This window comes from Adiantum capillus-veneris, chromosome 7 (assembly GCF_014529385.1).
Source record: "Adiantum capillus-veneris isolate H3 chromosome 7, ASM1452938v2, whole genome shotgun sequence".
NCBI classification, from domain to species: Eukaryota; Viridiplantae; Streptophyta; class Polypodiopsida; order Polypodiales; family Pteridaceae; genus Adiantum; species Adiantum capillus-veneris.
Window position 1 is genome coordinate 6,395,682 of NC_140937.1, and position 128,769 is coordinate 6,524,450.

General features: G+C 43.3%; 1 protein-coding gene across 1 annotated transcript; it reads left to right on the plus strand.

The window, feature by feature from the left end:
* The first annotated feature begins 958 nt into the window (after window positions 1–958).
* LOC147453388 (chaperone protein dnaJ 15-like) lies at window positions 959–64,563 on the plus strand. Its single transcript, XM_086515580.1, has 11 exons — window positions 959–1,537; window positions 61,009–61,132; window positions 61,207–61,289; window positions 61,431–61,542; window positions 61,629–61,733; window positions 61,819–61,869; window positions 62,898–62,987; window positions 63,071–63,179; window positions 63,294–63,442; window positions 63,523–63,576; window positions 63,783–64,563. Exons 1-11 carry the CDS (start codon window positions 1,407–1,409, stop codon window positions 63,996–63,998), a joined length of 1,224 nt encoding a protein of 407 aa, XP_086371706.1. The 5' UTR covers window positions 959–1,406; the 3' UTR covers window positions 63,999–64,563.
* The last annotated feature ends 64,206 nt before the right edge of the window (window positions 64,564–128,769 follow it).

The following is a 128,769-nucleotide window of genomic DNA, read 5'->3' on the forward strand; positions in this document are numbered from 1 at the left end:
ATCCAAACTCCTCCTTGGCCTTCTCAAGGAGCAAACAGAATGCAGGATGGTTGAGATATATGGCTGGAATCACAAAACGCTTCTGTTCTCGACCAGCATAGACTGTTAGGAAAGCCTGTGGCACATCAGGCGGGGGACAACAACACTTGCTGTTCTGGCTGCATGCGGAGGGATCACTGCAAAGAAATGGAAGCAACCATGGGCATGCCGGTGAGAGTACAGACCAACAACCTTCTTCAACTTAAAAACAAGATTCTTCATTTCGCAAAATCATGGACCTTCATGCAGAGGCTTGTAGGGCCAACAATGGTTGACTCTCCAGGGAAGTGAGATTGTCGTTTTCCGAGCATGAGGAGGAGCTATAGTGCGGTACTAGCTATGGCGGACAAACACACATAATAAAATGCAGAGAGCCAGTTGCGTTAGATGAGGGCATGTGCAAGAATCTTACTAGCCGGTATCCCAAGAAAACTCCATAGTTGCATCAAAGAGCACCCAAGAACCTAGGATCACTAACTTCCCCAAACAAGAAGCTACCCGTCAACTCCACCAAATTGAGAGTGAGAGACTACACCAAATTGAGCGTACCTTCCTCCAATGAGGCAGCTCCTTACCTTATATTGAGTACCAGAAAGGTACATGCCAAGAACACAACGTCCTTGTCCTCCCACACTAGGTGGTTGGACTCGGGCTACATGACCAGACACCACAATACATTGAGATTAAGCACAAGCAACATGTCATTTTAGGGCTTGCTTTAATTTCAAGTTAACATAAACGTGTTTGCAAAAATATTCCTAGCCATTAAAGGCATGGAATTTTATCAAAAGGACAAGTAAATCCTTAGATTCTTGACAATTGTTCAAAAAATGGTGAACTTTGAACATTCTGCAAAAGATGACTGCCCTTTTCTTTGATCCTCTCAAATCCTTTTGCAAATTTGCACCTTTTGTAATTTCACATGAAAATTGGCAGAAGCTTATTGTACGCAATCGCCCAAGCTTTTGTTAAGCCAAATACACAGCTCACACAGGTGGCAGGAGATCGCAGACACCCACAGTGTGTGGGCGATCTCATTCCGCCCGTATACATACGCACCCACTGTCGTCTACCATTTCTGCTTTGATTCTTGTTCGCATTATCCCCGACTCAACAGGCCGAAACCCTCATTTTTGTACAGAGACCTTCAATTGCCTGCTAAGCGTAGTCAACACGACGAATTTGGAGGTTCCGGGATTCTTGCAGAGGGAGAACGCGTTGCGTGTGTCATCCAGTTTTGTGCTCTGCATGATTACCAGACTTTATGTTCACAAGCTTTGCAGAACTCTACGGGGACCCCTAACTTATGAGGCAGTAAATCGTGAAAGACAGGTTGCCCTTGCACAGACCAACAGGACGAAAGAGAAATGTCCAATCACAAGAGCGAGGTCGAGCCCCCACGTCTAACTGCGAGAAGGGATCCCTATGAGGTCCTGAATGTGCCAAGGGATGCATCTGAACAGCAAATCAAGGCTGCTTACAGGAAATTGGCCCTCAAGTAAGAAATTTTTTTCTGATTAGAAACACCAGATTTTTAAATGTTTGAAGATTAACAAGGTTTGCTATGCTGAAGAAAAAATCAGTTTAAGGTGAATATGCTTCTGTAATGTTGTTTAGAGAATCTTTAAATTTTGGGGGTCTTGGTTGTTGAATGACTTTCAAGAAAGATGGGCAGGAAAAGACTCCGCTTTCAGCTGTGTCAAAATCAAGGAAGGTGCTTCTGAGCAAGTGCTCAACGAGAACCTCAGAACAGTGGTGGAGCAGTTAGTGGTGGCAAACAAACACACAGGAGATATCACCTACAAACAGAGAGGTCGACATGGAACGGAGAGAATGCTGAGAATCTGGAGTCATATGATATACTGGAACAAGGGTCAGCAAGGAGGTTCTATTGTTCTGTCTTGTTGAGCCCTATTTTATCTGAAATAATAGGAGTGTACGGTTGGCCTTCCCCACCAATGGCAGATTTTGTCAGCTGGTCGATTGTCTGATGGCATTTTATAGGTATCCACAAAAAACAGGGACCACCACGCTGTTTGAAGTCAAATTGAACTGGACAATAGTCTAGTTTTCCCTTTTTTGGGATATTGGGCCCTTTATGCTTATGCCATCATTTTCTCCGGCGTCGTATTCGCAGGTCCTTTGGGCAAGAAAGGTTATGTTTATGTGATCGTTGCATTTTTAGGTTAGTGGACTCGTTTGACAGAAGGATTTACTGGATCAAGCGGCATAGATTAGGAGGGATTTAGATACATGTTTGGATGTTAATACAAGGAGTTGAAGCCAGAGGAAGTGTGGACAATGTGATGGTGATGGAAAGCTTTGGGTTCCAAAGAAGGACAACTGTGATGTGTTAGGTTGCTTAGAGAGTAGATTATGTTGGAGGGCTTAAGGAGATTATGCTTCAAGAGTGGAGATCTCATTTTGGGTTGACATTGGGTCTCGGCATGTGGCTAACACATGTGGCTAACACATGTGGGTTATTATCATTGTGTTTTTGTGACTTACGAACAAACACGGAGGAACTTTCATTTATTGAGTGTCACGTACACATCTAACCCTATGTGCATGTGGACAAGCTACTTCAGGTCCAGGGTTCAGGTCAGCCTAGGAAGTGTTTTGGCACCTTTGTGAGCCTGTTTGCAGGTCGTGCATGTCCAGGCACTAAGAGTAGTTTCATATCCTCTGGTTGCACAAAGCGTGATCATCAGCATTACAGTCAGTACCCATCATGAGCATTTTATAGTGCACAGAACCCATTTTCCCTATTTCTCCCTTTTTCGTTTATTATTAATAAGTGACTTTGTTGGAAAACTGGGTATGGCAAATTTGCTAAGCTCTATAAAAGAAACCTAGCACTAGCACTTTTTGGCAAAAGAGGCAGCAGAAGTTCCCTAACTTATAGTGCTTGTGAAAGATAAGGGGCTTAGGTCGGATCCGCGTAAGCCACGATTGGAGATGGGCAAGGCTTACTTGCACATGATTGAGGGCATTTACGATGCCGGAGACATCCCGACCGGCGCTAGCGACGCAGCGATTGTGTCAATCCCCAAGAAGGGCGATTTGACCAATACTGATAACTATCGCGGGATCGCGTTAATCTCCGTTGCCATAAAAGTCCTCACTACGGTCATGATTAGGCGGATCACTAAGATACTTGAAAAGATGAATTTCTTCAAGCCAGGCCAAGCAGGCTTCCGTACTAATGAGGAATGCATAGGGCAGGTCACATGTCTGAAAGAGATCGTGAAACTCCGTCACAAGGATGGGAAACCAACTTATGCGGCCTACATTGATTTCAAGAAGGCATACGACACAGTACCGCACGAGGCGTTGTTCCTAAAGCTCGCTGTGGCTGGCCTGCAAGGTCGAGCACTTAGATTCTTCCAAGCGCTCTACAGGCGCACCTCTGTTAAAGTCCGACATATGGAACAACTATCGGATTCGATTCCGGTGGAGCGGGGAGTCCGCCAAGGATGCCCGGGATCGCCCTGTCTATTCAATATATACATTAAGATATTTTAGACGCAGATGGGGAAACATGGGGCCTGGAAGTACCTAACCTCCTCAAGAGAATAAAAGGACTCCTTTTTGCTGACGACCTGGTTCTACTTGCTGACTCTCCTGAAAGCCTACAAACGAGCCTTGACAAGGTAAGTGAATGGGCAAAGACCTGGGGCATGACCTTTGGAATTGACAAATGCATGGTCATGGTGTTCCACGGAGACCTGCAAGATCTCTCTATGAGGATCTTTATTTTGGGTGGTGAGATGGTTACGGTGAGTGAAACGTACAAGTACCTTGGCATCGACGTAGACTCAACCTTTTCCATTGAACGCATCGTCAAAGAGCGAGCGGACAAGGGGAGGAAAAGTCTCTTCGCATGTCAGAACCTAGTAGTGAACCGAGCCATCCTTATTTGGTCTCAACTGACTGTTTTTAAGACGTGCGTGTATCCAGTGATTTGTTATGGCGCGGAAATTATGGGGGTCCACGACCAGCATGTCCTTCACTCTCTGCAGCGTCTTGTCGCCACTGGGATGCGAATGTTACTTGGAAAGGGAGCAAGGTCAACCTCTGTAGGGACGGCAACTCTCCATCACGAGTTTAACATACCACCTGTACGTGCCTTTTGTGGGGGACTTTTGACAAGTACCGCTCGGTTTCATCTACCTGGATAGGCTCCTTGGTAAACAAGAAGGCTAAGAACCAACCGTTCAAGAAGTGGACTTGGACGACAAGAACCCAGAACTGGATGAATAAGTATATCCCAGCGGCTGACTTTAGCTCAGTTCGCTACCATGCATGGACAAGTGGGACGAGAGGCATTCATGCCTGGTGTTGGAGCCCTATAAGGAGGACGGCTTTGAACAAACACGTGGATACCTTCTGCAGCTCAATAGGAGCACTATAGTGAATAGGAAGGAGGAGAGAATGCTGGCTCTCGCGAGAGTAGTGGAGCATAAACTGGCTGATAGTTACATGCGCGGACACAGCATTTGCACGCTGTGCTCCCATTTAGAGGGTCGTTCGCTTTCGCATTTGCTGATGAGTTGTTTGGCAGTAGATGAAGCGAGGGGGTGTTGGCTAAACCGATTCAACTCCACCTTCAACGCAATCGGCCCTTCGTTGGACCCTGAAGAAACGATCGTTATCCTCCTTAGGGGGGAGGCTCGCGGGAAGCGGATGCCCTTCTGGGTACGCCGTGATCCGCACTCGAGGGACGGAACCGTAGGGCACGTGCTTGTGGCGAAGTTCCTCGGTGAAGTTGTACCTTGGTATTTGGGTGCTCTGCGTAGGCGGATGGGGAGATAATGCTCCCCTTCCTATGCTGTTATTTTGAATCGGATCCCTTTCGGGGGAAATGACGTAATTCTCCCCAAGCGAAGCCAGATGAGCTACAAGAGCGCCCAAGTGCCATTCCCCCCCGGGGGGGTCAACTTCACCTAAAAGGGGTTGGGAGGTGCAAACGGGAGACATCACCAACCTCAACGGATGCCACTTGTGAGCCGACGCCCTTCCAAGCGGGTATGGCATTTCCTAGGGGAAAACCGTCGGGTTTCAAAGGAAGTTTAGTGAGGTGAGCGATAAGTTACCTAGAGGAGGCAACTCCAAAGGGAAGACCGAAGCAAGTCCCGCAGTACCTGGGCCTCTGAATAGAGGTACTTGGTCGCTGTCACGCCCAAATCCAAGTGGCGAAGTGGGTCTCTCAAGGGATTAGTCATGGCCCTAAGAGTGTAGATAATTTTGAACTCTTGTAGTCCAGAGGAAACTAGTGACAAAAGCGTCTGCCTTCGGTTTTTGGGTGCATGGTTCTGGTCGTTCTTCTTGTATACTTTTTTGGTGTATCAGGGGAGCGGCCGGGCGTGCCCTACCCGACTCCAAAAACAAAACAAAAAACACCTTCTCAACAAGACCGACGGGTGACCTAGCGTTTCTAGCCAACAAACAGATCGAGATCAGCGTTTTGGCTACAGTTCAGCCTAGCATTTTCAGCAACACCAGATCAGCCCCCCCTCCTGGCGTTAGCAGATTCCAGTTTTAGGCCCTAGCGTTTTTGCTACAGATACCTTGGCGTTTTTGGTTGCAGATTAACATCTGCTTGTTAGCTTGTCGTGAGTAAAACTCCTGAGCCTTGCTTAGCCGAAGCTTGACGCTCTCAGAAATCTCATCCAACAACTGACTTTCAGTATTGGCATCAGGCATTGGACTGACCGAGTGAGTCAAAAATGACTGGAACGGATAGCCAAAAGCCGCCTCATACGGAGTTCTACCAATGGCAGAGTGTAAGGTGCAGCGGAAGTGAATGTTGAACTTTGCTCAAGATGAGTGCTCCAAACTGTGCTCAAGGTTCCGTTTACTTACGGAAGGGAGAGCCTTCCGTTCCTTTAGTGAGAGAGTGCAATGGACACAAACAAAGTGGTGAACACTGTGAATGAAGGTGCATGAGAATGAGAGAGAGAGAGAGAGAGAGAGAGAGAGAGAGAGAGAGAGAGAGAGAGAGAGAGAGAGAGAGAGAGAGAGAGAGAGAGAGAAGAATACGACACCAGAATGTTGTCAAACCCTCTTCCGAAGGCCTCACTCTCTATGGCAAGAGCGGTCTACTATTGATTGCACAAATCTCTAAAATGCAATGGACTTGCCGACGATGTCGACGACGACGAGACGGGCTGAAATCTGAAAATGTTAAGGATTGAAATCTGCAAATCTTTATCTGTTGAATTCTGACTCTATGTCGGTGACGATGTCGATGGCGACGATGCAACGACGACACGCTGAAAACGCAACTGCTGAAATCTGCGTTTTCCGGGCTGAAACTCTAAACTGTGTTGGATCTGACCGTGCGGCGAGGATATGCTGCGGGAAGATGGGTCTGCGAGGTTCGGGGGTCCTATTGCGATGTCTGACTGCTGAAAAGTGAAAACGTTGGTGCTACTGTGGATCTTGTCGCGATGGAATTGCAAAACGCTAGGGGCTGATCTTCAATTCAAAAACGCTCGCTGAAATCTGTGTCCTGTTGTGGAGAACTGCTACCCTAGGGCTGATCTGCTGTCTTTCTGTTGCTGGGGCTGATCTGCAATGCAAACGCCAAGGCTGGTCTTCAATGCAAAACCGCTAGCTCTCTACTGATGCAAAAACACTAGGTCTGCTGATGGGGGGGGGGGGGTCGTGCTGAGAAGGTGCCTGTTGAACCGAAGTTCCTGCTGCCTCTTCTGCCAGAAAGTGCTATCGCTAGGTTTCTTATGTACTTGCTTATCAAAATTGCCCTACCTAGTTCCCAACAAAAGTCACTTGAAAAGTCAAAAATAGGGAAAATAGGTTCTGTGCACTGGAAAATGCCCCTGATAGATTTTGATGGTAATGCTGATGATCATGCTGTGTGCAACCAAAGGATATGCATCTAATGATATTGTCAAGGCTGGGGTTGTTGAAATAAAACGTCGTGCTTGACACTGCCTTGGTCGACATGTATGCCAAATGTGGTGCACTTCATAAAGCACAAAAAGTGCTCGAGGAGATTCCTATCCAGGATGTCGTCTCTTGGAATGCACTGATTACGGGATATGTCCAACTTGGGCAAGACCACGAAGCTCTGGGCTATTTTGGTGGATGTGAAGCAAGGTGTCTCTCCAGATGCAATCACATACGCTTGCATCTTGAAGGGGAAAACATGCAAGGGAAGAGAATAAGTCTTTCTTTTGTGAGCTCACTTAAAGACTGTGCTAAGAAGAAGGATTTGTACCAAGGCAATAGCGGGTTGCTTGAAAAGAATACATACTGAGGCAACACATTAGTCAGTATGTATGTCATGTGCAATGGACTTGACATAGCACAACAGTTTCTAGAAGAGCTTCCTATCTGTAATGTTGTCACACATGGAGTGCATCCATTGCCGGATATGTCCAACAGGATCAGGGTCAGGGTTGCAAAGCTTTGGGCTATTTTCAGCAGATGCAAAGAGGACATCTTTCTAAATGCAATCAAGTACATTTGCACCTTGAAGTCATGTGGCATGGCACAAGATACTGATATGGCAAAAGAATTCACAATGATATTGTTAAGACTGGGTTTGTTGAAAGAAAACGTCGTGCTTGACACGACCTTGGTTGGCATGTACGCCAAATGTGGTGCACTTCATAAAGCACAAAAAGTGCTCGAGGAGCTTCCTATCCGGGATGTCGTCTCTTGGAATGCACTGATTACGGAATAGGTCCAACTTGGGTGGGGCCAAGAAGCTCTGGGCTATTTTAAGCGGATGTGAAGCAAGGGTGTCTATAACCGGCCCGTACAACGTAGAGGGCGGTACTATTTCAATTACCTGTTAACTTTACATAGAGCACTGAGAAGGGAAGAGAACACAGTTGCGTCCAGCGACTAGAATGTCACTGCGCACACGAGACCGACACCTTGTAGGCCCCAAAGACTGGCGCCCCTTTCGGTATTTCTTTATTCAAATTAAGGTGGACGATCCGACCACTTAGCACAAGCTTTCACAAAGCTGTCCAAACCTGGCGAGGGCTGAAAACGCAGGTTTTCGACCGGATTTCGATAGCATAACGGCGCAAAAACCCCTGCTGGTCAAAAACACCTGTCTAGGACGGATTCCTTCGATATCTGGAAGCTTTCTGGTGAGCTGTCACAGAAATTCAGCGGGCTGTAATTCTCTGTTTTTCACTGCCGGGAGCCCAAAAGCCTGTAAACGCATCCCAAGGCTCTCACGAGGCTCCCCCGATGTTCCCTTGCAGTTTAGGTGCGAAACCCTAAACCTGCAGAAAAACACAGCAGGCTGTAATTCCCTGTTTCGGATCGTTTTTAGCAGAGCGAACACGCCTACGCGTGTCCCAAGGGCTCCCGCACGCAATGGGACAGTTCCCTTGTGAATTGGACGAGTTTTCACGCGAGAAAACTCTCCAAACTCGCAATCTTTCGTGATGGAATTGTGCGTACCTGTGGGGGATTAGAATTAGCTAATCCGGTTCCTGTTCAGAAGGCTCTTGCCTTGGCAAACGCGCATAAACCCCCAGAACTGTACATAGGTCAAATGAGAAGCCCACTAGTGGGGCATAACATACTGTACGTAGGGGAGAAAGAGAGCAGTATGTAGCGTGCGGGGCATCACTCCCGTCACCATACTGTGCATAGAGGGCAAGGTAAGCATTCCATAGCTTCTGTACCTGCTACAATCCACCTGAGGCTGAAAATGGCGCCCCTTTGTTGATATGCAGCTCGTTTTTGCCTCCCAGAGTGGCAGAATCGCTCACAGGCTGACACGTCGCCCAGTTTCCGAGTTTGGGCTTTCCCTGCTAAAAATATCTCAACTGGTGCATCAGTTGACTTGGCAGCAGAGCAATAAAACGTTCCCCTTGTCATTCCAGAGCTAATGACGCGAACACATTTTCCGGTCAAAAATAGCAGTTCCCTAAATTTTAGGAGATGCTTCCATGGCGTCCCTATCGGTCTCCTGACCATCATTGAAGACTACCATTTGACCAACATCTACAATGTGGGTTAATTTATTGGCCCCTTTCAACTTATAAAGTTGTAGTGACTTGACGAGTGGCCCAAATTTCAGTTTGGCGCACACGAGCTTCCATACTCATCAGAATTCAGTGCTAACTGGCCCGGGCAGTCCCTGTCTGACCGACCTAGATCCCCGATGTGAGAAACCCATTTGGCTGCAGCTGTTTCACACTGGCCATGCAATGTCCACTTGCACCTTTTCAAGGGTTTTGGGACAAACAAGTAAAAATAAAATAAATATATCTAATACTTATTTACCGCAGGCAACAGGAAAAATACACCTCCTGGTGACACACCCCACCCTTGAAATACTGCAAGCGACCTCGCTTGCATGCCAATAATACATGTAGATATCTCGTGATATCACATATATTCTATGATGGGAAATTCAAGATATACATGCTTCCGGAAATGTAGCGTTGGACGATTAAACAATCCCACCAACCTGGCTATGACACATATATCAAGCATAGAAGTCTTCTAGTGTACTCTTGAGCACAAACTTCTCTAGCTAAATTCTGTATGGAAAGAATAGATACAATTGCTTAACTACTCTCTTGAGCATCATGAACCATGCTCTTGCCTTGCTCCAAAAAGGCTGCATCAAGTCATTGTGGGTTCCATTTGAAAGGCTTCAAGATACAATTGCAATAGCTGAGGTGAATCAAGCAATTCGGACTCTTCCATCCATTTGGCATCTAATGATGGATAGTTCTTGAACTTCACCAAATAGCGTCTTGCAACCTTTCCTCTAACCTTTCTTTCTTTATGTGCCAATATCTGTTCAGGAACAAGGATTTCATCCAATTCTTCCACTTCGGGTTGTTCTTCATCAAGCATATTCTCTGGCACATCACCAACAAAGGGCCTCAGAAGGCTGACATGAAAAGCATTATGTATTTTCCAGCCTTCTGGTAGCTTTAACCTGTAAGCTACATCGTTGATCTTTTCTGAAATCTGAAAAGGACCATAATATCGCATACTGAGCTTAGGAAACAAGCGTTCCTTGCCTTTCCTTTTCCTTAACCTGGCCTTTTCAAAGCACAAAAGTACCCAATCACCAAGTGAAAATACAAGTTCACGACGGTGATGATCAACAGCTTTCTTTTGCTTAGCCTGAGTCTTCTCAAGAGCAATCTTTATCTTCCTGTATGTTTCATCCATATCTTGCACATACTTGTCTGCCTCAAATATCTTGTCCTTAGTTTGCAAAATGGGTGGGACTTTCTTTCCTCCATCCACCATCTCAAATGGTGCCTTACGTGTTGATGTATGCACAGTGTTATTGTAAGCATATTCAACCAATGGGAGATGGTGTTCCCAAGTTGCCTTGTGCTCTGAGACATAACATTTGAGTAGGTCCAAGACAGTAGAATTTGCCTCTTCTGACTGTCCATCAGTTTGCGGATGAAACGAAGAAGAGAACTTGAGCGTAGTGCCCATGTTCTCAAACAATGCCTTCCAGAAAAGACTCGTCATACGTGGATCCCTGTCACTGACAATTGACTGAGGCATCCCATGATATTTAAAGATATTGCTCATGAATATCTTGACCATGTGTTCTGGCTTTATCTTCTTCCTAACAGGAATGAAATGGGCCTGCTTACTGAACCTACAAATGATAGTCCAAATCCCATCATTTCCTGTTTGTGTCCTTGGAAGATCAAAGATAAAGTCTTGCTATACTTTCCCATGGCCTATCAGGGATCGGCAATGGCTGCAACAATCCCGGTTGCTTTTGTCTGTCAAATTTGACTTTTTGGCATACTAAGCATGATCTTACAAATGTATCAACATCTTGACGCAAAGCTGGCCAATAGAAGAATGCCTCAACCCCTTTCACTGTCACATCAATTCCACAATGCCCAGCATAAGGTGGAGCATGACTTTCCATCAAAATCTTTGGCCGTAACTATTTAGTAACGCATAACTTTCCATGCATCATGAGAAAGTCATTCTTAAGCATATAGTGCTCATGATGTTGCCCATCCACAAGCTGGTCATAGATCCTTGCAAAATCTGAATCTTCAGCATATTGTGTCTTCATTTCGTCTAGTTCACAATGGTACGGAATTGACACTGCTGAAATTTGGGGCTTTCGTGACAACGCATCAGCCACCACGTTCTTTTTCCCTTGCACATGCACAATCTGAAAATGGAACATTGACAAGATGTTTGCCCATCGCATGTGCTTCTCAGACAACTTCGTCTGTGTAAGAAAATATCGCAAGGTTTGATGATCCGTTTGGACAACAAAATCAGCCCCTAGCAAATAGTGTTTCCAACTAGTGAGAGCATGAATTACTGCCAGCAATTCTTTCTCATAGACTTGCAAGTTCCTTTCAGTCTTCAAAAGAATTCTGCTCTCATATGCGACTACTTGGCCATTCTGCATTAAAACTGCACCAAGACTATGGCCACACGCATCACATTGAACCACAAAAGGTTTAGAAAGATCTGGCAAAATAATTTCCGGATCTGAAGTCAGCTTCTCTTTCAAGTGTTTGAACGCTAAAATTTCCTTGGCTGTCCACTTGAAAGTAACTCCTTTTCCTTGTAGTGCATGGAGTGGAGAAGCAATCTCAGCAAAATTTCGGATGAACCTCCTGTAATAGGAACATAAGCCTAGAAAGCTTCGAATGTCATGTACGGACTTCAAGTCTGGCCATGACCTAATTGCTTCCACTTTAGCGGGATCCATGCGTACCCCATCCTTTGAAACAATGTGCCCAAGGAAGTGAATTTCTTGCAAAAAGAACTCACTTTTCTTCGCATTGATGAGTAGCCTATTCTTGCATAGCTTATTGAAAACTGCGGTCAAGTGATCCCTATGCTCCTCTTCAGACGTTGAGTAGACAATCATGTCATCAAAGAAGGTACCCACGAAGTTTCTATGTGGTCTAAAAATTCTGTCCATCATTCTATTAAATGTGGCAGGAGCATTTGTGAGACCAAATGGCATGACAAGAAACTCATAGAGACCAAATGTTGTCCTGAACGCAGTCTTATGGACATCTTCTGGTCTAATGCGTATCTGATGATACCCGCTCTTTAGGTCTATTCTTGTAAACAATGACGCTCCCTCAAGCCGATCAAGAATGTCATCTATCCTCGGTATGGGGAACCTGTTCTTGATAGTATTCTTATTCAAGGCGCGATAGTCAATGCACATGCGCCATGAACCATCCTTCTTCTGCACTAAGAGTACAGGCGAACAAAAAGGGGATGAACTGGGCTGAATCAGCCCCTTCTCTAAAAGCTCGTTGACCTGACCCATAATCTCTTTCTGCTGGGCTGCACTAACCCTGTATGGTGGTCTATTCTGTGGACTAGAACCTGGCACAAGATCTATAGTATGATCCTCAGGTCTCTCAGGAGGTAACTCCCCTGGCAAAGAGTCCGAAAAACAATCACTGAAACCACTCAAAAAAGTTGACCTGTCTTTATCTAAGATAGACAAATTAGATACAACTTGAGGTACTTCTTTTGCAAAGATCAAGTACGCAAAAAGATGATTCTTTATTACAGATAAAATAGCAGAACCAGAAACAACTGGAACACTCGCCTTTAAGCTTTACATCAAGGACATGAGTCTTTCCTCTATGTACAAGGGTAATCTTTTTGTTGTAAGTATCCACCATAGCATGCAACTTGTAACACCATGGGATACCCAATAACACATCACAGCCCTCAAGCGGCGTAATATGAAATTCTTCCGCATCCACATAGCTCTGAATGTGTAGACGAAGCTTTCCCAAAATGGGAGTAACAGGCTCTGAATGTCCTGGGCATGCCAAACCTACTTCGCCTGTCATACCCATCTCCTCTGCACGAATGCCCAACTTTGATGCCAATTCTGGTGATATGAAATTTGCACTGTCAGGTCTCTAACTTTGCCCCAAGCTCTGCACAGCTCCATGGCATCTGTGTTTGGCTGATCTCCAACCAAATCCGGAACAAGTCCTGCACTCGGCTTTGGCTTCTTCCCTTTATGGTCTGACTTGTCATCCTTATCCTGTGACTTCTTCTGTGGGCACTCATTTGCAAAGTGTCCTTCCTGTTCACAAATGTAGCATTTCTTGGCCTCCCTAAGAGCTTTCCTTTCTTGAAAAGTTTTGCCAGAAAAATGCCTTTTTTGTCCTTGTCCTCGTTCCGAAGGAGATTTAGACTGCTTCTTGGACGTATCAGCTTCTTGAGTGGAGGGCTTCTTTGCAGGAGACTCAGAAGGCTTTGCTGCAACATTGCCCTTGGCTGAAAACTGTTTGCCCTGGGCCCCTTTCTTGTGGCTATTAAATCCATCGGAATCTCCCTTCGAGAGATTGTTGGCTACTCTTGCATTCTCTATCAATTGAAACATATTCATGACAGTAGTCTTTGTGCAGTAGTCCCTGATTTTCTTGGGCAATCCGCAACAGTACTTCTCAATTTGTTCTGACAAAGGCACAAACCTGTAAGAGGTGACTGGCAACAGTGCGGCCCAAAACCGTTTATTGTACTCTTCCATATCCGCACACTGTTTAGCATTCAACTCGTGCCATTCCGTCATTACATCCACTTCAAAAGTGTTTGTCAACCATGCAGGCGCAAAAAGTTGTTTGAGTTGGACCCACGTTGTTGGGGCTTGACCCTGGTTCAACAATGTGGTCCACCATTGGAGCGCATTCCCTTTCAAGAAAGTGGCAGCCTTGCGTATCTTTGAAGATTCCGTGAAGTTTCCTCGAGCATAAGCTGCATCGAACTGCTGTATGAAGGTCAAAGCCTTTAATTGGTCCTCAGTTTCTCTAAAAGTTTCAAACTTCACTCCCTGCCCACCTTCCTTGTAATCCTTAGGCTGACTCAAAGGAGCCACATTATCATAAACAGGTGCCTGTAGCAGTGGTGCTCCATGAGTGTTCATTCCAGCACTCGCATCAACTGTTTTCCCTGTCATATCTGCATTTTGTAGGTATGGCTGCGAAAAACCAGCCATACCAAATTGTGTTCCAGGCACTCGAAACTGGCCATAGGCACCCTGAAAACCAGGTTGGACACCCATGTTCGCGTACATAGGGTTACCCATGCCTGTTTGCATTGTCCCGAACACATTCCCTGGCATATAACCTGTGGAAGGTCCAGCCATAGCTTGAAACACTGAACCACCTCCAAAATAACCAGGATAAGTATTAGGTAATGGAAGGGTCTGACGCATAGCCTGTTCATTGCTCCCTTGACCATTCACAAACGGTTCCTGTCCAGCTAAAGCAAGTTGCTTTGGATCATTGGACACCGCTAGTTGCTCAACCACATGGGCTTTCCCTGGAGCATCATGAGTCCTCTGCGCATTGGAAATCTCCTTTTCCTGCAACGGCTCAGTCATGCTTTGTGTAGGAGGCTGAAAACCGTCGGAGCCTGTAAGAATTCCTGCATCCTTGGGTTGTTAGCCAACTGCTGAAACATGTCCATGCAACAACGCACTTGAGTTCTAAACAACCTGTCCTCTTCTTGAAGAGTTGAAGGAACTTTCTCCGTGCCATGTGAGGAAGATCCCTCTTCAGGTACTTGGTCTCTCTTCTCTGCCATATCGACAAGCTCTGTGTTGCTTTCACCCACAACAATCCACGTTGCACTTTTTGAAGAAAAAGTGACTATCCCGTCGATGGAACCATATAACCGGCCCATACAACGTAGAGGGCCGTACTATTTCAATTACCTGTTAACTTTACACAGAGCACTGAGAAGAGAAGAGAACACAGTTGCGTCCAGCGATTAGAATGTCACTGCGCACACGAGACCGACACCCTGTAGGCCCCAAAGACTGGCGCCCCTTTCGGTATTTCTTTATTCAAATTAAGGTAGACGATCCGACCACTTAGCACAAGCTTTCACAAAGATGTCCAAACCTTGCGAGGGCTGAAAACGCAGGTTTTCGACCGGATTTCGATAGCATAACGGCGCAAAAACCCCTGTAGGTCAAAAACACCTATCTAGGACGGATTCCCTCGATATCTGGAAACTTTCTGGTGAGCTGTCACAGATATTCAGCGGGCTGTAATTCTCTGTTTTTCATTGACGGGAGCCCAAAATCTTGTACACGCATCCCAAGGCTCTCACGAGGCTCCCCGAATGTTCCCTTGCAGTTTAGGTGCGAAACCCTAAACCTGCTGAAAAACACAGCAGGCTGTAATTCCCTGTTTCGGATCGTTTTTAGCGGAGCGAACACGCCTACGCGTGTCCCAAGGGCTCCCGCACGCAATGGGACAGTTCCCCTGTGAATTGGACGAGTTTTTACACGAGAAAACTCTCCAAACTCGCAATCTTTCGTGATGGAACTGTGCGTACGTGTGGGGGATTAGCAATTAGCTAATCCGGTTCCTGTTCAGAAGGCTCTTGCCTTGGCAAACGCGCATAAACCCACAGAACTGTACATAGGTCAAATGAGAAGCCCACTAGTGGGGCATAACATACTGTACGTAGGGGAGAAAGAGAGCAGTATGTAGCGTGCGGGGCATCACTCCCGTCACCATACTGTGCATAGAGGGCAAGGTAAGCATTCCATAGCTTCTGTACCTGCTACAATCCACCTGAGGCTGAAAATGGCGCCCCTTTGTTGATATGCAGCTCGTTTTTGCCTCCCAGAGTGGCAGAATCGCTCACAGGCTGACACGTCGCCCAGTTTCCGAGTTTGGGCTTTCCCTGCTAAAAATATCTCAACTGGTGCATCAGTTGACTTGGCAGCAGAGCAATAAAACGTTCCCCTTGTCATTCCAGAGCTAATGACGCGAACACATTTTCCGGTCAAAAATAGCAGTTCCCTAAATTTTAGGAGATGCTTCCATGGCGTCCCTATCGGTCTCCTGACCATCATTGAAGACTACCATTTGACCAACATCTACAATGTGGGTTAATTTATTGGCCCCTTTCAACTTATAAAGTTGTAGTGACTTGACGAGTGGCCCAAATTCCAGTTTGGCGCACACGAGCTTCCATACTCATCAAAATTCAGTGCTAACTGGCCCGGGCAGTCCCTGTCTGACCGACCTAGATCCCCGATGTGAGAAACCCATTTGGCTGCAGCTGTTTCACACTGGCCATGCAATGTCTACTTGCACCTTTTCAAGGGTTTTGGGACAAACAAGTAAAAATAAAATAAATATATCTAATACTTATTTACGAAAGGCAACAGGAAAAATACACCTCCTGGTGACAGTGTCTCTCCAGATGCAGTCACATATGCTTGCATCTTAAAGGCAAACATGCAAGGGAAGAGTATAAGTTTTTCTTTTGTGAGTTCACTTAAGGACTATGCTAAGAAGATGGATTTGTACCAAGGTAATAGGATACATGTTGATATTTGTAATAGCGGATTGCTTGGAAATAACACATATTTAGGCAACACGTTAGTAGTATGCATGTAACATACTTGGACACTCCAAGTCAAGAATCTACCGCGACAGCACCAAATAACCACTTCAAAAAAGTTCACAGTTCAGAATTTATTCAACACTGGCCCGACGGAGTTCCGTGCCTAGAGATATTGGCCCTAAAGACTAGCGCCCCTTTCGGTATTTCTTTTTGTATTAATCTGAGTTCAAAGTACAAGAGTGCGGGCAGGCGCTCACACTCAGACTTTGCGTTCAGATGTTCTGAGTTGTGAGAGGCCCTGCCTGCTTTTTTAAAGAGTACAAGGGATGCCAAAAGCAGAGCCCCAAAAGCTTCCCACAAAAAGCTGCCCCAAGATAGGCTTGCAATTTTTTAAAGCTTCTATAAAAATTCAAAGCTCTTTTCTCTCTCTCAAGCTTACGTAAAATTAAAGCAAGGCCAAAAAGCTTTAAACGTAGGACTTTTCAGCCAGCATCGCGTGGATAAAAAAAAACAGCCAAAAGTTGAGCGCTGCCGCAAATGCTACTACGTCATCAACTGCCGTCCGTATTGCTGCCACGTCAGCCTGCCGCTGCTGCCAGCCAGGTCAGCATTTCACGTACTCAGGGTGTGTGTCTCTAGTGGGCAACAAAATGTGTGTACCGGCAGCAGCCACGTCATCACTTTGTGACATACCCCTCTCTCGAAAGCATTGTAATCGTCCTCGATTACGCGTGCAAAACAGACAGAAGCCATAAACTGCCTTAGCAGACATTGACTGTTAGTACCTACGTACTAGGAACACACATCTAGCACATATACCAATCGACAGTCACATCACTAGACATCACAGGTTATCACATGACATTCAACATTCATTCGGATCTTAGACCATGATTTATCGGCAATGCAGTTAGCAATCGCATCTAGATTCAGTTGGGACCTCGTAGATACCCGATTGACTAACTCCTATTGCAACCATGTGTATTTGAGATCATTTAGACCAAAATGCTGCAGTCATTTTGTCTATTAGTTCGTGCACTTAAAAACAAGTCAAGAACAAATCAGTTTCTTATTCCGGAATTTCATTTCATAAAGTCATACAGCAGAATTTTGTCAGCTCTCAGTATCTCTGAAGCTCAAAGAGACATCAATGACTCTAGTATTCAAAAATTCGAGGCATCTTTTGACAAAGGAGCAGAGTAACTCCCCTCTTGTGCATCCCACTGCACCAGATCTGCAGCCAAGCTGAATTCTGGGTTCCATTTGGAATAGACTATGCTAAACCAAAAGCTTCAAGGTAAAGGTTCACAATCCGAGGAGTATCTACTAGGTCCTCCTCCTCCATTTACTTCGCATCCAATGCAGGATAGTTCTTGAATTTAATCAAGAACCGCCTTCTTACTTTACCCTTATTCTTCGTGTCCTTGTGTGCCAAAATCTGTTCAGGAACAAGGATCTCCTCGTTTTCTTCCACTTCGGGTTGCTCATCGGGCCCCCCATCTTCAGGCACATCACCTTTGAAAGGTTTCAAGAGACTCACATGAAATGCATTGTGAATCTTCCAAGTGTCAGGCAGTTTCAGTCGGAAGGAGACATCATTAATCTTTTCGGAGATTTGGAAAGGACCGTAGTATCTCATACTAAGCTTTGGAAAAAGCCTCTCCTTTCCCTTCTTCTTTCTTAGGTGTGCCTTCCAAGGTGGAAAGGTACGGAGTGTACGGTACGTAATTAGTACGTAAGGTACGTACTTCTGTACGGATCGGCCTTTAAGGTACGTGACCAATACGTAACATTTGTAACAACAAAAAGAATAGTGACTTTAGCCGTTTTCAGCCTATACATACTAGGAACTACATAGAGTCTAGACATAGATACTACTTCAAACATCCATTAGATACTGCTTCAATGTCCATTAGATACTGCTTCAAATGTTATCCGCACTTAACTCTTAGAAAAAGACAGAAAAATGTTATCCGTCTTTTTGCTTCAAATGTTATCCGCAAAAAGATTTATCTGCTTCAAATGTTATCCGTACTTAACTCTACCATCAAAAAGACAGAAAGATGGGAATACACTATATGATACAATAAACTTTAGTCCATTGCCCAATGTCAAGATGCCCCTAAAAAAACAAAAAAACAAAAAAAAAAAAAATTGTGGGGAAAAAACAAAAAAAAACAGCATACACTACCTATCCGTACGTACGGAACCGTACCGTACGGCTGTACCGTACTGTACGGATCAGTACGTACGTATGGATGCAACCTTGGTGCCTTCTCAAAATGTAAGAGCACCCAATCATCCTCCAATTTCAAATCGCGACGCTGGCGATCCGCTGCCTTTTTCCGTCTTTTCTGATATTTCTGCAAAGCCTCGTGGACCTTGGCAAAAGCCGTGTCTAAGTCGCGCGTATACTCATCAGCTTCAAAAATCTTATCTTTTGTGCTTAGGAAGGGTGGAACCTTCGCAGCACCTTCAACAATCTCAAATGGCGCCTTCCCCGTCAAAGAGTGTTTTGTGTTGTTGTAGGCAAATTCCACCAAAGGTAGATACTTTTCCCATCGAGTCTTCTGATCCGCTTCTGATCCGAGATATAAGACTTCAATAAATCTAAAACCATTGAATTGGCAATCTTAGATTGCCCGTCAGTTTGCGGGTGGAAAGATGACAAGAACTGCAACCGCGTGCCAATGTTCTTTCAAATTGCTTTCCAAAACAAACTCGTAAATCTGGGGTCCCTGTCGGAGATAATCGTCTTAGGCATGCTATGTAAGAAAATCTGGGCCACAAACAATCTTGCTAAGTAATCTGGCTTGACTGTTTTCTTCACTGGAATGAAATGAGCCTGCTTGCTAAATCTGTCAATAACAGTCCAGATACCATCGTGACCACTCTGTGTTCTCGGGAGTTAAAAAATGAAATCCATTGCAATACTTTCCCAGGGGCGGGTGGGTATGGGCAAAGGCTGTAACAATCCCTGTGCTTTATGCCTGCCAAACTTGACCTTCTGGCATACCAAGCAACTGCGCACAAACTCGTCCACATCCTTCCCGAGAGTCTCGGCCAAAAGAAGTCTCTCTCTACCCTTTCATGGTGGTAGCAATGCCCCGGTGACCTGTAAACGGTGGACAGTGGCATTCAGTCATAACCTTTTCCCTCAACGGTTGTGTAACGCACAACATGGTTTTTCTCATCAAGTAGCCATCTCGAATGGAATATCCCGCTACCGTCTCCCTAACCTGTATCCGTGTAAAGGTATATGCAAAATCTTTATCTGTGGCATATTGATCGACCATTTCCTTGAAGCTCCTATGACGTATCGCGGAAATAGCCAGAACCAACGGCTTCCGAGACAAAGAATCTGCCACCAAATTCTTCTGTCCCTGAACATGGACAATCTGGAAGTGAAACTGTGACGAGATGTTCGCCCACCGCATCTGCTTTTTCGATAGATGCTTCTGTGACATGAAGTAGCGTAAACTCTGATGGTCTGTAAAGACAGTAAAATTCGCTCCGAGTAGGTAGTGCCGCCACTGAGTAAGAGCATGGATAACCGCCAAAATCTCTCTCTCATAAATTCGTGCTCTCAATTCCGGCCTTGAGAACAATCGGCTCTCGTAAGCAATGACATGGCCTTCTTGCATTAAGACCGCACCCAGACTACGACCACAAGCATCACAATAAACTTCAAATGACTTCTGCAAATCCGGCAAAGTCAAAACTTGTCCCGTAGTCAATTTCTCTTTCAATTTCTGAAAGGCAGTCATCTCTGTGGGTCCCCACGAGAAAGGGACTCATTTCTTTGTGAAGATATGCAAAGGGGAAGCAACCTCTGCAAACTTTCGAATGAACCGCTTGTAGTACGAACACAATCCCAAGAAGCTTCTAACTTCATGGACATTCTTCAAATCGGGCCAATCACGGATAGTCTCTATCTTGGCCGGATCCATTTGCACTCCTGCTGACAGAATGTGTCCCAAAAAGTGTGTCTCTGAAACAGACTTGGACACTCCAAGTCAAGAATCAACCGCGACAGCACCAAATAACCACTTCAAAACAATTCACAGATCACAATAGATTTGCACTGGCCCGGCAGAGTTCCGTGCCTAGAGATATTGGCCCCAAAGACTGGCGCCCCTTTCGGTATTTCTTTTTGTATTAATCAATCATCAAAGTACAAGAGAGCGGTAGGGTTTCACTCTCAGACTCTGCGTCCAGTTATCGTGCTCTGATACCACTGTAACTGGACGCAGAGTCTGAGAGTGAAACCCTACCGCTCTCTTGTACTTTGATGATTGATTAATACAAAAAGAAATACCGAAAGGGGCGCCAGTCTTTGGGGCCAATATCTCTAGGCCCGGAACTCTTCCGGGCCAGTGCAAATCTATTGTGATCTGTGAATTGTTTTGAAGTGGTTATTTGGTGCTGTCGCGGTTGATTCTTGACTTGGAGTGTCCAAGTCTATTACAGTCTCTGGTAGGAAAAATTCACTTTTGTTTGCATTAATCACCAACTTGTGATCTCATAATGCCTGAAAGACCTGACGCAGATGTTCTCTATGTTCTGCCTCATTCTTGGAGAAAACAATGATATCGTCAAAGAAAGTGCCAACAAATAGCCTGTACTCTCGAAAAATCCTGTCCATCATCCGGTTAAATGTCGCAAAAGCATTGGCTAAGCCAAAAGGCATCACCAAAAACTCAAATAACCCAAAAGTCATTCGAAAGACTGTCTTGTAGACGTCTCCTGGTGCGATTTGGATCTGATGATATCCACTCTTCAAATCAATCCTGCCAAAGCACGAGGATCCCTGTAATCTGTCGAGTATATCATGGATCCTAGGAATCAGAAATCTGTTCTTGATGGTGATTTTTTTGAGAGCTCTATAATCGATGCACATTCTTCAAGATCTGTCTTTCTTCAAAACCAATAACACTGGAGAGCAATACGGTGAAGTACTAGGCTGGACAAGACCCTTTTCCAAGAGGTCTTTCACTTGGTTCATAATCTCTTCGTTCTGTGCTCGGCTCACACGGTAAGGTGGCCAGTTCGGTGGTGTGCTTCCAGGTATCAGATCAATGGTATGGTCTTCAGGACGAGCAGGTGGTAACTCGTTTGGCAGGCCCTCTGAGAAGCAATCAGCATGAGAGTGGAGAAAATCTTGGCGTTCTTTATCAAGTTCACACATATTTGTCCTATCCTCACCACTCAACTCTTTCAAAAAGATTGAGTAAACAAATAGATTGGATTTCATTAATTTAGAAATGGCCGAAGCCGATACAATAGGGACAGACTCGCCCTTCAGTTTTTTATCGAGTACAATGGTTTTGCCCTTCTCTGTAGTCAATGTCGCTTTCCTCGCCAATAGTCGACCACGGCGTTGTTCTTGTGGTATCAGGGAATTCCCAAGAGATCATCACATGTCACGTGACACATCCCAACCCTATGTGTCCGACAAGCTACAACATAACAGGGTTCAGTCAGTCCAGTCAGTCTAGATTTAGAAGTGATTTGGTACTTTTGTGAGTCTATTCGTAGACCGTGCATGCCCAGTCACTTAGCATAGATGCATATCCTCTGGTTGCACACAGCATGATCATCAGTATTCCCATCAGAATCCATTAGAATCAGTTAGGGAAAATTTTTAGTGCATTTAGCCTATTTTCCCTATTTTTGACATTTTTCACTTATTATTTTTAAGTGACTCCCCAACAAAAGTAGGTAGGGCAATTTTGCTAAGTTAATGTATAAGCAAACCCAAGTTAGCACTTTCTGGCAGAAGAGGCAGCAGGAGCTTCCCGCTCAACAGGCCCCTTCTCATCAAGAACCCCGCAGTACCTCCCCTCACTTGGCGTTCCCAGCCTTGCTTGATCGCCATCAACACCTAGCCCTAGCGTTTCCAGTTTGGTGTCGCCACAGCCTCTCTAGCCCATGGCGTTTCCTTTGCAGTGATCGCCATCAGTCCACAGGCCAGTGTTTTGCATATCCTCAACACCTCCATAGCCTGGCGTTTGCAGTTTCCCATCGCCGACACACCTACAGCCCTAGCGTTTTCACTAACGCTACAGCAGTCCCAGTGTTCTTGGTTTTCAGCCCTTATCGCAGCAGATGCAGCAGCGTTTTCAGCTTTGAAGACAATAGCAGGTTCAGCCCTAGATGCATGCAAAAGACCCCCATTTTCAGTTCTCGAAAACGCAGCCAAAACAGTCATTTTCAGCCATTGAAACAGCCCCGAAATTCAGCAGATAGAAGACCACAGATTTCAGCCCTAAAGTTGTCGTCGTCACCACCGTCTTCCTCATCGGCATAGTCCCAAGTTGCATCAGTCCATTGCATACGCATTGTACCACTTTGTGCAATCATAAGTAGACCACTCTCGCCGACGAGAGTGGGGCCTTCGGAGGAGGGTTTTACAACGTCTCTGGTGTCGTATCTCTCTTCTCTCTCTATCTCTCAGTCTCATACACTTGCACGCACAGTGTCCATTCACTTTGTTTGTGATCATAGCACTTTCCATCAAGAACGGAAGGCTCTCCCTCATAGTTACCCGGAACGCGGAACGGGAACGGGAACGGTGACGGGATCCCTGCGGAACGGGGGAACGGCTAGGGGTCCGGAACGGGAACGGCGCGGAACGGGAGGTATAAAAAACACCCAAATAGTGCATTTTTTAGCTCCTTGTGTTTAAATACAAGGAGTATTAGAGTGCTTTGATTGTAATACTCACAAAAAACTCGTTTTGAAGACCATTCAACCTTGCTATGACTAGATGATGATGATGAGAGAGAGAGAGAGAGAGAGAGAGAGAGGGAGAGGGAGAGATTTGAGAGAGTGGGAGGGAGAGGAAGAGAGCTTGAAGGCGTGAAGCCTTGAGCCTTGAGAGAGTGAGTCTTGAGAGGGAGAGATCTTGAGAGTGAGAGGGAGAGAGCTTGAGCCTTGAGGATTAGCTTGTGGAGAGAAAGGGGGAGGGGGGTGCATTTTATGAGTCCTTGAGGCCTTGCACACTTCAAAAAGAAGCCCAAACATTTACTTCAATTTTTTCAAATTTTGCCAAATTTGTTTGTAGCCGTTGGCCGTTCCAGGGGCATTCCGGAACGTTCCGAGGGCGTTCCGGAACGTTCCGGAACGGCCGTTCCGGTTTGCACTGGCCACCCGGAACGTCAAACGTTTCGGGACGTTTCGGAATGTTCGGGAAGGGAACTGCCCCCCGGAACGGGGGCTAGGGGGCGTTCCTCGGTAACTCTGCTCTCCCTTCCATAAGAACTAAAAGGAACCTTGAGCACAGTTCGGAGCACTCATCTTGAGCAAAGCGCAACAATCATTCCGCTGCACCTAACATTGGTATCAGAGCTTTGGCAGTGTTCTGTATCACTCGAGGAAAGAACCACAAGAACCACAAGTTTTTTTTTTGCTTGTTGAGGTCGGATGAACTCCCACGATCTTTGGGGTTGTTCTTAGTTGTCGCAAAATAAGCATTAAATTGATGCAGCCAACAATGAATAACCGTAGCATCCATCTTACCGTCATACTTACTGAAAGTCAACTTCTCTGTGATTGGATGGTTGGATGAACTTCTCTCATTGCTAAATATGGGTTGTTTCTCCTCTCTCAGGATGTGATATGATTTTGGGCATTCGATGGTTTCATGATAATAACGCTCTCATTGATTTTGCGGCTAACATTTTAACTCTCAATGCCACAAGTGATTCTCCTATTGTCATTCATGGAGAGGACATTGTTCATTCTCCATCTCTCATTGCTAAATATGCAGGACAAGATTGAAAGGATTCAGGAGAAGGAGATTCTCTCAGTCTCTTTTTCTCCACAGCATGACACACATAATTTGCATGATTATGAGAAGCATGATGATTTGAATGATAATGATTTGCATGATGGTTTGGATGACAAAGATAAGCATGATGATTTGCATGATCAAGATGTGATTTCTCACAAGCATGATGAGTTGCATGAAGAAGGTGTAATTGTTCACCAGGATGATGTATTAGTGGATGCTTTTTCTAGCAAAGCTAACCTCGTTACAGATTCGATCAATCACGAAGGATCGATCTTGGCTCTCGAGCCTAGGTCCAAAGAACCCTCACAAGAAGTATTATGTGTTCGTATGATTGATACGCGCGCATTGTTCGAATGTTTCATTCGTGATCGTTTCTTGCATTTTAGTCATCATCGTTATGTGATCCCTTTTCCTAGGCATGACATATTGTATGTTGAACACGTTTCTCTCATGGATGAGCACGAATGTATGCGGATCTTTCATGAAAAGCTAAAAAGTATGTATGTCAGGAAGTCCCATTCTATGTCTCTTCCTTGGCATGACACAGTTTCCGAACGGGCACATGAAAGTATGAGCACCCAACGTGGGCATTTCCATTGTGAATTGTCACAGCTGATTGCTTTAGATCATAAGAGAAAGATTCGATCTCATTGTTTGCATGTGTTTGATGAACGGGTTGTGACTCCATCTGTATGTTCATCTACATTGCATACACAGTCTTTAGCAAAGACAAGATGTTTTCCACTCACTTCACATGGAATAGGTATGTTCATGGTTTTGTGTTGGAAATGACTTCAGGAATTCTCAGCCATGGAGATTCTTGAAGACCAAAGAAGCAGGTCTCTAGACGAAGTTGAAGCAAGGAAGGAGCCTCATAAGACTTTGTGTCGCTTTCGGCGCAGTGCAAAGAAGCAAGCGTTGCAGACCTTTATGAAGTTCAAGTACCGCACGACCCACACATTAGAATGGGCCGGCGAAGAGTCCCTTACAGGATTCCAGATGCTGTTGGCAATCTCCCTCGACGCCATACAGTTCGGTACCAATACCTCACTTTGAAAAGGAGGGGATGTCACGTAACACATCCCAACCCTATGTGTCCGTGGACAAGCTACAGCATAACAGGGTTCAGTCAGTCCAGTCAGTCTAGATTTAGAAGTGATCTGGCACTTTTGTGAGTCTATTCGTAGACCGTGCATGCCCAGTCACTTAGCATAGATGCATATCCTCTGGTTGCACACAGCATGATCATCAGTATTCCCATCAGAATCCATTAGAATCAGTTAGGGGAATTTTTCAGTGCATTTAGCCTATTTTCCCTATTTTTGACTTTTTTCACTTATTATTTTTAAGTGACTCCCCAACAAAAGTAGGTAGGGCAATTTTGCTAAGTTAATGTATAAGCAAACCCAAGTTAGCACTTTCTGGCAGAAGAGGCAGCAGGAGCTTCCCGCTCAACAGGCACCTTTTTATCAAGAATCCCGCAGTACCTCCCCTCACCTGACGTTCCCAGCCTTGCTTGATCGCCATCAACACCTAGCCCTAGCGTTTCCAGTTTGGTGTCGCCACAGCCTCTCTAGCCCATGGCGTTTCCTTTGCAGTGATCGCCATCAGTCCACAGGTCAGCGTTTTGCATATCCTAAGCACCTCCATAGCCTGGCGTTTGCAGTTTCCCATTGCCGACACACCTACAGCCCTAGCGTTTTCACTAACGCTACAGCAGCCCCAGAGTTTTTGGTTTTCAGCCCTTATCGCAGCAGATGCAACAGCGTTTTCAGCTTTAAAGACGATAGCAGGTTCAGCCCTAGATGCATGCAGAAGACCCCCATTTTCAGCCCTCGAAAACGCAGCCAAAACAGTCATTTTCAGCCACCGAAACAGCCCCGAAATTCAGCAGATAGAAGACCACAGATTTCAGCCCTAAAGAAGTCGTTGTCACCACCGTCGTCATCATCGGCATAGTCCCAAGTTGCATCAGTCCATTGCATACGCATTGTACCACTTTGTGCAATCATAAGTAGACCACTCTCACCGACGAGAGTGGGGCCATCGGAGGAGGGTTTTACAACGTCTCTGGTGTCGTATCTCTCTTCTCTCTCTATCTCTCAGTCTCATACACTTGCACTCATTGTGTCCATTCACTTTGTTTGTGATCATAGCACTTTTCATTAAGAACGGAAGGCTCTCCCTTCCATAAAAACTAAAAGGAACCTTGAGCACAGTTCGGAGCACTCATCTTGAGCAAAGCGCAACAATCATTCCGCTGCACCTAACATCACAACCTTCCAAAGGCATTATGTAAAAGTTCTCGTGCCCCAAATACCCCTGACAATGCAACCGAAGTTTGCCAATGACAGGTGTAATGGCTACGTCCCTGCCGGGTGCCGCTAGACCAGCCTCCGCAAGTGGTCCCTTCCGATTGGGAGTGATCTTGAGCCGCGCTGCCAATTCCGGTGAAATGAAGTTTGCCTTGGCTCCTCCATAAAAGAAGATCAAGGCTTCTTGATCTTTCACTTTGCCCCAAGCTCGATAAAGTTTTGTACTCTCGTCCGACGCGTTGGGATTAGTACCCACGCAATCTGGAACCAGTCCAGTTTTCATGTTGCCTTTTCTTTCACGTTCCTCAGCTGCTTTCGAACTCTCAGGCCTTTCGTCGTCCTTGTCGTTCTGTTCTTTCTGTGCCTTTTTAGGGCACTTCGTGGAGATATGTCCAGTTTCCCTGCATCCAAAGCACCTTCCTTCCTTGATGTAGCGATCCCACTCCTGAGGAGTAAGCTTGGGTCGTGCATCTTTCTTTTCTGGGTTGCTCTTTCTCTTTCTACTTTCATTTGTCGAAGTTTGTTCGGCTCTTTGTGTCATGATCTCATCGGTGGGGTAGGTCAGATTGCCAGAGTGAATGGCAAATCCCCATTTCGCATGACTCATCAACTCCTGAATAGAAGCTGACTTCTGTTCCAAGCAGTGATCTCGGATCTCTGTAGGTAGACCCAAGGTAAACCGCTCAATCTATTCCTTGAACGAGATCTTCTTAAATGAAGAGGCGGGTAGAAAAGATCTCCAGAATCTCTTGCAATAAGCGTCCACTGTATCCTTCTTGGTCATCCGAAGATGGTTCCAAGCAGTTCGTATGTCGCGTTCATACTCTCGAGTCAGCCAAGAAGAAATAAAAAGCCTCTTGAATTTCAGCCATTTAACTGGCACAGTCTTGCTTTATAGAAGCGTGGACCAGCAAGTTCGAGCATTCCCCTTAAAATAAGAGGCAGCTCTCTGAATCTTGGAGTGCTCTGAGTAACGCCCTCCCGCGAAAGCGATGTCAAACTGCTGTACAAAAGACAAAGTCTTCGAAGCATCTCTATAACCAGAAAACGTGTCAAATTTAATTGACTGTCCACCTTCCTTAAACTCTTGGACTTTCTTGCTTTTGTCTTCCAGAAAGTCATACTGGTTGGCTTTATAAAAATTCTTTTTCTTTGCATAAAAGTTGCTGGCGTCAGAGTCTGAACTGTCTGTAGACAAGTCCTCTGTAGAACTGTCACTCACGGGGCGAGATTTAGACTTCTTTGCCTTTTTCTTGCCCTTTCCGAAGCGTTGCCTTTTGCTTCGCTTTTTGCCTTTTCGGTCTTCTTCGCTCGAGTTAGATGAGCTAGAAGAACTGTCAGAAGAAGAAGAAGAAGAACTGGGTACTTCTTCAAATCGAACACGCTTCTTCTGTTTCTTTGCCTTTTCAAATGTCGACTGACGACCCAAATAGCCCGAGAAGTCAGTGCCTTTCTCCTGCTTTTTGCCGTGCTTTTTAGCTTTGTTTTGCGCGTCAAAAAGCTGAGCAATTCGTGATCGACCACCTCTTCTAATTCCTTCTTTGTATACTTCTTGGGAGTAGGAGGTTTCTTGAGAGCGGGTTTTGGGGGTGGTGTTGTGGTTTTCTGCCACCCACTGCGCGTGCACCTCCTCTAAAGAGGTCTTGCTCATATATTTTGCCATTTTCGGATCCTTGGCAAAATTAAGCATCATCTTTGTTGCGTCGCCGATCAATCGTTGACGCTCCATCTCTCGACGCTCCGCTTGAGTAGGCCGAGGTGGGCCATACTCTGTGCCGGAATCTTCGTTGTGTCGCATCTCCCGATGCAGAGGGAGTCGACTGATCTTTGCTTGAAGCCATAGGTGCCGCGGAAAAAAAATTGGGATTGGATTTCCCGTAGAAACGAAATCGGCCGTGCTCTGATACCACTGTAATAGACTTGGACACTCCAAGTCAAGAATCTACCGCGACAGCACCAAATAACCACTTCAAAACAGTTCACAGTTCACAATTTATTCGACACTGGCCCGGCGGAGTTTCATGCCTAGAGATATTGGCCCCAAAGTCTGGCGCCCCTTTCGTTATTTCTTTTTGTATTAATCTGAGTTCAAAGTACAAGAGTGAGGGCAGGCGCTCACACTCAGACTCTGCGTCCAGATGTTTTGAGTTGTGAGAGGCCCTGCCTGCTTATTTAAAGAGTACAAGGGATGCCAAAAGCAGAGCCCCAAAAGCTTCCCATAAAAAGCTGCCCCAAAATAGGCTTGCAATTTGTTAAAGCTTCTTTAAAAATTTAAAGCTCTTTTCTCTCTCTCAAGCTTACGTAAAATTAAAGCAAGGCCAAAAAGCTTTAAACGTAGGACTTTTCAGCCGGCATCACGTGGATAAAAGAAATAGCCAAAATCTGAGCGCTGCCGCAAATGCTGCTACGTCATCAATTGCCGTCCGTACTACTGCCACGTGAGCCTGCCGCTGCCAGCCAGGTCAGCATTTCACGTACTCAAGGTGTGTGTCTCTAGTGGGCAGCCAGGTGTGTGTACCGGCAGCAGCCACGTCATCACTTTGTGACAATGCATGTCAAGTGGACTTGACAGAGCGCAATAGGCTAGCTTCCTTGCCAACATGTGTCGTGAGATGAGACCTGTCTTCTTCTCTCACTTCATCTTCATTACCTTTATATGCCATCATGGTTCAACCCTCCTACATTATATTTTGCACCATGCTTCTTTATCCTGTCAGGCTTTGTTCTGCGAGAATATGCCATTGGCATGAGAGAGAGAGAGAGAGAGAGAGAGAGAGAGAGAGAGAGAGAGAGAGAGAGAGAGAGAGAGAGAGAGAGAGAGAGAGAGAGAGAGAGGGGGGTGGACAACTACTTCAACAAGCCATCCGTCATCTATGTTTATGAAAACAACTAATTAAGGTCATACATGCACAACTAATGAAGGTCATACATGCATAACTTAATTTCTTTTCACACCTTATCAATACCATGTGTGTCATGATAAGAGCGAGCGAGACCCGCTAAAGGTAGGTTGCGCGAGCTAGTTGACATTAATAGATCAGCCCATAACCTCGTGAAAGTTGCATATCCAAGCTAGATAGCCTAGCGTTTTAGATTTCAGCCCTTAGCCTCTAAGTACTGTCGGGCCTAGGCATTCATTCAAGATGGCGTTAGCATCTCAGCGTCCAGATCCATTGTATCAACATTTGTGCAATCTAAAGCAAATACCACTCTAGCAATAGAGTGGGGCCCTTGGAGGGGGTTTGGGACCCCATTTGTACACAGTTCTTGGACAACTGCCCCTTCCCGACCCTCCCGATCCATGCCCACAAGCATGTCCTTTTTTCATTGTTGAGATGGTGAAGAAGACAATTGACAGGATGAGGATTGGGAGAGCATATGACCATGATGGCTTAGTGGCTGAGCATTTCATGCATGCCAAAGATCTACTAGCAGAGCTTCTAGCAGTTATGTTTAACCGTGCCATGTTTGAAGGCTTGCCTGATACTTGGAGCCTATCTTCTATTGTACCTATCTTCAAGTTAGGAGACCCTATGGAGCCTTGGAATAATCGCACTACCATGATTGGACACACATTGGCACGGTTGTACGCATCCATTCTTGAGAAGTAGCTCAGTAGATGGGCAAAGAGGGAGAGGGTACGCGCAGCCGGGCAAGCAGGGTTCAAGAGAGGCTTTTCTACTCTTGATCATATCTTGACACTCAGAACCATCATTGAGGAGGGCAGATCACATGGGAGAAGGATCTATTGTAGCTTTGTGGACTTCCGCAGAGCATTTGACATAGTACCCATAGCTATATTGATGCGCAGACTACAGGAGATGGCAGTACCCTCAAAGCTCATTTAGGGGATCATGGAATTATATAGGTCAGTAGTGGAGCATGTACGCACCTCAGAGGGTCTATCTACACCGGTTTACTCCACTATTGGGGTGAAGCAGGGTTGCCCGCTCTCTCCTACTCTATTCGGTATGTATGTGGAGGAGGTTGCTGACTACATTGAGAGCGATGGTGATAGAGGTGCACAGTTGGCAGGGACATGGATTCCACTATTGTTATCCGACTCTCCGAGGGGATGCAACGTCACTTGGATGCTTTGCATAGGTTTGCCCACGAAAGTGGTATGTCTGTCAACCTTGGTAAAACCAAGGTTATGGTGTTTAATACCACCCCACAGTGGATCAAGAGGTCAACGCCCACATTCACATACAGCCAGGAGGCAATGGAGTATACAAATGCTTACACTTACCTTGGAGTGGTTTTTAGCGGACCAGCATTTTCATTAAGAAGGGCAGCAGAGACCAGATTGACTAGAGCCCATGCAACATTGGGTAGATTGGAGAGGATGTGTTGGTAGCTCCAGTTTCAGGAGCCTCGGACGAAGCTCTGGCTCTTTGACGCTTTGGTGGCTTCTCCATTGCTCAATGGAGCTGAGATATGGGGACCTTCTTTGGATCATCACGGGAGGTCAGGTCGCACTGATGGATGGGGGGACATGGAGAAACCTTTGGTCTCTATGATCTCGCGGCTCATGAGAGCCAAGGCTTCAGTACCACGTGCCATTATCCGAGCAGAGCTAGCGCCCCCCCCCCCCCCACTAGTGGTTGAGGCGCTCACTCAAGGTGGAAAGGTATGTAGTGTACGACATGTTTTAGGTACGTACGGAACGTACTACTGTACTAAACCACCTTTCAAGTATGTAATAGGTATGTACCATTTGTAAAAAACACATGTTTTGGTGAAAAATCCATAGTCTCTGTGCTACCGTCTATGAAGTTCTCTGCAAAAACTTGCTCTCTGGAATCTGGAAATCGTCACGTACAATAAGTTTTTAGTTGTAACCCTTGGCTATTAGGCTTTCAGACCACCCAAAAGCCCAAAATGGCTCGCATTCCCATTTCCCACCTTATTGCTGCAATTCGCCCAAATTCGCCAATTACCACCGTAGTGAACCGTATGGTACGCATGGAAGTGCCGTACGGAAAGGTTTTGTACGCACGTACGGATGCAACCTTGCGCTCTCCAGATCAGTCTCCTTCATACACCGCATATGGGAACTTCCTAGAGACAGATATGCCCGCCTTGCTCTTGAGTCCTCTCGACAGTTAGCCATGCAGGGAGATACATTATGCTTGTAAGGTGCAGCGGAAGTGAATGTTGAACTTTGCTCAAGACAAGTGCTCCGAACTGTGCTCAAGGGTTCCTTTTACTTACGGAAGGGAGAGCCTTCCGTTCCTTTAGTGAGAGTGTTAGGTGCAGCGGAATGAATGTTAAACTTTGCTCAAGATGAGTGCTCCGAACTGTTTTAAGGTTCCTTTTCGTTCTCATGGAAGGTAGAGCCTTCTGTTCTTAATGTGAGAGTGCAATGATCACAAACAAGTGAATGGACACTGTGTGTGCAAGTGTATGAGACTGAGAGATAGAGAGAGAAGAGAACTACTACACCAGAGACGTAAAACCCTCCTCCGAAGGCCCCACTCTCTATGGCGAGAGCGGTCTACTTATGATTGCACAAATCTCTACAATGCTTGGACTTGCCGACGATGTCGACGATGATGAGGACGACGACGAGAGGGGCTGAAATCTGAAAACTCTAAGGGCTGAAATCTGCAAATCTTGTATCTGCTGAAATTTGACTCTTATGTCGGTGACAATGTCGATGGCGACGATGCGACGACCACACGTTGAAAACGCAGATGCTGAAACCTGTGTTTTCCGGGCTGAAACTGTAAACCTGGCGCGGAAACTGACCATGCGGCGAGGAACTGTTGCGGGAAGGTGAGGTCTGCGAGGTTCGTGACTTGAGCGGTGTCTAAAGGCTGAAAACTGAAAACGCTGAGGTTTCTTGATGTTCCGTTGCGGTGAATCTGCAAAACGCTGGGTGATGATGCAAATGCAAAAACGCTAGGGCTGAAAATGTGCAATCTGTCGCTCGCCGGTTGTTCTGCAAATGCAAAACGCTAGGCTTCTTGTTGAGTCTTTTGTCGCCGGGGGATCTGTAAGAGCAAAAACGCTGGCTGATTTGATCCAAAAACGCTAGGTGGCTGTTGTGGAGCAAAAATGCTAGGGCTTGGGTTCTGCTGAGAAGTTGCCTGTTGAGCAAGTGCTCCTGCTGCCTCTTCTGCCAGAAAGTGCTAGCTCTGGTTTGCTTATATACAAACTTAGCACAATTGCCCTACCTACTTTCGAACTAAAGTCAGTTAAAAAAATAATAAGTGAAAAATGTCAAAAATAGGGAAAATAGGTTAAATGCACTGAAAAATTCTCCTGAAGGATTCTGATGGATTTTGATGGGAATGCTTATGATCATGCTGTGTGCAACCAGAGGATATGCATCTACACTAAGTGACTTGGCATGCACGGTCTGTGAACAGACTCACAAAAGTGCTAGAACACTTCTAAATCTAGACTGACTGGATTGACTGAACCCTTGTCGTGCTGTAGCTTGTCCACGGACACATAGGGTTGGATGTGTCACGTGACAGAGAGAGTGCAAATGATCACAAACAAAGTGGATGAACATTGTGAATGAAGGTACTGAAACTGAGAGATAGAGAGAGAAGAATACGACACCAGAATGTTGTCAAACGCTCCTCCGAAGGCCCCACTCTCTATGGCGAGAGCGGTCTACTTATGATTGCACAAATCTCTACAATGCTTGGACTTGCTGATGATGTCGACCACGATGAGGACGACGAGGAGACGGGCTGAAATCTGAAAATGCTAAGGGCTGAAATCTGCAAATCTTTATCTGTTGAATTCTGACTCTATGTCGGTGACAATGTCGATGACGACGATGCGACGACGACGGGCTGAAAATGCAAATGCTGAAATCTGCGTTTTCTGAGCTGAAACTACAAACTATGCTGGATTTGACCGTGCGGCGAGGATCTGCTGCGGGAAGGTGAGATCTGCGAGGTTTGGGTGTTCTACTGCGGTATTGGACTGCTGAAAACTGAAAACTCTGGTCCTTCTTGATGCCTTGTCGCGAAGAATCTCCAAAATGCTGGTTGGTCTTGCTGATCCAAAAACGCTAGGCTGAATTCTGTCTTCTGCTGCTGCCAATTGTCTCGCAATGCAAAACGCTAGGCTAATATGCTGTTCTAATGTCGCCAGGAATTTGCAAGTGCAAAAACGCCAAGGCTGGTCGGTGGATGCAAAAACGCTAGGGTCTCTTGTTTGTTGATGTTGAAAACGCTAGGCCTACTGGGGGCCCTGCTGAGAAGGTGCCTGTTGAACAGAGTTTTGCTGTGTAAGGTGCAGCGGAATGAATGTTGAACTTTCCTCAAGATGAGTGCTCCAAACTGTGCTCAAGGTTCCTTTGTTCTTATGGAAGGGAGAGCCTTCCGTTCTTAACGAGAGAGTGCAATGGACACAAACAAAGTGGATGGACACTGTGAGTGAAAGTGTATGAGATTGAGAGATAGAGAGAGAAGAGAATACGACACTAGAGACGTTGTAAAACCCTCCTCCGAAGGCCCCACTCTCTATGGCGAGAGCGGTCTACTTATGATTGCACAAATCTCTACAATGCTTGGACTTGCCGACGATGTTGACGACGATGAGGACGTCAACGAGACGGGCTGAAATCTGAAAACGCTAAGGGCTGAAATCTGCGAATCTTTATCTGCTGAATTCTGACTCTATGTCAGTGACGATGCGACGACGACAAGCTGAAAACGCAGATGCTGAAATCTAAGTTTTCCGGGCTGAAACTGTAAACTTCGCTGGATCTGACTGTGTGGCGAGGATCTGCTGCGGAAAGGTGAGATCTGGGAGGTTCGGGACTTGATATGCGGTGTCTAATGGCTGAAAACGTTGGTGGTTCTGCTGATTCCGTCGCGGAGGAACTGCAAAACGCTAGGTGCTCTGCTGTCCCAAAAATGCTAGGGCTGAAATTGGTCCTGCTGTCGTCGGGTGTTCTGCAAATGCAAAATGCTAGGCTGATCTGCTGTGTCGCGATGACGCCGGGGCTGATCTGCTGTGCACAAAACGCCAAGGCTAATCTGATGCAAAAACGCTAGGTCCTCAGATGGCTGAAAACTCTAGGGCTGCTGCGGGTGTTGGTCTTGCTTGTGGAGCAAGGTGCTCTTGCTGCCTCTTCTGCCAGAAAGTGCTAACTCTGGTTTGCTTATATATTAACTTAGCAAAATTGCCCTACCTACTTTCCAACAAAAGTCACTTAAAAGTAATAAGTGAAAAATGTCAAAAATAGGGAAATTAGGCCTATGCACTGTAAAAATGCTACTGATGGGATTTGATTGGAATCTGATGGTCATGCTGTGTGCAACCGGAGGATATGCATCTAATCTAAGTGACTAGTCATGCACGGTCTGCGAACAGACTCACAAAAGTGCCAGATCACTTCCTATTCTAGATTGACTTGACTGAATTGAACCTTGATCATGCTGTAGCTTGTCCACGGACACATAGGGTTGGATGTGTCACGTGACATCCCTCCTTTTTAAAGTGAGGTACTGGTACCGAACTGTATGGCGTTGAGGGAGATCGCCAACAACATCCGGAATCCTTGAAAGGACTCTTCGCCGGCCCACTCTGATGTGTGGGTTGTGCGATACTTGAACTTCATAAAGGTCTGCAATGCCTGCTTCTCTGGGCCGCGCCGAAAGCGTCAGAAAGTCATCTTCAATGGTTCCACTTTGTCTAGTCATGCGTCTACCTTCTTCAAGAATCTCCGAGGCTGAAGATTTCTGAAACCACTTCCAACACAAAAACATGAACATATCCAATCCATGTAAAGTGACTGGAAAAAATCTGGTCTTCCTGAAAGACTGTGCATGCAATGTAGATGAACAACAAGACGGAGTGCCAAACTGTTCACCACACACGCAAACAATGAGATCGAATCTTGTGTCTCTAATCTAAATTTTTCAATTGTGGCAATTCACAACGGAAATGCCCATGCTTGGTGCTCATACTTTCTTGTGATCTTTCGGATACGGTGTCATGCCAAGGAAGAGACATGGAATGTGAATTCCTTGAATGCATACATTTTATCTTTCCATGAATAATCCGCATACATCCGTGCTCATTCATGAGTGAATCGTGCTCAATGTACAATATGGCATGCCTATGAAAAGGGATCACATAAGGACAGTGACTAAAATACAGGAAAGCATCACGAATGAAACACTCGAACAATGCGTGCTCACTAATCATTCGAACACAGAATACTTCCTGTGAGGGTTCGTTGGACCTCTACTCGAGAGCCAAGATCGGTTCCTCGTGTGTGACCGAATCTGCAATGAGGTTAGCTTCACTAGAAAAAGTATCAACTAACACATCATCCTTGTGAACAATCACATCATCTTCATGCAAATCATCATGCTTGTGAGAAATCACATCTTGATCATTATGCTTGTGAGGAATCACATCTTGATCATGCAAATCATCATGCTTATCATTATCATTCAAATCATCATGCAAATCATTGTCATTCAAATCATCATGCAAATCATGTGTGTCATGCTTGGGAGAAGAAGAGACGGAGAGAGTCTCCTTTTCCCGAATCTCTTGTATCTGTGCCTGCACTTGTGAAAAGAGTCGCAACAACTCTTTCATGTGTCTGTCGTTCATTGCTTTTCTTGCTTTGTTCTCGCGATCAAATTCTGCTTCTCTTACTTTGGCTTCCAAGCGTGCTTGCTCGCGCTCACTCTCTATGGCTGCCATTCTTTCTTCGCGATGTAACTTCCTTTCCATAAACATCTGGTCCAAAGCCTTCATAGGAGTTAGTGCAATCCTTGACGTAGATGGGGAAGGGAGCGGGTCGGAAAAACCTCTTGGTGGGAAAAATTCTTCTTTGCCTCTCATGCTCATCACCTCCAAGCGAAGTATCCATGCCGCGTCGAGTGATGACCATCCACTGAAGTCGTGGGTTCTTGTGGTCTTGGGTTCTTAAGTTCACAAGGAACTTGGGTTCTTGGGGGTCTTGGTTCTTGGGGTTCTTGAGTTCTCGCGGGTCTTGAGGTTCTTGAGGTTCTTCTTTCGCTTGCAATCTGTGTTAGAGAAGAATCTTCTCTTCACCCGAGTTCTGCTATTTTCCGTGGGCGCACCTCTTGACGGCCTTGCGCTCACACCAAGGTTGCTTTTCCCACCTCACGTCGATTGGCCGGCCGCTAAGCGCATTGTCCGCTCTCAATGAGTGAAAAGAGGCACAAGGGGAGGCTTGACAAGCCCTTCTTTCCTCGGATTCCTATCACTCTTCAAAACACGATTAGGAATTGACACGCCCATGCGAACTTGGGTTCGTGCGACCTCAACAAGCAAAAAAAAAATCTGTGGTTCTTTCCTTGAGTGATACAGAACACTGCCAAAGCTCTGATACCAATGTGAGGTGCAACGGAATGAATGTTTGAACTTTGCTCAAGATGAGTGCTCCGAACTGTGCTCAAGGTTCCTATGTTCTTATGGAAGGGAGAGCCTTCCGTTCTTAACGAGAGAGTGCAATGGACACAAACAAAGTGAATGGACACTGTGCGTGAAAGTGTATGAGACTGAGAGATAGAGAGAGAAGAGAATACGACACCAGAGACGTAATACCCTCCTCCGAAGGCCTCACTCTCTATGGCGAGAGAGGTCTACTTATGATTGCACAAATCTCTACAATGCTTGGACTTGCCGACGATGTCGACGACGATGAGAACGACGACGAGACGGGCTAAACTCTTAAAACGCTAAGGGCTGAAATCTGCAAATCTTTATCTGCTGAATTCTGACTCTATGTCGGTGACGATGTCGATGGCGACGCGCTGAAAACGCAGATGCTGAAATCTGCGTTTTCCCGGCTGAAACTGTAAACTTCGCTGGATCTGACCGTGCGGTGAGGATCTGTTGCGGGAAGGTGAGATCTGTGAGGTTCGGTACTTGATCTGAGGTGTCTTAAGGGCTGAAAATTGAAAACGCTGGTGGTTTTGCTGATTCCGTCGCGGAGGAACTACAAAACGCTAGGTGCTCTGCTGTCCCAAAAACTCTAGGGCTGGAATTGGTCCTGCTGTTGCCGGTGGTTCTGCAAATGCAAAACGCTAGGCTGATCTGTTGTGTCGTGATGACGCCGGGGCTGATCTGCCGTGCACAAAATGCCAAGGCTCATCTGATGCAAAAACGCTAGGTCCTCAGATGGCTGAAAACGCTAGGGCTACTGCGGGTGTTGCTTATATATTAACTTAGCAAAATTGCCCTACCTACTTTATAACAAAAGTCACTTAAAAATAATAAGTGAAAAATGTCAAAAATAGGGAAAATAGGCCTATGCATTGTAAAACTGCTACCGATGGGATCTGACTGGAATCTGATGGTCATGTTGTGTGCAACCGGAGGATATGCATCTAATCTAAGTGATTGGTCATGCACGGTTTGCGAACAGACTCACAAAAGTGCCATATCACTTCCTATTCTAGATTGACTTGACTGAACTGAACCCTAATCATGCTGTAGCTTGTCCACGGACACATAGGGTTAGATGTGTGGCGTGACATGGTGCCTATTCTGCTAGAAAGTGCTAGCGCTAGGTTTCTATTTATACAACTTAGCAAAGTTGCCCTATCTACTTTCCAACAAAAGTCACTTAAAAATAATAAATGAAAAATGTCAAAAATAGGGAAAATAGGTTTTTTGCTCTGTAAAATGATCTTGATGGAATCTGATGGGAATGCTAATGATCATGCTGTGTGCAACCAGAGGATATGCATCTAACCTAAGTGTCTGGACATGCACGGTCTGCGAACTGACTCACAAAAGTGCCAGATCACTTTCTATTCTAGACTGACTTGACTAAACTGAACCCTGGTCATGCTGTAGCTTGTCTACGGACAGATAGGGATGGATGTGTCACGTGACATCTCCTTTACAAAGTGAGGTACTGGTACCGAACTGTATGGCGTCGAGGGTGATCGCCAACAACATCCGGAATCTCGGAAAGGACTCTTCACCGGCCGACTGTGATGTGTGGGTCGTGCGATACTTGAACTTCATAAAGGTCTGTAACGCTTGCTTCTTTGGGCCGCACCGAAAGCGACACAAAGTCTTCTGTGGCTCCTTCAATGCTTCAACTTCGTCGAGAATCATTCGTCTACCTTCTTCAAAAATCTTCGAGGCTGAAAATTCCTAAAACCACTTCCAACACAAAAACATGAACATACCCATTCTATGTAAAGTGATTGGAAAAGCTCTCGTCTTCTCTAAAGACTGTGCATGCAATGTAGATGAACATAGAGACAGAGTGCCAAACCGTTCATCAAACACATGCAAACAATAAGATCGAATCTTGACGTTTTGATCTAAATCAATCAACTGTGGCAAAACACAATGGAAATGCCTATGCTTGATGCTCAATTCTTCTCGTGCTCTTTCTACGATTGTGTCATGCCAAGGAAGAGACATTGAATGTGGCTTCCTTGAATGCAAACATTTCATCTTTTCATGAGAAATCGGCATATATTCGTGCTCATCCATGAGTGAATTGTGGTCAACGTACAATATGACATGCCTATGAAAAGGGATCACATAAAGACGTTGATTATAATACAGGAAATGATCACGAATGAAACACTTGTACAATGCGTGCTGACTAATCATTCGAACACATAGTACTTCGTGTGAGGGTTCTTTGGACCTAAGCTCGAGAGCCAAGATCGGTTCTTCCCGAGGGGGTTCTTTGGACCTTGACTCAAGAGCCAAGATCGGTTCTTCGTGATTGATCGAATCTGCAACGAGCTTAGCTTCACAACAGTATCAACTAACCCATCATTCTTGTGAACAATCACATCATGGTCATACAAATCATTATACTTGTGAGAAATCACATCTTGTCATGCAAATCATCATGCTTGTCATTGTCATCCAAATCATCATGCTTGTCATTGTCATGCAAATCATCATGCTTATCAATATCATTCAATTCATCATGCTTATCACCATGCAAATCCTATGTGTCATGCTTTGGAGAAGAAGAGACTGAGAGAGTCTCCTTTTTCCGAATCTCTTGCATCCGTGCCTGCACTTGAGAAAAGAATCGGAACGAGGCGGCTTTCCTTTCGTTGTGCTCATGCTCTATGGCTGCCATTCTTTCTTCGTGTTCACGCTCTATTTCTGCTTTTCTTTCTGCATTTCTTGCTTTGCGTTCTTGCTTGTTGTCCATCATCATCTTGTCGAAAGCCTCCATAGGAGTTAGTGTAATCCTTTGCGTAGATGGGGAAGGGGGAGAGTTGGAAAAACCTCCTGGTGCGGAAAACTCTTCTTCGCCACTCCCATGCTGACCACCTCCATGTGAAGTATCCATTCCGCTTTGGGTGACGACCATCCACTGAAGTCTTGGGTTCTTAAGTTCACGAGAAACTTGGGTTCTTGTGGGTCTCGGGTTCTTGAGTTCTTGAGGTTCTTGAGGTTTTTCTTTAGCTTGCAATCTGTGTTAGAGAAGGATCTTCTCTTCACCCGAGCTCTTCTCTTTCCCGCGGGTGCACCCCATGGCGCCTTGCGCTCACACCAAGGTTGCTTTTTCCCACCTCACGTCGATTGGCCGGTTGCTAAGTGCACGGTCTGCTCTCAATGAGTGAAAAGAGAAACAAAGGGAGGCTGGACAAGCCCTTCTTTCTTGGGTTTCCCGTCACTCTTCAAAAACATGATTAGGAATTGACACGCCCAGAGGAGTGGGGTTACGTGCGACCGCAACAAGCAAAAAAATTGTTGTGGTTCTTTCCTTGAGTGATACAGAACGCTGCCAACGGTCTGATACCAATGTAAGGTGCAGCGGAAGTGAATGTTGAACTTTGCTCAAGATGAGTGCTCCAAACTGCGCTCAAGGGTTCCTTTTACTTACGGAAGGGAGAGCGTTCCGTTCCTTTAGTGAGAGAGTGCAAATGATCACAAACAAGGTGGATGAACATTGTGAATGAAGGTACCGAGACTGAGAGATAGAGAGAGAAGAATACGACACCAGAATGTTGTCCAACCCTCCTCCGAAGGCCCCAGTCTCTATGGCGAGAGCGGTCTACTTATGATTGCACAAATCTGTACAATGCTTGGACTTGCCGACGATGTCGACGACGATGAGGACGACGACGAGACGGGCTGAAATCTGAAAATGCTAAGGGCTGAAATCTGCAAATCTTTATCTACTGAATTTTGACTCTATGACAGTGACAATGTCGATGACGACCATGCGACGACGACGAGCTGAAAACGCAGATGCTGAAATCTGCATTTTCCGGGCTGAAACTGCAAACTACGTTGGATCTGACTGTGCGGCGAGGATCTGTTGCGGGAAGGTGAGATCTGCGAGGTTTGGGTGTTCTACTGTGGTATCGGACTGCTGAAAACTGAAAACGCTGGTCCTTCTTGATGCCTTGTCGCGAAGAATCTGCAAAACGATGGTTGGTCTTGCTGATCCAAAAACGCTAGGTTGAATTCTGTCTACTGTTGTGCTGCCGGTTGTCTTGCAATGCAAAACGCTAGGCTAATCTGTTGTTCTGATGTTGCCGGGAATCTGCTAGTGCAAAAACGCCAAGGTTGGTCTGTGGATGCAAAAACGCTAGTGTCTCTTGTTTGCTGATGCAGAAAACGCTAGGCTTGCTGGGGGTCCTGCTGAGGAGGTGCCTGCTGACAGAACTGAATTCCTGCTGCCTCTTCTGCCAGAAAGTGTCAGCGCTAGGTTTTTATTTATATAACTTAGCAAAATTGCCCTACGTACTTTCCAACAAAAGTCACTTAAAATTAATAAGTGAAAAATGTCAAAAATAGGGAATATAGGTTTTCTGCTCTGTAAAATGATCGTGATGGAATCTGATGGGAATGCTGATGATCATGCTGTGTGCACCAGAGGATATGCATCTAACCTAAGTGTCTGGACATGCACGGTGTGCGAACAGAGTCACAAAGGTGCCAGATCACTTCCTATTCTAGACTGACTTGACTAAACTGAACCCTGGTCATGCTGTAGCTTGTCTACGGACACATAGGGTTGGATGTGTTGAAACCGGCCCGTGGGGCGGTAGGCGTTGGCTTTCACCCGAAATTCTTTTACTTTAGACACACACAGAGTACTTTGCAAAGGTACCCTGTAACGGGGATCAACACCTAAGTACACACACGGCTCGGGAGCTAGAATGCTCCGAGCAGACGCCGACAACTTGTAGGCCCCCTTTCGGTATTTCTTTATTCTGTAACAGAGGGAATAAAACCCGTGATTTCCTACAAGCTGCCCCGCACAATCTAGGCTAAGAAACACTTGTTCTGGCCCGGTTTCGACAGCATAACTGTACTAGGACGCTTCAAAGTCAGTATCCGCACGGAATAGGTGACTTTCCCGACGCATACGGACACTTTGCAAAACCTGGTGAGAATCTGCAGCACGCTGAATTCTCTGTTTTCTGCCCCGAAAATGCGCCAGTTCACCTGTACAACGGTCCCCTCGCTTCCCCGAACCTCTTGGGGGTATTAGGGTCCGTTTAGGGCCGAAACCCTAAACCTGCAAAAATACACAGCAGGCTGTAATTCCCTGTTTTGGGCTTCGTTTCGCGTGCTGGTCGCATCTGTAGCAAGACCTCGAGCTCCCGCACCTGTAGGGCTACTTGCCCTTTTGAATCAGACGAGATTTCTGACGTGAAACCTCTCCGAATTCACCTGTAGCTGCGGGGGATTAGCCGCTAGCTAATCCAGTACCTGTGCAAGAGGCTCTTGCCTCGGCAATCGCGCATGAACCCACATAACTGTACATTGGTCAAATGAAAAGCCCACTGGTGGGGCATAACATATTGCTCGTAGGGGAGAGAGAGAGCAGTGCGTAGCGTGCAGGGCATCACTCCTGGCACCGCACTGTACATAAGGGGGAAAGGAAGCACTCCATAGCTCTTAACCTGTGACAAAATGCATAATGGAGCTCCTCCCAGCTTAAATTTCAGCGCCCATTTTTCTGGAAGAGGCAAGTGCACGAGAATTTGCCACTTGGGACATTTACAAGCATTTTCCCGTTTGGGGTTCGTCGCTTAAAAATCTCCCGACTGGTCACCCAGTTGACTTCGCGGCAGAGTTGTAAAGTGTTCCCCTAGTCATACCGGAGGTAATGACGCGAACACATTTCACGGCCCAAAATAACAGTTCCCAAAATTTAGGAAATGATTCCATTGGGCTCCCTGTGGTCATCTGACCATCTATCCTCATTGGGACCGCATCCAAAAGTGTAATGTGGCCCAACTGTCGGATACTTTCTGTTGGCAGTCACACCTTGACTTTAGGCCTTGAGTTCACTTCCTAGTATCCACCAACTTGCTAAGTGCGACGGGGGGACCTATATGATCTTGCTCTGAGCCTAGACATCCTCTTACCATACGAATTCCAGTGCCGACCACTACCCATCTGCGGGTGAAACTACCATTCACATTGGCCATACAATGTCCGACCGTTTGCTACTTCAAGAAGAGGGTCTCAAAAATAAAACAAAACCCCTTGGAAAGAAACCAACAACTAAAGTTAGCAGTTGCCACGTCCTCGTGACATAGTTAACAGTTGCCACGTCCCTGTGACATGTGTCACGTGACATCTCCTCCTTTTCAAAGTGAGATACTGGTACCGAACTTTATGGCGTCGAGGGAGATCGCCAACAACATTCGGAATCTTGGAAAGGACTCTTCGCCGGCCCACTCTGATGTGTGGGTCGTGCGATACTTGAACTTCATAAAGGTCTGCAACGCTTGCTTCTTTGGGCCGCACCGAAAGCGACACAAAGTTTTCTGTGGCTCCTTCAATGCTTCAACTTAGTCGAGAGTCATGCGTCTACCTTCTTAAAAAATCTTCGAGGCTGAAAATTCCTGAAACCACTTCCAACACAAAAACATGAACATACCCATTCCATGTAAAGTGACTGGAAAAGCTCTCCTCTTCTCTAAAGACTGTGCATGCAATGTAGATGATCATATATACAGAGTGCCAAACCGTTCATCAAACACATGCAAACAATAAGACCGAATCTTGACGTTCTGATCTAAATCAATCAACTGTGGCAAAACACAATGGAAATGCCTATGCTTGATGCTCAATTCTTCTCGTGCTCTTTCTACGACTGTATCATGCCAAGGAAGAGACATTGAATGTGACTTCCTTGAATGCAAACATTTCATCTTTTTATGAGAAATCCGCATACATCCGCACATAAAGACGTTGACTAAAATACCGGAAACGATAACGAATGAAACACCCGCACAATGCGTGCTGACTAATCATTCGAACACATAGTACTTCCTGTGAGGGTTCTTTGGACCTAGGCTCGAGAGCCAAGATCGGTTCTTCCTGAGGGGGTTCTTTGGACCTTGACTCAAGAGCCAAGATCAGTTCTTCGTGATTGATCGAATCTGCAATGAGGTTAGCTTCACAAGAAACAGTATCAACTAACCCGTCATTCTTGTGAACAATCACATCGTGGTCATACAAATCATCAAACTCGTTAGAAATCACATCTTGATCATGCAAATCATCATGCTTGTCATTGTCATCCAAATCCTCATGCTTGTCATTGTCATGCAAATCATCATGCTTATCAATATCATTCAATTCATCATGCTTATCATCATGCAAATCCTCTGTGTCATGCTTTGGAGAAGAAGAGAGTGAGAGAGTCTCCTTTTCCCGAATCTGTTGCATCCGTGCCTGCACTTGAGAAAAGAACCTGAACAAGGCGGCTTTCCTTTCGTTGTGCTCATGCTCTATGGCTGCCATTCTTTCTTCGTGTTCACGCTGTATTTCTGCATTTCTTGCTTTGCGTTCTTACTTGTTGTCCATCATCATCTTGTCGAAAGCCTCCATAGGAGTTAGTGCAATCCTTTGCGTAGATGGGGAAGGGAGAGGGTCGGAAAAACCTCCTGGTGGGGAAACCTCTTCTTCGCCACTCCCATGCTAACCACCTCCATGCGAAGTATCCATTCCTCTTCGGGTGATGACCATCCACTGAGTCTTGGGTTCTTAAGTTCACGAGGAACTTGGGTTCTTGTGGGTCTCAGGTTCTTGGGTTCTTGAGGTTCTTGAGTTCTTGAGGTTCTTGATTGAGGTTTTTCTTTAGCTTGCAATTTGTGTTAGAAGGATCTTCTCTTCACCCAGCTCTTCTCTTTCTCGCGGGTGCAGCTCTTGGCGGCCTTGCGCTCACACCAAGGTTGCTTTTTCCCACCTCACTTCGATTGGCCGGCCGCTAAGTGCACGGTCCGCTCTCAATGAGTGAAAAGAGAAACAAGGGGAGGTTGGACAAGCCCTTCTTTCTTGGGTTTCCTGTCACTCTTCAAAAACACGATTAGGAATCGACACGCCCAGAGGACTTGGATTACGTGCGACCGCAACAAGCAGAAAAATTCTCGAGGTTCTTTCCTTGAGTGATACAGAACACTGCCAAAGCTTTGATACAAATGTAAGATGCAGTGGAAGTGAATGTTGAACTTTGCTCAAGATGAGTGCTCCGAACTGCGTTCAAGGGTTCCTTTTACTTACGGAAGGGAGAGCCTTCCGTTCCTTTAGTGAGAGAGTGCAGATGATCACAAACAAAGTGGATGAACACTGTGAATGAAGGTACTGAGATTGAGAGATAGAGAGAGAAGAATACGATACCAGAATGTTGTCAAACCCTCCTCCGATGGCCCCACTCTCCATGGCAAGAGCGGTCTACTTATGATTGCACAAATCTCTACAATGCTTGGACTTGCCGACGATGTCGACGGCGATGAGGACGACGACAAGACGGGCTGAAATCTGAGAATGCTAAGGGCTGAAATCTGCAAATCTTTATCTGCTGAATTCTGACTCTATGTCGGTGACAATGTCGATGACGACGATGCGACGACGACGCGCTGAAAACACAGATGCTGAAATCTGCGTTTTCCGGGCTGAAACTGCAAACTACGTTGGATTTGACCGTGCGGCGAGGATCTGCTGCGGGAAGGTGAGATCTGCGAGGTTTGGGGGTTCTATTGCGGTATCAGATTGCTGAAAACTGAAAACGCTGGTCCTCCTTGATGCCTTGTCGCGAAGAATCTGCAAAACACTAGTTGGTCTTGTTGATCCAAAAACTCTAGGCTGAATTCTGTCTTCTGCTACTGTTGCCGGTTTTCTTGCAATGCGAAACGCTAGGCTAATCTGCTGTTCTAATGTCGCCGGGAATTTGCAAGTGCAAAAACGCCAAGGCTGGTCTTGGATGCAACAACGCTAGGGTCTCTTGCTGATGCAGAAAACGCTAGGCCTGTTGGGGGTCCTGCTGAGAAGGTGCCTGTTGAACTGAGTTCTTGCTGCCTCTTCTGCCAGAAAGTGTTGGCGCTAGGTTTCTATTTATACAACTTAGCAAAATTGCCCTACCTACTTTCCAACAAAAGGCACTTAAAAATAATAAGTGAAAAATGTCAAAAATAGGGAAAATAGGTTTTCCGCTCTGTAAAATGATCTTGATGGAATCTGATGGGAATGCTGATATGCTGTGTGCAACCAGAGGATATGCATCTAACCTTAGTGTCTGGACATGCACGGTTTCAGTTCTTTGTACTTTTTGTACCCAAACCTGGTATTAGATTCACCATATGTAACCCTTTGGTCTCATAGGTCATTTTGGCCTTTTGAAGACGTTAATAACACATTTCATTTTTATTCTCTCTCTCTCTCTCTCTCTCTCTCTCTCTCTCTCTCTCTCTCTCTCTCTCTCTCTAGCGCGAGGGTCTGGCGGGCTGCTGTCTGATCACGAGCAGGTCTGGCGGGCTGCTATCTGAGCGCGAGCAACGCGCAGGTCTCAAGGCAGCGGGTGGCTGAACATGCAGGGGCAGCGCTGGAGAATTCCCATCGCGGTCACCCTTTACAGTGCCCACCAACTCCACCTGCTAGCAACATCAAGTAAGGGTCTCTCTCTCTCTCTCTCTCTCTCTCTCTCTCTCTCTCTCTCTCTCTTTGTCTCTAGCGTTGGCTTGGAGAAGAACCCAACGTAATCAACAAGTACAAGAACAGTTATCGCCTATGCTTTAGAGGGCCAGCGATCAGCCTATATATCCTTGGGGCTGCGTTTTCAGCCATCTCTACAAGATCAGCGATCACGTATCAGCGTTTTCAGCCTCTTCTCTGCCTCGCTTTATGCTTGTGATCGCTAGCTGAAGGCCAGTACCCGCAGTATCTCAAGTACCCAAGCACCCGCAGTATCTCATGTACCCAGCACCCGCAGTATCTCAAGTACCCAAGCACCCGCAGTATCTCATGTACCCAGCACCCGCAGTATCTCAAGTACCCAGCACTGTCAGCATCTTCAATACCCGCAGCATTTAGTACAAGCATTGTGTTCAGCCCAGTACCTCATTCATTAGCTTCTTGTATCAGTTTTGGGCAGGTTCAGATTCAAGGCAGCGGTCGCAAGGCCTTCCATTGCATCTTGCTGTATGGTTGATGCCCGCGGTGGGCTGGGGTTGTGCTTCTTCCCGCTTCGGGTTGTGGATTATTGAATCTCCGGTGAAAAATCTCTCTCTCTCTCTCTCTCTCTCTCTCTCTCTCTCTCTCTCTCTCTCTCTCTCTCTCTCTCTCATACGAGTAGGATTTAGTGGGAAATTCTGCACTCGAAATGGTAAGTGAGCCCGATACATCTCTTGAACGACAAAACATGGAAGCAATCTCCCCTGCACAGGACACGGAAGCCGTCAATGTGTCACCTATTTGCAAGTCGCGAGCAAAGGCAACCTTCATGCTCAAGAACAAGCGGATGGCGCAGATGGAGAGGGAAATGAAGGAGTGGAAAACAGAGATGGAAGGATGGTGGAAGGAGAAGGCCAACCTCCTTCGGATGGTCTTCGATGAAGGCGCACAATGGAAGATGGAGAAAGAAAGCCTTAATGCAGAAATACAGACTCTCAAAGAAGAAGTCTCAGCCCTCAAACAAGAGAACCCAAACGCCGAGATACGGACACTCAAAAATGAAGTCTCAGCCCTTAAACAGGAGCTTGCTGATAGAGTAAGCAGTGGACTAGAGGAAGGCGAATTTCAGCCCTCGGTAATAGATGAAATCAAGGAAATCAAGGAACAGGTAAGGATGATCACAGAGGAAGAGAAACTGAGTGTGGCAAAGACATCTTCATGGGCAGAGATGATAACGAGGACACAGAAAAAGGCGGAGGAGGCCGAAAAATGGGTTGAGGTCGCCAAGAAAGGGAAAGGTCAAGAAACTCCTTGTACACCGACGCTTATCAACATGACCCTCGAAGAGGAGCAAAGAAGGCGGATGCGAGCACTGCATGTGAGAGTGACAGGTCTCAAGGACATAAACAATGTGGAGAAAGAGGTCACAAGCCTTACATCCATGATGGGGATGGAGAAGCCTTTGCACACAAAGGCATGGAGGGTAGGTAAGAAAAGTGATGGTACGGGAGAGTCTTCAAAGGGGAGAGCTCTCATACTACGCTTCTCCTTGTTGGAAGAGAAGAAGGAATTCTTGAGGAAGAGGCCTACTCTCAAAAAGACAGGTATCTTCCTCGGTGATGACCTAACTCTCTCACAGCTCGCACATATGAGAGAGGTAATGCCAGAGATTACAGTGGCAAGAGAGAAGGGAAAGATAGCCTTCTACAGAGATGGACGGGTGGTGATTTTAGAGCGGCGCAATGCATGATGCATGACGGTGCGAGACCTATGGGACCACGCTGAAGATGGCTACCTGGAATTGTAATGTGTCTATGAGGTTAGACGTGGGTGCATTTGAGGACAGTTTCAAAGACAAGGATATTGTATTCTTCTCAGAGACTCATCAGGCCCCTGGACAGATGATGCCACATGTGGTGGGATATATATGGGAGACAGCTCACAGGGCAAATGTGAGATCGGAGCATGGGAGTAGAGGTTGAGGAATCAGGAGGAGTAGCAGTGCTATTCAGAGAGGAACTAAAACCATTACTGCATATTGTACGAAGAGATGATCATGCTAGGTATATGTGGGTGAGATTGAGAGCTGACATAGGTCGATTCCTATATATTGCCATATGTTACTTTCCTCCCAGTACATCAGTGTATGCTGCATCCAGAGGGTAGTCGCCTTTCTCTGTTCTAGATGATGACATTTGGGAGTTTTCTAGGGATGGTGATATCATTCTCCTAGGGGACTTCAATGCTCGAACGGGCAACTCGCAGACAGTCTTCTACGACAATTCAGATGAGATGCTTAGAGAGCTGGATGTGGGTGAGTTGGGACTTGACAGATGCTCAGATGAGAGAGAGTAGACGGAGTATAGAAGATACCTCAGGGAAATGACGACTACACATGGATTAGCCATACTTAATGGCTTACAACGATTTCCTGGAGCAGCCGGTTTCACATGCTTTCCGCACAAACATGGGTCCAGTACAGTGGATTATGTTATGACACAACCGAGCCTTGTCCCGTGCATTCAGGATTTCACAGTGGGAGCCAAGCCAGTGGGCATAGCAGTAGATCATGCTCTCTTGACACTGTCCGTTAAATTTCAGTATAGTACAACCGAGACATCAGGAGACAGGTCACACACCCGCTATACATTTACACCAGAGACTGATTTCGTTTATACAGAGGAGATCTGGGATCGTCTATTGGAAGGCACAACTGGCACAAATGGTACAGGCCTCTCAGTGGAGGAGTGCACCACTCTACTGACTGAGACACTGCATGGGGCTGCATCGATGGCATACCCACACACTCAGCCGGGCAAGAGACGACATTCTGGGAGCATGCCCCAGAATAGTTGGTACGATGAGGAGTGCAGAGAGATGAGAGCCCAGCTTCAGAGGGATCTTCTCTTAGGAGTCATCACTTATAGACAGTCTCGGATTGCTTTCCGGCGCCTTGTGCGACAGAAGAAGCGAGCTTACCTAGCTCAGATGGAGCGAGACTTATATGAGATGTTCTTGAGTTGGGACTCAGGAGAGGCATGGCGACTCTTCCATAAGCACTCCCCTCCCCCAGTGATTACTTCACCTGATGTGTGGGGCCAATATGCGACATCATTATACACGGTTCCTGGACAGGAACCCCTTCCTGACCCTACCAAGCCTTGCCTAGCTACGAGCACTTTCTTTACACCTGAGATGGTACAAAGGGCCATCGACAGGATGAGGACCGGGAAGGTATATGATCATGACGGTCTAGTAGCGGAGCACTTTATACATGCCAGGGATATGCTGATGGAGGTTCTCGCAGTGTTGTTCAATCGTGCCATGTGTGAGGGATTACCTGATACTTGGAGGTTGTCTAATATTGTGCCCATCTTCAAGGCTGGTGACCCTACAGAGCCTGGGAACTACCGCACTATTATGGTGGGACACACATTGGCACGGTTGTATGTATCTATTCTGGAGCTACACTTGAGTAATTGGGTAGAAGGCGAGGGTGTACGAGCAAAGGGTCAGGCCGGCTTCAGGAGGGGTTTCTCCACTCTTGATCATATTCTGACACTCAGTGCCATCATTGAGGAGGGCAGAGCACATGGGAGACGGATCTATTGTAGCTTTGTGGATTTTCGCAAAGCATTTGACATGGTACCAAGAGCTCGATTGATGCGCAGACCACAGGAGATGGGGGTGCCCATAGAGGTGATTTGGGGGATTATGGCTTTGTACAGATTAGTGATGGGACATGTACGCACTCCGGAAGGGGTATTTGATTTAGTTCACTCTACTATTGGAGTGAAACAGGGCCGCCCATTGTCTCCTACTCTATTTGGTATGTATGTTGATGAGGTGTCGGACTACATTGACAGATAGGGTGAGAGGGGGGCCCAGCTGGCATGGACGTGGATCCCATTGTTGCTTTATGCTGATGATATTGTGCTGATATCTGACTCACCAGAAGGTATGCAACGACATTTGGATGCACTACGCAGTTTTGCAGAGGATAGTGGATTGTGTGTAAACCTAGGTAAAACCAAGCTTATGGTTTTTAACACCACACCGCAATGGGTCAAGAGATCAGTACCTACTTTCAAATACGGTCAGGAGATGGTGGAGTATACAGATGCATACACTTACCTGGGGGTAGTCTTTACTGGGCCGAGATTTTCTTTGACAAGAGCAGCAGAGACTAGACTAACTAGAGCTGGTGCGGCTCTGGGAGGAATGGAGAGGATGCGTTCGCAGGTTCAGTTCCAGGAACCTAGGACAAAGTTATGGCTCTTTGATACTTTGGTTGCCTCTACTATGTTATATGGGGTGCAGGTTTGGGGACCTTCTGTAGGCTAGGATGGTTGGAGGCGTATGGAGAAGCCCCTGATATCTATGATCTGTCGGCTGATTAGAGCCAAGGCTTCCGTACCGCACGATATCATTCGAGCGGAATTAGCTGCCCTGTACACAGTCTGTGGGATACTACCAGAGACAGATGCTAGGGTAGCTCTAGAGTCCTCCAGACAAGTAGCTCTTAATGGGGATACATCATGCTGGTATGCACAGATGGCATCATGGTTTCAGACACATGGTTTCACCATGGACAGGTTGCCTCCTTTTCAATACTCTCTTCAGGCACCCATGAGGTCTCTGACGCGGGTAGAGATTAATAGACTCATTCGTCAGGATCTAGTCCAGCTGGACACCAGGAGGACATGGATAGAGCCGATACAGGAGTTGGGCACAAAGATGGCTTTCTATAGAGAGCATCTTCTCCACCTCACGGGGGATGGGTTTGTGATTCGACCTAGCTATATAGACACGCATCTTTCTCATGGCTTGCGTAGTGCCATTGGCCAGATACACACGTCTTCACATCAGCTCGAGATTGAGACTGTCAGATTCAGGGGGACACTAGCAAATAGCAGGATATGCCGCTTGTGCCATCTAGAGCCAGAGACAGAGGTACATTACATATGTCATTGCACAGTGTACTATGAGATACGAGGCCGTTTTCATTGTCTATTCAGAGAAGGTTTTGGGCCTCTTTCTAGGGTCATGAGTTATGAGGATTAGAGATGTCTTGGGCTATATCTACTTGAGTTACATAGGCATAGAGAAACTTTACTGAGGAGAGCTGAAGAGAGACAACCCCAGAGACAGATCACAGATTTCTTTACACTAGATAATGTACACCCAGAAGAACAAACAGAGGAGCAGCCAACAGTGGAGAGGTCTGCCCGCGCTACTGGCATTCTCATAGACCGAGCATTGGAGCTAGGGAGATCTAGACGACCTCGATGGAGAAGAGGAGCTACACAGTTTGGAAGCAGGCTACAACAAAGGATTCGAGCCATACTTTTTCGTCGTCTAGAGTGCAGATGAAGATGGATCTCTATGAAGATGGATCTCTACTTCCCTCCCATATTGTCTACCCATTGTACTGCTTAGTTCACACATTTCACGCCTTTCACTTTTCACACCTATCAGCTTAGCTTAGGACTCCGCAATATTTATATTTTGTTATCATAGTTTAATTTATTTTCTTAATTTGACTTTGTATCAGATACACCGCATTGTAACTTTCTGGTCTCATAGGTCATTTTGGCCTTTTGAAGACGTTAATATAACATTTCATTTCATTTCATCTCTCTCTCTCTCTCTCTCTCTCTCTCTCTCTCTCTCTCTCTCTCACACACACACACACACACACACACGCACACGCACACGCACACGCACACACACACACACACACACACACACACACACACACACACACACATGCGCGCGCGCGCACACACACACACACAGCCTTCACTCACAGTATCATTCCCTCTCTTCTTGTCTATTGCACATCTCTCATTAAAGTAAAAGGAACCTAATGTACGTACTGAGCAATCATCCTGAGCTATCACCTTCAACACTTCTGTTGTACCTAACATCAAGAGCTTATTCATATAAAACGATGAACCTACCAATACACAAAACACAGCGCATGCAAGGTTCAGCGCGCACGTCTCTCAGCAAGCCAATCACATCTGCCACCAAGCTCTAATGAGGTGGTTGTGTTGTACATTTCTGATTTATGCAATACATAAGCACATATCATTCTGGTCCCTTGAGACAGTTGGTTGGAGCCATGTTGTAACATCCCCCCCCCCCCTCTCTCTCTCTCTATCGTGCCCGTTGCCCCTGCGCACCTGCACCCCTTGCCCTGCGCTCCCGCTCCCCCTGCCGTTTTTTGACCTAGTAGACAGCAGTTCACTCTTTTGACCATAACTTGCTCATCCGAACTCCGATTTAGGTGATCTATAGCCTCAATCGAAGAGCACGAAGCCCTCTACGCATTGATGTAAAGACAGAATTTTTCTGTGTAATGGAAGGCTTTGCTGTAACAGCATCTCAGAACTGAAAAAACTGTCAAAACTTTGCGTTTTTGTTGCCGACTTGAAGGCAATGTCAGACAAAACTCGCAAGGGTGGAAAAGCCACACTCGCCATGGAGAATGATGCAAAATCTCCAAGGAATTTGGATGCTAATCCAACCACATCGTCTACAACAACGGAAGCAATGATCATGGCTTACTTGATCTCGTTACAAGAAACCGTCAACAAGCAAGGTGAAGAGTTGCGCGCACTTGCAATGGAGAATGGTACTTTAAGAGTTCTCGTTGTGGAGAATGAGCACCTCAAGAAGGTTCTTGAAATGCAAACAACGCGCTTGATGCATCTTGAGAATGAAGTTCAAGAATGCAAACGCTCTCTTGTGGACATGAATGTAGTGAAAGAGCGCTTGAGCAAAGTTGAGAGTGATCATGTATTGAAAGAGGAAACGATAGATACAATACGACATGATGTATGTGAGATGAGAAATGCATCCAAATCATGGGCTGATATATGTAAGGATAATGTGGTTTCTACATCTCCTATCACGCAAGCCGTTGTCCAAGCAAAGAATGTAGAGAATGTGGACACTCAAGAATTGCAAGAACGACAAAAACGCTCAAAGAACATCGTCATTCGTGGAATCAAGGAGGAAAGCATGGAAACACCCCAATCTCTTGCGGTTGCTATTGAAGAGTTTTTTGCTACACACTTTGGCATGTCAGGAATCATGGCTTATGGTGCACATCGAGTTGGAAAACAAGGAGTCCCTCGCTCGGGAGAAAGACCTATTGTATGTACCATGGCTGATGAGGTAAAGAGAAAGATCATCCTTGACAATGGTTGGATCTACCTCAAAGGAACGGGTTGTAATGTATATGAGGATCGCACTCTTATGCAACAAAATGTACGTCGCAAAGCATACGAGGAAAGAAGCAAGAAGGTTAAGGTATCATCTCAAGAAGAAAAGGCGCTTGAGGAGGATGCAAGTCCACCCAACAAATAGGGACACATGATCTATGAGACCAACTCACGCTTGCGAATAAGCTTTTGGAATTGTAACGGGTATCCATGGAATGCGGGAATTGGCATTGATGAGCTTACCAATGACTCCGATGTGATACTTCTTGTCGAAACATGGGAGCATGATGCGCAACGAATTCTTGGATTTGACAAATACGATGTACATTCTTTGATGTGGGCCAAAAATGCAAAGCAACGAAGAGGCCAAGGAGGCATAGCATGTATGACCAAAAAGGGTTTGAAAGATGTTTCCATTGTCAAAGAAGATAAGTATAAACGCTACTTATGGCTGAAAATCAGCCCACCAAATGGTCAAGTCATGTTTGTGGCCGGCTGCTACATTCCTCACTATGACTCCAACTTTTATGCTCGCTTGAATATGGATAGAGATCAGCCCTTTGTTGAACTAGAGGAAGACATTGCTTATTACAAGGATCAAGGTGAAGTCATTGTTTTTGGAGACATGAATGCTCGCACAAATATGTTACAACACGACACACAACAAGTCGACATGCCGCATGTATCAAGAAGAGTGGATGACTCATACATGTATAATCGAAGTTCTAATGATGCAAAAGAAGTGGATCACTATGGAAAGTCACTTCTACATATGTGCAATAGTACCGGAATGCTCATTGCAAATGGTGTATCTCTATGGCAAGGCACCAATGACTTTACATGTAGAAAGCACAATGGTGCTAGCGTGATTGACTATATGTTGTTCTCAGAAGCCACTCTAGAATGCATACAAAGCTTTACACTTGGTGAATGGAATCCGGAATCGGATCATAGGATGTTATGTATTGACCTCAAGTGTGGTAAACGGCCCGAGCATGTAGCCTCCAATCATGATGTGAATCATTTGTACCTACGTCTAGACTTCAAACGAGCACTTATATATGCTGATATGGTGGACCAAATGTTAAGCATGATAGAGCATCAAGGGAGCCCAACATTAGAATGCAAGTGGAAAGTTTTCAAAGAAGTAATTTTCTCTTGTGCGAAGGAATGCTTTTCGGTGAAACACATGTCTTGCAAAAGGTCTAAGAAGGGTAGCACCAAGAAGAAATGGTTTGACATGGAATGTAGTCAAGCCCGAAAACACTTGCTAAGATTGGATGCAATCAAAGACAAGGAAGTTTACTTGGAATGTTCACACACATACAAAGCACTTGTTCAAAAGAAGAGGAGAAGGTGGGAAGTCGAAAAACAACTTCTTTTAGCACAAGAGAAAGCACATGCATGTGGCATGTTTTGGCAAAATCTAAAAGGCAAGCGCGTTGAGAGCTTTGGTGACTTGACTCTTGAGGATATGTATATGCATTGTAAGAACCTCTATGAGCAACCCAATGTTGATAAGATGGAGGGTTGTAGCTCCCTTCCATTTATGTCTCCCTTCTTTACCATTGAAGATGTATGCCGCGCGCTTGAGAAACTTGCTACTCGCAAGGCAGGTGACCTTCAAGGTGTCAAGGCTGAAATGATTAAATGGACAAGCAAGAAAACACGATATTGGATATGCGATATGTTTAACCTTGCACTTCAGTATGGCATGCCTCATGATTGGAGTGCAAATTGGATCAAACCTTTGCACAAAGGAGGAGATGTAAACAATGTGAACAACTATCGCACTATAATGGTTGGTTCTTTGATGGCAAAGTTATTTGGATGTATCATGGAGATGAAGATAAGTGAATGGGCTGAAAAGAATGGCAAACGTGCGCTTGGCCAAGCAGGTTTTTGAAAGCATCATAGCACTATTGATCACCTTGTCACTCTTCGAGTTCTTATGGAAGCGTCTCGATTGAAAGGAAAAAAGTTGTATTGTTGCTTTGTGGATTTCAAGAAAGCTTTTGACATGGTACCGCGAGGAAATCTTTGGAGACGTATGCAAAGCCTTCAAGTGCCGAGAGAATTTATGCATGCAGTCTTTCGCATCTACCAAAAAGTGATATGTCGATTACGTATGGGAGATGGAATTTCAGAATTTTTTGCAAGCACTATTGGTGTCAAACAAGGATGCCCACTTTCCCCAACCCTCTTTGGGCTACTCATTGATGAATTGGAATACATGGTTCTTGATTTTATGCAGCAAGAAGGCATAGAAGAGGTTAAGATTGGAAATGCGGTGATCATGCTTTTGCTTTATGCCGATGATGTAGTGCTCTTGTCACATACCTTAGAAGATGCACAAAAGCTTATGAGTGTCTTGGAACGCTTTTGCCTACATAGCGGGCTGATCGTGAATGGATCCAAAACCAAGGTTATGCTTGTAAAGACCCTCAATGACGAAAATCCATGCATTGTATACAACAATGAGAAACTTGAAGTGGTAGATCACTTCAAGTACCTTGGCCTTGAGGTTCCATCCAATCATAAATGGAAGGATTGTGCAATGCGTCGCTTGGAAGCCGGAAAGAGGGCTTATTATGCATTTGAGAACATGTGCAATGCAGGAGAGATCAAGTGTTGGGCTCTCAAAAAGTACCTCTTTGACACATTGGTGACACCGGTGCTTCTTTATGGAGTGGAGGTGTGGGGTGGAAGCATCGGGAAGTCTACTTGGAAAGAGTTTGAGAATGTCCAAAAGCGTTTTCTCACCAACTTTCTCCAAGTCAAGACACAAACACCCTACATGCTCTTACTTCTTGAGTCCGGATCGCTTCCCATTGAGGTCTTGGGCATGGAAAGGGTTGTGGAGTACATGTGTAAGACACAACGTAGCCCTTTGCATCGACTTCCTAGAATCGCATATGAAGCAAGTCAAAAGGTTCAAAAGACATGCAAGAGCAAAATACTAAGTTCGGGGTGGATGCTTGATATCAAGAAATGGTTTGGAAGATGGGATGCATGTCACTTGGTCAAGGATGCGTCGATCGACTCCCAAGTTAATGAGGCCTTCTTACAACGCCAATGTATCATGGCTTGGGAGAAATCTGGAGGTTCTCGCTTCAGCCATTACACCACACACGTTGCCCCAAACTACAAATCTCTCTTCTTCTCGGAACGAGGTAACCGAACCCCTTCCTACATCCTTGAGCCCATCCCGTTGAGTGCGATCCGCACCATTGCCTCCATTCGTCTTAGCTCCCATTCTCTACGCTGCGAGACAGGACGTTGGGGCACTGGCGAGGAGTGTCATCGACTTTGCACCTTATGCCCTCGTCAAGTGCGAGAGAGTGAGTACCACACACTACTTGAGTGCTCAGCTTTTGACCACATTAGGTCCTCTTTTCCCCATATATTCAGCCATGAGCTCTCCCTACATACCTTCCTCTCCCAACCACGATGTGGACTCTCTATTGCGACGCTCATTTCAACCATTTTTGAGCATCGAGAGTCACTTATGAACTCCACTCACACCACGTGACATGTTCATTTGGTCCCATAGGTCATATTTGACCTCCTAGGACGATAATAGAACTATCTATCTATCTATCTCTCTCTCTCTCTCTCTCTCTCTCTCTCTCTCTCTCTCTCTCTCTCTCTCTCCCCTACCCCGCGCGCTGCCCCTCTCTATCCCGCTGCCCCCCCCCCCCCCCCCCCCCCCCCCCCCTCTCTCTATCGCGCTGCCCCGCTTCCTCTCTCTATTGCGCTCCCCCCCCCGCTCCCTCTCTCTATTGCGCTGTCCCCCCCCCTCCCCCTTTTTTATTTTTTCAACCTACTAACTTAACTCTATCGTTTTAACTTTTCTCTATCGTGCTGCTTTTAACTCTGTCGTTCTTTAACTTTTCTCTATCGTGCTGCTTTTAACTCTGTCGTTCTTTAACTTTTCTCTATCGTGCTGCCTCTCTCTCTCTCTCTCTCTCTCTCTCTCTCTCTCTCTCTCTCTCTCTCTCTCTCTCCTACCCCGCGCACTGTCCCCCCCCCCCCCCCCCCCCCCCCCCCCCTCTCTCTCGCCCATACTCTATCGCATTTTTTCATTTTCCATTTTTCTTTCTCTCTCTCTCTCTCTCTCTCTCTCTCTCTCTCTCTCTCTCTCTCTCGTCCGTACTCTATCGCTGCCCCTCCCTTGCCATACCTCCTCGCGTTCCCCCACTCGCCCAACTACCACGCCCGCTGCTAGTGTGGATGCACACGTGCGCTTAGTGGCTCTTTTTCGAATGGCGATCAAGCATGAGGAAGCTGAACAATAAAGCCGACCCCCTAGAGGATGCCATTCAAAAGTGCAAAGAGGAAATGACGGAGACCATTACCAAGATGAACCGCAATCTCTTGGGCACAATAAACATGCTCGAAGGACGCGTGCTGATCCAAGAGAGCAAGATAAATACGTTGGAAGACCGAGTGACGACTCAAGATGAAGAGATTGCGTCACTCAAGAAAGATCTCGCCGAAGCACGATCAAGAAACACACTGGAAGAGGGCGAACTGCAACCCTCAGTAATCGAAGAAATCAACACGATCAAGGAGCAAGTACGGGCCATCAAAGAGGGAGAAGAGCAACACAAAGAAATGACGACTTCTTGGGTGGATGTTCTTACCAAAACTCAACAGAAGGCAGATGAAGCTAAGAAATGGATCAAGGTGGCCAAGAAAGGAAAAGGCAAGGAGATAACGCCCACGTCCACACCCACTATCATTAATCAGACACTAGAGGAGGAGCAAAGAAGACGGGTGCGCGCTTTACATGTGAGAGTTTGCGGTCTTAAAGACAAAGGCAATGTGGACGAAGAGGTAAAAGAACTCATAGCTTGATGGGGGTACATGAGCCGACGCACACAAGAGCATGGAGAGTGGGCAACATAAAGAAAAATGGAAGTAGTGGGGAAACCTCAAAAGAAAGAGCACTCATCCTCCGTTTTCCCTCCATGGAAGAGAAGAAGTCCTTCTTGAAGAAAAGACCAACTCTTAAAGAGACTGGCATCTTTCTCGGGGATGATCTCACCCTCTCTCAGATCGCTCATATGCAGGTAGTAATGCCGGAGATTAGAGCGGCAAGGGGAAAAGGCAAGATTCCTTTTACCAAGCTGGAAGAGTGGTAATACTAGAGCGACGCTCCACATGACGGTGCGAGACTTATGGGACCACACTCAAAGTGGCTGCCTGAAATTGTAATGGATCTATGCGTCTTGATGTGGGTGCTTTTGAGGATAGCTTTACTGGAAGAGACATCATCTTTTACTCTGAGACACACCAGGCCCCCAGGCAATCCATGCCTCACATCAGTGGACATAGGTGGGAGACAGCTTACAGACAGGAGATGCAACGTCAATTGGATGCTTTGCATAGGTTTGTCCACGAAAGTGGTTTGTCTGTCAACCTTGGTAAAACCAAGGTTATGGTGTTTATTACCACCCCACAGTGGATCAGGAGGTCAGCACCTACATTCACATACGGCCAGGAGACTGTGGAGTACACAAATGCTTACACTTACCTTGGAGTGGTTTATAGCGGACCTGCATTCTCACTCAGAAGAGCAGCAGAGACCAGACTGACTAGAGCCTACGCAGCATTGGGTAGATTAGAGAAGATGTGTTCGCAGGTTCAGTTTCAGGAGCCCCGGACGAAGCTTTGGCTCTTTGATACTTTGGTGGCTTCAGCATTGCTCTATGGAGCTGAGATATGGGGACCTTCATTGGATCACCACGGGAGGCCGGGGCGCACAGATGGATGGGGGAACATGGAGAAACCTCTCGTCTCTATGATCTCGCGGCTCATTAGAGCCAAGGCATCAGTACCACGGGCCATTATCCGAGCAGAGCTAGCGGCCCCCCCCCCACTAGTGGTGGAGGCGCTCACCAGATCAGTCCCCTTCATAAACCGCACATGGGAACTTCCGAGAGACAGATATGCTCGCATAGCACTTGAGTCCTCTCGACAGTTAGCCATGCAAGGAGATACAACATGCTGGTATGGGGAGATGGCATCATGGTTTCAGGCGCATGGGTTCAGCATAGACAGGCTGCCACCATTCCAGTACTCATTGGATGCACCATCTCTCACTCTTACACAATCAGAGATCACCAAGCTCATCCGCCAAGACCTGACCTAGCTAGACACCAGGAGAACATGGATACAGCCGGCACAGGAGTTGGGCACGAAGATGGCTTTCTACAGAGACCACCTTCTCCAGCCTACGAAGGATGGTTTTGTGACGAGACCCAGATACATGGACACCCACTTGTCCCATGGGATACGATGTGCTATTGGTCAGTTATGCACATCTTCTCACCAGCTGCGGATTGAGACTGGGAGATACAGCGGAGTACCAGCAGAGGCCAGGACATGCCCCTTGTGTGACATGGAGCCTGAGACAGAGCTGCATTATACATGCCGCTGCCCCGTCTACTACGAGATACGAGGCCGCTTCCATTGCTCGTTCAGAGAGGGTTTTGGACCACTCTCAAGAGTCATGGGATACAAGGATCAGAGATGCCTGGGGTTGTTCTTGCTCGAGCTACGCAGACACAGAGATAGCTTGATGAGTGGCGAGGCTAGCCAGTCTCAAAGACGGATCACAGACTTCTTCAGAGCAGACATGGGACAGCCGCAAGAGCCACTCCCACAGCAGAGCTCCCCCTCGTCTCACACCAAAGGCACATTGATCGACCGAGCGACTGAACTGGGGAAATCCAGGCGCTCAAGACTGCAGAGGACCACACAGCATCGACGGAGGCTACGTCAGAAGATTTGGAGCAGTCTGGCTAGGCATGCATGACGCCCGGTCAGACTACTAACCATGGAGGAGATTGATGAGATCTGCCAACGACCGATGCTGGATCTCCTGTGATTCAGCTATCCCAGCAAGCCGCCCATTTTTGCTTAGTTCACATCGACCAATCTAGGATCCCATAGTATATATCTTTGTTTTGTACTGTTGTTATTTTGTTACTCTGACTTTGTATCAGATCCACCACCTTGTAACTTTCTGGTCTCATAGGTCACTATGGCCTTTTGAAGACATTAATATAACATTTCATTTCATTTCATTTTCTCTCTCTCCATCAAGGAAAAAGGAATGTTTTGTGAAAAATCCAACCATAAAGGATTGTGTTTGTTGAAGCTAGATCTGGTCAGGTTTATTCTCTTTCGTTGGGCCTAGCAAGCAATTCATGCACAATGATATACTTCTATGTCTTGTCATTTTAATTCTAACGAAACCTCTATACTTGCGTTTCACACTTTGATGCAACCATTTCAAAACTTGTTCCATACAAACTTTTCGAAACTCTATGGCTACTATTGTTGGTTGCTAGTCAGTTTATAACTGGCTTTCTTTCAAAATTTTCAGGTTCCATCCAGATAAAAATGTTGACAATCCAGAAGCGGCAGAAATGTTTAAGGAGATAGCGTATTCTTACAGTATACTCTCAGACCCAGAAAAAAGGCAACAATACGACGTATCTGGCTTCGAGGTGCTTATTTAATTTGGAATCGTCTAGGTCAGCATTTGAACACCCTTTAGATATATTTTCCTTTTCTGGAATAGGCTGTAGATCTTGATGGCCTGGAGATGGAGCTTGACCTTTCAAATCTTGGTACTATGAATACAATGTTTGCAGCTCTCTTCAGGTAAATTCTTTGCATAGCTGCAGCCTGCTATGGTATCATGCATTTGTGTATGTGTTCCATCAATACTCTTCAATTCTCCAATGTGCTGTGCATGCATAAGCCATTCTTCTGAATGATTAAATAAACCGGCTACATTTTCAGCAAGCTTGGTGTCCCTATTAAGACTTCAATCTCTCCTTATGTATTGGAAGAGGCAATCAACGGAACAGTAACAATCCGGCCACTTCCCCTGGGTAGACCTGTCCATGATAGGGTAAGTGTATCAGAATATGTCCTCTTTCTCCAGGGTAAGCTTTGTTTGTGGTTTGCCAAGAGATTGAGGTGTTGCACGGTGAACAGGTTGAGAAGCAAGTTGCTCATTTTTATGGAGTTACTATATCAGAAGAGCAGGCAGCTGCTGGGGTTGTGGTTCGTGTAATATCTCAAGCGCAAAGTAAATTCAAGGTGTGTGATTATATCGGATGGGTATTTTCAGCAATTGAACAAATGCTTTTAATGCTGCTGTACTTAAATAACTTTTCTCCTACAGCTTCTTTATTTTGAGCAGGAAGAAAATGGTGGCCTGGGCTTGGCTTTGCAGGTAAGACTGTGTCCAAATAGATGGCTTACTAGTGAATTGCAAATAATTCAAGGATGAAACTTGCTGACTAGCCGCAATTGCGGTTCAAATTGTAATAGATGTCACAGCTCAGCACGAGCATACTGGGCCTTTCCTTTTTGCATCCGTATTTGACAATTAGTGTATAACAGAACAGAGACTTGGAAACACATGTGGTGGCTGTGGAATGGCATATTCAAATGTTTTGTGTGGACTTCCTTTGCAATTGTCTTAGCAAAGCAAGCTGTTTGCAATTTGGACATTGAGAGAGCACACTAATGTCATAGCTCTTGTCCATGATAACGTCAGGATGTTTCACTTTCTATTAGGACTAGCAGTGAGGTTAATGTCACACGCCAAGTTGCATCGTTGTGCTGAAATTTGTTGTGTAATATTTCATTTTAGGTCCTACATTGTAGAGTCTCATTTCATTTATGATATTTTACAACTTATTTTAGGTATTAAGATATGACACTTTTGTTATTTCTGTGTTGTCCTCCTTGGTGTGAATGTCTTTAAAGTTCAGTTTTTTTAAAAACATAGATGAACGTCATTTGAAATTCCCTTTTGTTGACTTAATGATATCAAACAAAATGTAAGTTAGTCTTTTTACTTCATTTCACTTTGTATCTTCTCTCCTTTAGTCATGTGTGTATTTTTTTATTCTGTTTATTGCAATTTTTTTGCTGCGGAGCAGTTAGTAAGTTTAGACCTTTTTGACCTTATGACGTCATGTCATGAGTTTGGGGTGAACTCTGTTCAGATAGTGTTGAGAATTAAGGGTCCTGAAAGCCATTGTAAGTATTTCCTGTCCACTTTGGTAAGGTCGCCGTTTGCGCTACTCTCAGGCAAATGTTTGGTGAATTTTAACCAGATGTCTGTTCATAACTTCTAACTTTTTTGGGTGATGATACGGGTTTATTAACTTTGTCAAGATTCTGTTTTCTGCCTATTATACAGTGTTTTTGGTTGATTTACTTACCCCAAGTTAGGATTTTGTGTCATAACAGGAGGATAGTATGAAGACAGGAAAAGTCACCTCAGCGGGAATGTACTTCTTACACTTCCAAGTCTACAGATTAGACTTGACGATGAATGCGGTGGAGTATAAGTTTCATCTTCAAAAATGAAACTGGTGTGTGAGAAATTGTGTGTTAACTTTGCTAAGCTTGACCCTTTTCAGTTGGCCATGGCCAAGGATCCAGAAGCTGCCTTTTTCAAAAAGCTGGAAGGTTTACAGCCTTGTGAAGTAGCAGATCTCAAAGCAGGAACGCATATTTTTTCTGTCTACGGTGAGAAAAAGAAAGGGAGACTTGTGCAGTTTCCATTAGAGATGCATGATAGAATTAGGAAACCATGCCGTATGTATCATGGCGATCATTGTATTTTTCTTGGCTTTGGGCCAGGTGATAACTTTTTCAAAAGTGCAACCTATACAATTGAGGCAGTGTCAGCTGAATCATTCAAAGATTCTTCAGAGAAACTTAAGACTATTGAAAGCCAGCTGTTGAGTAAACGGAACGAGTTGAGACAGTTTGAGGTAGAGTACAAAGAGGTTAGTGCTTATACTCAATAAATGGATACGTTGGATTTCATCTCTCTTTGCATTGATTGGCTGGGTGTGCATTTGTGCAGGTTTTGGCACGATTCACAACTGTGAGCAACAAATTTAAGGAGGAGAAAGTTGCTGTATGGATTAATGCTTTGCTGGTTTTTGTTCTAAGCGAGTTAACTCACAGGGTTTTTTATTAACAGAATTTTGGTGGTCTCAAGGCTTAGGCTGTGCGTGTAAAAGCAACCAGTTTTGTTGAAAAAATGGATATGGGAGCTAGCAATGAAGCAACATGACCAGTGCTAGATTTGACTCTCTTATGATTTGATTTCTAAATTTGTAGGTAGAGGACCTTTTGAAGTCAAGGGAGAGCATTCAGGCATCTTTTTCTATGACACCACAAGTGAAAAGGCATTCAAGCAGCAGCAATTTAGGGACCCCGACAAGTCATGAGAGGGCCGGAACATCTGCAGATGAGTCACCCGGTGAAGCAAGAGATAAATCTAGTAAGAAAAAGTGGTTTGGAATTAATTTCAAGGCAGAGAAGAAGGCACATTGACTTTATAGAAGCTGGCTTGTGAAGCTCGACATGCTCGAGGCTAGGCAGTCGTCTTGCAGTGGTGGTGGTCATGTCTTCCAACTTGGTGAAGTTCCCGGGTTGGTTGCTTGCAGTGGTTTGATATGTATGATTTTCATTGTTTACGGGTTGATGATTACTCATCACAGATCATTGTGATGATGTACGGCTATCAGTTTTAGGTCTCTTTATACGTGATGAAGTTCTCCCTCATGGCATGCAGTGATTGCTGGCTCCATCCATGCCTACGCTTATTCATTCTTTTGACAGACTGTTTAGAGGTATTCAAGACAGTTTGATTCACCCAAAAATAAGAAGAAAATACAAAGAAAAGGGGTTGATGCTGGCATTTGTTGTATACATGAGATGAAAATTTGTAACTTTCTGTTTCTTTGAGAGTTGTCTTCAGATGTTTACCACCTGTTGTATAGATTGATTATACATTTTTCTCGGTGGGTGCGATTTGGAGAATTTCATTGTAACGTTGTGGCATTGTGACATACAATTCTTTAGTAAGGGAATTTTTATTGATAAGATTACGAATTTTGCATCATTTTTTAATCGTTTGGCAATCACAGTGGTGCTAGAGGCTGTCAGTGGCTTGGTGTTGGCTTCATTACATAGGTTGGATTTGGATGCGGTTGCAAAGAACTGCAGTCTATTTGAATTGACTTATAGGTTGGATATTCACTCGTTTTTGAATTTTACGTTCAATATCTGGAGGTTGTTCAGTACTATGTGGAGGTTGTTAAATGTATTGGGCTAGTTCTCTTGACAACTAGAATAACTGACAGACAAGCTCTGCCCACGATTTGCACATGGGCTTTGCCCACATAGGATGATGATGTGGAGGTGCAACAAAACTCACTCTCTTAAGGTCAGTCCCTCAGAACGAATTCTTCATTAAGATCAACTCCCTGATTATAAATATGAGGAGATGAGAAGTAAATGTCATACATACGAATGTTGGGAGGTGCATTGAAGAGCTTGTAGTGGTCTTCATGTGTCATTGCAATGATGTTTCTTAAGGAGTACTAGATATGCATGTTGCCACTAATAGATGTTTCTTGGGTTTTGAGCCATTCCGGATGCAACCATGTAAGGTTTTGCGTTGGTGCGGGATTTGTTTGGGCAATTTCAAAACTTTTTTTTTGTCCAAAATCTCGGCTTTTAGGTGTTAAAATGAGACATATGGGCAGTTTTTTAAAAGGTTTTTGAGTGTTCCAAAGTACAGTGTGGTCAACATAATTAAAATTTAACAACTATAAGAATTTAGACTAGTGTAAAGCCTTTTGGAGCTTTTTACTGCATAGTAAGACAGATATTTACTTTCGAGGTTTCTCGGACATCTCAATACAATGGTCATTTTCAAAAATTTTGGGTATTTTAAACATAGAAGGATCAAAGTTATCAATATTTTGCTACCTCACATAGTATTATTAAAGTGAAGACACCATGATTTTACATGATACTTTGTGAAGTTTTAGGTCCCACGTTTCTTTTTTTAAAAGTAAGAACAAAGTGTATCCACGGAATGTAACAATGAGATCAATGTTGTAATCTTGTATTGTTATTTTATATATCATAACATTGAAGGTAAAACATTTTTACAACTTACTTTATTGCAAATTGCATTTTCTATCAAATGAATTTATTGCACTGTTTATTGTCTCTAGAAAGATGGATTTCATGTCATTATGCAAGGGAATCTTTTCAATGGTAGCATGCACATTATTTAGTACGCGTAGTCTTTACTCTCCTCAAAGCAAGCCAGAAGATTGGGTTTCATGTCATGAACACTTAATATGTCTTCAATGGATGATGAGTATAAAATAAAATTGTGTTTTATACACCATTTTCCTTCTGTAAACATGTGGACAAGTCATGTCTTTTAGTCAATCTTTTCATTCATTAGATGTAGGTATTTTGTTTGTTCGAAAAGGTTTGCTTTGGGTTAGGTAAAACTCGACAAGTTGTTCGGTACGTACATTGAGGCTATTAATGTATGGACCCAGTTCTTTTGACAACTAGAGTAACAACTAGGCTTGACGGACAAGCTCTACACATGGTTTGTACATGGGCTTTGTCCACATAGGATGATGATGTGGAGAGGATGCTCACACACCCCCTCGGTGTAACAGAGCACCCTCCTTGATTACAAACATGGGGGGATAAGAAATAAATGGCATACATGTGAATGTTGGGAGGTAAATTGAAGAGCGTGTAGTGGTCTTCATGTGTGAGTGCAATGATGTTTCTCAAGGAATGCTAGATATGTACTTCGCCAATAATAGTTGAAGATGAAGGGTTTCTACAATGGACCAAGATCGTGCTCAATTTTGTATGCACAATAGATCTTTATTCTTCCCAATATACAAATAAAAAGTACCAACTCAAGCGAAAGGTGATTTCGATAATCCAATGTTTAACCGTTGCCTTGTCAGAAACGTAACGTGCAAACCTTGATATTGTTACCATGTACATGTGGTAGTGATTTGTGTGAACACACTAGGATCCCCGGGGTATTTTTTCCCTCTTTAGGAGGTTTTTTCCCCCGTGCATTGTATATACGTCCATCACTCTAGGGCTATCTATCTTTCCATTTGCACACTAAGTAATATAGTCTCTATTGTGTGCCTTGAGCTTCCTTTGTCTTCTCGAAGTTGTGTGCGTTTCTCTGCAACCCTAATTCCAATAGTTGGTATTAGAACATATTGCATCCTTCCGGGCTCAGTCTCGTTAGTAGCTCCAGCACACGCCTGCTTACTTTCTCCGATTTTTGTGAGCTTTAGCGAGCGTTCGCAGGTCGACAAAAATTTCGGGCATACTCATAGAGCTCAGTCTGCTCAGATTTTTGATTCGAGCTCATTTCGGCCTCCGTTTCCACTACAGGCAGTACTAGTACTGCACATGCTATTTTGTCATTTTGTGCAGAATTTTTCTCGGTGCCGTTTTTTGCATAACAGGTGCCTTACAATCTACTACAGCTTGTGCTATATAGCACGTGTTGTTCTCGCTTAGTTTCTCCTCTTTTCGGGCAGTTTTCACATTAGGTGCAGCATTTACTATGGCTGACAATAGCACAGAGTTCAAGATGTTTGCTGCTGAGGATAGGTTGGATGGGGACAATTACCCTATGTGGGCTTACATGATGCAACATGTTCTTGTGTCAAAGGGCATCTGGAATATTGTGCAGGGCATTGATGTACGTCCTGGTTTTGAGGATGTAGGCGAAGTTGAGGATGTTGCAGGTCTTGCTGCAAGGACTGCTGCTATGAGAGTTGTTTTGCCTACGGCTCATGCCATTGATTGCGTTGTCTATGAAGCGCACCATTGTTCCTCACATTCGTTCAGCAAAATCTGCAAAACAGACTTGGGATATTTTGGTTGGTCTTTATGCAAGCCACAATGAGGCTAAAATTGCTTTGCTGTGTAAAGAGCTAAAATCGAAGATTATGCATGAGGAGGATGATATGGACACTTTCCTTGCTAGTGTCAAGGATATCAGAGCAACTTATTTCTGCAGGTGAAGTCATTTCAGACAGTTCCCTTGTGCAGACTGTTCTTGATGCCTTACCAAATTCTTACCAGACTTTTGCTAGTACTTGGAGACTTATGACCCAAGGAAATCGTGAAGTTGTCAAGTTTGATACATTATGCACATTGCTGTTGCAAGAGTCACTTTCCAGAATAAACAGGACTAGGCAACATGTAGTTGAACATGCTTTTATTGCTTCTCAAAGAAAGGGTGGTAACATCAATGCAGCCACTTCTTATTGTTGGAATTAGGGTTGCAGAGAAACACACACAGCTTGGAGAAGACGAAGGAAGCTCAAGGCACACAATAGAGAGTGTGTTACTTAGTGTGCAATGAAAAGATAGATAGCCCTAGAGTGATGGGCGTATATACAATGCACGGGGGAAAAAACCTCCTAAAGAGGGAAAAAATGCCCCGGCGGTCCTAGTGTGTTCACACACATCACTACCACATGTATATGGTAACAAATCCCCTCTGGAGTGATGCGGTGAACGAGAGCTGGCACATGAGTAAAGGGAAGTGCCATGCCCTGAGGACAGGATCAGTCCACAAAGGGAAGTAAGCCCAAAGCTTTGCGGAAAGCTTCAAGCTTCTCACGAGACAATGCCTTTGTGAAAAGATCTGCAAGGTTGTCCCGTGTTGGCACATAAGCCAAGCTGATCTCTCCTGCTGAGAGCCTCTCCCTGACATAGTGGTAATGCACCTCAATGTGCTTTGTGCGAGCATGAAAAATTGGGTTCCTCGCAACTGCCAATGCGCTCTGACTGTCAGTGTAGATAGTGTTGGCAGTGTCCTGTCCAACACCCAAGTCAGCCATAAGGCGTCTGAGCCATACACACTCAACCGCAGCTGTGAAGACTGCCCTGTACTCAGCCTCACAACTCGAAGTGGCCACAGTAGGTTGCTTCTTGCTCAACCATGATATACATGAACTGCCAAGCATGAAACAAAAACCACTTGTGGACACTCGCGTGTCAAAACAACCAGCCCAATCTGAGTCCGAAAAAGCATGTAAGTCTGGCGGCAATGATCCCCCCTTGGGATAAAACAAGCCAAGATGTAAAGTGCCACTAAGGTAGCGGAAAATCCTCTTGACAGCCTGCCAATGCTTAGACCCTGGGCTATGCATAAATCTGCCGACTTGCGAGACTGCAAACTGAATATTTGGCCTCGTGTTGCATACATAAATGAGGCAGCCAACAACAGTTTGGTAAAGAGTGACATCAGCAGGATCGCCAGCATCATGTAGACTCAACTTCAAACCTGTTTCCATGGGAGTGGCAATAGGTTTGCAATCCTCAAGTCCAAACTTACATAGCAATGTCTTTATGTAACTTTTCTGACACAAGGCAATACCACCATCACACTGCTTAAACTGTATGCCCAAGTAATGATGCAACAGCCCCAAATCTTTCATCTTGAAAGTAGCATTCAAATCAGCCTTAAATTCAGCAATATGTCTCTCATTTGGTCCAGTGATCAGCAAATCATCAACATAAAGAACCACAATGAGAAATACATCATCCTCACACTTTACATACAATGTGCTTTCTGTTGGACTGTTACGAAAGCCTCGTTTAACCAAATGAGTGTCAGCTTTCTCATACCAAGCACGAGGAGATTGCTTCAACCCATACAAAGCCTTCTTACATTTGCACACTTTGTCCTCTTGTCCTTTTATGACAAAACCGCGAGGCTGCGTTACATAAACTTCCTCAAATATGTCACCATTCAAGAAAGCAGTAACAATGTCTGATTGATGTACATCCCAACCAAAATGAGCTGCCAATGCACATAGAAAACGTACAGTAGTCATACGACAAGTGGGAGCAAAAGTCTCTTCATAATCTATGCCTTTTTGTTGTGCATAACCCTTTGCAACAAGTCGAGCCTTATGGCGATCGATCTCACCATCCGGCTTGCGTTTCAACTTGTAAACCCACTTCGTACCAATGGCCTTTTTGCCAGGAGGCAAATCACATAAAGTCCATTTGTCATTCTCTATAAGTGCATCATATTCTGATTTCATGGCAGCAATCCAATTTTCTGAATTCTGTGCTTCATCAAAAGACAGAGGCTCCTCAACCTCATGTAAACTAGACACAGCCAAAGCATAACAATCTGATGCATAAGATGCATGGTGAGAGCCTGAACGAGTACGACTAGATAAAGGTGCATCCAATTTACTGTCACGCAAAGTGTGCACCAGCCATTTTGGCATACCTCTAGCCTGCTCATTTTCAGCCCTTTCCTCATCAAGTACATCATGTACATCTGCATCAGTAATAGGCTGTTCTAAAACATTTTCAGAAACCCCCATTTGCCTCATTGGAACTTACATTAGTATTTCCACCACTGAAAAGAGGCAACAAAGTGTCATAAATGTCCTGTGAGCTTACATTACTGTCTCTAGTACATGACAGCAAGGGCTGAACAGAATCTTCCACAAACACTACATCCCGTGAAACCAGAATACGTTTTGTTTGCGGATGATACAACCTGTAACCTTTGCTTTCAGCGCTATAACCAACAAAAATACATTTGACAGCCTTATCATCCAATTTTCTGCGCTGCACTTGTGGCACCAAAGCATATGCCAAACAGCCAAAAACACGCATGTGCTCAATAGAAGGCTTTCTATCATGCCATGCTTCATATGGAGTAATAGACTGCAAAGCTTTCGTAGGACACCTGTTTAGTACATAAGTGGCACACATGATGGCCTCAAGCCAAAAAGAATGCGGCAAAGCTTGAATTTTGACCATACATCATGCCATTTCCGTTAGTGACCTGTTTTTCCTCTCAGCAACACCATTTTGCTGAGGTGTATAAGGCACTGTACATTGGTGTTTTATCCCACGACTAGCCAGAAATGCATTAAATTCATGAGACATATACTCCCCCCCTCGATCGGAACGGAGGGTGCCCATAGTACATTTGGAGACATTTTCAGCCATAGCCAAAAATTGTTTGAAGCACATAAAAACTTCGGACTTCGCTTTAAGCGGAAATACCCATGCATGCCTGGAGTAATCATCAATGAAAGTCACGAAGTACAGGTAATTGCCCAAGGACGGAGTTTGCATGGGCCCACAAACATCACTATGCACAAGCTGCAACCTGCATGTGGCCCTAACTGAACCATCCTTTGGAAACTTAGAATGCTGCATTTTACCCAGAATACAGCCTTCACAAACATGTTTGACAGGTGCTTCAAGAGGCGGCAAAGAAGCAACCATATCAGATTTCTGCAAACGCAGCAAACTGGCAAAATTCAGATGACCAAAACGTGCATGCCAAAGTTTTGCATCTGAAATAGCCCTTGAATCTGCAACAGCATTTGCAAAATTTTGTCCACACTTGTCATACAAAGTGAGCTTATACAGCCCACGGCACAAAAGCCCAGATGCAACAATTTCATCACCAAAACTGAGATCATGAACTGTACATCTGTCATCCACAAATTTGACTACAAGTCCAAGTCTAGCAAGTGCGGATACAGACAAGAGATTCTTCTTGATCCCAGGTACATAAAGTGCATCAACAAGTGTGAAGGAACTGCCATTAGCAGCAGTGAGCACAATCTTTCCAACTCCCTGAACTGGATAAGAGGCGTTGTTGGCACAAGTGACTGAATTCCCATGAGGGACAGACGAGAGAGAGGTAAACAATTCACGATGTGAGGTAATGTGCTTTGTAGCACCACTGTCGAAATACCACACATGTGAATCTGCAGCAACTGACAAGCATGCATCATGGACAGCAGGATTGTAAGTGCACTCTGCGCTAAAAGCCCATTCTGCATCAACATCAGCATCACAATCTCCTTTCACAGAAGACTCAACAATGGCTGCATTTGTAGTGGAACCAACATTTGCAGTGGAACCACCCTCTTTCTTCTTAGCCTCTTTGGCCTTCAACTTAGGACACGACTTGATCAAGTGATCATTGGCTTTACAATAATGGCAACGCATCTTCTTTTTGCCCTTATCACGAGAATTGCCTGACGAAGTGCTGCCACCAGAAGCATTAGGAACAGAATTTTTGCCACTCGCAGCAGAACCATAAGAAGTGGCTGCATTACTGTTACCACCCTTTCTTTGAGAAGCAATAAAAGCCTGTTCAACTGCACGCTGCCTAGTCCTGTTTTTTCTAGAAAGTGACTCTTGCAACAGCAATGTGCATAATGCATCAAACTTGACAACTTCAGGATTTCCTTGGGTCATGAGTCTCCAAGTACTAGCAAAAGTCTGGTAGGAATCTGGTAAGGCATCAAGAACAGTCTGCACAAGGGAACTGTCCGAAATGACTTCACCTGCAGAAATGAGTTGCTCATTGATATCCTTGACACTAGCAAGGAAAGTGTCCATATCATCTTCCTCATGCATAATCTTCGACTCTAGCTCTTTACGCAGCAAAGCAATTTTAGCCTCATTGCGGCTTGCATAAAGACCTGCTAGAATATCCCAAGCCTGTTTTGCAGATTTTACTGAACGGATGTGAGGAATAATGGTGCGCTTCACAGACAACGCAATCAATGCATGAGCCTGTGCATCCTTAACATCCCAATGAGCTTGTTCTGCCGTAGGCAAAACAACTCTAACAGCTGCAATCCTTGCAGCAAGACCTGCAACATCCTCAACATCGCCTACATCTTCAGAACCAGGACGTACATCAATGCCCTGCACAATGTTCCAGACACCTTTTGACACAAGAACATGTTGCATCATATAAGCCCACATAGGGTAGTTGTCCCCATCCAACCTGTCCTCAGCAGCAAACATCTTGAACACATCTGTGTTGTTGTTGTCAGCCATGGTAAATGCTGCACCTGATGTGAAAACTGCCCGAAAATTGGAGAAATGGAGCGGGAACAACTTGTGCTATATAGCACAAACCGTAGAAGACTATTAGGCACCTGTTATGCAGAAAGCGGCACTGATAGAAAATCTGCACAAAATGACGAAATAGCCTGTGCAGTACTGCCTGTAGTGGAAACGGAGGCCGAAATGAGCCCAAATCAAAATTCTGAGCAGACCAAGCTCTTCGAGCTGTCCCAAAATATTTGTCGACTGCGAACGCTCGCCAAAGCTCACTAAAATTGGAGAAAGTGAGTAGGCGTGTGCTGGAGCAGCTGGCGAGTAAGCCCGGGAGGACGTGACCTGCTCTGATACCAATTGTTGGAATTAGGGTTGCAGAGAAACACACACAGCTTGGAGAAGACGAAGGAAGCTCAATGCACACAATAGAGAGTGTGTTACTTAGTGTGCAATGAAAAGATAGATAGCCCTAGAGTGATGGGCGTATATACAATGCACGGGGGAAAAAACCTCCTAAACAGGGAAAAAATGCCCCGGCGGTCCTAGTGTGTTCACACACATCACTACCACATGTATATGGTAACACTTATGGTTCTGCTGCGAGTGACAAAACTTCTGTTCTTAATGCTTCTGCTGGCAACAATTCGTCTGGAAATTTTGGTGATAAGGGCAAAAAGAAGATGCGTTGCCATTATTGTAAAGCTAATGATCACTTGATCAAGCAGTGTCCTAAGTTGAAGGCCAAAGAGGCTAAGAAGAAAGAGGGTGGTTCCACTGCAAATGTTGGTTCCATTACAAATGCAGTCATTGTTGAGTCTTCTATGAAAGGAGATTATGATGCTGAAGTTGATGCAGAATGGGCTTTTAGTGCAGAGTGCAGTTACAATCCTGCTGTCCATGATGCATGCTTGTCAGTTGTTGCTGCAGATTCACATGTGTGGTATTTTGATAGTGGTGCTACAAAGCACATTACCTCACATCGTGAATCGTTCACCTCTCTCTCGTCTGTCCCTCATGGGAATTCAGTCACTTGTGCCAACAATGCCTCTTATTCGGTTCAGGGAGTTGGAAAGATTGTGCTTACTGCTGCAGATGGCAGTTCTTTCACACTTGTTGATGCACTTTATGTACCTGGGATCAAGAAGAATCTTTTGTCTGTATCTGCACTTGCTTGAGTTGGACTTGTAGTCAAATTTGTGGATGACAGATGTACACTTCATGATCTCAGTTTTGGTGATGAAATTGTTGCATCTGGGCTTTTGTATCGTGGGCTGCATAAGCTCTTTTTGTATGACAAGTGTGGACAAAATTTTGCAAATGCAGTTGCAGATTCAAGGGCTATTTCTGATGCAAAACTTTGGCATGCACGTTTTCGTCATCTGATTTTGCTGCGTTTGCAGAAGTGATATGGTTGCTTCTTTACCGCCTCTTAAAGCACCTGTCAAACATGTTTGTGAAGGCTGTATTTTGGGTAAAATGTAGCGTTCTAAGTTTCCAAAGGATGGTTCAGTTAGGGCCACATGCAGGTTGCAGCTTGTGCATAGTGATGTTTGTGGGCCCATGCAAACTCCGTCCTTGGGAAATTACCTGTACTTCCTAACTTTCATTGATGATTATTCCAAGCATGCATGGGTATTTTCGCTTAAAGCGAAGTCCGAAGTTTTTATGTGCTTCAAATAATTTTTGGCTATGGCTGAAAATGTCTCAAAATGTACTATGGGCACCCTTCGATCCGATCGAGGGGGGGAGTATATGTTTCTCATGAATTCAATGCATTTCTGGATAGTCGTGGGATAAAACACCAATGTACAGTGCCTTATACACCTCAGCAAAATGGTGTTGCTGAGAGGAAAAACATGTCATTTACGGAAATGGCACGATGTATGGTCAAAAGTCAAGCTTTGCCGCATTCTTTTTGGCTTGAGGCCATCATGTGTGCCACTTATGTACTAAATAGGTGTCCTACGAAAGCTTTGCAGTTTATTACTCCATATGAAGCATGGCATGATAGAAAGCCTTCTATTGAGCACATTCGTGTTTTTGGTTGTTTGGCATATGCTTTGGTGCCACAAACACGGCGCAGAAAATTGGATGATGAGGCTGTCAAATGTATTTTTGTTGGTTATAGTGCTGAAAGCAAAGGTTACTGGTTGTATCATCCGCAAACAAAGCGAATTTTGGTTTCACGGGATGTGGTGTCTGTGGAAGATTCTGTTCAGCCCTTGCTGTCATGTACTAGAGATAGTAATGTAAGCTCACAGGACATTTATGACACTTTGTTGCCTATTTGTAGTGGTGAAAATACGAATGTCAATTCCAATGAGGCAAATGTACAGCCTATGGGGGTCTCAGAAAATGTTATAGATTAGCCTATTAATGATGTAGATGTACATGATGTACTTGATGAGGAAAGGGCTGAAAATGAGCAGGCTAGAGGTATGCCAAAATGGTTGGTGCACACTTTGCGTGACTGTAAATTGGATGCACCTTTGTCTAGTCGTACTCGTGCTCTCGCCATGCATCTTTTGCATTAGATTGTTATGCTTTAGCTGTGTCTAGCTTACATGATGTCGAGGAACATCTGTCTTTTGATGAAGCACATAATTCAAAAAATTGGATGGCTGCCATGCAATCAGAATATGATGCACTTATAGAAAATGACACATGGACTTTATGTGATTTGCCTCCTGGAAAAAAGACTTGGTACGAAGTGGGTTTACAAGTTGAAACGCGAGCCGCATGGTGAGATCGATCGCCATAAGGATCGACTTGTTGCAAAGGGTTATGCACAGTTAAAAACGCATAGATTATGAAGAGACTTTTGCTCCCACTTGTCATATGACTACTGTGCATTTTCTATGTGCATTGGCAGCTCATTTTGGTTGGGATGTACATCAATCAGACATTGTTACTGCTTTCTTGAATGGTGACATATTTGTAGAAGTTTATGTAACGCACCCTCGCGGTTTTGTCAAGAAAGGACAAGAGGACAAAGTGTGCAGATGTAAGAAGGCTTTGTATGGGTTGAAGCAATCTCCTTGTGCTTAGTATGAGAAAGCTGACACTCATTTGGTCAAACAAGGCTTTCGTAACAATCCAACAGAAAGCACATTGTATGTAAAGCATGAGGGTGATATACTTCTCATCGTGGTTCTTTATGTTGATGATTTGCTGATGACTGGACCAATGAGAGACATATTGCTGAATTTAAGGATGATTTGAATGCTACTTTCAATATGAAATATTTGGGGCTGTTGGATCATTACTTGGGTATACAGTTTAAGCAGTGTGATGGTGGTGTTGCCTTGTGTTAGAAAAGTTACATAGAGACATTGCTATGTAAGTTTCGACTTGAGGATTGGAAACCTATTGCCACTCCCATGGAAACAAGTTTGAAGTTGCGTCTACATGATGCTGGTGATCTTGCTGATGTCACTCTTTACCAATATGATGTTGGCTGCCTCATTTATGTATGCAACACGAGGCTGGATATTCAGTTTGCAGTCTCACGGGTCAACGGATTTATGCATAGCCCAGGGTCTAAACATTAGCAGGCTGTCAAGAGGATTTTTTGCTACCTTAGTGGCACTTTACATCTTGGCTTGTTTAATCCCAAGGGGGATCATTGTCGCCAGACTTACATGCTTTTTCAGACTTAGATTGGGTTGGTTATTTTGACACGCGAGTGTCCACATGGTTTTTGTTTCATGCATGGCAGTTCATGTATATCATGGTTGAGCAAGAAGCAACCTACTGTGGCCACTTCGAGTTGTGAGACTGAGTACAAGGCAGTTTTCACAACTACGGTTGAGTGTGTATGGCTCATACGCCTTATGACTGATTTGGGTGTTGGACAGGACACTGCCAACACTATCCACACTAAGAGTCAGAGCGCATTGGCAGTTACGAGGAACCTAGTTTTTCATACTCGCACAAAGCACATGAGGTGCATTACCACTATGTCAGGGAGAGGCTCTCAACAGGAGAGATCAACTTGGCTTATGTGCCAACACAGGACAACCTTGCAGATCTTTTCACAAAGGCATTGTCTCGTGAGAAGCTCGACGCTTTCCGTAAAGCTTTGGGCTTGCTCCCCTTTGTGGATTGATCATGTCCTCAGGGCATGGCACTTCCCTTTACTCTTGTGCCAGCTCTCGTTCACCGCATATCTCCAGGGGGGATTTGTTACCATATACATGTCGTAGTGATGTGTGTGAACACACTAGGACCGCCGGGGCATTTTTTTCCCTCTTTAGGAGGTTTTTTCCCCTGTGCATTGTATATACGTCCATCACTCTAGGGCTATCTATCTTTCCATTTGCATACTAAGTAATACACTCTCTATTGTGTGCCTTGAGCTTCCTTCGTATTCTCCAAGCTGTGTGCGTTTCTCTGCAACCCTAATTCCAACAGATATCAATGTATGCTCATATAGGGGGCATTCACGCTCATTGTCGTAACTTTAGTCTTGTCTTGATAGCTTGTGCCTTTGTTTTCTTTTCAAACGTGGTATACATGCTGGATGAGTGGATGTAGATGCATAAGGTCTTGGAAGTCGGAGGCATGAGGGAGCGCCACTTCTGTTTTTCCTTGTGCCTTAGATTGAGTAGAGAGCCATGGCTACTCACTTTGTGTCATAGTTGGGATCCTTTTGAGTTGGTAAGGAGTGCTTGGCCACCCCCTTTTGAGAGCTTTTAGCTCTTGACTTCTTGCTTGAACAATGTGCAAAGCTTAGGTTGGTTGTGATATCTTTTTAAAACTTCTTCTTTGCCACGTTTGCTCACCTTGAATATAGGGATAATAGGACTTTCACCTTTACCTTCAGCAGCTTGGAGAAAATTTTTCAGGATTGCATTGATACCTTTGTAAGCTCCTCACGGGAGTGCACTGCGTTCATCTTAGCCAAAAGTTTAGACATCATAAACCATTAAGCTTGTCTTTCCTTTGATGTCTTTGGGCCTTGATGACTTGAATTGTTATCGTTGGTACAATGTCTTAGCCATCTTCATCAAAAACTTGGGTCGCAGGGAACTTATAACGATTATGGCTAGGGTGTGCATCCACTCCCGATTGATTGAAACAACATCGGAACTCTTGGAAGACATATTTTGAGGGGATGTCAGCTTTTGTTATTTCTATCTATGTTTATAACCAAAAAGTTGGTTTCTTTTGTCTCAAGAGAAAGACGTTGTCCTCTCTCTCATATAGTTCATCATCCTCACTTTGTGAGAAGGTGGTGTTTGATTCAAAATCTTTTATTGGTATTCTTGCAATCTTTTGTTAATCATGAGTGACTAGATGACCCTTGTTGTCACGCCCTTATCATGCAAATAGAGGTATCTGTAGCCTCAATCTTGAAAAATCGTAGGTTGTCTCATGAAAGGCCACCCCAAAATCACTTGGGACATTAGGACCAAAAACGACTCAAAAAGGGATTTGCACGAAGTTGGTTAACTTGCTAATTAGCAGAGCCATTGATGGTCAAAACGGCTCCAAATTTGGCCGTTTTGAGCATTTAAAGTATACCTATGGGATTAAAGCATATCTAAGTACATATCTCTAAATATTAAAAAAGATATCATTTTCACACTATTACTCATTCATGTTGTTTACTCATTCATGTTGTTGTAACTTTTCTTAATGACTCAAAGTAAAATTCTAGCTTTTATATAGTACATAACTTACTATTTTTGACATCACCTATACGTATGGAGCGCCCAAAAACCTTGGGAACGACTGGCTACATGCCCCCATTTTCGCGCCATGTAGGACAGGGCCTCCAAAGGCTTTTTTTGGGCCTAACGGCCTCTCAGGGCGTCCACAGGTGCCCCCATTTTTGCGCCTTGCAGGACAGAGCCTCCATAGGCTTTTTTTGGCCTAACGGCCTCTTGGGGTGTCCAAACGGGGCATGTAGCCAGTCGTTCCCGAGGTTTTTGGGCGTTGCAGACGCATCAACGATGTCAAAAATAGCAAATTTTGGTTTATTTCAAATTTATAGTTTTATATATTGTGAGATAATCTAGATTTCATGTTTATGAACTAGACAATCATGATTTTTGAGACAACTTTTATTTTGTTTTTTAGCAAATAAAAACCTCTACATGTGCTCATTTTCCACTGACCACAAAACTCTTACCTTTGATTATCAAGCATTGCTTCTCATCATAGTCAGACACAAAGCGATAGGGCCATCTCGTAAATTTTTAAACCCCTCCATTCGCTTTGTTTGGGCTACATTCCTTATTCCCTGTATGATGAGATAGCACTCAATTGTGACTCATGGAAGCTCTACCATCGCGCTGTTTAGGCTTATGGACTCTTTTCGATGACATTTTGGGCTACTTAGCGTATGTTTTGTTAGCAAATGAAAGCCTCTCCATGTGCTCATTTTCCACCAACCACAAAAATCTCACCCTTGATTTTCAAGCATTGCTTCATTCTCTCATCGTAGTCTGACACAAAGTGATAGGGATATCTAACAAAACATGTGCTAAGTAGCCCACAATGTCATTGAAAAGAGTCCATAAGCCTGAACAACATGATGGTAGAGCTTCCAGAAGTCACAAATGAGTGCTATCGCCTTGTACAAGGAATAAGGAATGTAGCCTGAGAACAAAGGGAATGGAGGGGTTCCAAAATTTACTAGCAAATGAAAACCTCTATATGTGCTCATTTTCCACCGACCAAAAAACTCTCACCCTTGATTTTCAAGCATTGATTCATTCTTTCATCATAGTCCGAACAAAGCGATAGGACCATCTCGTAAATTTTTAAACCCCTCCATTCGCTTTGTTTGGGCTACATTCCTTATTCCTTGTACAACGTGATAGCACTCATTTGTGACTCTTGGAAGCTCTGCCATTGCACCGTTCAGGCTTATGGGCTCTTTTTTATGACACTGTGGACTACTTAGCACATGTTTCTCATTTAGGTTTCTCCCCCCATCCCCACAAAAAGATAACAAGTGTTTTGAATCCAAGAAGCTCCCCCCTTATGTTTTTTGGGCTACTAAACTCTTCTCAATGACACAGAGCCATTCATTCCACTCACCACTAAAATTCAAAGTTCAGAAGCATCGGTCATCTAAGAAAGTAAAGGGGCCAAGCTTGGATTCCCTTGGAATCTTCCATTCATGTCTGCGAAGATGGTTGCCAAGTCTCCCAAGCCAACTCCTCAGAAGCCCAACTCACCACTCCCCAGGGAATTCATTGCCAAATCTAACAATTCAACCCCTTAGGAGCACAACTCACCACCCCCAAGTCTCCCATGCCAACCCCTCAGGAGCTCAAGTCACCAAAACCCTTTCTTGAACCTCTTTCATTAACATTCAATCACAACAAATAAAAAGGGCAAAGGGTCTCTGAAGATCCTGAATCATCTCATACAAAAAGAAAAGTTGATTTGGCTGGGTGAATACATTATTCCACAAGAGTTGTATATAGTTTTGTTCATTTTGTCCATATGAACGGACACCCTTTGTGAGATTATATTTTTGTACTTAAACATTTAAAATCAACAATTCAATTCTCAACTGTGTATCATGGTGTCATTTATATTTTAATGTGCATTAAATATTGTTCACATCAAGTCCAATGTGGTACTTTAAGTGTGAGAGAAGCTACTATACAAGCTAATATACAAGAGATGTAGAGAAGTGATGCACTACGCTACACCTAACTGCTTGCGAAAATGCGCAAAGCTCTCTGAGGGAAGTCCTTTTGTAAGTAGATCAGCAGGATTTTCTGTGGTGTGAACTTTGACAAGCTGAAGTTGCTTATCCTCGAGCATTTCCTTGATGAAATGATACTTCACATCCACATGCTTTGTCTTTGAGTGATAAACTGGATTGCGAGCCAATTGTATAGCACTTTGACTATCACAATATAACACAGGCATCTCTTCTTTGATTCCCAAATCTGTTACTAGTCGATTAAGCCAAATTGATTCTTTGCATGCCTCTGACGCTGCAACATATTCAGCCTCTGTAGTAGACTGAGTAACACAATCTTGTAATCTAGAACGCCATGATACTGCTCCACCAGCCAATGTAAAGACATACCCTGACGTAGACCTTCGGTTGTCTAAGTCACCTGCATAATCTGAGTCTGTAAAACCCTTTACACTTAGCTCCTGACTCCCATAGCATATACGCATATTCTTTGTAGCTTTCAGGTATCTCAATATTCCTTTCACTGCCTCCCAATGTTTCTTGCCTGGGTTTGACATGTATCGACTTACTACTCCCACTGCAAATGCAATGTCTGGGCGAGTAGCAATCATTGCATACATCAAACTACCAACTGCAGACGCATATGGAATCTTATCCATTTCACCTTGTTCTTCTTCAGACACAGGACAATCTTGTTTGCTAAGTTTCACATATGGTGGCAATGGAACACTCAGTGCCTTTCCCTTCTCCATATTGAAACGTTGCAAAACCTTGTCAATATACTCTGTTTGAGATAACCAAATCAACTTCTTTGATCTGTCTCTCTCAATGCGCATACCAAGTATATGACTTGCCTCACCCATGTCTTTCATGTCAAACGATTTTGCCATCTTTGACTTCAAAGCTGAAATTTCTTCCAAGTGCTTGCCAGCAATCAACATGTCATCCACATACAAAATAAGGATCAGCCAACTACCATCCTTAGTCTTCTTTGTATATAGACAGTGATCGAACTCACTACGTTTGTAGCCTTGAGAAAGCATAAACTTGTGGAATTTATGGTACCATGCCCTCGGTGATTGTTTTAAGCCATAAAGACTCTTTAACAACTGGCATACCCAATCTTCCTTGCCTTTCTCAACAAACCCTTCTGGTTGCTGCATGTAAATTTCCACATCTAAATCACCATGCAAGAATGCTGTCTTGACATCCATTTGGTGCAACACCAAATCTAATATGGCAACCAATGCAAGAAAGCATCTCAATGTAGTCATCTTGACCACCGGAGAGAAGACTTCATCAAAGTCAATGCCTTGTTCTTGCTTAAAGCCCTTGGCAACAAGCCTTGCTTTGTACTTTGGCTGACTATCATGAGCGGTGATCTTATACCTGTAAACCCATTTACAAGGTAGAGCCTTTTTGCCCCGTGGTAATTTAACTAGCTTCCATGTCTGGTTTTTATGCAGAGATGTCATCTCTGACTGCATGGCCAATTGCCAATTCCCGGAGTCCTTCATTTGCACCGCTTCCTTGTAACATGAAGGCTCATTGCAATCAGTCAACATGACATAGTTCATAGATGGAACAAACCTATCAGGAGGTCGCGTGACACGTCCAGATCTAGGCACAATGGGTGGCTCAGGCTCAGCCACAACCTGTGGTTCCACTCTATCCTGTCCTTGCTCCTCTTGAGCCCTGACATTTTGTCTTGCACGTGCAGGTCCATCTTCTTGGAAGAAAACTCTTCTAATCTCCTCAACCCTCTTTGGTTTAGAATGATATTTGGATTCATTAAAGTGAACATCATTGCTGCGGACAACCTTTCTGGATTCGGGATCCCAAAGTCTGTACCCCATCTCACCAGAATTACCATAGCCTAGAAAGATGCAATTTCTACTCTTTGGCTCAAGTTTGTTCCTAAATTCCTTTGGAACGTGAGTATATGCCTCACAGCCAAAGACTCTGAGATCCTTGTATGAGGGCATTTTGCCTGACCATACCATCTCTGGCACTGAATCCTTCTGCAAAACCTTGCTAGGAGATCTATTTACAAGATGAACAGCTGTTGATACAGCTTCAGCCCAAACCGCATTTGGCAGCTGTGCATTAGACAACATACTTTTGACCTTCTCTTGTATGGTCCTATTCATCCTCTCAGCAAAACCATTTTGAGGAGGATTGTAAGGAGCAGTAAGTTCACGTTTTATACCTTTTGACTCACAAAAGTCCTGAAAGGCCTTTGAGACATAGTCTCCACCATTGTCAGTGCGTAAGCATTTAAGCTTCTTGCCACTCTGATTCTCCACAAGTTTCACAAACGTTTTGAAAACACTAAACGCTTCATCCTTGTGCTTGAGAAAGTAAACCCATGCTTTCCTCGAGTAATCATCTATAAATGTCATAAAGTAAGACGCTCCCCCTAGAGATAGGTTAGGCATAGGTCCACACAAATCACTATGAACAAGTGCCAACTGTGTATCTCTTCTACTGCTTCTATGCTTATGTGGCTGCTGTGTTTGCTTACCATACAGACAATGTTTACAGAATTCAAAATCATTAAATGAAAAGCCAGGCAAATAACCAGAACGAGACAAGATTTCCATTCCCTTCTTGGACATATGTCCTAACTGGCTATGCCACAAAGAAACGTTCGGATGCTCGGTTACATTGATTACATGTTTAGAGACATTTGATACATAAATCATGTAAAGTCCTCCAGACTTTACTCCATGTGCTACTGTCATAGAACCCTTGGATATCTTCCACATGTTCTGTCCAAAAATGGTGACGTAGCCAGCATCATCAAGTAAACCTGTGCTGATCAAGCTCTTTGTAATTGCGGGAACATGTCTCACATTCTTCAGCGTGAAAGAAGAGCCATTCTGAAACTTCAATTGAACATCTCCAACACCTAAGATCTCACATGTCTACCCATTGCCTAGCCGAACATGATCTTTAGTGGTCACATAAGAAGTAAACCACTCCTTGTTTGGAGACACATGAAGTGATGCCCCTGAGTCTATAATCCAGTCACTCATTGCATTTCCATCAGATGCTGTAAGAAGAGCTCAGTCCATTGTATTCTTCAAGAAGTAGATGTCTCCTGACACTAGACTGTCATCCTCTGTAACAGTGTTTGTCACATTTATTTCTTGAATATTCACTGAGGACTTGTTCTTCTCACCATGGTCTTCAACTTTCTCTTTGCCTTTTTCTGCTTTCCATTCTCTGGAGTCTCTTTTCATGTGACCCTTCTTGCCACAATGGTAGCATTCTATGTCACTCTTGCCTTTAGCACTGCGGGACTTGCTACGAGACTGATTCCTCTTTCCACCTTTGTACTTTTCTTTGGTCCTTCCCCTGACAACTAAGGCTGTTCCTTTGCCTTTGTCCATTGTCTTTCTATTGGTTTCTTCAGTAAGCAGACTTCCTTCTACACCTGCTATGTTCAAACCATCTGGAGGTGTAGAATTACTCAAAGCTGTGCGAAAAGTGTCCCAACTTTTCGGCAATGTGATCAACAGGAACATAGCTCTAACAGGTTCATCAAACTTGACACCTTGAGCTGACAAATGACTGTAGATTGTGTTGAATTCATTCAGATGATTGGACATAGGTGTCCCTTCTTTCATCTTCAAGGCAACAAGCTTCTTAAGCCAGTATACCTGTGAAGCTGCACTCTACTTCTCATAAAGATCACTCAGCTTTAACCATGCTTGATAAGCCGACATCTCGTCAGCTACATTGAAGTAAACACTTTCTGCCAAAGTCAGCATAATGGTAGAAAGTGCCAATTCATCCATTTCGCTCCATTCATCTTCGTCCATATCTTCTGGTTTTATCCCCTTGAGATTTATAGGTTTTATCTGCTTCTTTTGTACCAACACGTGCCAAATCTGCTTCTTCCACAATGGGAAATTGGTTCCATCCAGCTTCTTGATATTGTAGTGAGCAGTGTCTTGTGATCGAGCCATAGCTACGCTTCACAGTAGTTTACTTTCCTGGGAAAAATTCGGCAGAGTTTCCGCTGTAAACTGACCTCTGAACCAATATCAACCTGATGAACTAGTGGATGTCGCCTACAGTCCGTGTAGATGCGCCCGTGTCGTATGTGACACGCCTCCAAGAACTGTGAGCCGTCCTTCGATGTGTAGACAGCCACAAATCAACACTCTGGGAGTGTCGATATCCTCAGCACCTGCAATCGTAGGCCGAAAAACCCCAAATTTGTAGAGTCGGATCTGCACCCGCTGAGACCACGTAGTCGAAAATGGCCTGTGCAGACCTTTGTCGAAGCCGAATGGTGGCCGAGATGACCTCAGAATGAAATTCTGAGCACACCAAGCCCTACGGGCTTACCCACAAGATTTGGGGCCGTGTCTTTGCCTGTCGAATTTCACTCCAATCTGAGTTGGTGACTCTAGCCTCCTGCAGTGCTGCCCCGAGCCTCGATCTGAGCTCTGATACCAGTTGAAGGAGTATGAGCGGAAGTGATATGCGAGAGAGAGTGCGAGAAGAAGAGCACGACGATATGGTGAACTCGCTCTACTGTAATGTGTAGAGCATAGTGAGTTCTTATTAGGTTTTTACAAAAGAATATGTGTACATACCTGGCGGCCTGCCCACTTACCTGGGCGACCACATTGGGCTTTATACCCCAACAGTGATGTATGAGGTTGCATTCTCCATCCTTGTACTCACAACAATGTCATCAACTTTGAATCTATACTTAGGGGATGTTTCTAGATGTTTCATCAAGAAATATTATAGATTCTTTAACATATTGTAGTCTTTAGTTTGATGTTACTATAAGGTTTCTAGTATTAGTGAATGGATGGACTACGATTTTCAATTAAAAGTCTGGGAAATTATCCTTACCCAACTACCTAGCCTACTTCTCCATCTCTTGTAGACATTGCCCAAAAGTAATGGCTGACGGAATAGCTTATATGAGATAGACATAGAGTTGGGCTTAATCTACAACTGATATTGTCTCCAATATGGAAAGTATCCTTGGTACCCTAGTCTTCTCCAAGTACAATGTCTAGTTCAATTATATATTGTCTCCTATTGAACCACATCATTCTTGTCCTCTACAAATCCATTGTTTTAAACATGCAACAACAAAGACATGTATAGGCAAGAACCATTGAACCTTCATCCTTCTTGAAATCATGCTCGGAGCCATTCTTTGATTTTGTATTTAAAGGTACTTGGATCAGGGGCTTTCCCATTCTAGTGATCTTATGGTGGGAATAGGAAACTCATTAAGTTCTTCATGTGCACCTTCTCTTGATGAAACCATGTACTCTGCAAAATACGCAAACATACCAACTGTTTTGTAAAGAGAGGATTGTTTTTTAGCATCCATAACATCTACAATCCCTTTGTGAATAGCTCTGAATGCACCACTTAAGCTCTCAATTGGTTGCTACTCCATAGCTGTTGATGGAAAGATAATTGAAATTAAAGAAAAAAATAAATAAAATGAGAGCAATGAGATAAATATTGGTTGTATCAAATATATAAGATTTTGTGTTCCTTATAGTGAGAATGGAGAATGGAATGGTCACTTTGAAGGTCAGAACATGACCTTTCCAATAAGTTTTCACTTCATCTCGCTTGGTTCTTTTCACTCTCTGGGCACATTTTCATGAAGGGAGCATTGTTTCCTAGTCAATCACAGGAAAAGACATGGGTTCTCAAAGACTATTTCTCTGATGTTATAAAAATCTCAGGAAGTGATACTATGAGAAGGACGACGTGTAGTGGATTCCATGCATATCTTCTAGCTTGATTTTGTGAAATATAAAGTGGAACAAAAGGCCAGTACTTTGGACACAAACTTTAATGTAAGCCATCGAATACACCTAGATCTAGTGGTTTTAGCCAAAAGAATGGGACATTTAGCCGTTCTCCTCCAAAATAGGACCATAAAGACCCAAGGTAGAGGAGCCAAGAGTGCCATGCTTTTGTATATGTGTCAATTGACTATTGGATTATTTCCTAATCCTTAGATTAATAAACAGCCCCTTTTTAGCCGTTTTTGGCTTAATGAATTGGGGTCCTGTCGAAGCCCACAATAAAAAGTGTGTGCATAATTTCCACCCCATAACTAGTGACATCAACTTTCTCAAGGATTCCCTTGGGTTTTTCAAGCACTCCATCAATTACCCTCTTAGTCCCTCTTAGTGCTCGTCTCTTCCATTTTTTCCATGTATTTTGTGATTATGCTACCTCTTGCCCTAATATCCAATATTCCCATGGACTTCTTTCTGGTTATATTCTAGAACTAGGGTTTCATTCTCTTCTTGTTCATTTTTTTTTTGTTAGGATACCTTGTGGATTGGCACTAGCTTTTTCCTTTTGACCTTCCTTCATTGTACTGGTTTTTGAAAAATTTGGTCAATATCGTGTTCATTACAAAATTGATGGTTGATGTTAGATTACCAAGCTCCTTCCAAAAGTTAGACCTCATCTACCAGGACAATAGTGCACATCATTGGAGATAACATTAGAGCTTTCCAATTACTAGTATCCTTTTCCTTAATGATATGATCTTTTGCAATTGGCATAGACACTATGTTTAATTTAGCTTCATCCTCTCATAGGCATTCAAGAAATCTATAGCTCGAGTGCTTGCATCACTCTCACTATCAACGTATTTCTCTAAGACGTCTTTAACACTTGGGATTGTCTTGCCAAATTTTTGTTATTCGTTGTGGAAAATCAAGGTATTCCAAGGGTGGAAGAATTGGAGCCTCATTGTCACCCGTGATTCTCACTGCTCCCGTAAGTGGTAGTGAGTACGCAACACAAAGTGAGAGAGATACACTACTATGCAGTTTTGGCCCTTGATGTTAATTCAAGAAATCCTCATCATCTTGGGGTGACCAGGTTTGAAACATGACATGCTACAAACTATGAGGGTCAACTCCACCTTAACATACTCGCAAGGGCAATATCCTACTTCATTGTGAAGAAGGTCAGAGAGAATTGTTAATGCTATGATACTAATGTAAGGCTATAATCCAAAGCGATATGGCATTGGTGCCCCAATGAAGCACCATAGCATGTCCCACATAGAAGAAGGTCGGAGAGGATTTTTAATGCTATGATACCCAAGAAAAATATGAAAATTTAACTCCATCATAATAAGAATCACACATAAGAGAAAAATACATAATAGTTTCTACATGATAAACCGTATTTCGTTCCAACATAATGCTACTCATATTATCACATAATGTTACTCATATTATCACAATAAATCACCACCTTACCATTCATTTCAAGTCCCAAGTCATAAACAAATGCTTCAACCCTAGTAATTCACATGTAGCTATGGTTGCTCCTCTATACTCCGCTTCCATGCTCGACAATGCGATTGTAGGTTGTTTCTTACTACTTCAACTAACAAAGACACTTCCAAATGTGAATGCATAACCACTTGTAGACTAGAATGACGTTGGATTGCTTATCCATAGCTAGTAGGCTCTACATGTTGAGATTTTTCCATCATATAAGCATAATGCATCCTCATATAGCTATTATATGTCAATCTGTTAATCAGGGATTTCACTCTTTGTCATCTTCACAAGACCAACTCACTTTGCACTTGCATTTCATGTGGTGGTACATAGCATCCACTACTTCTCAAGACACTTGGAGTTTGCCCCTTTTTTGGAAAAACATTCTCACTATCTAATATCCGAAACATGTCCATATACATCATGCTCATCTATCTTTTGTTCACCCTTCTCTTGAGTTGTGTAATGCAATCTACCAATCCATGGGTTCTCCAATGTACTACATCATGTGACTCTTGTGTTCTAGACATACTTCTACTTATATGTTTCTCTTCATATGATTTCTATGTATATTATGGTCACCATTTTATATTCATCAACAACCTGAACATTCTTTGGTACCAAGAATCATCCTCACAAAAGACTACATGTTGACTTACATACACCTTTCTTATTGTTGGATCATAGCACTTATATCCTTTCTTCTCATCTGGATAGCCAAGAAACATAAATTTGATTGATCTAGCATCCATTTTATTCTCACCTGATGCGGTACATGTACATGGAAAATGCTTCCAAATACACAAAAATATGTTATAGTAGGCTTTCCCCCCAAAGTCTCTCATAAGGAGATACATCATAACAATTATCGTAGGTGTTCTATTAAGAATATGTAAATTCATATGACATGCTTTGGACCAATAATACAATGACATATGTTGTTCCTTCATCATAGCCCATGCAACCTCCTCAATCACTCTATTCTTCCCCTTGACTTGTAATGGAAATGGCCTATCAACTTTGAGAATAGCGGAATTAAGAGAAATATAGTGAGAACATAGAGGTTGAACTAATTAGTGGTAGCAACATAACCAGTATACTTAATTAACTTGGCATGAACAATAATTTTGCAAGAGAGGGAATTAGAGAACTTGACAACAGTTGAGGACCAGATTTATGTGGAGCCGGTCCCCCCTCCAAAAGGCTTTTGTATTATAATTTCTCCCATAAAGAGAGACTTGATAAAATACAATCTTTATGTTCCTTAAGACCTTGATGGTGCAATGAAGATAGAGAGCTTCATGAAACACAATTATGCCCGTAACTTAGCTAATTGAAAGCATTAACTTATCCCCGACCTTAGTCCCAAGACCTCAAACACCTTTGAAGGTGGAGAGAGCTAGCAAGGAATGAGGGTATGGAAGAGGAAGAAGAAACATTTATATGAGAAAGAAATAGATCCTCACTTATCATCACTCTTCTTGCTTAGCATAGCATAATAGCATAGTAATGAAGATGGAGAAGATGGCAAGCTTAAGCATTGAAGCATGGCTATTGGTTGGATTTGCATTCCATAGCCAAGAGTGTTGGTGTAGGCTCTCAACTTCTCAACAAGCTTGGAGAGGGAGATGGAGTTATTGTACTTTCACCAAGTGAGAATCAGCATGTGAGTGTGTGTGAGAGAGAGTATACCCCCCAAGCACACCCCCAGCTTGCTTTGGTCGACCCCACCTTGTAGCTCATGCTTGCATTTGATTGGACCCCTACAAGCCTGGCCAATCACATGCATGGTGCATATCAAGCAACCATGCTAGCATTAGGACAAGTTCCTCCTTTCCCCTTTCCCCTTTGAGAGAGAGGACTTGACAAATGCATAAACAATTAATTAAATAACTAAATTCTCATTGGACCCCTTTAGACGTCAACCAATGGGCTTTAGGCACCTTATAAGGGAAACATGGAGAGGAGCTTGACATGTGTACTTGTTACGTCTTTGAGTGAGGGTGTGTGTGTTCTCTCTTATGATCCTACAAGTAGGGCTCGCCCCCCCCCCCCCCCCCCCCCCCCCCCCCCCCCCCCCCCCCATGTGAAGAGATCCTTGTTGACTTTTGAAACACCTTAAGCCCCTCAAGCACCTTAGTCATTAAGCACCTCAAGCACCTTAGTCAACAAGCACAACAAGCACCTTAGTCAGCAAGTATGACAAGCACCTCACGTTTGGGTCGGGTTCCCACCTCAAGCACAGCCTTAGCTTGCCTAAGGTCTTAGGTCTAGGGACTTTTAACACTAACCTTTGGAGTTATTTAATGAAGCTAACCCTAAGGTATTTCAAGGTCCATTAGCTAGCATTTCTCTTTGACAGACCATCTCTCATTTGGACCCAGCAGCGTGTCGAGATAGATCCATAAGCACATGTCTATATTCCAACTCTTGTTCCCTTTTATTCTCCCACATTAGATGATCAGTTTAATATAAAAAAATTGTTTGGATTAGTTAGATATTAGATTTTATGACATGACCACACCATATTGTTGCGGAATATACCGGCATGTACCTTGCCTTTAAATACTATGCTTATGTAGGTATGCATCAAACTCATGTGAGATATACTCACCACCACCATCGGACCTCAACTTGATTTTTAGCCATATTATTAAACTCTACAAAATTATCAAACACTTGATGTTTATGTATCATAAAGTAAATCCAAGTATAGTGACTAGAATCATCAATGAAAATCAGAGAATAAGATACATTTATAAGTGAAGTATGATCGCAAGAACCCCATACATCGCTATGAATCAAGTCCAATGGATGCGCACTAACTTGCTCTCTACACAAGATGACAATCTTATTTGCTTTCTAAACTGGCATGCTTCACATACATGGTTAAAATCCAAGTAACCAAAACATGACAATCCTCTTATAATCTAATGCTTTTACATCATTTCCAGCTTTCTTAAGTTTACATACCCCATTATTTTATGCCATAACTCCACATTTTCATCATTATGTGCAGCCCTTATATACATATTTTCATGAGAAACTAGATTACGTACATTTGGCGTAACACAACCAGCCAACTTTCTTGCCTCTTCCAAACAACTTTTCACGTAATGTAACTTGCATGTTTTGATCAACCATTTGTCCAACAGAAATAAGACTTTATTGAAGCTTTGTCATCTATAACTTTTGCTCAACCATTTAAATGTTAATTGGTGCCCGTTTCAAATCCATAGATAGTGATAACTTCTCTTCCCTTTAGCTAAGATTATCATGCTTAGTTGCTTCTCCACATGCAAGGTCAATACATAAGGTCGGATGGTCTGATTCGGGGGTCCATTGGCCAAACATCTATTTATGCAACACATGATGGCTTCGAAAACTAGCATATAGTCAATCACACTATCCCCATTATGTTTTCGACATGTAGATCCATTGGTTCCACTCCACAAAGATACACCATTAGCAATGAGCATACCCATGCTATTACACATGTGTAAAAGTAACTTTCCATAGTGATCCGGCTCTTTCTCATCCATTGAATTACGATCATACAAGTGAACTTCTTCCAACTCCCTTGAAATGTATGGCATATCAAATTGTTGAGTATCATGTTGCAATGTTTATGTGCGAGCATTCATATCTCCAAATACAATAACATCACCTTCGCCTTTGAAATAAGCATTGTCCTCTTGTAAATCAAAAAATGGATGATCTCTATCCATGCAATCATACAAGGGAGAATTATGATGAGGAATGTAGCAACCGGCTACAAAAATGGGTGCTCTTTTTGGTGTCATAATTTTCAGCCATACATAACGTTTGTACTTGTCATCTTTCACAATTGATACAAAATCTTCCAATCCTTTTTTAACCATACATGCTACCCCTCCTTGCTCTCTTCGTTGCTTGAGATTCTTTGACCACATCAATGAATGTACATGGTAATCCTCCAAGCTGTTAATCGTTTGTGTATCATGCTCTCGAGTTTCAACAAGAAGTACAACATTGGCTTTGCTTGTTAGTTCATCAATGTCACCCCCCGCATTCCATGGATATCCATTGCAATTTCAAAAGAATATTTTCAATTGTAACTCGGCCTCATAGGTTGCGCATCCCTATTTGCTTGAGGGTCTGGCCTCCTCCTTGGACACATTTTCTTCCTTGTTTTTAAAATTCTTTTCCTCATATGCCTTGCGACACAAATTTTGTCGCTTAATAGTGCAATATTCACATACAAAACATTTTTTATCCCTCAAACACATACAACTATATCAAGGATAATCTTTCGTTTGGTCTCATCCGACATGGTGCATACAATTGGCCGTTCTCCCGAGCGAGGAGCTCCTTGCTTACCCACTCTATGTGCTCCATAGACCATAACTCCGTACATGTCAAAGTGGGTTTTGAAGAAATCTTCAATAACAATGGCAAGAGATGGAGACGTCTTTAACTTCTCTTTGAGAATTCCACAAATAACAATATTCTTGGAACGTCACTCATGCTCCTTCAACTCCTCCACATCCACATTCTTTGTTTGAGCCATAGCTTGCATGAGGGAGGAATAAGGAACCACATTGCTACCACATACATGTGTTTGTCGCCAATTAAGCAGGCTTTAGAACCCTTTTACTCCGTTTTGAGAAGATGAGAACCACATTTTAGAAGGAAATTTCTCTATCCAAGTTCACACACGAGGGAAATAGGCTCCAATTTTTTTATCGGAAACTTGTGAGGTTCACACATTGCAGTAAAAGATGTATAAGAAGCTTTAATGCGCTCATATGGTCACACAAACTATACATTGTAGCTATGGACGGGGGAGCGTTCGAATCCCTGCTGGCTAGTTATGCTTAGCTTTTTGAGCGAATCCTCCCAATTTCCAAGCGGGTGGTCATGAAGAATTTGGGGTGAGTGGAGGTTTTGCCTCCACTCATGGCAAGCCATGTTGCATCCCATCATATTTTTCTTCCTTCCATTGCTCCATTCGAAGGTTGGCTCAAAGCAAGAGGGGCTCCTTAGCTGTTGAGGTGATATGAAGAAAGCCATCCTCAAAAGCACGGCCAATGCCTTGCTCCCTACGTACAATCCATAGCCTCATCACGCTCTCATCACTCATCATTGTTAGATGTACCTACAACTACCACCATGGCATATGGATAGAGAGTTAACATAGATACAAGCACACCTTTACCACTTAGAGCTCTCCAAAGTTAGCCTACAAGAGTATTACTGAACCACTATTGTTGTTCTTAATGTGTCACAATAAAATTAACTTTTATGATTGAAATGAGGCCCACTTGTGCTCATCACAAGTTTCAATGCCTAAGCCTCTCTTTCTCTAAGACATATTTTCTCCACCCTATAATGCTTACTATGAAATTTTTAGTTCTATATTTGATATTTGATCACCATTAAGGCCTATGGCTTTGTTTAAAATAAAATAAAAAATCATTTCTAAGATTCTTTCCTTCATCCCTATAAGGTTTTGCATGCCCCCCCACCTTCAACACCTGTAGCTTCCATAAAGAAGCAACACCTACAAGCCTTGCTAGCCTCACAAGTGTTGATGTGCCCTGCCCCCCCCGCCCCCGCCCCCCCCTTCCCCTTTCCTTCCTTCCTCTACCATTTTGTGTGTGTGTGTGTGTGTGTGTGTGTGTGAGAGAGAGAGAGAGAGAGAGAGAGAGAGAGAGAGAGAGAGAGAGAGAGAGAGAATCTTCACCAAATTCCTCTTGTAGCTCTTATAATAGAGAGAAGGGGCTTACAAAATATGACAAAGTGTTATGTGGATGATGTAGCAGAAACCCAAAGTTGAACCTCAGTTGAACTCTCAATATATTCAAAAGAGAATGAGAAAACTAGTGTTCCATGATTACTTTGTAGGGAACGGTTCAATTCAAGTCATAATCACAAAGCAAATCACTATTGAAAATTCTCCAATGAAGGGTAGGATTGTACCTACATTGTGCATCGTTCAAACCTCACAAGAATGGAAAATTAGAAGTCAATAGATGTTTGTGCCAATAAAATTTTAAAAACATTGGTTAAGAATATCATGATCAATGGATTACGTGCTGCATGCTTGTGTCCCAGAGAAAGGAGAAAACCATTCATGAGTATTTGGTGGAGAGGTGGCATCATTTTCACTTAGTTATTATAGACTATAGGGAACTGCCCTTCTCTCATATACTTGTTTTTTGCTCCAATGTGGAAGGGTTATGATATGCTACTACTCCAATGTTGAAGGGTCACTTTTTTTGGGAATGTGCAATGCATGAGAAAAAAATTCAGTACCTCCAAGTTTAAATAGACCTTCGGCGAGTGGCCATTGCAACTACGGTTCATGTGCCTTGCTCATGCCTCATTATCTTACTATTGGCTAGAATAAGTACTTCAATGAGAATTGCTAAGAGCGTCATGACCCTTTCCATGTTAAGTATATCGTACATTCATTGCCTTCAAGAGGATACATTTGCAAGCCACTTTTGCATCATGATTCAATTTGAAGGCAATTATGCCAATAGAATAGCACATCTGCACTACTCTACTATGGAAAAGTTAATTCTGAGAGGCCATATGGATGCAAATGCATGCAACAACGCAAAGCTTGAAAACCCAAGGGGGTTCCTCTCGCTTTATTTACAATGTTATAGCTTCTATCTACTCACCTCCCCACCTCTATCAAATCTTGATAGCTAAAAAACCAAGGGGTTCCTCTAGCATGATGTTAGAAATTTTGTCTCGCCACCTCCCCACCTCTATCAAATTGTGACTGACGAGCCAGCTATGTTGTGTACTCTTTCTCTCTATGATCGTGTGCATTGCTCCGTTTTGATCTACCTAAGAGCCACTACCTCCATGTGGGGGGGGGCTACATGGCTCAACACGGGCACTCAAGCCCCGCTTTTTATCTCTTCATTGCTCTTATGCATAGCTGCTTAGCATTTATAATGGTGCAGAAGATTGCAATTGTAGAATGGGAGTCCTCCTCTTCATGGTCTATCGGACTGTTCTCTCTCTCTCTCTCTCACTCACACACACTCTCTCTCTCTCTAGAGAGAGAACTTTCCCTCTCTCTCTCTCTCTCTCTCACACACACACACACACACACTCTCTCTCTCTCTCTCTCTCTCTAGAGAGAGAACTTTCCCTTCTCCACCCACCACCGCTGAAAAACCTTCCTTGGCATGTTTCAAGTACTACATCTTCCTTCCCTTGTCGCAATCTTTGATGCACACCTAAAGAAACTTTAGTTCACACTTTTTTTTAATGAAAGGTGACTTTTGGTCTGAAAAGTTTGGCCTTTTAATTTTTAGCCATTAGTTTGTTAAGAGGTTCTTCTTATGTACAAAAACTTGGAGAAACCTTTGCAAGTCAACAATAATCTTGGGAATTAAGGAATTGCATGTTGCTGCGGTTATTTTAAAAGAATTTCTAAATAAATTTCAACTGCAAAAACTAAAACATTCAAAGATGCAACCAAATTTCCAAAAAGGGTAATTTTTTTGTTGAAGTAAATTTTTTTGGCCACTTTTGAATTGTCAAGATTACAACTTGCACTTTTACTAATTGACAATGAGTAAGTGGCAAATTAATCACATCAAGCTCTCTATACAAAGCAGTCATAAATTGATTGGACATCAAGTCATCTTTGGAGACAGCTTCTTGGACCTTTTTCTTTTCAGCTGCTAGCTTCCCTAGTCGTTCTTCTCTAAGTCGTTGAGCTTCTTTCATCAACCTCTGAACTTGAGTCTTTGGGATCTGTTCACTTGGTTGGGGCCTTTTGTGGACCAATGGGATTGTGATATTGAATACTTTATGAGTGGATTGATACTCTAAGGGAGTATCACTATTTCTTGTCTTAATTTCTCCAAAGAGCTCAAAATTTGATATCGTGGCCTTGCTATCTAGTTTCTTGGGCCCTTGAACTCTTTCCTCTGGTTCTTCTCTTTGTTGGTGTAGTAGAGGAGCTTCCCACAGATCGGACAACATGCTTGGCTTTATGTAATAGGTCCAATGTGATTCTGCTCTATTGGCAATTAGTCAATCATCCCCAGGGCTTGATAAACTATCCTTTTGAGGATTGGGCCCGCAGTCATGGAGGTATTATTCTGCTCACTGTCCTTGAGGTTATCTTTGACTAAATTCTTGAGGATGTAGTTCCCAAGATCACATCGGATCACTCTTCTTTCTACTAGTCCCATTTCCATCACCACTACAATGTATAGGTTTGGCTATGTGTAGTGTGGTGGCTTGATCTTTGAGTAGATCAAATCTTTGTATCTAAATTTTTGGACTTGCTACTTAAGAAAGGTTTTTTCATAATCTATGTCCTTGGTCTTGTTTAAGAAAATAGTGGTTGCTAGCGAGGAGATGGAGTGCCTAGTTGATGAGATCGTCCGTAGTTCTCACTTTAACGGTGGAACCATCTTTGTCTATCAGTGTTGCCTCTCCATTGTATTGTGTAAAGCAAGTCGTTAGTTCATGTGCTCTCTAAAAATCGGTCCCCAATTGGTGGTAAATTAAAGAAATTGTCTAACTGCAAGCATATTGACCCTTTTATCACTTCCCTCTATTGGTGCAGTGTCCGCAACTCTCTTGGAAAGATGGTGGTTTTGAGTTTTGTTCCATCGGCTGCTTGGAACACATTCATAGTGGTTCACCAAGCAAATGAAGTCTAAACGTGATGCAACTTATAGGATGGGTAGACACCATCTTAGACACATGCTTGAACCATTAAATACCCCCTTTTGACCACTTTCCAGAATCATGCTTATTATTTGTAGGGTAGATTTGACCTAATCACTTTCAGCTTTAAATACACCTTAGAGCTTAGCAATGATGTTTCTACACCCCTCCAATGCATGAAATGCAATTTTGTTAAGTAAATCTTGAGTTATGAGTAAATTAAGGAGTAGATGAGCAAAAACAAAATCACATTTTTATAGTGAGAAAAGCACAATGTCATGAAGAGCTTTCATCTATGAATGCAATTAAGCAGACATCACATCAAATGGACACTTCAGTAGGGAGCTATGAGCTTGAGAAGAAAGCAAGAGAGTACACATTGCTCAGAGAAGAAGTTGTACTTTTCATTATCCAAAAAGTCTCCTAGGTTTTCACAAAAAAATGTCTTTTACATCTTAGCCAAAGGTTCAGGGTTCAAAAATGAGAAAAGATTCCAACTCTCAGCAGCTTAGGATTCCCTTAATATAATCTAGAGGCATGCAGCCCCACTCTGTCTGGCTCATTCCAATTTTATTCATTCAATAGCGAGATGCTTCCACTCTCAGCACAATTTTCAATGCCAGCCTTAGTTGAAGACTTCACTTCTAAAAATAATTTGAATGAGAGTCGAACCCAATCATAGTACAGAATTTCGACCAAAGTTTAGTTGTCGTATATTACTGCAGTGCTCCCAACCCAGTGATGAGGATGGCTTCTCTGTAATTAACAAAAAACAAAGGACGGAACCTTCCAACGACCCCTCCCCTTCCCCCTGCTTTCCAACTCCTGCCACCTGCTCGCAGTTGTGCCTACCTCATCGCTGTATACTTGGCCCACCTGCTCCATTCCTCTTGTCCGCCTCCTTCGTGCGTGCTACGAAGCCTGCCAGCACCATTCGCCTTTCATCACAATTACCCTTAGACTTTTTTAAGCCACTTAATGACACCAATTTTTGATTTTCTACAATTGGATACCCCCTACTGGCTCATAATCACATAATGAGTACAAACTAATTTTGAGAATAAAAGAATTACAACAGCTTAGGGCTATGGATGTCCAGAATTATCAAAAAGTGAAACATTACATCATAGGTTGAGTTTGTAGACTCCCGATGTTAGTTATATGCTAACACCATTCTAGAGGAAAATCTCTTTGACACGTATTCAGAGAGGTCTTACACCTACATGGCAAAAGGGTTCAAGGGTGTGAGTTTCAAAGAGGAAACAACCTTTGCGGTAGGACCATCCCAACCTGCACCAACCATGAAACTATTGCACTTGAAATATTAAATTGAAAGTGAAAAAGGTGCAAAAATTTACAAAGATGGTATGGATTGCTACTCTTTGAAATTAGAAGAAAGACCTAGTATATCCAAGGACATAATGCATGTGGACTATAGTGGTGATTGATTCTTTGATGACGAGAAAACAAGTATTTAGCTATGTAAAATCCCTATATTGTGGGCAAGTGGGGATTGATAGGCACTAAAGATAAGGTTGATGTCAAGCCGGAAACCAAGCCACCTAAGCTAGACATTCTGTAACATTTAATGGCCTAATAACTTGTGTGTAGCGGAAATGAGCATGAACATAGTGGGCATTTCATTAGAATAGATTCCTAATGAGAATTACAAGAGTGCTTGGGTGGAGAGAGCAACAAAAAGCATAACACCTAGTTAGATAGCATCGACAATACTTTCAAAAGAGAGAGAAATTAAGCTAATGACAACAGTTGAGGACCGGATTTGCATGGAGCCGGTCCCCCCTCCAAAAGGCTTTGTATTATGGTTTCTCCCATCAAGAGAGACATTGTACAATACAATTTTTTGTGTTCCTTCAAGACTAGCTAGTGCAATGAAGATGAAAGCTTCATGCACTAATCAAAACACTTAGCAAACACAACCTGAATTATCCCCGTTCTCAGACCCAAGACCTCACACACCTTCGAAGATGGTGAGAGCTAGCAGGGTATGAGAGTAGATTGAGAGGAAGAAGGAGTATCTTACGAGAAAGATGTACATCTCCTCACATAATCACTCATATTAGCATAGCTTAGCTTAGTAATTATCTTGGTAGAGGAGATGAGCATGCATTGAAGCTTGGCTCTTGGTTGGATTTGCATCCACATGCCAAGAGTGTGTTGATGTAGGCTTCTATCTCACAAGCTTGGAGTAGGTGATGAGCTCTCCATTAAAGCTTGGGAAGAGATAGTCTTCTCTTTCTTCACACATGAGATTGTGCGAGTGTGTGTGTGATAATGACTTGCAAAAATCAGCCCCCTCTCTCTCTCTTGGGCGAGCCCTCTTGCTATTTGCTCTTGCTGAGCCCTCATTGGCTCTCTCCAAGTCAAGCCAATGACTATTAAGCAGCATAAGTGATAGACTTCTGACATGTGTCCCCCTTTCCCCTTTTGTGAGAGCTTTAGGTAATTAAATAATTAAACTAAACTCTCATTGGACCCCTTTGCCTCCTGGACAATAGGAATCAGGCAAGCCATTGGGCTCCTGAATGCTCATTGGACCCCTTGTGAGACTGCCCAATAGTCTTCTAGGAGACTTAATTCTCATTGGTTTCTTTTATTAAATGTTTTTTAAATTAATTAAACTAGATTTACTCTAGCTTAATTCTCATTGGTCCACTTCAAGGGTCATCCAATAGAAACTGGGCACACCTTGTGGGCATCTAGCCTAGGGAGCTGACATGTGTCCCTCATTCCCTTTGTGTAAAGGGAGCCTGTGTGTGTGTGTGGCTTTCTCTCTCATCCCCTAGAAGAAGGGCTCGCCCCCTCCCATGTAGGGATATGTGTTGACTTTGGAGAGCACACAAAGCATCCAATTCCCCCTAAGCTTTAACCCTTTGGACACAACCTTTGAATTTTGGAACCTTAGCATTTTGGAAGTCTTAATGGGCTGAACCTTAGGGTCTTTTTAGCCCATTGTTGCACATGGCTCTTTTGCAGATGCCCCCCCCTTTGGATCCCTATTTTCCCTCCTTTGGATCCCTACTGTGGCCAGTCTACTAGCTTAACCAATATTCTAGCCTTTTCTCCCCTGGCACTTCCCCACATTAAATGATCACTTTAATATGAGAAAATCATTTAGGAGAATTAGATATTGATTATTATGACATTACCTCTCTCTTGAAATCATAGTCGTCCTCGACTATGGTGTAGAGAAGATAAAGCATAGTCATGAGTCCTTTTCTTAGCGGGTAGAGGATCCCTATGTTACCCTACGACATCATTCCACAATGGATGACTAGTCCATTTGGCGCTTGAGAGCCTTAGGCTGTCGCAAGCATGTCTGCACATTAGTCCTATCAGTGTTCCTTAATAGAGTGACAAGCTCTACTTGGTGTTTGGGAGACGTCGTCTGCGCAAACTTGATCTAAGCACGCATACTACTTCATTTTTGTGCACAATAAAGAAAAAGAAAGTCTTATAAGACAAAAACTTTGTTCATTTTTAACATTTGTACATTTGCTTACTCATTGGGAAGCATTGTAAGCATTGACAAGGTTTAGGTTATCCTTTAACTGTATGCCTTGCATCCATCTAGCATCTTCAAAAGGATAATTCTTAAACTTAATAAGATATCGTCGGATAGTCTTACCGCCTCTTAGCACCTTGTCTTCATGTCAGAGAATGGACTCGGGCTGGAGCACCTCCTCTTGTTCCTCGATCTCCGGCGGGTCTTCAATAGTTGGTTCTTGAGGTGGCTCTCCTTTGTAAGGCTTTAATAGGCTCACATAGAAAGCATTGTGTATGAGCCAATGATTGGGCAAATTGAGGTTATAGGCCATCTCATTGATTGGCCTAAGAATCTGAAAGGGACCATAGTACCTTTTTGCTAGTTTAGCATAGTACTTTTGGTGGCCCGTAGGATTCTTGCCCGTCGTGTGCCTTAATCGAGCCTTGGGAAACTTTAACAAGACCCAATCGTTTTCTTTAAAGGCTTGGGCTCTTCTGTGCTTGTCAGCAGCAGCCTTTTGCCTTTGCTGTGAGATAGACATATCATCCTTAATCTTTTGGAAAGATTCTTGTAGGTCTCGGCTATACTCATCTGCAGCGAAGATCTTCCCATGTACCTTAAGTAGCAAGGGACTTTTTGATCTTCCCTCAATTACCTCGAAAGGTGCTTTTCCCGTGGAAGTATGTACAATGTTATTGTAAGCATACTCCACTAAGGGTAAGTACTTCTCCCATTGGGATCTTTGATCTACTTCCGTTACATAGGCTTTTAGTAGATCGAGAATGGTTAGGTTAGCTATTTCACTTTGGCCATCAGTTTGTGGATGATAGGCCGAAAAGAAGTTTAGCCTTGTCCCTAAATTCTCAAAGAGACCCTTCCAGAAATTACTGGTCATTCTAGGATCTCTATTCGACACTATAGACATTGGCAAGACATGGTACTTGAAAATTTGTGAAATGAAGAGGGTTGCCATTTGATGGGCTTTGATAGTCTTTTTGACAGGTATAAAATGAGCTTGTTTACTGAACCTGTCTACTATCGTCCATATTCCCGTATTCCCATGGATAGACTTAGGCAATCCAAAGATAAAATCCATGGATATGCTCTCCCATGGTGAATTAGGGATTGGCAAGGGTTGAAGAAATCCAAGTTGCTTCCCTCTATCAAATTTTGTCTTTTGGCATACCACACATTTAGAAACATACTCTTGTATGTTCACTTTCATGGTAGGCCAATAGAAATATGTTTCAATTCCATTTCAGGTAGACTGAATCCCTCTATGCCCCGCATAAGGTGGAGCATGAGATTCATACATTACTTTCTCACATACATTACTTTCTCACGTAGTGAGTTAGTAACGCATAGTCTATTTCCATAGAGTAGATAACCATCTTGTAAGGTAAATGGTTCTTCTTTCTTCCCTAATGCAAGGGCTGAAATCACATCGCTAAAATCGGGATCAATAGCGTACTCATCTATCATTGAAGATAGATCATTGTGAGTTGCTATGGAAACCGCATTCACTCTCGGCCGTCTTGAGAGTGCATGAGCTACTTGATTATGCTTGCTAGCGATGTGAGCAATATGAAAATAAAATTGCGAAAGGAAATTTGCCCACCTCATTTGTTTGTCGGAGAGCTTGGTCTGCGTCATGAAGTACTTAAGACTTTGGTGATCCGTTCGCAGAATGAAAGGAGTCCCCAATAAATAGTTCTTCCATGAGTCTAAGGCATGTAGAACTGCAAGGAGTTCCTTTTCATATATGCCTAGAGCTTGCTCAACAAGGTCGAGCCTTCGACTCTCATAGCCTGTGGCGTGCCTTTCTTGGAGTAAAACAGCTCCAAGGAAATCACCACAAGCATCACATTGGACCTCAAATGGTTTTGACAGATCCGGTAGTGTAAGCACAGGTTGAGAGATAAGCTTTTCTTTAAGCTTTTCGAAAGAATTGTTTTCTTTAGCAGACCATGTATACCTAACGTTTTTCTTTGTTAGGTCATGTAATGGTCCCGCAATTTGTGAGAACTTTTCTATGAAGCGTCTATAGTATGCACACATACCTATAAAGCTTCTTAGTTCATGAAGATTCCTTGGTTTAGGCCATCCTTTTATTACCTCTAACTTAGATGGATCCATTTGGATGCCATCTTGAGAGATAATATGACCTAAATACTGAATCTCTTGCAAGAAAAATTCGCTTTTCTTTCGATTAACATAAAGTTTATTCTCTCTTAAAACTTGAAATATTACCTGGAGGTGTTGCTTGTGTTCCTCCAATGAATTAGAGTAGATGATAATATAATCAAAGAACACTCCATTGAAGGTTCGATGAGGCCTGAACAACTTCTCCATCAAGCGGTTGAATGTGGCTGGTGCATTGGTCAAGCCAAAAGGCATGACAATGTATTCGTAAAGACCAAATGTGGTGCGAAATGCGGTCTTTACAATGTCTTGATCAACTATCCTTATTTGATGATAGCCACTTTTTAGGTCAATCCTACTGAAGTAGGTCGATCCTTGTAGCTTATCAAATAGGTCTTCTACCCGTGGAACGGGAAACCTATTCTTGATAGTGATCCTATTTAGTGCTCTATAGTCGACACACATACGATATGTGTTGTCTTTCTTTTGCACTAATAGCACAGGTGAGAAAAATGGAGATGAGCTTGGCCTAACCATACCCTTCTCAACTAACTCATGCACTTGCCGCATAATCTCCTCTTGTTGAGCTTGAGAAACTCTATAAGGAGGTTTGTTAGGCGGTGAACTTCCTGGAAGAAGTTCGATTGCATGGTCATCATTACCTTGTTTAGGAGGTAGCTCACAAGGGATTTTGTCAATAAAAACATCTTGATACCCCTTGAGAAAATTGGATAACTCTAATTCCTTTTGGTTTCTTTTATTTTCTTTTGCTAAAGCATTAGGTTCATTTTGAGAGTCTTTAACAAAAATCATGTACACGGAATAGAGGTCTTTATTGACTTGTTGAAAGCTGGTGTATGTACAATGGGGATAGTGTTACCCATTTCCTTAGCATCTATATACATGTCTTTTTCCCTGAACTTAAAGGAGATTCTCCTTTCAGGAAATTTAACATCGGCAGCCAGGCGGTCAAACCATGGTGCCCCTAGGATTACATCCTCATGCTTGAGAGGAGAGATAAAGAAGTCCTCTTTGTCCACATAGCCTTGGACATGAAGCCTCAATTTCCCAATTAAGGGAGTGACTAAAGCTTCTTGCCCCTTGAAGGCACTGTCTGCGGGTAGGACATCTCCCATCTCGTAGGATTGTATGCCTAGCTTGGTGGCTAACTCCATAGATATAAAATTGTGAGTAGAACCAGGGTCAAAGAGAATAAAAGCATCATGTTCTCTTACCTTTCCCCAAGCATGGCATAGAGGAGATCCTTTGTGGTGAGTTTGGTGAGTCTCCTCCTCTTGGATTTCAACCAAAGAAGCTCTAGGAGGATCTTGGCGGTTGTTATTTTGGGGACAAGCGCGGTACGCATGCCCTTGTTCGCCGCACTTGAAACACCGGTTATCCTTGCGATAATGCTCAAGCTCTTCAGGGGAGAGTTTGTTCTTACCTTTGTAAACTCCCTTCTCTTTAGCTTTGTTGGAGTTGCCCTTAGGAGACTTTTGGACATTGTCCTTCCCCTTAGGCTCATTGGAACCCTTATTTTCCGGGGGCTTATTATTTCTTTTAGCCCCCGTTTGGAAATTGATTCGTGAGGCCACCATAGTATGGTGTATTACCGCCGATATGGTACGTGGTCTTTGGGAGTTGACATACTCCGCCATTTCTTCGGTTAAGCCCGCACAAAATTGTTGCTTTTGCTCTCCAAAATCCAACTTTTTGAAGATAGTGGCTTTGAGTTGTAGGTCCCAAAACATGTCTACATATTTGTGGATGGATTCATTGGGAGAGATCTTTAAGCGTTGCCATTCGGTGAGTACTTTGTCTTTTGCATCGGTGGCCAAAAATTGCTTCATAATGGAAGCTCTTAAAGCTTTCCATGTTCGTGGAGCTTCACCGTTGGCTCATAGGCTAGACCACCATTGTCTGGCGGACTTTTGAAAGTGCATAGCTACATGGCGTAGCTTAGAGGACTCCGTGAAGCCCTCATCTCCAAACGCCGCATCGAATTGTTGGATTAAGGCCAAGACTTTGTCCGTAGCACCAAAGGTGCCATCATAAGTAAGGAAAGAGATGCTCTTCCCTCCCTCTTTGAATTTCTTCAGCTTGGACGACCTCTTCCATGCGGCATAGGATTTCCTATGGCCTCTTCTTTTTGATGGTTCAAAGGTTGCACCATCACTTTCTTCAGAAGGTGAAGAATTTGAAGAAGGTGGAGAAGAGGGTGACCTCTTTCTCGCCTTTTTCTTGTCTTGATGTTTGTCGTCTTCAGCATCACTTTCATAAGAGGAAGATGATGAAGAAGATGGAGAAGAGGGTGTCCTCTTTCTCGCCTTTTTCTTCTCTTGCTTTTTATCATCCCTCTTTGAATTGTGGTGAGGAGAAGAATACGATGGTCTTCTCCGCTTTGGTGGTGATGGAGAGCGTTTAACCTGCCGTCTTCGTGGAGCCATCTCCACCGAGGTGGCGGGAGACTCGCTTCTTTCTCGTTCCTTCGGTGGAGGCTCTTGAGTTCTCCTTTGGGAAGGAGATGCATCATCAAGAAGTAAATTCTTGAGCCCTTCATATGGATTCTCTTCTTCTTCCCGAATCGGAGAGAGACCTCTTTTGGTAGTCTCACAAGGAGGCTTCCTAGGTGTTCTCTCATCATGGTGATGAGCTTGGAGAATCCCCTGAGCATGGAGCTGCCATTGCACTTCACTTTGGAGAGATGGATTTCCCATGGCTTGTTGAAGCCTAGAAACAAGATAGTTAACAAGCATTGAAGCATCATTAGTAGCTTGCTCATGAGCAAAATCAAAGTTATCAACATTAATTTCACTCTCTTTACTATTGTCAGCCATTCTAAAAACTTTTAGGTGTAAACTTTTTAGGTGTACTTTGGCACTTCAAGCCCTAGTTGCTACTCCTCTTTACCCCTTTAGAAAAAGCACTCAAGCTACTGTACCCGCGGCTCGAATACCATTAATTGCAAGGAATAGAAGAGAGGGTCTTTCGACACCAAAACAGCACTGGCTCCTGTCAAGCTTCTAATAGCTCAATAGTGGTTAAGCCGTAGGCAAGCCCCGTAGGACTCCACTATTAAGACCATAGCTCTCGACGGTGATTCCTCGTTAACTGCACGAAGGCAGGCTCACTGCAAGGCTGAAAAATCCCTATTCTACTTACTCACAGGCAATTAATAATACCAACCATTTGTAGCTAGCTTGAGGACCTCCCTTCTTGAGCAAGAAAAGAGAAACCTTGTGCTTTGATACCAATGTAACATTTAATGGCCTAATAACTTGTGTGTAGCGGAAATGAGCATGAACATAGTGGGCATTTCAGTAGAATAGATTCCTGATGAGAATTACAAGAGTGCTTGGGTGGAGAGAGCAACAAAAAGCATAACACCTAGTTAGATAGCATCGAAAATACTTTCAAAAGAGAGAGAAATTAAGCTAATGACAACAGTTGAGGACCGGATTTGCATGGAGCCGGTCCCCCCTCCAAAAGGCTTTGTATTATGGTTTCTCCCATCAAGAGAGACATTGTACAATACAATTTTTTGTGTTCCTTCAAGACTAGCTAGTGCAATGAAGATGAAAGCTTCATGCACTAAGCAAAACACTTAGCAAACACAACCTGAATTATCCCCGTTCTCAGACCCAAGACCTCACACACCTTCGAAGATGGTGAGAGCTAGCAGGGTATGAGAGTAGATTGAGAGGAAGAAGGAGTATCTTACGAGAAAGATGTACATCTCCTCACATAATCACTCATATTAGCATAGCTTAGCTTAGTAATTATCTTGGTAGAGGAGATGAGCATGCATTGAAGCTTGGCTCTTGGTTGGATTTGCATCCGCATGCCAAGAGTGTGTTGATGTAGGCTTCTATCTCACAAGCTTGGAGTAGGTGATGAGCTCTCCATTAAAGCTTGGGAAGAGATAGTCTTCTCTTTCTTCACACATGAGATTGTGCAAGTGTGTGTGTGATAATGCCTTGCAAAAATCAGCCCCCTCTCTCTCTTGGGCGAGCCCTCTTGCTATTTGCTCTTGCTGAGCCCTCATTGGCTCTCCCCAAGTCAAGCCAATGACTATTAAGCAGCATAAGAGATAGCCTTCTGACATGTGTCCCCCTTTCCCCTTTTGTGAGAGCTTTAGGTAATTAAATAATTAAACTAAACTCTCATTGGACCCCTTTGCCTCCTGGCCAATAGGAATCAGGCAAGCCATTGGGCTCTTGAATGCTCATTGGACCCCTTGTGAGACTGCCCAATAGTCTTCTAGGAGACTTAATTCTCATTGGTTTCTTTTATTAAAATTTTTAAAAATTAATTAAACTAGATTTACTCTAGCTTAATTCTCATTGGTCCACTTCAAGGGTCATCCAATAGAAACTGGGCACACCTTGTGGGCATCTGGCCTAGGGAGCTGACATGTGTCCCTCATTCCCTTTGTGTAAAGGGAGCCTGTGTGTGTGTGTGGCTTTCTCTCTCATCCCCTAGAAGAAGGGCTCGCCCCCTCCCATGTAGGGATATGTGTTGACTTTGGAGAGCACACTAAGAATCCAATTCCCCCTAAGCTTTACCCTTTGGACACAACCTTTGAATTTTGGAACCTTAGCATTTTGGAAGTCTTAATGGGCTGAACCTTAGGGTCTTTTTAGCCCATTGTTGCACATGGCTCTTTTGCAGATGGCCCCCCCTTTGGATCCCTATTTTCCCTCCTTTGGATCCCTACTGTGGCCAGTCTGCTAGCTTAACCAATATTCTAGCCTTTTCTCCCCTGGAACTTCCCCACATTAAATGATCAGTTTAATATGAGAAAATCATTTAGGAGAATTAGATATTGATTATTATGACACATTCCTAATGCGAAGTTAAGGCGAGTGAATATGGAAACTTGAGTCAACATGGATAATACTCATGTGAGGTTGATAAGTATGTAAATGGAGATAAGATACTCTATTATAAGTGCGATGAGCCCTACATTAGAAAGTTATCAAAGCAAAATAGCTTGTATGTTTTTACATACAAAGAAGGCCAAGATACCCAAGTGATCATGCTTGATAAGTATGGACAAAAATGCTCTGCTATGGGCCACAAGGATTTGGAGAGCTATTTTTAATTTGTAGGACCCCTCCATCAGTACTATGTCACTCCCAAGCATATATAGACCGACTGTCTCATAAACGAGGTCAAAAACCTCAAGAGCGAGTCCTGTTAGAACTAGAGTGGAAGATCCATTCAGTCGACCACAATTTTTAGTACCAAGACCAATGGTTGAATTCAAGGGTTCCAATCACCACATATTGAGGCACTGATGCTCCAGACACAATCCACACTATGAGAGTTCCAGACACTTGGACTAAAGCTAAAGATGTGTGACAAGAGAAGTGGCCAACTAGTGGTGGATACAAAGCTAGAGATGTTGTTTTTAGAGAACCTAGGGTAATGAGAATAGTAGCTGAAACACAACGAATGCAACCATCTTAATTGGTGATGCAAAAAAGTACAATGGGTTAGGGGATCCATATGCACATGTTTCACTCTTTAGGCATGTCTTAAGAACTAAACAAGTAGCGGATTTCAACACTTTGTATGAGGGATTTAGGTTAACTTTGGAAGGAACGGCCTTGGCATGGTTCCAGCCATTGAACAACAAAGATTTCCCAAATATTGAAAAACTCCTACGAGAGTTTGTAGAGGAATCAAGCATAACATAGTTTTTCAAATCTATGCCTTTAAGCAAAAACAAAACGAAAAGGTAAAGGAAGCTTCGCTTCACTTCAAGCAATATATTGAGAGATGTCCTACACGAGATTTACTGCAAGATGAGAAATGATTGGTTCTCTTTATAGAGGGCTTACGAAATAAAACTCTCATGATTGATTTGCACTTGAAGGCATGCACCACATTTGAGCAGGTCACTAGAGAAGCATTGTATCTAGTCAACAATTGCAAAACTTACGGAGAGGCATCAAAAGACATAGATACTACTACTAGCAATTCCTCTTCAACCATCAATAAACCATCAATAAACTATCAAAAAATGCAATGCTCTTGCATAAATCACACCAATTATTGATCAAGTGGTCAAGAAAGTGATTGGAAGGATAAATTAGACCTATCGACAAAATCTGAACCTACAACAATAACCACCACAAGTAGAAAATGTACCTAGAGCTTTGAATGGTGCGCATTTGACTAGAAGTACACCAACCACAATACGAATGAATGTTTTTATAACCAAAAACTACGTGAAGGAAATGCCTTTTGGACCTCCAAGGATGTAGCCTTTGCCACCACCACCAAGGTACCAATAGGACAAAACAATGCAGAGCACAAGGGGGAGATAAGACACAACCTGTGTTGGGCCAAAAACCCCCTTTGCCTCAAGATAATAGGGTTACTGTTCAATACATATAGTTGGTTGAAGCACTCACAAGTCAACAAATGTTGCCACCAACTTCTTATTATGAAGAGCCAGTGGAAAGATATGGGAGAGAGCCAGAAGGAACTGCATATTCCAATGAGAGTTATCCTTCTTGGGTAAGCTCAGATGAGGCTACAAAACCTTCTTACATTGCTTAGCCATCAAAAAATCATTACATTCATGATGGATGAAAATACACTCATGCTAATAGCAAATTAGAACTACAAACCTAGAGAATACCTTTCTAGGATGAGATAGCCAATGGGGCACAACAAGAGGTGCTCAACCAAAAGGTCCTTGCTATGCATGTGGAGGTAACCATTAGACACAAATTTTTCCACACAAGGGAAACTGAGCAAAGATCTTTAGATTTTGTGAGGGTTGTGGGGTAGATCATTCACTTCCAAAGTGTCCCAAGAATCTTGAAAACAAGGAAAAAGCAACAATGAATGGCATTGGTATTTTACCTTTCTCCAATAGATCTGAAACCGTGGCAACAATGCCTATCAATGTGGTGACTAGAGCTCAAGCTCAAAAAGCTACAAGAAACAAGCCGATCGATAACAGACAAAACTTCCTTATCAAAGTGAATTCAATAGTCCTATAACAGTTAGGACTCCAAAGAAAAAAAAGGGAAATAAAAAAGAGATAAAATGAAATCTAAGAGGCTAAGGGAAAATATGGCCTTGGAGACAGAGCTGCAACAAACTAGAGAGCAACTCAAATGTGAGAAAGAAAACAAAGGAAAATTTAAGGGAGCATAGCCATCCAAAATTTCATCAAGTGGTCCAATCTTGGTAGAGAAAGTATTGGAGCCCTTACATGCTCTATTGCAAACCTATGAGGCAAGAAAGAAAGAAAAACCAAACTTTAGAGCAGAGATGGTGGACGTATCCACATCCATAAATTGACGAGAAGATTCAAAATGTGCAAATGTCTCATAGAAACCACTCAAGATGTAATGCAACAAAAAAAGACAAACATTCTCAACACAGATGTGATGACACCTCAAAATGAAAGGGAAAGTGAGCACAAACAAGATAAAACTTTCAATCTAAAGAGACCTAAACAAGAAACACCATTGGATACAAGGGTAGTAGCAAACCGTGACGAATGGTGATGCCAAATCACAAGGAATGATTGCCATTCTAGTCGTGGAAGAGCCATGGTTGCAAGCCTTGTGGGAAACAATTAGAAACCACAAAGATAGTAATGTGCCTTTTAAGTTATCACCTATTCCATAAATCAACATGGATTATGAGTTTTATCCTGGGGATATACAGTCATTGTATGGTGACATTGGGTTGAAAGTGTCTACAAAGAGTAAACTAGAAACGTTAAAGACCCTACCTTCTTTTATAGGAGATCACAAAGCAAAATCAGAGGTCAAGGTTGTTCCCTCTCAATGGAATCCAATTCCAAAGATGATGATACAAAGAGCCTCCATGAATTGATGCCATCTCCTATACAGGCATAAAGAGGTTAGTAGAGTATAAGAGCTATGTTCAAGAACCATTTAGCACCATTTTAGATAATTTGAAAAAATCCCGTTTCTTAAATTCTAAATGTGTATGCTTGGATTGTGTTGTTTAACAATTTCTAGGCTCTAGTTGCCTTTAATTTAGATAAATTATCATGATTGTATGCGTCACTGTTTAAATTCTCTACTATAAGATTTATAAATAAACCTCCAATATAGTTCTTTGTGAAAGGGTTTGTACAACATCAATGCTTTTCAAAATTCAACAAATGCTTCTAGAAGTGTCTTCTTAAAAATGAGGTGTCAAAAGAACCAATTGATATGATTTTTGAGCATATATAGATTGATTACAACGATTAAAAAAGATAACATGTAAAGACAAATATTATTAAACTCTCTTGTCATAAATTTGATGACCTTAATCCACATATAACAAAATACTTGGTCATGGTTTTGTAGCATGCTATCAAGTTTTAAATACACAATAAATTAAACAATATTCAAACTAATATTTCACATTTAAAAAGTCTAGACAATAATATAGAGTATCCTATGGCTATAAGACCATAAGATGCCATATATTCCACCTATGGCCTTAAGGCCATATAGTGATCTTTGTAGATATATCTATGACTTTAAGATAATCCAAAATATGTCTCTTTATGAACTCAAGGCCATAGGGTTAGGATTGATAGCAGGTCTCAACGTATAAAGAGATCCATGGCTTCAAAGCCATATGGGACTTTATTTATGGGCCACCCTATGGCCCTAAGGCTGTAGGTTGTCTTAGGGCCAGAAGATGTATCATGTCGTTTATGCTAGTGAGAAACCCCTCTATGATCTATGTTGGCACTCTATGTCCCCAAGGGCACAAGGTGTGCCTTGTATACTAGTAGGAAACCCTTTATAGTTTATGTTGTCACCATATGGCCTTAGGCCAGAGGGTGCCCTCCGTGCTAGTAAGAATCCTCTATGCTCTATGTTTGCACCCTATGGACCTAGGGCCACAAGGTACCCTCTATGCTAGTAAGAAATCATCTACGCTCAATATTGAGACCCTGTGGCCCCAAGGCCATAGGATATCCTCTATGCTAGTGAGAAAAACCCTCTATGCTCTATGTTCACAAACAATTAAAAGATCTAAACAATAATATAGAGTATCCTATGGCCCTAAGACCATAAGATGTCATCTATTGCACCTATAGTTTCATTTGGTATTTTATTTAACTATACAAATTTAAATGAGGCACTTACATAGATAATATATCATGATTCTGACTTTGAATCTCTTACTTAGCATAAAAATACAATATAAAAACTCTTAATATAAGTTTGTGCCAAAGAATCTATCTTAAGATGAATATTTTTTACATCAAGTACATGCTTTAAAACTTCATTCAAAGGTTTTAGAGACGGTGTCTCAAAAAAAGGAGGTGTTTAAAAACACCATTTGATGTGAATAATAAGAAGCATATACATTGATTATGTCAAAATAGTATAAAGTATAGACACAGAGATTATCACCAACAACTTGACAGCTTCATAAAAATGATGGTCCTCATTGCATGTATAACAAAGTACTAACTAGAAAGAGTATGATATCTCCAAGATTGAGGGTGTTTAAAAGCATCGTTTTGTAACACTACCAAATGTCAAGAACATTTTGATTGTTTGCATCACTTAATAAAGACAATTAGTAAGAAGAAAAAGTTAACAATACCATAGAAGCATAAAACAATGAAACCAAAAAACTTGAATGAGAGAAGTCTCCTCACAATAGGATGCACTTCATAAAAAATTTATTTTAAAGATTTTTCAAGCTATTCCACAACTTTCCATCAAGTTTAAAATTTGAAAATTAGACAATGCCAAATACTTTGTAGATGCTATTAGGAATACTTAACTAGTACACTTAAGGTGGCCTCCTTCTCTTGAGATTTTTGAATCCGTTCAGACATATAACATTGCATTACATAGTGAGTCTCAGGATCTGAATGGAACATTACAAAATTTCTTATGGTATAGTCTCTCTTGTCTTTAGCATACAACCATCCACATAACCATGGAACAATTTCATCTTTTAAAAAACTTTGAAGCAATTGAGTAGGTTGGTTCCAAAACTTTGGAAAAATCATATAAGTTCCTTGCATATTCCACATCACTCGGTATGGACTATCATCAAATATTATAGTGTTGCCCCCATCTAAGTAATCAAAGAGCTTCCATATGGTCGAAAGATGTTTGTGATAGGCTCTTTTGTAAGCGATCATGAAATTTGAATTTTGGCAGCACCTATTATCCATAATCATCTTGAATTTGTGACTCTGTGTAGGAAAACAGGTCTTCATTATGCGTTGAGCTTTTTGTAAACGATGGCAGCTCCAAATCCAAACCTCAAAGAACTTAAAGCAAAAGCTTAAGAAATACTCTGCATCTAGACGCACCGCATACACCTCATTGTTATCTTCTACAATGCACATGTACTTGGTCCGGGTTGGCCTTGAGTGAAGCTCAAATGTTGCAAGAAGCACACCCTCTAAATATAAGATAAGCATTTTTTTCTGCTGTTTGAAAGATGCTGGTAGATAATAAAACCATTGTTCTTGGTGTGAATGTGATATTTGATGCAATGTGAGAGGGAGCTCCTCTATTTTGTGATCATCTAATAGCAAAACATTTTTTCTTAAAAGCCCTGAAATTATTAAAAAAAAGTTAATATAGAGATCTTAAGTGTGTTGAAGACCTTAGGGACATAGGGTGCTAATTTGTGGTTACACTTAGTAAGTCTTATACAAGAACACATGCCAACCTATGACCCTATGGCCTTAGAGGCATGGGGTATTGAGACCATAAAGTGAAAATCCCCTAAGGTCATAGAGCAATATTTGACCTTATGACCATGTAGCTTGTCCTTGATGGCACAATGAACTCAAAGTTCAAAGCAAAAAACTATAAAACCTTTAAAAAAAAAGAGCATTTGACACACGAAACTCAAAAGTTACTTATAGCATTGAAAGAAAAATTAAAAAACTATTAATCATTTACATTTTCATATATCTTGAAACCCTAAGCACTCTAACAAAGTCTGAGTACATAAAGATCTTTGTAAATGACAAAATGTTACAAAACATTGCTCCATCATTTCTTGATGTAGGTCTATTTGAGATCATACTGATCTTTTAGATGCTTTATATAATTATTGGCTTCATGAACTTTGATCACAGGCTCCTTGTATCCCAATTTTGGGGCAAGCATAATTGCTTCCGTACATTTCAAGGCTGATAACGATTTGATATTCTTTAAGACCCTTACTTTTTCTCAATCATGTGATGAAAGTTTCTTGTCTTGACTTCAATGGACATTCCACTAGTGCTAGATGTTGCAACTTTCTCATCGTGAAGAGGACGAGAAACTTCCGGTAGCCTGCCTGTGGAGTAGGTTTTCCCTAGAAAAATTAGATTTCTCTCCTCCCACTCTGCAACAACCTTGTGTATATGGTTATAAAGCTCATGACCTTGAACTATGGGTGCTTGTCTATATAAATGAGACCCTATACTTGTGTGCATGTCATTAACATGATTGAGAGCTTTGATATATGGTAGCATCTCCCCAAGGAGGATATTATCCTCCTCATCATCACCATTAAATGATGGTGGAAAAATACAATTCAATGAAGGATTCACGCATCCCTTTAATGGTTCATCATCTACAAGAAGCAATCTTCTTGCATCAATCCCAAATTTTGATGATGCAATAGCCAACAGTTTGAAAAGTGCTTCTACTCTTGGAATATCTAAGCGAGCGATCTTTGATTCTATGCATGGTTGACATTGTCTTTGCCCCCATATCATAAAGAATGGAAATTTTTCTTTAGCTTCCTTTTCTAAAATCTTGATGATGTCCACAACATGCATGTCATTAGCAGCTGACCATATCCCTACATTGAAATTGCTAAGTAGAGCCTTTAAAAACTCAATGCATCATGGCCGAAGAACAATATGCTCATGTCCAAACTTTAAGCTCTTCATTCTCTTGGACTTTTGCCATCATCTCCTCAGGAGAAATCTACACAAGCTCACTATTATAGTCAGCATTGGTCTGATGGTGGATGGAAGGTCCGACTCACCATGCACTTCGATTTCCAAATCTTGGGGTACTGAAATATTTGTGTCGGATTCTCCTTCTGGCGTTGCACATGTTCTGGAACTTGCATTGCCTTCTACTTACATTGTATTGCCATGCAATCCAATTCCCAAATCTTGGGCTACTAAAATATCTATATTGGATTCTTCTTCTTGCCTTGCACATGTTCTGGAACTTTCACTGTCTTCTTCCATTGGATTACTCTTTAAATTTATCTCCAATCTTTGTAGTGGTTGACCTTCAAAAACTTGTAGATTCTTGTCATCTTCTTTAGAAACTCTTTGGTTGACATGGATATTGATAGAATCTTTCTCAGTAGGGTCAATGGCATGAGCATCCTCTATACCAACAATCTCGAGTAAAACTTTGTCAGCCATAATATCTTGTTGAAGGACTTCAAGTTTAAAGAACACCTAATTTTAGATTCCAAAGTATCTACAATTTTCATAAATCTTTTTTGTCACACTCTTAGAAAAAACTAATCTCAAATAAAAAAATCACTAAACGACAACACATCTACAAACAATTTATTTATATGCTCCTCATTGTTTAGAGATTCCTAATCTTTATCTAGCTACATTGGTTCTTTGTCCATGATGGTGGTGTCTAGAAGTATACTTGGAGAAACATTTATGCCTTTAAGCTCTAGAACACAAGTATCATTTTCTATTGCACTATCTTCTTGCATTGGATGATTTCCTTGAAAACTTTTTACTAAGTTTCCTATGGCCTTCAAGCCATAGGGTGATCTTCGTAGATATCTCTATAACTTTAAGATAATCCAAAATTTATGGCCTCAAGGCCATAGGGTTAGGATTGTTAGCAAGTCTCAATATATAAATAGATCTATGGCTTCAAATCCATATGGTACTTTATTTATGTGCCACCCTATGGCCCTAAGGCCATACCCATATATTCTCTATATTGGCACCCTATGGTCCGAGGGCCACAAGGTGTGCTTCTTATGCTAGTAAGAAACCCTTTATGTTATATGTTGTCACCTCTATGGCCCTTGGGCCATAGGGTGCCCTCTGTGCTAGTAAGAAATCCTCTATGCTCTATGTTTGCACCCTGTGGACCTGGGGCCACAAGGTATCCTCTATGATAGTAATAAATCCTCTATGCTCTATGCTTGCAACCTATGGACCTAGGTCCACAAGCTACCCTCTATGCTAGTAATAAATCCTCTATGCTCAATATGGAAACCCTATGGACCCAAGGCCATAGGGTGTCCTCTATGATAGTAAGAAAAACCCTCTATACTCTATGTTGGCACCCTATGGAGACATGAGGGCCACAAGGTTACCTTTATAATGCTACTAAGAAACCTTGTATGCTCTACGTTTGCGAGCACCAAATGGCCCCTAGGCCACAAGGCGCCCTCTATGCTAGAAAGAAATCCTCTACGCTCTACATTGGCAACCTAGAGCCCCCGAGTCATAGGGTGCATCAAATGGCTTCTAGGCCACAAGGTGCCCTCTATGCTAGAAAGAAAACCTTTGTGGTCTACATTGGCACCCTATGGCCCCAGGGCCATAGGGTGCCCCCTATGCCTAATAAGAAACCATTGAAACTCTATATTAGCATCTAAAGACCGTAGGACACAAGGTGCACTCTATGCTGGTAAAAACCATCTAAATTCTATGTTGGTAACCTATGGCCCAAAGGCCATAGGGTGGCCAAGGAGCCCTTTAGGAGAATTTCCCACAAAGACCACCTTATGGCCCCAAGGTGATTTAGTGGCCTAGGTTTCCTTCTTAAGACTCTTCTATTTTGGTATCCTATGGCCCCAAGGAAAGTAGATATCCTCTATGATAGCAAAAAACCCTTTATGATCTTTGTTAAAACTGTATGGCCCCCAAGTCCATAGGGTACTCTCTATGCTAGCAAGAAACCCTCCATGTTGTATGTTTGCACCCTATGGCACCAAGGACACAAGGTGTCCTCCATGATAGTAAGAAACTCTCTATGCTCTATGTTTGCACCTCATGGGACTATGTTGACACCCTATGGCCCCAAGGCCGTAGGGTTCTCTCTATTCTAGTAAGAAACCCTATATGCTCTCTTTTTGCACTCTATGGTCCTAGGGCCATAGGGTGTCCTCTATGCTAGCAAACCCTCCATGCCTAATGTTGGCACCCCATAACCCCAGGGTTGCAAGGTAGTCCTCCATGCTCTAGATAGGCATCCAATGGCCCCAGGGTTTTAGGGTCCCTCTATGCTAATAAGAACATCAATATGATTTATGCTGGCACCCTATGGCCCTAGAGTCACAAGGTGCCCTCAAGGCTAATATAAACCCGTAATGTTTCATGTTTGCACCCTATGGTGCTAGTACCACAAGGTGTTTTCTATGCTAGGAAGAAACCTTATGTGCTCTATGTTCACACCCTATGGCCCTAGGGTGCCCTATATGCTAGTAATAAACACCATATGCTCTATGTTGGAACCGTGTGACCCTAGGGTCATAGGGTGCTATCATAAGAAACCATCTATTGTCTATGCTGAGACCCTATGGCCTTAGGGCCATAGGGTGGCCAAGGTGTCCTTGAAGAGAGTTCCTGACTACATACATATAGAACACTTTATGGCCCCAAGACCATTGAGTGACCTAAGTGCCCCTTTCAAGACTCTACATTTGTACCCTATGGACATTGAGTGACTTACTTGCCTCTTTAGAGACTCTATGCTAGAGCCCTATGGCCCTAGGATCATAGAGTTCTCTCTATGCTAGTAAGAGACCCTATATGAGCGTTGCTAGCACTCTTGGGGCCATAGGATGTCTTTCATGTTAGAAAAAAATTCTATATGCTTTATGTTGGCACCCTATGGCCTTAGGGCCACAAGGTGCCTTCTATGCTAGGCAAAAATCTCTTTATGCTTTAGGTTGGCACCCTATGGCCCTAGGGCCACAAGGTGCCCTCTATGCTAGCAAGAAACTCTATATCCTTTATGTTAGCACCCTATGGACCCAAGGCCACAATGTGCCCTCTATTATTTATGTTGGCACCCTACGGCCCTAGGTCCACAAGGTGCCCTCTATGCTAGAAGGAAATACTCCATGCTCTAAGTTGGCCTATGACCCAAGGGCCAAAGGGTGTCTTCAATGCTCGTAAGCAACACTATATGCTCTAAGTTCTTATCCTATGGCCCAAGGGACATAGGGTGGCCAAGGTACATAGGTACATTCACAAACGGATTTTGATTATGATGGCCCTAGGGCCATAGGGTGCCATGTCTACAAAGAACTATATGATCCTCAAGTCATATGGTGGGTGTTCTTCCCAAACCTCATATGATCACTTAACTTTAAAGTATTACATAATATATCTTATGATCATATATATATATATATATATATATATATATATACATATATATATATATATATATAATTCTATTTTCCACACCATGTCTATATAATAGCATACACTTAAGTCTAATTCTTTATTGTGAAAAAACTCAAACTCACAAGTTCACATTTTTTCAAAGAAAATAACTGAGAAAAATAAACCAAACATCAATGTTTTTAACATCAGGGCGGATTTGAGATGGGACAAATAAAATAGAATGACAAATTTAAATATCAGTAATGTAATATCATGGGTGGCTAGCTTAACCTGTTTCTTGTAGAATTTCTAGAATGGCATTAGCACTTGCATCCAATGTTTCTTCAATTTTTTCTTCCTCTGAATCCTTGGCATTAACTTTCTCTGTGGTATCCACACCTACCCACCTTCTAATCAAGGTCTTCTTCCACTATGGAATGGCAAAGAGCTTCCAATTGTGTCATTTGATCACTAGTACATGCAACTTATATCACCTTTCTCTGTTGTTGTAGTGCCTCTCTAGTCCCATAGCCTAATGAGAAGATGTCTATTACTTGATCATCTTCTTTGACACAGATGCATTTGATTTCAAGATGCACAAAAAATGCTTTGGCCGTGGTCACAGCATCATACTCGTCATCATTGATGCAGAGAGTATGCATTGGCTCCAAAGGTGACTCTTTAATACTAGAGTAGTTGGTGTACTGCTCCCCTTGACTGAAGAATGTCCAAACCCTAAAAATTACTTCACGAAGAGCACATGTTTGAACGGTCTCTAATCCCATTAAGGAGCTCAAAGGTAGAACATGCATTTCATACCATTTAGCTTTTTCAGAAATTGCCTTCTCTAGGGAAGCAGCATGCTGATACTTGACTAAGCCAGCAATTAAAAACAAATTGGATAGCACTCCAACCACTAGATGTAAGACTTTTGTGTGTTGTATCTATGATACAAACACCAACACGAATTGTAGATCTATTCTCACTGCAAAGAACTCCATGCCTTCCAAATTCTTTCCAACACACTTGATTGTTCATGGTAAATTGAATTGAAAACTAGAAGTGCCATTATTTTGTGCAATGATCCACTACATATATCCCCTAGTGATCTCAAAAATTGGCTCTTTCTCCTTTGCTTTTTGTAGCAAGAGATTTAGCCATTGCATACAACTCGAGAAGAGAGATTTGTACTCGAGGGATTCACCATGGAAAACTTACTGCACCACGTAAGTGCAAGTGAGTGGGTTTTTTTACAAGTTACATAATTGTATAAATTAGGGGCATGCCATTAATAATTTATCTCCCAAGCTTAAATATAAGGGGGGGGTATCAAAAGTGAGAAAAGAGGAAAACGAGAGGATGTTTTTGTGTTTCAAAATCATGGCTTCCCAAAAGAGTATGCCCTCAAACTTGTGAGTCCATAGCTACAAAGATACATGCAAGAACTAACACTGCTTTGTATCAATTGCTTGTTTATTGATTAGAGTTCATTGGTTGAGGGATGAACGCTATAAAGAGTTTGTATAGATGAAAATTTACATGGAGAACCTAACACAGCTTTATAACCATGTTTTTCAGATGGGTCAGAATTGGACGAGTAGCTAGAGTGCAGGCTGAATGGGCACATAGTTTGAAAGCCAAACTAAGACACATTGAGGGTACATCTAGTTATGAATAGAAGTGGTTCCTTAGTACATTGCTAGTCACTATGTTGCATGCTCTTTAACAATGTTTACTCAGCTAGACTATGTGAGACCTAAATTTTATATGTAAGATATGGGTATGATAGTTTTCTCCATTGATTGTCGTATAAGCATTAAAAGGGAGGTCATATTCCCTAATATGAGTCGTATATAGGGGTTTTATCATAGTTTTCTGCTTGCAGGTGGCATCTTGTTTTGTATATAGAGTGAATACCTCGAGTATTTGTAGATCTCATTTGTAATGTGTTGGAGGCTCGCCATAGCATAGGCAATCTCCCACAAATCTATCAATCCGGAGAGAGAGAGCATGACCCGGCTAGGGCTTGGAGGCATCACACAAAGAATGTGCGAGAGCGTCATCGGATGCAAAGATTGAGAGGATTCAAGAGCGTGCATCCTCCAATGCAAATAGAAATCATCCCAAATCAACTAATGCTAATCGCACATCAAGTATCACTTCAAGCAATCATCTAAACACATCAAGCAACGAAGTGAAACACACTAATCTTGGAATCTCTCAAGCACAACTCTAATTACATGCATTGACGATTAAGCACACAAGATCGCATTCAAGTCGGCCACCCCACCCATGCCCATCATGGTGTCCAAATCAAGTCACACATAATCAAATTAAGCTCAAGGCTTCTTAAACCTACACACACAAGCACACCATTAGAGGAAAACTCTAATCCCTCAATCACGAGTACCCCCACTCCGCTTAATCGAGAGAGTTAGATAAGGACTCCACTAATCGGAGAAGCTTAGCATAAGTAAGAGTTAGATTAGAGAAGATCAACACTTCAAAACAATGAAGGAAAGTAGATAAACATGATTGACAACATAATGAAGACTAGATTAATTAAGAGAGGATTACACTAATTACATGTGATTAGCACTAGCCTTCTAAGCATGGGCATTAAGCTCAAAGTCTAGGCCATCAAGACCTCCTCTAGGGAGAGAGTTCTCAAAAGGACCACTCAAGAATGACCTCTCATTAAGCATAGGGCTCTTTTATAGTTTTGGGCCTCAAACCCTTCAACTATGGGATAAAGTGAGCTCTCTAGCCTAGACTCATACAACTTTGGAACTCCTAAATGAGCCCAAGCCCTATACAATGAGAAGTAAATATTGTGTACATCCATAACATATCCACAACTTGGTGCATAAATGGTGTAGCCATTAGCCACTTCTAACATAATGTTATAATGAGACTTACATTCATCCCATCAAGTAATTTCTATTGCTAATGGATCTAGATCTTTAAATGCCATCAACATTTGAGGTTCAAAAACCCTGGTCTGCTTTAAGTTCATTGCATGTGCAGTGAGGTTGAGCATGCCTACTTGATGTGGTTGCTTTACTAAGTAGATCTTCTCTTCTGTCAGCTCCTATTGTAGTAACTTGACATCATTATCTTCTAGACCATTTAGGCATCTAAAGGTTGTTATGCTTGGTTGTCACCCACGTGAAGTTGATGTATGATGCTTCTCTAAGATGTTTATCCACTAATCATAGATTTATTCATTGTGCATGACCATGTGTGCTTCTTTGCTGGCAAATGATTTATGGTTGAACGTGATGTTTGCCACATTTACAAAGGCCTTCAAAATAAAGAAAAGAAAATTAACTTATCTCAAGACATATTTGTAACAAAACAAGCATAGGAAAGTGGAGCTTACATCCCAAGGTGCTCGACTCGGATGACCGACAAGAACTCCTGCCTTGGGTTTTGTTGGTTTAGAATATGCAATCCATTGACTACGACCATGCTTCAAGACATCTACATAGGGCTGGTGCTTCATTGCTTTCATTCTCTCCAGGTTCTCAATTTTGGATATCCAAACAAAAACCTCTTTGGGAGCATCTACCACTATCCTTGCAGTTCTAAACTTGTAGAACTTTTTTCTCAAAGGATACTTAGTGTTGTTGTTACACAAAAAAGATCTAACTTCTATGATGGAATGCCAGATAGAATCCATTAGTGGTATGTAGATGGCTTGTCTCCATGCACTTCAACTGTTTGTAAAGACATTTTTGTAATTGGGTTATACGGCATCAGGTCTGCTGCATTGGAAACTGGCCTAGAGTGCCCTCCTGCAAATTGCTTCAAGAGGTATTTCACATACACATCTGAAAATGGTCTGCATTTATAAACATTTGGTGTAAGGTTTCATTGCTCAACTGGGATCAATTGGGTGAATTGTACATCAAATTAAAAATAGTGTTTAATTCCAACGTATCCATCTAGCCCACTCTTAGAAGTTTTGGCAACTTCTTTATCAAGATCTTTTTCTTTGCGCTGTATAATAGAGTCTAGCCCAGCTAAGGATACTAAGTCCACAACCACTACCACTGAGTGGATTTCAACTGCTAGGGTTGCAAGTCCACTAGAATCTCCTGCTTCTTGAGTTTGTAAGGGTATAATTGAAAGATTTTCTTTGTCCACATTTCTACTATTGTCTCCAAGTGAGGGAGTCTGACTCTCCTTGAGAGTCTTAGCTTGACTTGCTTTACCTGTGTCTTCATTCTTTTGCTTCTTATTCTTCTTTGTGCTGCTCAATTTACCTAAATATTGACTGACTTTCTTAAAGCCTTCAATATATAAGTCTGTGAAGTTCTCACTTGGAGTGTCGTCTTGAAGCTCCACCCACCCTGCTTTTGTCATTGTCACTCCGTCATAATCAACCTTCACCAAGTTTTGAGTAAAGGCCACAAGCTCCAACAAGTAGGAGTCATCATTGAGTAGCTTTACTCTAAGGCATGGAGACATTTCAAGATCTGAACAATCTTCTTTTATATCCTTAACAATACCACAATCTTTGAAGGGCAATTGCTCTTTATCTTGAAATAACAAGTGGACTTTCTCATCACTTCCACCATTTGGCAAGTGAAAATCTAGATACCAAGAACTTAGTGTTGAGCCTGTTGCATCAACTGACTTTGACATTCTCTTCTGAGACAATTTTTGTAAAAAGAATGACATATATTAGACAAGATGGATATTAATACATCCATATGGACCTATGGCCATAGAGTCCCCTCTATGTTAAACCATGTGGTCCTAGGTCCAAAGGGTGCCAACAAAATGGTTCTACAAGTGTACCTAGGCCACCATATGGTACCTAGGATCATAGGTTCTCTTATGACATTAGAGGAACCTTGTGTCCCTAGGGCCATAGGGGTCCAAAGTAGTATCTCTTGAATGGCCTATATGCTCCTTTAGAGCCTCTACACCAATACCCTATGGCCCAAGGTCCATTGGGTGCCCTCTAATCGAACATCAAAGTTCTTATGTTCATGGAATCCATTTGGGTGCACTTGAGTGGTCAAAATTCCTTTAGAGTTTCTACAATGGCCACAAGGTGCACTCTATTCTAATGAGATTTTATGTATACAGGGTTCCCATGTAGGTGTCATTGAGTGGTATAATTGTTCCCTTTTGAGCTTCTACATTATCACATTGTAAACTACCTCACATTCTTTAACCATGCCCGATTAGCCATGCCCGATCCCCGCACACCTGGGTCTGGAAGTGCACGGAAGTCAGGATCACCGGGTTATAATCTTGTCTTTATTGGTCAATTTCTATATTCATGGGTGTCACGTAAGTGCACCCCCATGTCTACATGACAATGCATGTAGTGGGCAAAACCCCTTTGCCTTTTGGTTTATTTTAAAGTTGTGACCTGTTTTGTATGCTTGGACTACTTAATCTATAGTATTTGAGCCCTAGGTCCATAGGGTTACCTCTAATCAAATCAAAGTTCATATGTTCATGGTGCTCATTTGGGTGCTCTTGAGTGGCCTAAATATCCTTTAGAGATTCCACATTGGCATCCTATGGACCTAGGGCCACAGGGTGCACTCTAATCTAATGAACCCCTTTGCCTTCGGGTTTCTTTTTAAGATATATCCTCTTTTATAATCCTAGAAATACTAATCTATGGTCACTGGGTCCTAAGTCCATAGGGTGCCTCTAATCATTAGAGTTCCTAAGGCCACATGGTGCTCCTTCTCATGGTGGCTAATAACCCTATGGCATTAAGGCCATAGGATGCTCTTTGTGTTACCAAGAAACCCTATGGCCCTAAGGCCATAGGATTATCTTTGTGATGGCTAGAAGCCCTAACCATCACATAGAGCATCCGCGGACTTAGGGCCATAGGGTCTCTAACCATCACAAAGAGATTTACATAGCCCTAAGGCCACGGGGGTGTTATTTTTGCTAGATAGAAACACTATGGCCACACGATGTTATTTTTGTTAGCTAGAACCCCTATGGTCCTGAGGCCATGCTCTTTTTGTTAGCTAAAAACACTATGGCCATAAGGCCACAATGTGCTCTTTGTGTTAGCCAGAAACCCTATGGTCCTAACACCACCGCACGGTGATTTTTTTAATAGCTAAAAACCCTCTGGTCCTAAGGCCATAGGGTGCTCTTTGTGTAATCTAGAAACCATATGGCCCTAAGGCCATAGGGTGCTCTTTGTGATGGCTAGAGACCCTATGGCCCTAAGGCCACAGGGTCCTCTTTGGGCCAAAGGTTCCTCTTTGTTATGGCTAGGCCATAGGGTTTCTAGCTTACACAAAGAGCTCCCTATGGCCTTAGGGCCATAGGGTTACTAGCCATCACAAAGAGCACCATGTGGCCTTAGATCCATAGGATTTTTAGCTATCACAAAGAACACCATATGATGCTAGAAACCCTATGGCCCTAAGGCCATAGGGTGCTCTTTGTGATAGCTAATAACTCTATGTCCCTAAGTCCACAAGAGCAAAAAGAGGTTACTAGCCACCACAAAGATAACCCTATGGCCTTAATGCCAAAGGATTCCCTAAGGCCATAGGGTTCTCTTTGTGGTCGCTAAAAACCTCTTTGTGCTATTGTGGCCTTAGAGCCATAGGTTTTGTAGCCATCACAAAGAGAACCCTATGGCCCTAAGGCCATAGGGTGCTCTTTGTGACTTCTAGAAACCCTATGGCCCTAAGGGCACACAATGCTCTTTGTGATGGATAGTAACCCTATGGCCTTAGGGCCATAGGGAGCTCTTCGTGTAATCTAGAAACCCTATGGCCTTAAGTCCATAGGGATCTCTTTGTGTAAGCTAAAAACCCTATGGACCACATAGTTCTATTTTTGTTAGATACAAACACTATGTATTAAGGCCACATGGTGGTCTATTTGTTAGCTAGAAACCCTATGGCCCTAAGGCCACATGGTGCTCTTTCCCTTAGCTAGAAACTCTATGACCCTAAGGCCATAGGGTTCTCTTTGTGTAAGTTAGAAACCCTATGTCCCAAAGGCCACATGGTGCACTTTGTGATAGCTAGAAACCCTATGGCCCTAAGGCCACAGGGTGCTCTTTTTGTTAGCTAGAAACACTATGCCCATAACACCACAAGATGAGTTTTTTTAAACCTAAAAACCCTTTGGTCCTAAGGCCACATGGTGCTCTTTCTGTAAACTAGAAACCCTATAGCCCTAAGGCCATAGGGTGATCTTTGTGATGGATAGAGACACTATGGCCCTAAGGCTACATAGAGCTCTTTGTTTAAGCTAAAAGCCCTATGGCCCTAATGTCACATGGTGCTCTTTGTGATGGCTAGAAACTCTATGGCCCTTAGGCCATAGGTTCTCTTTGTGTAAGTTACAAACCCTATGTTCCAAAAGGCCACATGGTGCGCTTTGTGATGGCTAGAAATCCTATGGCCTTAGCTATGACCCTAAGGCCATAGGGTTCTCTTTTTGTTAGCTAAACACTATGTCCATAAGGCCACAAGGTGCTCTTTGTGTTAGCTAGAAACCCTATGGTCCTAACACCACCACATGGTGATTTTTTTAATAGTTGAAAACCCTCTGATCCTAAGGACATAGGGTGCTCTTTGTGTAAGCTAAAAACCCTATGGCCCTAAGACCATAAGATGCTCTTTGTGATGGCTAGAGACTCTATGGCCTTAAGGCCACAAGGTCCTCTTTGTGATGGCTAAGGCCATATGGTTTCTAGCTTACACAAAGAGCTCCCTACGGCCTGCTAATCACCGTGTGCCCTTAGATCCATAGGATTTCTAGCGATCACAAAGAACACCATATATCCTTAGAAACCCTATAGCCTTAGGGCCATAGGGTGTTCTTTGTGGTCGTTAGTAACCTCTTTGTGCTATTGTGGCCTTAGAGCCATAGGTTTTCTAGCCATCATAGAGAGAACCCTATGGCACTAAGTCCATAGGGTGCTCTTTGGTACTTCTAGAAACTCTATGGCCCTAAAGCCACACCATGCTCTTTGTGATGGCTAGTAACCCTATGTCTCTAAGTCCATAGGGAGCTCTTTGTGTAAGATTGAAACCCTATGGCCTTACGGCCATAGGGATCTCTTTGTATAAGCTAGAAACCCTATGGCCCTAATGCCATAGGGTGCTCTTTGTGATGGCTAGAGACCGTATGGCCCTAAGGCCACAAGGTGTTTTTTTTTGTTACTAACCACCACAAAGAGCACCATATGGCCCTAAGGCCATAGGGTTCTCTTTGACATAGCTAATAACCCTATTTTCCTAAGTCCATGAGAGCACAAAGAGGTTACTAACCACCACAAAGAGCACCCTATGTCCTTAACACCAAAGGATGCCCTAAGGACATAGGGTGCTTTTTGTGGTGGTTAGTAACCTCTTTGTGCTCTTGTGGCCCTAGAGCCATATGTTTTCTAGCCATCACAAAAAGAACCCTATGGCCCTAAGGTCAGAGGGTGCTCTTTGTGACTTCTAGAAACCCTATGGCCCTAAGGTCATAGGGTTCTCTTTGTGACTTCTAGAAACCTATGTCCCTAAGGCCATAGGGTGCTCTTTGTGACTTCTCGAAACCCTATGGCCCTAAGGCCACATGACGCCCTTTGTGATAGCTAGTAACCCTATGGCCCTAAGGCCATACAGATCTCTTTGTGTAAGCTAGAAACCCTATGGCCTTAAGGCCATAGGGATCCCCTTGTGTTATCTAAAAACTCTATGTGCCACATGGTGCTCTTTTTGTTAGGTATAAACACTATGGATTAAGTCCACATTGTGGTCTATTTGTTAGCTAGAAACCCTATCCTAAGGCCACATGGTGCTCTTTCTGTTAGCTAGAAACTCTATGACCCTAAGGGCTAGAAACATTATGTACATAAAGCCACATGGTGCTCTTTGTGTTAGCTAGAAACCCTATGGTCCTAACACCACCACATGGTGATTTTTTTAATAGCTGAAAACCCTCTGATCCTAAGGCCATAGGGTGCTCTTTGTGTAAGCTAAAAGCCCTATGGACTTAGGGCCATAGGGTGCTCTTTGTGATGGCTAGAGACCCTATGGCCCTAAGGCCACAAGGTCCTCTTTATGATGGCTAAGGCCATAGGGTTTCTAGCTTACACAATGAGCTCCCTATGGCATGCTGATCACCATGTGCCCTTAGATCCATAGGATTTCTAGCGATCACAAAGAACACCATATGTCCTTAGAAACCCTATAGCCTTAGGGCCATAGGGTGGCCATAGGGTGTTCTTTGTGGTCGTTAGTAACCTCTTTGTGCTATTGTGGCCTTAGAGCCATAGGTTTTCTAGCCATCATAGAGAGAACCCTATGGAACTAAGGCCATAGGGTGCTCTTTATGACTTCTAGAAACCCTATGGCCCTAAAGCCACACCATGCTCTTTGTGATGGCTGGTAACCCTATGTCTCTAAGGCCATAGGGAGCTCTTTGTGTAAGATTGAAACCCTATGGCCATAGGGATATCTTTGTATAAGCTGGAAACCCTATGGCCCTAATGCCATAGGGTGCTCTTTTTGATGGCTAGAGACCGTATGGCCCTAAGGTCACAAGGTTCTTTTTTTGGTTACTAACCACCACAAAGAGCACCATATGGCCCTAAGGCCATAGGGTTCTCTTTGACATAGCTAATAACCCTATTTCCCTAAGTTCACAAGAGCACAAAGAGGTTACTAACCACCACAAAGAGCACCCTATGGCCTTAACACCAAAGGATACCCTAAGGCCATAGGGTGATTTTTGTGGTGGTTAGTAACCTCTTTGTTCTCTTGTGGCCTTAGAGCCATAAGTTTTCTAGCCATCACAAAAAGAACCCTATGGCCCTAAGGTCAGAGGGTGCTCTTTGTGACTTCTAGGAACCCTATGGTCCTAAGGCCATATGATGCCCTTTGTGAAAGCTAGTAACCCTATGGCCCTAAGGACATATGGATCTCTTTGTGTAAGCTAGAAATCCTATGGACTTAAGGAATCCCCTTGTGTAAGCTAAAAACCCTATGTGCCACATGGTGCTCTTTTTGTTAGGTACAAACACTATGATTAAGTCCATATTGTGGTCTATTTGCTAGCTAGAAATCCTATGGCCCTAAGGCCACATGGTGCTCTTTCTATTAGCTAGAAACTCTATGATCCTAAGGCCACAAGGTGCTCTTTTTGTTAGCTAGAAACATTATGTACATAAAGCCACATGGTGCTCTTTGTGGTAGCTAGAAAACATATGGCCCTAAATTCACAGGGTGTTGTTTTTGTAAGCTAAAAACCTATGGCCATAAAGCCATAGGGTGCTCTTTGTGATGGCTAGAGACCATATGGCCCTAAGGCCACAGGGTGCTCTTTGTGATGGCTAGAGACCCTAAGGCCACAGGGTGATCTTTGTGATGGCTAGAGAACCCTAGCCATCACAAAGAGCACCATGTGGCCTTAGGGCCATAGGGTTTCTAAAAATCACAAAGAGCACCCTATGGATCTAAGCCCATAGGGTACTCTTTGTATATCTAAAAACCTTATGGCCCTAAGGCCACAGATGCTCTTTGTGATGACTAGTAACCCTATGTCCCTAAGGCCATAGGGAGCTCTTTGTGTAAGCTATAAACCCTATGGACCCAAGGACACATGGTGCTCTTTGTGGTGGTTAGAAATCCTATGACCCTAAGACCATAGGGTGCTCTTTGAGATGGCTAGTAACCCTATGGCCCTAAGGCCTATTTGGTGCTCTTTAGTTAAGCTAGAAATCCTATAGCCCTAAAGCCATAGGGTGCTCTTTTTGTTATTTAGAAACCCTACGACCCTAAGACCATAGGGTGCTCTTTGTTTAATCTAGAAACCCTCTGGAAGGCCACAGTGTGCTCTTTGTGAATGCTAAAAACCCTATTGTCCTAAGGCCATAGGGTGCTCTTTGTAAAAGAAACCCTATGGCCACAGGGTGCTCATGTTGATAGTTAGAAAACCCTATGGCCCTAAGGCCACAGGGTGCTCGTGTTGATAGTTAGAAAACATATGGCCATAAGGCCACAGGGTGATTTTTGTGTTAGCTAGAAACCCTATGGCCCTAAGGCCATAGGGTGCTCTTTGTGTTAGCTAAAAACACTATGGCCCTAAGGCCACATGGTACTGTTTGTGTAAGAAACCCTATGGCCCTAAGGCCACATGGTACTGTTTGTGTAAGAAACCCTATGGCCCTAAGGCCACATGGTGTTCTTTGTGTAAGAAACCCTATGGACCTAGGTCCACATGGTGCTCTTTTTGTTAGCTTAAAACATTATCACCCTAAGGACACATGGTGCTCTTTTTGTTAGCTAGAAAAACTATGGCCCTAAGGCCTTAGGGTGCACTTTGTGTAGTAGACTCTATGGCCCTAAGGCCACATGGTTATCTTTGTGTAAGAACCTCTATGGCTCTAAGTCCACATGGTGCTCTTTTTGTTAGATTAAAACATTATGGACCTAAGGCCACAAGGTGCCTTAGGTCCATAGGGTGGTTAGAAACCTTATGGCCCAAAAGCCACACGGTGCCTTAGGGCCATAGGGTAGTCATTGTGATGTCTAGAAACTCTATGTCCTTAAGTCCATAGGGTGCCTTAGGGCCATAGGGTGGTCATCGTGATGGCTAGAAACTCTATGGCCTTAAGGCCACAGGGTGCTCTTTGTGACGACTAGGATTTCTAGCTAACAAAAAGAGAAGCGTGTGGCCCCTAGGGCCATAGGATGCTCTTTGTGATG

Bases quoted from the DNA above. Each gene is read 5' to 3' on its own strand.
- LOC147453388 (XM_086515580.1), top strand. From the start codon at position 1,407: ATGTCCAATCACAAGAGCGAGGTCGAGCCCCCACGTCTAACTGCGAGA. The intron at 61,543-61,628 runs GTAAGTGTATCA...CACGGTGAACAG, and splicing joins GTAGACCTGTCCATGATAGG to GTTGAGAAGCAAGTTGCTCA. The intron at 61,870-62,897 runs GTAAGACTGTGT...GTGTCATAACAG, and splicing joins GCCTGGGCTTGGCTTTGCAG to GAGGATAGTATGAAGACAGG.